General features: G+C 42.1%; 2 protein-coding genes across 2 annotated transcripts; both read left to right on the top strand.

The window, feature by feature from the left end:
* Nucleotides 1–5,211: 5,211 nt before the first annotated feature.
* Nucleotides 5,212–78,701, top strand: LOC132782037 (serine/threonine-protein kinase LMTK2). The gene is made up of 14 exons (XM_067473511.1): nt 5,212–5,492; nt 43,208–43,332; nt 45,671–45,815; nt 47,282–47,355; nt 49,593–49,711; nt 50,996–51,083; nt 57,711–57,841; nt 58,606–58,690; nt 60,534–60,655; nt 61,140–61,289; nt 62,106–64,968; nt 68,641–68,776; nt 70,271–70,519; nt 72,485–78,701. The coding sequence occupies exons 1-14, from the start codon at nt 5,363–5,365 to the stop codon at nt 72,511–72,513; spliced, it is 4,446 nt and encodes a 1,481-aa protein (XP_067329612.1). The 5' UTR covers nt 5,212–5,362; the 3' UTR covers nt 72,514–78,701.
* A 6,699-nt stretch (nt 78,702–85,400) lies between these two features.
* Nucleotides 85,401–93,598, top strand: LOC137098015 (class A basic helix-loop-helix protein 15-like). The gene is made up of 2 exons (XM_067473696.1): nt 85,401–85,545; nt 90,569–93,598. The coding sequence occupies exon 2, from the start codon at nt 90,646–90,648 to the stop codon at nt 91,168–91,170; it is 525 nt and encodes a 174-aa protein (XP_067329797.1). The 5' UTR covers nt 85,401–85,545; nt 90,569–90,645; the 3' UTR covers nt 91,171–93,598.
* The last annotated feature ends 23,296 nt before the right edge of the window (nt 93,599–116,894 follow it).

Below are 116,894 nucleotides of genomic sequence, written 5' to 3'. Positions count from 1 at the left end.
TACAAATTCTATGATTCTATGATTCTATGTAAAATCTTATTAAATAGTTTACTTTCAAAACGTTATTGAAACCCCAGGTACTTTTGTGATGTTGTATTTCTAGTGTCACATCTTTCCAAAACGATCGAGTTAAGAGCACAGAATAGGTCCCAACGCCATCTGGGAAATGAAGATGAAGCTCTAAAAATGCTGTCATTTTTTAGGGGAGAGATTAATTTTTCTGCAAATGAAACCAAAACATCAGGAGCCAGGACAAGGCATGGTGGGCCGAAGCATTTGCTTCACTGTGCTGAGTATTGACATGATGCTTGCAGCTTTGGGTAATTGGAAAGGCATTCATTACAAAGGTATTATTAAGGAAATGGCCCTTTTTTGTCAGAGAGGCGTATCCTGCCTAGTAACCCGTTTAACTTGTACAATCATCTCCTAATGATGACAGGGCTGTTTAGCCCAACTGGGCAAAGCGAGTCAGAAGATCTTACGTCATTATGAAACAGAACTTCAGTTACGCCACAACCCTGTTGTTAAGGAGAGCCACCAAAATCTGGAGGCTAGCTGTAATAATCTATCTATCTATCTATACACATAATAAAAGTGAAAATATGTAGGTGTGTATGTAGCTGGGGTGTCCACTTATATAAACAAGTTCCTACCTCCACAAACAGCTATAGCTCCCACTACTCAGGAGAAACCAAAGGTCCTCCCTCCAATGACATTGCAGGGAATAGTGAGTGCCATGAACATGTCCAAGAGCCCTTCCAATGTCCTCCACAAACGCCATACTGTCCACCACCCAAGTGAAGGCTTTCATGCGGGGACATCCTAGATTTTGTGTGTTTCCTCCACCAAAGACATCCCAGTGTTTCTGACTCTCTCCATTGGCGTGGAATTTGCATGACCCCACCAACTGCCTCCCCCTTAACCCTTTCCTATTCTTTTCTATAGCACACAGCAAGCAGAAGAATTGATCAGCAACTGAACATCCTAGAGAGGTTTGGGGAGAATTCACCATGGTTTATAGGAGTTGTAGGTCCTGGGATGTATAGTTCACCTGCAATCTAAGAGCACTCTGAACTCCACCATCAATGGAGCTGGAACTCACTTGGCACACAGAACCTTCATGACCAACAAAGAATACTGGAAGTCTTTGGAGGGATGTATAAGAGTTGTAGTTCACCTACATCCAAAGTGCAGTATGAACACAAACAATGATGGCTCCAACCAAACTTGGCATGCATGCCCAATTCAAATTTGAATACTGATGGGTTTTGAGGAGAATTGTCATGGACTTTTTAGAGTTATAAGTACTGGGATTTATAGTTCACCAATATGCCCGAATTTGGGTTTTGATTTAAATTGTGGAAGTCTGACTCCACTTTGATTACAATGGCTATTTTTGACAAAGAAGGCTAAAGATCTTGTAAAACTACAGCTCCCAGGATTCAAGAGGTAGCAGTTCAAGAGGTATCAAAATGGATTAATTCCACCCGGAATATTCCCAAACCTTAAAAAATTAATGATGAGGTTGATTTTTATCTTTGCCTGTATTATTATTATTATTATTATTATTATTATTAACTTTATTTATACCCCGCAAAATCTCCCAAAGGACTCAATGCGGCTTACAAAAGCCAAGGCCGCCGACAACAACAACATACACAAACTCAAAAAATAAAATAAAACTCATAAGCAAATAATAAACCTCAAGCAAACAATAAAACAGTAAAATGATGACACCGTGACACAATTTAAAACCTAAAGGCAGGGCTGAATGCAATAAACAAAATTTAAAAGTGCTGAACTTGACAGGTAATATGTAGAGGTATTTGGAGGTAGGTGCAATGTGTAGATAATCCTAAATCTCTAACAAAGTGCATTTGGGACTTGATGCCGGATGTTTCCTATTCTGGAAAGGCACACTGGGAACAGCCAGGTCTTCAGGCTCTTCCTGAAGACTGCCAGCGTTGGGGCTTGTCTGATGTCCTTGGGGAGAGAGTTCCAGAGTCGGGGGGCCACCACAGAGAAGGCCCTGTCCCTCGTCCCCACCAAGCATGCCTGCGACGCAGGTGGGATCGTGAGCAGGGCCTCTCCAGATGATCAAAGGGAGCGTGCAGGTTCATAAATGATACACAAGCACACTGTATGGGCTAGTGTGCTTGTGTATCGTGTGCTGCATCATTTTCCAACAATAAACCTTATGCTATAGCAAAATAATAATAATAAGAATAGACTGGGAACATTATAACCCAAAGAAATGGAAATTAAGAGTCCCTCTGAGCATGTACAAAGTGCAATGTAACCCTCCTCCAAACCATAGGAATAAGAAGAGGACCTTGAATTTGAGAATATACAGCATTTACTCAAATGCTGCAAAGGTGTTGATCAGGCATGGGCAAACTTGGGCCCTCCAGGTGTTTTGGACTTCAACTCAATTCCTAACAACCTGGAATGTGTCCAGAGGAGGGCGACTAAAATGATCAAGGGTCTGGAGAACAAGCCCTATGAGGAGCGGCTTAAGGAGCTGGGCATGTTTAGCCTGAAGAAGAGAAGGCTAAACATAGCCATGTATAAATATGTGAGAGGAAGCCACAGGGAGGAGGGAGCAAGCTTGTTTTCTGCTTCCCTGGAGACTAGGACGCAATGGAATAATGGCTTCAAACTACAAGAAAGGAGATTCCATCTGAACACGAGGAAGAACTTCCTGACTGTAAGAACTGTTCAGGAGTGGAACTCTCTGCCACGGGGTGTGGTGGAGGCTCCTTCTTTGGAAGCTTTTAAACGGAGGCTGGATGGTCATCTGTCAGGGGTGATTTGAATGCAACATTCCTGCTGCTTGGCAGGGGGTTGGACTGGATGGCCCATGAGGTCTCTTCCAACTCTATGATTCTATGCCCGCCATCGGCTCATTTCTTTCCCGCCTCAGCCGCTTAAGCTTCCTGTTGTCTCACCCCTGTTCTTAAAGAGGAGTTGTTTGTAAGCCAAATGTTTGTAACTCAGGGACTGCTTGTACCCCACATGAGGAAGAACTTCCTGACTGTGAGAGCCGTTCAGCAGTGGAACTCTCTGCCCTGGAGTGTGGTGGAGGCTGGATGGCCATCTGTCAGGGGTGATTTGAATGCAATATTCCTGCTTCCTGGCAGGGGGTCGGACTGGATGGCCCATGAGGTCTCTTCCAACTCTTTGATTCTATGATTCTACTGTGTTACATTGCACTTTGTACATGCTCAGAGGGACTCCTAATTTCCATTACTTTGGGTTATGATGGTCCCATTCTTTCTTTGTTGTTGTTCATTTGTTCGTTCAGTCATCTCCGACTCTTCGTGACCTCATGGACCAGCCCACACCAGAGCTCCCTGTCGGCCGTCACCACCCCCAGCTCCTTCAAGGTCAGTCCAGTCACTTCAAGGATGCCATCCATCCATCTTGCCCTTGGTCGGCCCCTCTTCCTTTTGCCTTCCACTTTCCCCAGCATAATTGTCTTCTCTAGGCTTTCCTGTCTCCTCATGATGTGGCCAAAGTACTTCAACTTTGTCTCTAGTATCATTTTCTCCAATGAGCAGCCGGGCTTCACCTCTTGGAGGATGGACTGGTTGGATCTTCTCGCAGTCCAAGGCACTCTCAGAACTTTCCTCCAGCACCACAGCTCAAAAGCATCGATCTTCCTTCGCTCAGCCTTCCCTAAGGTCCAGCTCTCACATCCGTAGGTGACTACAGGGAATACCATGGCTTTGACTAGGCGGATCTTTGTTGCCAGTCTGATGTCTCTACTCTTTACTATTTTATCGAGACTGGACATTGCTCTCCTCCCAAGAAGTAAGCGTCTTCTGATTTCCTGGCCACAGTCTGCATCTGCAGTAATCTTTGCGCCTAGAAATACAAAGTCTGTCACGGCCTCCACATTTTCTCCCTCTATTTTCCAGTTGTCAGTCATTCTTGTTGCCATAATCTTGGTTTTTTTGATGTTTAGCTGCAACCCGGCTTTTGCGCTTTCTTCTTTCACCTTGATTAGAAGGCTCCTCAGCTCCTCCTCGCTTTCAACCATCAGAGTGGTGTCATCTGCATATCTGAGGTTGTTAATGTTTCTTCCAGCAATTTTCACCCCAGCCTTGCATTCATCCAGCCCCGCACATCCTCGCATGATGTGTTCTGCATACAAGTTAAAAAGGTTGGGTGAGAGGATGCAGCCTTGCCGTACGCCTTTCCCAATCTTGAACCAGTCTGTTGTTCAGTGGTCAGTTCTGACTGTTGCGACTTGGTCCTTGTACAGATTCCTCAGGAGAGAGGGAAGGGGGCTTGGGATGCCCATCCCACCAAGAACTTGCCACAGTTTATTATGATCCACACAGTCAAAGGCTTTAGAATAGTCATTGAAGCAAAAATAGATGTTTTTCTGAAACTCCCTGCCTTTCTCCATTATCCAGCGGATATTGGCAATTTGGTCTCTCGTTCCTCTGCCTTTTCTAAACCCAGCTTGAACATCTGGCAACTCTCGCTCCATGTATTGCTGGAGTCTTCTTCCTTGCAGGATCTTGAGCATTACCTTACTGGCATGAGAAATAAGGGCCACTGTACGGAAGTTGGAGCAGTCTTTCGCATTTCCCTTTTTTGGTATGGGGATATAAGTTGATTTTTTCCAGCCTGATGGCCATTCTTGTGTTTTCCATATTTGCTGGCATATGGCATGCATCACCTTGACAGCATCATCTTTTAAGATTTTAAACAGTTCAGCTGGGTTATGATGGCCCCATTCTTTATTTATTTTATTTTATTTTATTTGCTATAGCGTAAAAAGAGCCATTATTTTACTTACAAGGGGCTGGAATAAGGGGAATAGTCAAATGACAACTGGTGTTGACTCATTACAATTACTAATATTCAATGAGTCAACACCATTCCAGCCTCTGCTTCTCTATGGACACATCCCACAAGAACCACCTCTCTACGTCCCACCCTAGTCCTTCATTCTGCTCCCTGATTGGCGGCGCTGCCTGTCAATTACGGATTGTCGGGAGAACACCTTGCCTATGCTTGTATTTGGAGAAAAAAAAAGTCAAGCGAAGGATTAAAATAAGAGAAGGGAGGGATTGGTAGCGTCGTTTGTCAATCTTAGAGAAATCCCCTGATTGGTTCAGATTCGGAGCCGGCGTGGTAGTCCCGCCCCCCTGACGGGAGCGGATGCTGCTCTGATTGGCCGCGAGGAGAGTCAGTCTCCGCCCTTCCAGGTAGCGTGGAAGATGGCGGCTGCGTGAGGGGAGCGGCGCTTCATTGCCTTCCGACCTCTTTTTCCGCCTCATTTCCCGGCCGGGGACCGATGAAGGCGGCAGCCGAGGCCTGAGGGGAGGCAGGAGCACCGCCGGAAGGGATGCGGAGGCGGCGGAGGCTCCGCGGGGACGGAGAGCGGCTGGGCCGCGCCCTGAGCCTCGGGGCGGCGCTCTGCCTCTGCCTGGCGATGCGGCCCGGAGGCGGCGAGGCGGCCCCGCTCCCGCCGGCAGGTGAGAAGCTTGGGGGATGTCTGTACGGTCGAATTAACGCGGTTTGGTGCCGCTTCGGCGTTCTGTGGTGCCTCACCAAACTCCCAATCCCAGATTCCCTTCTGAAAGGCATCGAGGATGGATTATAATCAGAATAATAGGCCTCAAGGTGAACGTGAGCCATGAGTGTGATGCTGCAGCAAAGAAGGCCAATGCCATTCTGAGCTGCATCAATAGGAATATGGATTCAAGGGGCTTGTTTTGACCTTTAAAGGCCTGAAGCAGGCATGGGCCAACTTGGGCCTTCTGTCCAGGTGTTTTGGACTCCAACTCCCACCATTCCTGACAGCCTCAGGCCCTTTTCTTTTCCCCCTCAGCCGCTTAAGCGGCTGAGGGGAAAAAGGAAGGAGCCTGAGGCTGTCAGGAATGGTGGGAGTTGGAGTCCAAAACACCTGGAGGGAAGGCCCTAATTGGCCCGTGCCTGGGCTAAAGGGTTTCCAGGAAGGAAAGATCGGCCCATTCCTTTCCCTCCCTCAGCCGCTTAAGCTTCTTGTTGTCTCTCCCCCGTTCTTAACTAGGAGTTGTTTGTAAGTCGAATGTTTGTAACTCAGGGACTGCTTGTACCCCACATGAGGAAGAACTTCCTGACTGTGAGAGCCGTTCAGCAGTGGAACTCTCTGCCCCGGAGTGTGGTGGAGGCTCCTTCTTTGGAAGATTTTAAACAGAGGCTAGATGGCCATCTGTCAGGACACATTCCAGGTCAGCTGGAATGTGTCCAGAGGAGAGCGACTAAAATGATCAAGGGTCTGGAGAACAAGCCCTATGAGGAGCGGCTTAAGGAGCTGGGCATGTTTAGCCTGAAAAAGAGAAGGCTGAGAGGAGGTATGATAGCCATGTATAAATATGTGAGAGGAAACCACGGGGAGGAGGGAGCAAGCTTGTTTTCTGCTTCCCTGGAGACTAGGATGCGGAACAATGGCTTCAAACTACAAGAGAGGAGATTCCATCTGAACATGAGGAAGAACTTCCTGACTGTGAGAGCCGTTCAGCAATGGAACTCTCTGCCCCGGAGTGTGGTGGAGTCTCCTTCTTTGGAAGCTTTTAAACAGGGGCTGGATGGCCATCTGTCAGGGGTGATTTGAATGCAATATTCCTGCTGCTTGGCAGGGAGTTGGACTGGATGGCCCATGAGGTCTCTTCCAATTCTTTGATTCTATGAAAAAGGAACATCGGCCTGTTTAGCAAGCCTTCCATTGCTGATTTGCCAATAGTAGATGTTTTATTATTTTATGTATTTATATACCTGGGGTCAAATAAATATTTCTTGGGTGGAAAACACAAACACAAAACATTGGATTGTTGTAAACAAATATTCTCAAAGCATGGAGGGCTGGTTGTAGAACAGGCATGGGCCAATTTGGGCTCTCCCTCCAGGTGTTTTGGACTTCAACTCCCACCATTCCTGACAACCTCAGGCCCTTTCCTTTTCCCACTCAGCCACTGAAGCTTCCTCTCCCCCGTTCTTAAATAGGAGTTGTTTGTAACTCGGGGACTGCCTGTACCCCACAAAAAGGAACATCAGCCTGTTTAGCAAGTCTTCCATTGCTGATTTGCCAACAGTAAATGTTTAATATTTTATGTACTTATATACCTGGGGGTCAAATAAATATTTCTTGGGTAGAAAACACAAACACATAACATTGGATTGTTGTAAACAAATATTCTCAAACATGGAGCACTGGTTGTATAACAGGCATGGGTCAATTTGGGCCCTCCCTCCAGGTGTTTTGGACTTCAACTCCCACCATTCCTGACAGCCTCGGGCCCTTTCCTTTACCCCCTCAGCCACTTAAGCTTCTTGTTGTCTCACCCCTATTCTTAACTACGAGTTGTTTGTACGTCGAATGTTTGTAGCTCAGGGACTGCTTGTACCCCACAAAAAGGAACATCAGCCTGTTTAGCAAGCCTTCCATTGCTGATTTGCCAACAGTAAATGTTTTAATATTTTATGTACTTATATACCTGGGGGTTAAATAAATATTTCTTGGGTGGAAAACACAAACACAAAACATTGGATTTTGTCGAAGGCTTTCATGGCCAGAATCACTAGGTTGTTGTAGGTTTTTTCGGGCTATATGGCTATGTTCTACCTCTGAGGATGCTTGCCATAGATGCAGGCAAAACGTCATGCCTCTAGAACATGGCCATATAGCCCGAAAAAATCTACAACAACCCAAAACATTAGATTGTTGTAAACAAATATTCTCAAAGCACGGAGGGCTGGTTGTAGAATAGGCATGGGCCAACTTGGGCCCTCCCTCCAGGTGTTTTGGACTTCAACTCCCACCATTCCTGACAGCCTCAGGCCCTTTCCTTTTCCCACTCAGCCACTGAAGCTTCCTGTTGTCTCACCCCCGTTCTTAACTAGTTGTTTGTAAGTCGAATGTCTGTAACTTGGGGACTGCCTGTACCCCACAAAAAGGAACATCAGCTTGTTTAGCAAGCCTTCCAATGCTGATTTGCCAACAGTAAATGTTTTAATATTTTATGTACTTATATACTTGGGGTCAAATAAATATTTCTTGGGTGGAAAACACAAAACATTAGATTGTTGTAAACAAATATTCTCAAACATGGAGCTAGTTGTAGAACAGGCATGGGCCAACTTGGGCCCTCCCTCCAGGTGTTTTGGACTTCAACTCCCACCATTATCCTGTCCTGGAATCATATTAAACTAACCTATCTCAAGCATTTGTAAATATCAGTATCAATCCTCTACACCAGGCCTGGGCAAACTTGCAGCATCTCTCCAGGTGTTTTGGATTCCAACTCTCACAATTCCTAACAGCCTCAGACCCTTTCCTTTTCCCCCTCAGCTAATTTGGTGAAATTCTCACTATAGATCAAGTATAGGCCAACTTGGGCCTCCAGGTGTTTTGGACTCCCAACTCACATCATTCCTAACAGCCTCAGGCTTCTTCCTTTTCCCCCTTAAGCGGCTGAGGGAGAAAAAGAAAGGGCCTGAGGCTGTTATGAATGGTGGGAGTTGGAGTCCAAAACACCTGGAGGGAGGGCCCAAGTTGGCCCATGCCTGCTCCCTCCCCATTGAGATTAAAACTGCCCCTTCCTTCCTTGTTATCTTTCAAGAACCAGTTGGAAGGTCTACCTGTTCAAGGAAGCTTTTGTTGAACGAATTCAATTACTAATGACTGCAAGATTGATTTGCAGTGAGCTAAGCAAGATATACGATTGGATGGATGTGTCTCCACAAAAGTTGTAATTGGTTTTAAATGTTTTTAATGCTTAATATTTATTTATATCTTATTTCTGGACGTTATCATGCTTTGTGTGATTTCTGTCTTGTCAGAGTCGGACACGACTAGACTTAATACCAGGGGAAACCTTTACCTTTACTTTAGACCCCATCTTTCTCTACCCTGAAGGGGACTCAAGGTGGCTTACATAGAGGCAATTATCCAATGCCTTAAAACACAGACAATTTCTGGGCGTTATTATTCTTTGTGTGATTTCTGTCTTGTATTTTATGTTACCCCCTGATGGTGATGCAGCGGGTTAAACCTGCTGAGCTGCTGAAATTGCGGACCAAAAGGTTGGCAGTTAGAGCTCCTGCTGTTAGTTCCAGCTTCTGTCAACCTAGCAGTTCAAAAACATGCAAATGTGAGTAGATCAATAGGTACCGCTTCTGTGGGAGGATACCGGCACTCCATGCAGTCATGCTGGCCACATGACCTTGGAGGTGTCTACAGACAACGCTGGCTCTTCAGCTTAGAAATCGAAATTAGCACCACCCCCCAGAGTCGGACATGACTAGACTTATTGTCAGGGGAAACATTTACCTATTTTATGTTAGATGTGGTTTGATTTGTATTGTATTATGTTGTGAGCCAATTTGGGTTCCATTAGGGAGAAAAGTGGGATATAAACAAAGAGTTGTTGTTGTTATTATTATTATTATTATTATTATTATTAGTAGTAGTAGTACTAGTAGTAGGCCAAAAGCTGAACATGAGCTAACAGTGTGATGTGGCAGCTCCCAAATCCAATGGCACTCTAGGCTGCATCAATAGAAATATAGTGTCCAGATTGAGAGAAGTCATAATTCCACTCTATTCTGCTTTGGTCAGGCCTCACCTGGAGCAATGAAGCTGTGGGAAGAAGAAAAAACAGTTTAAGAAGGATATGGACAAGCTAGAATAGGCATGGGCAAACTTTAGCTCTCTGAGTGTTTTGAACTTCAACTCCCACAATTCCTAACAGCTGGTAGGCTGTTAAGAATTGTGGGTGTTAAAGTTAAAAAAACCCCAGAGGGTCGAAGTTTGCCCATGCCAGAGCTAGAAGGTGTCCAGATAAGGGGCACCAAAATGATCAGTCGCCCTGAGAGGAAGGGCAGATGGAGCATAGAATGTTTTGCTTGGAGTAAGGGCCCTTCCACAGTGCCCCTATATCCCAGGATCCGATCCCAGATTATCTTTTTATCCCAGGTTAGCTTGCAGTGGGGACTCATGTATTCCAGTTTAAAGCAGCTAATCTGGGATCAGATCCTGGGATAAAGGGCAGTGTGGAAGGGCCCTGAGAGAAAGGGGACATGAGAGCTGCATTTAATATTTGAAAGGATGTTCCATTGAGGAGAAGGCAAGCTTGTTTTCTGCTTCTTTGGAGACCAGGTCACAATGGAGCCATAGCTTCAAATAGCAAGAAAGGAGATTCCACCTAAATATTATGAAGTACTTCCTGAGGGTAAGAGCTGTTCAACAGGGGAATATGCTTTTACGGTGTATAATGGATTCTCCTTTTTTCTCTGGAGGTTTTTAAGCAGAGGCTGTTTTCCTGCCTGGCAGAAGTGAATTGGGCTGGATGGTGTTTGTGCTTTCCAGCTGTGTGATTCTATGAGCTACGGCTCATATGGTGGTGTCAAACTGCATCAATCCTGCAGTAGATGCATTCAGGAAGGGGGAAGGAGAAGGTCTGTGATATGGGGAGACTTGAGGGGGGAGGTCCAGTCTGGTCTCCCTTACCCTGGGGACCCTAGGGAAATTGGAGCCCTTTTTTGTCAGGTGTCCATGGTGGTAGTACCAGCCTTTGTACACGTTGAACATCCCTTCTCTGGAATTCGAAATGCCCCACAACATTATGAATCATATACACAAAATTATGAAAAGTATTGTGTATGAAATTACCTTCAGGCCCTATGCATAATAATGTGTACAGGCAGTCCCCGAGTTAGAAACATTCGACTTACAAATGACTCACAGTTACAGATGGGGTGATACAGCAGGAAGTGAGACAGGAAGGGAAATCCACTCCTGGAAGAGTTATTATAGGAAAAGGTGTGTCCACTAAAGCTTCCTCACCAATCCTTGTTTCCCCAACAAGCCATTTTTTTCAAAATGCAATTCTCACAGGGATCGAAAGTGAGGTGAAATCTTTTGAACAGGGACACAGACAGCAAAACAAACACCCCTTCCCTATTCTATCCACAGAATTTGTATGTGTGTATATGTATATAGCTGGAGTTACAGTTTAAAATGTACCTGTTCTGACTTGCATACAAATTCAACCTAAGAACAAACCTACAGAACCTTTCTTATTAACTTGAGTGTGTCCTGTATATGAAACAAATTAATTTGAAATTGGGTCCCATCTCCAAACTATATCATTATGTACATACAGGTTGAGTATCCTTATCTGGAATTCAAAATACCCCAGAACTATAGTCCACATGGGTGGCTGAGAGTGTGACACCTTTGGCTTAGCTTCATGCACAAAGTTATGAAAAACATTGTGTATAAAATTATCTTCAGGCTGTAGGTATAATGAAGTATATATGAAACTTAAATGAGTTTGAACTTTGGTTCCATCTCCAAGACATCCCTTTATGTAAAAACACTTTCAGCATCCCTTATCTGGAATTTAAAAATCAGAATTATATCAAATTTTGAAATTATCCACATAGAATCATAGAATCAAAGAGTTGGAAGAGACCTCATGGGCCATCCAGTCCAACCCCCTGCCAAGAAGCAGGAATATTGCATTCAAATCACCCCTGACAGATGGCCATCCAGCCCCTGTTTAAAAGCTTCCAAAGAAGGAGCCTCCACCACACTCCGGGGCAGAGAGTTCCACTGCTGAACGGCTCTCACAGTCAGGAAGTTCTTCCTCATGTTCAAATGGAATCTCCTCTCTTGTAGTTTGAAGCCATTGTTCCGCGTCCTAATCTCCAAGGAAGCAGAAAACAAGCTTGCTCCCTCCTCCCTGTGGCTTCCTCTCACATATTTATACATGGCTATCATATCTCCTCTCAGCCTTCTCCAAGCTAAACATGCCCAGCTCCTTAAGCCGCTCCTCATAGGGCTTGTTCTTTTGATCATTTTAGTCGCCCTCCTCTGGACACATTCCAGCTTGTCAATATCTCTCTTGAATTGTGGTGCCCAGAATTGGACACAATATTCCAGGTGTGGTCTAACCAGAGCAGAATAGAGGGGTAGCATTACTTCCCTAGAAGTAATGCTACCATTCTCTATCTGCATGGGGGGGGGGGGGGGTCTTGCTGCTGGTGCTCCTCCTGGCTGCTGCTTCTTCTAAGCAGAGGCCCCGTCTGCAGAGCAGGGCGTGGAGCAGAGTCCTCTCTCCCCTCCGCAGCACGCAGCGCAATACCGGGGCGCATCCCAGAGTGTAGACGCCGCAGGGCTCCCCCGGCGCATGCGCCAGCCCCGCACAGCCCTTGGCCTCTGCGCACGAGGACAACGCCTTACAACCAGAGCCCCGGGCAGCAGCAGCAGCAAGAAGCAGGCAAGCAGCCGTCGAGGCCACGGGGAGCAGCAGCAGCAGAAAGAAGAGCAGAGCGAGCATGGCGAGGGAGAAAGAGAAGTCCTTGCGGCGCCCACATGGGGGTTCTGTGTGGGAGGTTTGGCTCAATTCTATCATTGGTGGGGTTCAGGATTCTCTGATTGTAGGTGAACTATAAATCCCAGCAACTACAATTCCCAAATGTCAAGATTCTATTTTCCCCAAACTTCAGCAGTGTTCACCTTTGGGTATATTGCGTATTTGTGCCAAGTTTGATCCAGATCCATCATTGTTTGAGTCCACAATGATCTCTGGATGTAAGTGAACTACAACTCCCAAACCAAAGGACACTGCCCACCAAACCCTTCCAGTATTTTCAGTTGGTCATGTGAGTTTCGTGTGCCAAGTTTGGTTCAATTCCATCGCTGGTGGGGTTCAGAATACTCTTTGTTTGTAGGTGAACTATAAATCCCAGCAACTACAACTCCCAAATGACAAAATCAATTTTTTGAGTGAAGAACATACATTTGGTTGTTAGGTGTCTTGTGTCCAAAATTCGTGTCAATTCGTCCAGTGGTTTTTGAGTTCTGTTATCCCTCAAACAAACATTACATTTTTATTTATATAGAAGTGTGGGTTTGGGGGGGGGGGGTTGTGGGTTTTTTGCACTGCAAATAAGATATGTGTGGTGTGCATAGGAATTCATTCATGTTTTTTTCAAATTATAATCCGGCCCTCCAACAGTTTGAGAGACTGTGACCCGGCCCTCTGTTCAAAAGGTTTGGGGACCCCTGATCTAAGCCAATGCCACGCAGAACCTTTAAAAGGCCAATGTTGATCCTAGGCTGTATCCATAGGAATGGAATGTTTGGATGATCAGTTATGGATTGATGGTGTGAGAAGGCCAGGAGAATGTCTCCTTTGTGACCCACTTCTGGTTGTCTAGGAGATAGTGCAGTCTTCCTTGGGAGAGACTTCATTTCACAGGTGAGAAAGATGGAGCCGGGTGACTGCCCTTATGTCTCCCTGTGGGAAATGGCCTTAGGTTTAGCTGTTATTTGGGGGAACGCGTTTATCATCTTCAGCTGTGTCATCTTCAGGGTGATGCGATGTTGGGTAACCCGAAAGTCTCCTAAGGTTAGCAGCTTCACAACACCTTTGAAGAGCAAGACAGTGGAGTCTTTTTTGTCAGAATACAAGGAGTTCAAGGGGTTTTGCGCTTCCCTGCCATCTTGGGAGAGCGAAGAGCCTTCCATTCCCCACAAATCGCAGAGGGCCTTTTTTCCGCCTGCTTGGAAGCGCACTTTCCGATTGTCTTCCGAAAGGGAAGTTGTGGTGGGACCAAGGCATCCTCCAAACCTTTTCCGGAATGCAACCTTCAGGAGGATCCTGGAAGAACGCCTGAGGAAGATAGTTGAACAGAGGCGACGGGGACTGCGCCTAACAGTCGGGGAGATGCTTGCCTTGAGGTGTTTGTCCATGCCTGCCTTCAAGGAGGAGTGCCCTTGTGCTAGAGCGAGGGGTGCAGGAGCAAGGATGCCTCACCAGCGCTGTCCCTGCCATGCTTCCACATCCAGTGAGGGGTCCCATAGCTCTTACCAAGCCAAAACTTTGATTTGTAGTGAGAAGAACTCGCTGCAGATTAGACTGAAGGCCCTTTCTCAACTGATGGAGACTTTCCAGAAAGTTGTTACCCCAGAAGAGGTGGGGAGGCAGCCTCTGCCCAAGCTGGCCACTTCTACTGGCCGCCCACAGGAGCGCAGTGGACCAAGCCTCCTCCTACGACAGTGGACCGACCGCATGTCCCTCCAGGCCCTATGGAACCGCCAAACCCAGTGCGTCCAGTCTCTGCCCAAGGCAGCACCCACTCCTTCACAGCCACGGCCAGATACTCCACCCCAGATATACACCGTCATTGAATTCAGAGGTATAGACACGGCATATCTGCTCCACCGTGTGCGCCAGCTCTTGGAGTCTTATGCCATTGGGATGAAACTCCAGCGGAAGTGGGAACAGCCAAGGCTGGTACGACGGTCCTTGGAGAGCTTCCTTCCAGAGGCACAGTTGCCTGATTTCTGTCGAACGCCTCTGCCGGATGTAGATGTGAAGGTGTACTTCAACAGCTCTCTGTTTTTCATCTGCTCAGAGACTGCACAGCGCCTGGACAACCACATTAGGAAAAAGATCGCAGAGAGGATGTTTGGCCTTCCTAGGAGGGTCATGCACTCTCTCCATCACTTCATGTTAGCCCCCCTTGCAATGCCAGACGTGGCCAAGGATAGCAGGGAGGCCTCAAGGTCTTTTCAAGGCCAGACATCTTGGAGGATGTCTCCTTCAGATGTGGCACTCTTGCAAAGACAATGTCAAGAATGCAACCAGTGCAAAATGCTGCAAAGACATGTGGCCAAAAGGGCTGTGGAGATCCACCTAGAATTGGCAGGTACGGCATTCAAGATGTCCCCAGCGACTGCCAACCAGGTCAGGAAATGCCAAAAACTTCCAAAAAAGTTGACACATGGGATGAAAACCCATCAGCTGCGAATCCAAGAGCTCTCCTTCATGGAACGTGAAGCCTTGGGACACCTTGAATTCAGCCGCATCCACAAAGACTTGATTTTCAAGTGGGGCCTGCCCATGCTCTCCCAAACACCCCTCTCCTTCCTGTCTGCTGATGTCAGGTGTCAGGGAGCCCCTCCTTTCTCAACTTGCAAGAGCACAAGGGTCAGGTTCCCTTCCTCAGAAATCCTGCTGTTTATTGGCCGGGAAACACAGATGGAGCTGGAATGGCACATCAGAAGGAAGATGGACATGGCTGTGCTCCCTTCTCAGCTCCCCTTCCTCAGCGAGGCCACCCAACAACACCTGGAGAGAAACATGCAGAAAAGGGTCATCTTCCGGGAATGGCACCTGCCCCAGAGAGTCCTTAAGTTCCTCTTACTGCTTTGCCCTGAAATGGTTAGAACCACAGATACGGAGCACAGATTGATGAAACTGAGAGAATCAGTTCCGCGGCTACCTCGGGTGTTCCCCATGCTGCGGTGTGAAGCCCTGGAGAAGATGGTGCTTCTCTTTGAGGAGAAGTGTGTGGGGATGCACCTGGGAGTCTCTCAGGCCTTGACCCAATCATCCCGTCAATGCCCCTCACCCCCTTTCAGGCAGCCTCTGCCCCAAAGGATCTTCCCTGGCCAGAGATGCCCCAAACCGCGCAGCCACTTCCTAACCTTTGGGCTCCAGGAGGAAATGGACTACCTAGAATTGAACCTGCGGCGCAAGCACCTGATGTCCCTCTGGGGGCAGGGCACTCGTTTCATCGAAGATCTAGGTCCAAGGGCACCTTGTGCCCCCTCCTGCTTACAGCCCCTCAGGCCCAAGCAGGCAAAGGCCCTCCCATTAGCAGAAGAGGAGACCCCATTCCTCCAAAAGCAGGAGAGGGAAGCCTTGGAGCTCCATGTTAAAAGGAAGAGGCTCCAGCATGAATGGCGCCTGCCCAGATTGGTTGAGAGGTCACTTGCAGCATTCAGGCCAGGCCCCCGCTCACATGCCAGCCAGTCAAAAGCGTATATCTATGTCAATGTTCTGTGGCAGGACCCTCCCTTTCTTACACAAAGCAACTCCAAACACTTGGGCTTCCATCTTCAGAGAATGAAGCTGCAGTGGCAGTGGGGGCTGCCCGAGAGGATCCTGGAATCGCTGAAGGGTCTCTGCCCAGGGATTATAGTGGAATCCCCTGATGCCCAGCAGACGGAAGATGAGTTGACACTCTCCAAGGGTCCTGCTCATCGTGTGGATCCTGGGCTCTCCACCCCTGGGAGAACAAAAAGGAATCTTCGCCCCATGTTGGCACCCAAAATCATGAACAGGATGGAGGTCCACTTGGCCAGGAAGTACATGGAGGTACACTTGGAATCCGTTCCAGATATGGTCAGGCGATCTTGGCTACAGATGCCCCTCCTTTCCAGGGAACCCCTACCCAGAAATATTTCTCCAGGTTTAATGCCACAGAAGCTCTGCACTTCCTCCTTCCCATTTCTCCATGCAGGGGAAATTGACAAGATTGAGATTCCCGTGAAGTGCCACCACATGGCATTCCTTTGGGGCTTGGGGTCTCCCTATGCAGAAACTTTGAGAGGGATGATGGAGCCCAAACCCACTCCTGAACATTCAGGACCCAGAGGGAGCCATATTGATTTCTCGGAATCAGAAACACCCTTTCTCCTGAAGGAGAAGAGGCAAGCTTTAGAGACTCATGTGTCAAAGAAGACGATACACCATGAATGGGCATTACCAGGTCTTGTCCAGAAGTCCATGGTAGCTTTTGTGCCAGAACCTCCTCCAACACTGGACAACAAGATCTCGAGAAAGGTGGTTAAAAAGGATACTGAAATGTTTTTTGAGAGTCCCCCGACAGAAACGGGACACACCTGTGAGGATAGAAATCCCCTGACAGGACAAGCCCTTCCCAAGCTGATCCATCCTGGCCATGGCATCAGGCAGCCCCAAAGCACTGCTCTGACCATGGTATCCCACAAAGAGATAGGGAGGGTGGAGTTGGCTGTCCGGCCCCGTCACTTGGCTTCATTGGGGGGCCGGGGCAAGACTTACATAGAAGGGCTCACAGGAATGTTTCCAGAGCTATCCACCCGGTTCCCCAGGTATAGACAGGTAGATTGTGAGTTCTTGGAGATGCAGATGCCCTTCATCCTGAAAGTGGTGAGGGAAGCCCTGGAACTTCATGTGACAAAGAAAAGGATCCACCATGCATGGGCATTACCAGGTCTTGTCCAGAAGTCCATGGTGGCTTTTGTGCCAGAATCTCCTCCAACACTGGACAACAAGATCTCAAGAAAGGTGGTTAAAAAGGGTGCTGAAATGTTTTTTGAGAGTCCCCCGACAGAAACTGGACACACCTGTGAGGATAGAAATCCCCTGACAGGACAAGCCCTTCCCAAGCTGATCCATCCTGGCCATGGCATCAGGCAGCCCCAAAGCACTGCTCTGACCATGGAATCCCACAAAGAGATGGGGAGGGTGGAGTTGGCTGTCCGGCCCGGTCACTTGGCTTCATTGGGGGGGCGGGGCAAGACTTACATAGAAGGGCTCACAGGAATGTTTCCAGAGCTATCCACCCGGTTCCCCAGGTATAGACAGGTAGATTGTGAGTTCTTGGAGATGCAGATGCCCTTCATCCTGAAAGTGGTGAGGGAAGCCCTAGAACTTCATGTGACAAAGAAAAGGATCCACCATGCATGGGCATTACCAGGTCTTGTCCAGAAGTCCATGGTGGCTTTTGTGCCAGAATCTCCTCCAACACTGGACAACAAGATCTCGAGAAAGGTGGTTAAAAAGGATGCTGAAATGTTTTTTGAGAGTCCCCCGACAGAAACTGGACACACCTGTGAGGATAGAAATCCCCTGACAGGACAAGCCCTTCCCAAGCTGATCCATCCTGGCCATGGCATCAGGCAGCCCCAAAGCACTGCTCTGACCATGGTATCCCACAAAGAGATGGGAAGGGTGGAGTTGGCTGTCCGGCCCGGTCACTTGGCTTCATTGGGGGGCCTGGGCAAGACTTACATAGAAGAGCTCACAGGAATGTTTTCAGAGCTATCCACCCAGTTCCCCAGGTATAGACAGGTAGATTGTGAGTTCTTGGAGATGCAGATGCCCTTCATCCTGAAAGTGGTGAGGGAAGCCCTAGAACTTCATGTGACAAAGAAAAGGATCCACCATGCATGGGCATTACCAGGTCTTGTCCAGAAGTCCATGGTGGCTTTTGTGCCAGAATCTCCTCCAACACTGGACAACAAGATCTCGAGAAAGGTGGTTAAAAAGGATGCTGAAATGTTTTTTGAGAGTCCCCCGACAGAAACTGGACACACCTGTGAGGATAGAAATCCCCTGACAGGACAAGCCCTTCCCAAGCTGATCCATCCTGGCCATGGCATCAGGCAGCCCCAAAGCACTGCTCTGACCATGGTATCCCACAAAGAGATGGGGAGGGTAGAGTTGGCTGTCCGGCCTGGTCACTTGGCTTCATTGGGGGGCCTGGGCAAGACTTACATAGAAGAGCTCACAGGAATGTTTCCAGAGCTATCCACCCGGTTCCCCAGGTATAGACAGATAGATTGTGAGTTCTTGGAGATGCAGATGCCCTTCATCCTGAAAGTGGTGAGGGAAGCCCTAGAACTTCATGTGACAAAGAAAAGGATCCACCATGCATGGGCATTACCAGGTCTTGTCCAGAAGTCCATGGTGGCTTTTGTGCCAGAACCTCCTCCAACACTGGACAACAAGATCTCTAGAAAGGTGGCTAAAAAGGATACTGAAATGTTTTTTGAGAGTCCCCCGACAGAAACTGGACACACCTGTGAGGATAGAAATCCCCTGACAGGACAAGCCCTTCCCAAGCTGATCCATCCTGGCCATGGCATCAGGCAGCCCCAAAGCACTGCTCTGACCATGGTATCCCACAAAGAGATGGGAAGGGTAGAGTTGGCTGTCCGGCCCGGTCACTTGGCTTCATTGGGGGGCCTGGGCAAGACTTACATAGAAGAGCTCACAGGAATGTTTCCAGAGCTATCCACCCAGTTCCCCAGGTATAGACAGGTAGATTGTGAGTTCTTGGAGATGCAGATGCCCTTCATCCTGAAAGTGGTGAGGGAAGCCCTAGAACTTCATGTGACAAAGAAAAGGATCCACCATGCATGGGCATTACCAGGTCTTGTCCAGAAGTCCATGGTGGCTTTTGTGCCAGAATCTCCTCCAACACTGGACAACAAGATCTCGAGAAAGGTGGTTAAAAAGGATGCTGAAATGTTTTTTGAGAGTCCCCCGACAGAAACTGGACACACCTGTGAGGATAGAAATCCCCTGACAGGACAAGCCCTTCCCAAGCTGATCCATCCTGGCCATGGCATCAGGCAGCCCCAAAGCACTGCTCTGACCATGGTATCCCACAAAGAGATGGGAAGGGTGGAGTTGGCTGTCCGGCCCCGTCACTTGGCTTCATTGGGGGGCCGGGGCAAGACTTACATAGAAGGGCTCACAGGAATGTTTCCAGAGCTATCCACCCGGTTCCCCAGGTATAGACAGGTAGATTGTGAGTTCTTGGAGATGCAGATGCCCTTCATCCTGAAAGTGGTGAGGGAAGCCCTAGAACTTCATGTGACAAAGAAAAGGATCCACCATGCATGGGCATTACCAGGTCTTGTCCAGAAGTCCATGGTGGCTTTTGTGCCAGAACCTCCTCCAACACTGGACAACAAGATCTCTAGAAAGGTGGCTAAAAAGGATACTGAAATGTTTTTTGAGAGTCCCCCGACAGAAACTGGACACACCTGTGAGGATAGAAATCCCCTGACAGGACAAGCCCTTCCCAAGCTGATCCATCCTGGCCATGGCATCAGGCAGCCCCAAAGCACTGCTCTGACCATGGTATCCCACAAAGAGATGGGGAGGGTGGAGTTGGCTGTCCGGCCCGGTCACTTGGCTTCATTGGGGGGGCGGGGCAAGACTTACATAGAAGGGCTCACAGGAATGTTTCCAGAGCTATCCACCCGGTTCCCCAGGTATAGACAGGTAGATTGTGAGTTCTTGGAGATGCAGATGCCCTTCATCCTGAAAGTGGTGAGGGAAGCCCTAGAACTTCATGTGACAAAGAAAAGGATCCACCATGCATGGGCATTACCAGGTCTTGTCCAGAAGTCCATGGTGGCTTTTGTGCCAGAATCTCCTCCAACACTGGACAACAAGATCTCGAGAAAGGTGGTTAAAAAGGATGCTGAAATGTTTTTTGAGAGTCCCCCGACAGAAACTGGACACACCTGTGAGGATAGAAATCCCCTGACAGGACAAGCCCTTCCCAAGCTGATCCATCCTGGCCATGGCATCAGGCAGCCCCAAAGCACTGCTCTGACCATGGTATCCCACAAAGAGATGGGGAGGGTGGAGTTGGCTGTCCGGCCCGGTCACTTGGCTTCATTGGGGGGCCGGGGCAAGACTTACATAGAAGGGCTCACAGGAATGTTTCCAGAGCTATCCACCCGGTTCCCCAGGTATAGACAGGTAGATTGTGAGTTCTTGGAGATGCAGATGCCCTTCATCCTGAAAGTGGTGAGGGAAGCCCTAGAACTTCATGTGACAAAGAAAAGGATCCACCATGCATGGGCATTACCAGGTCTTGTCCAGAAGTCCATGGTGGCTTTTGTGCCAGAATCTCCTCCAACACTGGACAACAAGATCTCGAGAAAGGTGGTTAAAAAGGATGCTGAAATGTTTTTTGAGAGTCCCCCGACAGAAACTGGACACACCTGTGAGGATAGAAATCTCCTGACAGGACAAGCCCTTCCCAAGCTGATCCATCCTGGCCATGGCATCAGGCAGCCCCAAAGCACTGCTCTGACCATGGTATCCCACAAAGAGATGGGGAGGGTGGAGTTGGCTGTCCGGCCCCGTCACTTGGCTTCATTGGGGGGCCAGAGCAAGACTTACATAGAGGGGGTTGCAGGAATGGGCCGAGTGTTATCTATCCGGCACCCCAGGTACAGACAGGTAGAAGTTGAGTCCTTGGAGAATAAGACACCCTTCCTCCCAAAAGATAGGAGAGAAGCCCTAGAACTTCATGTGCCACGGAAGAGAATCCACCATGCATGGGCCTTACCAGGCCTTGTCCAGGAAGAAGTTGGATCAGCAAAACCCGCAAGAGGAGGTCAGGGACTTAAAATGGAAAGGACACCGCCTCAGAAAAAACAGCAGCTGTCCCAGGAGCCCAGTCCTGGTCATCCAGTGAAGAAGACGAGGTGCCTTGGCGGAGCCTGCAACATCCAGATGGCCCTTAAAGACCCCGAAGAAAACATCATATGGGACAAAAGACAGTTCATCCAAGAGAGAAGCCACCCTTCCCCATCTGGCCCCACTGGGAAGAGAAGCAGGGTTCCTAGTCTTCTTCGGTGGATGACCAGGGTGGCCTCCTTCTTTGCCCCTGTAGACACCGAGGAAGAAATAATCTGGGACAAAAGACAGTTTTTACGAGCCTCTGGACTGTGTGTAAATAAGAGTGTATATAGTTGAAAGGTAAATCAGTGTGTATAGAATATATGTGGAGTGTACATAGAGTGTGTGTGGAATGTATATAGAATGTACATGGAGTAATAATCATATTAAAGTGTTTGTTTCTTCTGGACACTGCCTGCTTTGCTTGCTTGCTTTCATGCCGTAGGAATTCACTGGCCACAGTTGGTCTGATCCCACCGTATTCATTTATTATTTATTTACACCATTTCTATCCCGCCCTTCTCACCCCTGGGTGGGTGCGGGGGTCTCAGGTGGGTAACATGGGAAACAATTAAATGCCATAATATGAATACAACAATGTAAAATCAAATACATAGCAAATTGAAACAGTAACATTAATTAAAATCACATACTCATATACTAACATAGTCGCCTAATCAAAGTCACGTAGCCGTTTCCAATTGTCATAACAATCCTATGGTCCAGGTTCAGTATCTAAAGTGCTGCTATGCCCACTAGCCGAAGGCCTGGCTCCAAAACCACGACTTTAGTTTTTTCCTAAAAGTAAGGAGGGAGGACGTCAATCTAATCTTGCTGGGGAGCGAATTCCACAAGCGGGAAGGCCCTGTCCCTCATCCCCACCAGACGCGTTTGTGACGCTGGTGGGACCGAGAGCAGGGCCTCCCCTCTGTATGGAGAATGGGGCACCAGAAGCCCCCCACACCTGGACCCAGGCCCGTAGCCAGGGGGGGCTGAGTCTGAGTGTGAGAGGATCTACCCTAGCAAACCTTTTGTATCGATATCCCAATACCCCCATGCATATGGGATATATTGAGCATGGTGATCAAATTGTGATATGAATAAACATAACAGTTTAAATAATAAATGTTATTTATTTACTTTCATTAACAAAAGGTTTAGAATACTTTTGACTTATTTTTTACTTTACAGCCATTTTGTCAATTCCTTTTTCTGGTTTGATAGTGATGTCCCAGTGTATGGAAATCATTGCTAGTCCACTAAGTCTCTGGTCTGTCATTAAACTTCTAGATACACTTTTCACTCTCTTCGTGGTTGAAAACCATCTTTCCACACTGCATGTCAGTACAGGTAGAGTAGCTAATACAGTCAAAAGGAAATGTATTGACCGATAGTAGGTTTTGTCACACAGTTCCTACACTTTAAGTACCTCAGTTTCTTTCTGAATTGATGGTGTAATATTACACCACATGATGTACTCAGCCTTGACGGAAGCAAGTGCTATGTCATTTTCAAAGTATTCTGAGAGTTGTTCCATATGGTGAACTTTGTCTAGACCTGAAAACCCAGGGAGGAGAACCTGGAAACTGGTTAAAATGTCTTCGTTTGACATGAACCCTTCAGTAATGTTCTGTATGAGTCAATCGACACATGGTATGAACAACTCTGAAATGCCTTCTACATAATTAGTCCCTGGATTTGCCCCATGCATCTGTCTTGAACTTTGCCTTGGAATAGTCAAGTTGCTTTGAAATATTTTTTCAGATGCTGTTCTTGCGAAGTCAAAGAGTTTTACAAAATGATCTTTTGCATCTGCTCTCAAAATTTCTAAAGGCTTTAACAGTGACTTAGTGTGGTTTCTGGCAGATGCCACATCAAGACTTTTTTCCTGAAGAAAAACGGATAGGGACAAAATAAGGCTGAAGAGTTGTTCATAAACAAACAGGCTAACAAGGAAATCACTTTTTTCAATTGCAGTCAAAAATTTAGAAGCTGAATAGAGAGATTTTCCATGGTTTCTCTGAGATTTAATAATAAACTATAATAAACTTTATTTATACCCCGCCACTATCTCCCGCAACCAGGACTCGGGGCGGCTTACATGTCGCCAAGCCCAAACAACAAATTATAATTAAATAAGATAAAAGATTTCTTCTAAGGCAACTCCAATTGGCTTAAATAGTTCAACGAATGTCAATACACTGTCATGCCTCTCAAGGAAATGAGTCTCACATAAACATGTCAGTCTTTTTTCTTTGGTTCTGGCACATGAACGCTAATATTAATCTCCTTACCCTTCCCCTACTCTTAAATTACATATTCTGCCTTTGGAGGCAGCATATTAGTAGCATAACTAACTTCATTTTAACGTAGAAGAACTGTTTAATAATAATAATAATAATAACAACAACAACAACAACAACAGGACATTGAACCAAGTCAACGCTGGATCTGGACGAAACTTGGCACATAGAGCCAATGTCCCCAACAGTGCATAGAGGCAGGGATTAGGGAATGATTGCCCTTTTCCAAATGGGAGTTGTTGTTTACCTGGATCCAGAGAGTCCCAGAAGGCAGCCGACGGGCTCGACGCACTCCACTCCCAGCAACGAGTGTGGCAAGACTTCAATGTACAGACGTAAAGGCCTGTCAAGTGCACGGGTGCAAAGGCCTATTGCAGCCTCCAAATGGTCTATGGTGCTGCGGCATCCTCTTTGGCGCCTGGGCAGTCAGCACACCCCCCTTTCTCTCCCGGCACCAAAGGCTAAAACCAGGGGCACCAAAAAGATGCACCACTTCATCACTTTGAAGCAGGGAAGTATTTGGTAGAGTATTCCAGGAATTTCAATGCGCCATGTCCTCTTTAGAGATTGTAGAATGGGAAATATTGATCAGACTTTCAGCAGGTCATCAAAGACCTATAGAGAAGAGAAAGCACTTACTAAGGATTTACTCGGAGAAGCCCCTGACTGTAGACTAAGTGGTTAGGAACAGCATGGCAATTGCTTCCCTTTGACTGCAAATAAGTTTTGCCTTCTCTAATCCAGGTCCGTCTATACTACGAAATTAATCCAGTTTGATCCTACTTCAACTGCCAGGGCTCAAGACTTTGGAATCCTGGGATTTTGGGCAACAAAGGCCCTTGCAAAATGGCAACTCTTCGGAATCCGTGCCGTTGAGCCATGGCGCTTAAAGTGGTATCGAACTGCAACAATTCTACACCGTTTAGATGCACTCTTTGGCTGTCTTCCCACCCACCTGGCCATCTGGAATCTCTCAGTTTGGGGGCCGTCCTTTACACAGGTGCCTGCGCCCTGTCAATAAAGATCTATTGCACTACTAAAGTGTGTGTGTTTGTGTATTTTCCATTATTTCCTGGAATCAAAGTTTTCCCAGCTTTGGCAAAGATGGAATCCTAGAGTTGGAAGGGACAACTCCAAAGGTCATCCCCTTTGGTCAAGCAGGAAGACACCATTCAAGTCCAACCCCCTTGCCATGAAGGGAGATACAATCAAAGCCCTCTGAACAAATGGCCATCTCACATCACTAGACTCACTAGGCTCCTATTGACGAAGATGAGTTTCTATGAATATTGTAGGAAATATGCATATTTTTTACTCTCTCCATCGTGAGATGTGACATTGGGCTTTTCCCTTAGAGAAAAAGAGCAGTGGTTAGCTTAACCTGGGTTTGGGGATCGTGTAAGGCTCCATTGTGGCCCATGGGAATCTTGTCCCTGAATATATATTTAGGCGCAAGGCAAGGCCAAGGCCAAGGACAGGAAAGGGAGGTCCAGGGAGGTTCGGCCTCTGGATTCAAAGATGTCCCCATCTCAAGGACATCTCAAGCAAAGGACGGGATCCTCTGCTGGCAGCAGCAACGGAAGCTTAATGGCAAGGCTGGGGCACCCGTTGCTTTTTGCCCCGTCTCTCTATGTTTCGACAGCCTGGCACTGGCATCACACATCCAGAGGGGAGGTGCGCATGCAATACATGCCCGGTGGCTTCTGTTCCTGTTGCTGAGCATATGACGAGGTCCCTTTGCTAGACAGACCATCCCCAATGTTTCTCGGGGTCCACATGATGAGGTCCGTAGAGGTGTACTGAAAGGGGATTAGACTAACATTTCAACATAGTATCAACTTATCAGGGCAATGTCTTTGAATCGAGTCCTAGAATTGGAAGAAACCCAAAGAACTGGAAGTGCCCAAGTTATTTGAAAAGCACATATTTTGATTTGGGATGTTTGGTTATATCAGTTTGGTAATTTGTAATGCTATTTATTAGAAAAAGTGAGTCTTTTCTTTTGTTATTTATGAATTCTCCCATTAGAAAATGCATAAGGATGTGGGTGAACCAAAATTGTGGGTCTTCATGCCCCAACCCCGCCAGTATTCAAAGTCAGCTACATTGGGTCTGTGTGCCAAGTGTAGTCCAGATCCGTCATTGCTGGGGTTCAGAGGGCTCTTGGATAAGGGTGAACCACAACTCCCATATTCCAAGGTCAATCAGTCCCAACCTTGCCTGTATCCACAGTTGGCCATGTTGGGCCTGTGCTCCAAGTTTAGTCCGGATCCAGTGTCGGCTGGGTTCAGTGATTTCTGAATGTTCCCAAAAATCAAAGTCAATCCCCTCCCAACATCTCCAGTATATTTAGTTGGTCAGGGGGCTTCTCTGTGCCAAGTTTAATCCAGGTTGGTCATTCATAGAGGTCGCAGTGTTCTGAAATTGGATCTGAAGTAGGTGATCATACTGCAAATCCCATCATCCTTAGTCAAGAAGACAGAATGGGGTTGGACAGGGGGGACCCGTTAAAGGGGCAACTGCAGGCCACCCCACCCCCCACCCCCTTTTCCTCAGAGGAGTATTTCCACAAATTGGGTAAACATATCATTTTAAACCTGAGTACAACGAATACCATCACATTACAGTTTGGTCATTTTGCCCATCTATATCTGGAGCATTACCCAAAAGTCCACTTCCCAACCAGCTCTTGAAATGTATAAAAAGCTAGCTGTTCCCAACACTCGAGACACAGAAAGAATGCTCTATCCTCTATTTGAACCCAACCTAATGTGATGAACACAGTGGGTTACCATTTCTGAAGTGTAGAACTCAGTGGAATTGAATAAATGTGATTAATAGAGTCCCAACCAATTCAATGTATAGTTTGTGACAGCCATAAAAACAGAGTTTCTGGAGTAGAACAACTACTTTCAAAGTAAGTCCTGCACAATTAAACAGGAAATAACACTTTCAAACAAGGAACAGAATTTCTTTCAAGTTTTGTTACATAGTGTTGTAGTGTCAGTAGACATATATAACTATACTAGCCGCCCCCTGCCACGTGTTGCTGTGGCCCAGTCTGCTTTTCTGGAAAATAAAGTAATGAGAAAGTGTTGGTTTTAATATATGTAATTTCTTTTATGCTTGTGAGTAAACAGTATTTCTTGTTGTTCATTTGTCAGTGTTGATAGAGACTGTTTGGTTAGCCTACTCTGGAACATGCAACATATAATTGTCCCTCCTTAGGGGTCCCTTCCAAATCTATATGGAATATATTTTTTAAACAATTTACAAGAAAAGAAATCAGGGAAATTAGAAACCCAATGTTGAGCAATACATTAGAAGTATGGAACAAATATAGGAGAATGTTAATAACGGAGGGTTCAGTAATAACCCCAATTGTAATGGAAAAGAAATTTCCAATTTTTTAAAAAAAGTAATGGATAAAAAGTCAAGGGAAAAAATTGGACAAAATAGGGGATTGGACAAAGGTCGGAATGAAGAAGGAAACGATTATGGAAGAATTTAGAGAAATAAAATTGGCATGGTTCCATTGTATACAATATTTATTTATCGTGTCATCAGCAACCATACCATTATATTACAATTCTAACAGAGCAAAACAAACACACAGATTAAAAAGAAGAAAAAAACCCACAGATTTTGCAAATTTGGTAGTTGGTTAAATGTCCTTTGACCAGTATCTGGCCACTTGGAGTGCCTCTGGTGTTGCTGCAAGAAGGTCCTCCATTGTGCATGTGGCAGGGCTCAGGGTGCATTGCAGCATGTGGTCAGTGGTTTGTTCTTCTCCGCACTCACATGCCGAGGATTCCACCCTGTAGCCCCATTTCTTAAGATTGGCTCTGCATCTCGTGATGCCAGAGCGCAGTCTGTTCAGCGCCTTCCAAGTCGCCCAGTCTTCTGTGTGCCCAGGGGGGAGTCTCTCATCTGGTATCACCCATGGATTGAGGTGCTGGGTTTGGGCCTGCCACTTTTGGACTCTCGCTTGCTGGGGTGTTCCAGTGAGTGTCTCTGTAGATCTAAGAAACTATGTCTTGATTTAAGTCGTTGACGTGCTGGCTGATACCCAAACAGGGGATGAGCTGGAGTTGTCTCTGCCTTGGTCCTTTCACTATTGGCTGCTACTTCCCGGCGGATGTCAGGTGGTGCAATACTGGCTAAGCAGTGTAATTTCTCCAGTGGTGTGGGGTGCAGACACCCTGTGATAATGCGGCATGTCTCATTAAGAGCCACATCTACTGTTTTAGTGTGGTGAGATGTGCTCCACACTGGGCATGCATACTCAGCAGCAGAGTAGCATAGCACAAGGGCAGATGTCTTCACTGTGTCTGGTTGTGATCCCCAGGTTGTGCCAGTCAGCTTTCGTATGATGTTGTTTCTAGCGCCCACTTTTTGCTTGATGTTCAGGCAGTGCTTCTTGTAGGTCAGAGCACGGTCCAAAGTGACTCCCAGGTATTTGGGTGTGTTGCAATGCTCCAGTGGGATTCCTTCCCATGTAATCCTCAGAGCTCGGGATGCTTGTCTGTTCTTAAGGTGAAAGGCGCATGTCTGTGTTTTAGATGGATTAGGGATCAGATGGTTTTCCCTGTAATAGGCAGTAAGAGCACCTAGAGCTTCAGAGAGCTTCTGTTCTACCATCTCAAAGCTCCCTGCTTGAGTGGTAATGGCACGATCATCAGCATAGATGAAACTCTCTGTCCCTTCTGGCAGTGGCTGGTCATTTGTGTAGATGTTGAACATGGATGGAGCAAGCACGCTTCCCTGAGGCATTGTATACAATTAGAACAATGGGTTTTTTAAAAACCATTGTTCTAATTGTATACAATTACATCACTTTTTTAAAAGAAGAACTTATTAAACTAACAATAACTCTGTTTCTTTTTGAAAACAAGTGTTAGTTGCATCCTTGGGTGTGTTTGTTAATTTCTCAAATAAATATTAACTGCATTCTTCTGAGATCTGGTTATAGATAGATATAAAATATTACATTGTATGTTCCATTATATGCTGTTATATCTTTGGAATGTAGAACATACAAATTTGAGCAGCTGTCTGATGCTTTAAATGTTTATAAAATAGGATATAATATACATAACTTATTCATGCACCTGTTTATATAATATATGTATCAAACACAATGTAGCATCTAAGGCTCCCCTCATTTATTTTGTTTTCATAGCAGCCCTAAATAGGAGGGAGAGAAGAAGAATCAGTTTAACATTGGCATTTCTTCATATTTTTGCTTTCTAAGGATTCTGCTCCACAGAGTAAACCTAATCCTGTATTCTGCAAACTATATTCTCTACTCACTCTTTACTCATCTCTGAACAGTTTAGGACACTGTATGTCAGAGGTGGGCAAAAATGTCACTGCCCCAGTATTTTTGAATTATAACTCTCGTGACCCCTAGGCAGCATAACTATTGGTGAAATATGTTTGGAACTGAAGTATACATCCCAACTATACCTATTGTGTTCCTCTCCCCTTGGCCAACTGTATTTTCACAACAATGTTACGCTATAGGCTGGACTGATACAGAATTTCAGTAGCTTGGGATCTCCTGCATGGCTGGGTTGAGCACTTCCAGACCGAACCCAACCTGTAATTCAACCATATTGCCTGTTTGTGATGCCATTTAATATAAAAACCTCACATATGGTCTGCATGGTGCTTTGTATTGTTGCATGGGAAATGTGATACTATTTCTGCTTCTTAGATGCTTTCAGTTTAAAATAGATAACGGAGGAGTGTTTGATGAAACATGAGTTAGGAGTAAAGAATGTGGGCAAATGGCAGTGCGCATATATTTGTGTTAAGACATGTAGAAAAATACAATGGGAACAATATTGTGTTATATTAGTTGCCACTCCATTAACTTACTGCTGTACTTATTTTTTTTGTGTACACTTGAATAATAAATATCACAGAGGTAGTGTGATTTTGTGTTTTTATATCCATTTGGCTCACCCTTTCTGCTTCTGTATAAATCAAGTGTATCAGCCAAGCAAAATAATAATTCTTCCCTCTGACAAAATAAGCTGTGGAAAATGCTGCTATAAATCTTTTAGTTTTAAGATCCCATAAGATTTTTGCCTCTATGTACAGCAAATAAAGCTACAAATTATAATCTACAAAATATGAAGATCATTATATATATATATTCTTTTTACATCAGGAATTTTCTTCTGGATTACAGTGTTTTTTTCTAAACAAGTTTCTGATGATGGATGACAAAATACCTTTAAGAAAATAGTATAGTTGGAACCATTTTGAATTAAACTAAGAGTTTGTGTGCTCCAGATGTTTGCTTCAAATCATACAGTTCTTGGGAAGTTTTCAAGCGGTGTGCTTTTCCCTCCAAGAACTGGCATTTGTGTTCATATGATGCCAGAATTCTCTTCAGGTATCAGTGGCAAATTGTTCTTGATAGATCCAACCAACGTAGATAATTTGAGCCTCTGTTTGAAGCAATAGGGCTTTCCATAACTGTATTTTGAACATATCAATTCTGTAAATCAGTAATAGAATTTAGATGAAGAGGTAGTCCTGGTGTTGTTTTGAAATGTTTTCAAATGAATATAACAGCTTAAATTGCTTATTTGACAATCATCTATTGGGCAAATCTCAGTTCTTTTCCTCTCTGTGTCAGACTTTGAATCACATTGAGAATTTCAGGTACTTTTTGTGTGTTACCTCTCTTCACCTCTAAGTATCATTTTCTATAACAGTTGGACCTATGTTATTATTTAATTTCACATTTGCTTTCACATTCAATGATGAGGTTATTAGAATGAGATTAACAGTATAAGAATTAAGAGAACTGCAGTCTGGTCTAAAATTATGGCCATGGGTTAATAAGCTAAGTATAAATTCTATGCTAACTACATCACACTTTTAAACTGCAATAATTATCAATCCCCTAGTTGAGCACAATTATGACTAGATTAAAAGGAGGGCAAGGTGAATCAGAGAGAATTTGAATAGAAACAGCTTTTCATCTTGTTAATTCCTACAGCTAATGTATTTTGTCATTCAAGAGTGAGATAAGCTCACTCAAGTATGATCTTTCTCTCTCTCAATTGTGCAGCTATTAGGTGTAGAAGCTTTGTCAACTTGTCAGCTAGAGCTAGAACTTACAGTAATAAAAGTGGGTTAGAATTTCTGTTTCATTTGATGGAACAGTGAAGGGGTCCACCTTATTTAGTGGTTAAATGGGCTTTTCCACATGACCAAGAAAATACATTTGATAATTCCTCATGCTGTGATGTAATATGAAATAGAAATAAAGTCTTTGTTGTAATCAAATGAACATTTTTTCTGATATGCATTTATGATTCTAATCCTCACAAGGACCAAAAATATAAAGATAAATCGTAATCAACGGTAATAAGTAAATTTAATTGTAAGATCTTTATCCTTGTGATTTGTTTTCCATCTTGTATGTCCCTCTTATGTTATTCAGTGTCATGTAGAAATGTCTTACTCTGCACCTTGGAGTCCCCAGCCACACAATGGGTTAAAACCTTGTGCTTGCAGGACTGAAGACCGACAGGTTGGAGGTTCTAATCTGAGGAGAGCTCAGATGAGCTCCCTCTGTCAGCTCCAGCTCCCCCTTGCTGGGACATGAGAGAAACCTCCCGCAAGGATGGTAAAAAATCAAAACATCTGGGCGTCTCCTTGCAGAAGGCCAATTCTCTCATACCAGAAGCAACTTACAACTTTTCAAGTCGCTCCTGACACACACACACACACACACACACACACAAAACCCCAAAAATCTCTGCAACTGGAATTGTAGTTTTATCTCAGGTAGTAATATTCAAGGCATTAGTCTCTGGACTGATCCTGTTCCTTGCAGGCACTGGTCCCTGGACTGCTTTGAGGAAATGAGATAGCGCCAAAACCTGACTCATAGCAAGGAATCCACATCAGGTAGACCAATACTTCTTGGGTAAAAGTACATAATCATATGTACTATGGGATATTTAGTGTGTTGAACAGACAGTATCCCCTGTACTAAAAGCAAAGGTCTGCTTGTTATTTCTGTCTCAGATTTGAGTTGCATGTGTTATTGTGACCCACTGCCCATGCAGTGTTTTTCCTATGTGTTTCCTCTTGCACTTGTCAAACATTATGCATTGTCAAAACTTTCCTTGCTTTCTGTTAATACAGGTTTTGTTGCTTACCTTCCTTGTCATGTCTCTTGGATTGCAACCTCTAAAAGTAGTGTATTTTTAAAATGTCATTCAATCTCATGTTACAGGTTAATGTCTCAAAACTGTCACTCTGAATGTCTTTTTCAAGAAATATAGTATAAGAAGAAGAAGTTACAAAGAGGCTTTTCCTTTTCTCCTCTGGCTACTAGAAACCAGTCCAATCAGAAGAATCAGTTAGTGTTGCCAGAAACTACTCAGGATTGGACTTTGGATCTGCTGGGAAAAGATCTTCTGTATCTCTTAGGCAAGAAATGTGTCTGTATGCTCTTTCTGTGAAACATGACCATAGTTATCAATGTAGCCAGAAGAGATGTGTTATTAATCTTAAAGGTGCCATTGGTGAATGTAGTCCCCAGACATTCTGTGAGTGTCATTAAGGCCTGTACTTCCATGAAAAAGGGTTTTTTTGGTGAAAGATATTTCAGACCTAATTGATATTGGAAAGAATGTTGAACTCTGCTAAGAATGTCTGATTCAACAAATTCCTTGCTTGCCTTGTTGGTATTCTTTAGAAGGTGGAAGAAACAACAAGAGGGTCTGATTCTTATCTATGAAGACTTATAGGTCAACCATATGGAAGTGGCTACCTAGGTTGAAATGGGAACAGCCTCTTGGAATTCATTAGACAGAGGAACAGGGAAAACTGAGTATAATTGAATGTGCATGCTGGAATTTAGGTAGGTTTAAAGAACTATTGGATGAGGCTCCGTAGTTGGAAATTCCCAAAGATATATACAATGGGGTCTCTGGGTGCATGATTTCCAGTAAATATGGATAATTCCCCCATATTCATATATGATTGCTGGCATGTGCATGTATCATTTAATTTGGGGTACCATCACATCTCTCTGTGTGTTTTGTATGTTCCAGGCCTCTGTAGTTACAGTGGGCCCCACTTCAAATGGGTAGCAGTACTTGGGGGAAGAAGGCCAGAATAGCTACAGCACAGGCTCTTGGAAGGTTGAAAATAATAATTATTTTAAAATCCAGCTATGCTTAGAGTAAGAGGGTGCAGGGAAGTGGTCGGTCCCTTGATATTCTTGTTATATGTGGGCTAGATATTGGCTCTATTATATAGATTAGGAAAACAGACTAATACCTGTGCATTACAGGAGATTTCTGTAGAATCTGTCAGCTGCCCACTTGTACCTTGTTAATGAACAAGCAGGGGTTCCATAGCCATCACCTCAAAAGTGATTGGCAACAAAGGGTTTCAGATTTTAGAGTGTTTCAGATTTCTGGGTAAGGGCGCCCTGCCGTATAATTCTTTCTCATGCATAATACCAGACTTATTGAAAGCTGGCTCTTTTTGTGGAGGTGTGGTATCACCCTCCTTGCTGCCTCACTTAATTGTCTTTATTTATTGGAATCATTCAAATGGAAAGCACAGTTATTTTGAAAATTTCTTACATGTTCTCACCTGTACAGCACTTTGAGCCATGCAAAGGCTTTAGATATCTTCCCCCTCATCCCTTCATTAACTGTTAGGGAATTAGAATTACAGAAAGTGAGTTACCCAGAGTGTCACACTGAGCAAGAGTTTGAAAACCCTTCTCCTGCCTCCAGTCAACCGAATTGTTTTCGCCTAAGTATGTGAAATACCTTGCTGTGAAGGAGTTTTGAAAGCCTTCGACAATACAGTTTTGAAAGTTCTGCTTCCTTTAAGACCTACGGACAGAGTTTTCATCATGTCTATTATTCACCAGCTTGGCAGTGCTTGGAGGAACACATACATTGGCTGACAGTAGCTATAATCAGCTGTACTTATCTAGCATGTTTATGCATTCATATCCTGTGGGTCTTTAGGATCATCTAATAGGTCCACTTCTGAATTTAGATATTTTATTTATTTATTTATTTTTATTTTTATTTATTTAAGACCGACAGGTTGCAGGTTTGATTCCAGGGAGAGTGTGAATGAGCTCCCTCTGTTACCTCCAACTCCTTATGCGGGGACATCGAGAGAAGCCTCCCACAAGGATAGTAACACATCAAAACATCCGGGCGTCTCCTGGGCAGCATCCTTGCAGACAGTGAATTCTTTCACACCAGAAGTGACTTGCAGTTTCTCAAGTCACTTCTGACATGGCAAAAATATTCTTTTGTTTCTGGACAATGTGGGAAGTTTACTTGTCTGTGTAGGAAATGTGAGTTGTTTCAGTACATTTTCCCTTTCTTTTTTACTGTTTATACAAAAAATCAAAGTATACTAGAAATATTTGCCAGTTGAGATAGGATGATTAGAATTTTAATACTTGTTCAATTTTACTATATTTATGTGGTTGGCTTTGTTTTTTTTTCCTTTTCACTATCTTCACTGTGTTTATACACAGTGTGGCCAGGAATCCTAGTTTCATATATTATGCTGGTTCACACAAACTGTTCCTCTCCCCTTTGTTTGAGTTTGTAAAATAAAAAAATCCATCTATGGTTAAGTGGGTGTAGACAGGACAACAAGGAACTCTGGATTAAAGTTGTTTTATGATCCTGATTTCTTTGAACACACTTAACCATAGTCCTGTGTTTGGACACCATCCAACACTTTCTTCTTTCTGGATTTTGTCTGTTTGGGAAACGGAAAGAACAAATATACCAGCATGCAGTTCGTTCAGGCACGGCCCTCAAGGTGTTTTGGACTTCAACTCCCACTATTCCTAACAGCTGGTAAGCTGGCTGGGATTTCTGAAAGTTGAAGTCCAGTTTGCCATGCCTGATACATTGTGGCATAACAGTTCAGTATAGCAGATGTAGAGCATTTCTTTGGTAACGTACATTTGGGCAAATTACAACAACAGCTAATGAACTTTTAAAATCCTTTTGCTAGCTGTCACAAAGTGACTTTTTATGCACAGCATGCTTTTTTGGTGTGGTCTTGATTATGCTGTTGTTGAAAGTGTTTTGAAAGTTCAGTGTGTTGAAAAAAATGAACTCAGTTCTATTCAGCTTCAAAAACAGAAGTGAAAATGAGATTCAACTTTTCTGTGGCTTTTACAGCTGGTCTTGTGGTTTCCTTGTGGTTAAACATGATAGAACACTTTTGAGACCTGACGCTGTTCATAGAAATTCTGCAATACAGGCAGCCCCCAAGTTAGGTTTGTTCTTAAGTTGAATCTGTATGCAAGTTGGAACAGGTACATTTTTGAAAGTGTAACTCCAGCCATTTATATAGAGAGAGAGGGAGAGGGAGGGAGGGGGAGTGTTTTGGATAGCATAGAGAAGGGTTAATACCCCTGTGGTGTTTGTTTTGCTGTCTGTGCCCCTGTTCGGAAGATTTTGTCTCACTTTCTTTCCCATTGATAATTTGATTTTGAAAAATGTGGCTTGTTGTGGAAACAAGGATTTCTGATAAAGCTTCAGTGGAGGCACCTTTTCCTCATGATAACGCTTTTCAGGAGTGGATTTTCTTTCCTAGAGGTAGATTTCTCTCACTTCCTGTTATCTTACCCCTGTTCGTAACTATGAGTCATTGGTAAATTGGATGTTTGTAACATGAGGACTGCCTGTATAATAATTGTGAAGCAACTTGGTTTCCTTCAAAATAAGGATCAGGGTTCAACAATGCATTTTAGTATTCAGCATTTGTGGAATTAATAAGCTGTTGCCTTCGTGATGCCAAAAATTGCCCCAAAGCAGTTTTTTGGGGGTGCATGGGTAAACTACGTGAAGGGCCTCCATCATATCACTGATTCCAGCAGAAACAGTCGAATCCAACAGAACATCACTGTAGTCTGGCCATAATGCTTTTTCAAGTAAGAGTACCTGCACCTGCTTTCTTGAATTTGTTCTCAACTTGTGTCTCAGTCTCAGCTATCACCCTTTAAATGAGAGCCAGCATTGTGTAGTGGTTTGAACATTAGACTACCACTCTGGAGACCAGGGTAAAAATCCCTCCTCAGCCATAGAAATAATAATCATAATCATCATAATCTTTATTTATATTCCGCCAAAGGGACTTGTCACCTTGGACAAGTCACACTCTCTCAGCCTCAAAGGAAAATGCAAAGCCCCTCGGACATATCTTGCCAAGACAGCTCCATGATAGGTTTGCCATAAGCTAGAAATGATTTGAAGGCTCACAACAACAACTTTAACCTTTTTGACAATTGAGGTGAGTTAGAAGAGAATGAATTGAACTTGCAAAAAGATATTGCACTGCAAACTACTCTTTAGTGATGAGTGATTCCAGGAAATGCCTATTACTTTCATTTTATTGTATTTATACACTGTTATTCTGCCAATTTTTGGAATTAAAGCATTTTACATTATAATTAAATGTAGCACTCTGTCAATCTCATTATCCCCCACCCCCTTTTAAAAATAATTTTCTAATTTCTATTTTCTCTTGCGCGTGCATGTCATTTCATTTCATTCATGTCATTTTGGCTATGCAAGCCTTAGCACTTAGAGTATCAAAACTGGACTAAGCATGATTAAGGACTTATGTGTTAGGAGCAAGTTGTATGCATTGACAAGTTAAAGCGATAAACCAGGATTCAGAATGGTTTGTGTTCACAGTGACTTGGATCAATATCTGGATTTGTTCTAGGACAGTTACACACCTCAATATTGTTCTTGGGATGAGAAATGAAAGCAGACAAGCATGAAATCCTCAGTTATCCTGATGTATTTTTGGAAGTGGGAAGTTGAAATTCAAATGTGGGTCCAATACTATATATAGTAGAAATCCTAGTTTCATGTGGTGACTATACTGAGCTAAATACTCTAGCTTTATAATAAAAGAGCAAACAGAATTAGTTGGTATATTGAATTAACTTCTCAGCAGGTAATGAAGGCTGTAGGAGAGGCAGCTGGAGAATAGACTGCCTCCCTACCCTGTATATGGTTTACAGGAACATGTATTCATGGCCAGGAATTGTCCCATACAATTTGGGGAAACCTATATTAGTTATGCCAGGTCTTGTGGATGTGGGACCAATGTAAAATGCTCATGACCAGTTTTGCAAGCATTCTGTATGTGGGTCTCCTTCAGACTTTTCCTGAAAATAATTGTTGACAATTCTCTTATATTAAAAATATGGGTTGTAGAATCCAATCAAAGCTCTAAATTGTTTTTGTGAAAGAAAAATTACTTTGAATTCTCTCCATTACTACTTAAGAAAATGTAATACCTGAGTCACTTTGGAATGGTTTTAAATTGCACCTTTAATAAGATCGATTAAAATATATGTGTACCCTTTATCCTTCATCAGGAAGAACAAAAGAGATTGGAATATAGGAGGGGAAGGAAGCAGGGAGTGGGAATCAAAGGCCAGTACTCCACACAGACTTCCAAGATTTCCACCACCTTAATTTGTTTAAATTGCATTGTGGCCAAAACAAATATTAGGTTGTACCAAGGGCTGCTGGGCTAAAACTTATTTTCTTTTTTTTTCTTTTTTTGCTTTAAATATAAAGGTTAACTGCTGTTCCAATCTGTCTTGTGCTCCAAGTGGAATATACTGGTTTAATTTGTTAAATGTGAGGCCCCTTCCACACAGCTGAATAAAATCCCACATTATTTGTTTTGAACTGGAATATATGGCAGTGTGGACTCAGATAACCCAGTTCAAAGCAGGTATTGTGTGATTTTCTGTCTTGATATTCTGGGTTATATGGCTGTGTGGAAGGGCCCGGAGATTAACTTGTTTGTCTACTGAAAAATCATGGGTTATGTGTGCATAATTTAAAAAATGATTTAAGTGGGTATATTAAATACATTTAAAATGTGGAGTGGTTAGTCAACAACATAGACAATAGAGTCTTGTGCCATCTTCACACAATAGGTGTTATTTGGCATACGCTGTTGTGAATGTGGCCCATTTCATCAGATATGGAGAATATGTGGTATTTCCTGAATGAAAAGAATTTAAGATTAAGGATTAATTGCTGTTTGCTAAAGGAGAGGCCAGGTGACTTAGGAGTTTTTTTGTGCTTCTTCGTTACATACATTAATATAACAAGAGATATAATGTTTGTCTGGTGTGTTTTGTTTTTGAGAAACAGTGTAAACTTTTTGTGAGTTTGGCAGTCCTTTCTAAATGCTTATAAATGGTTTCTTTAAGGAGATGCTCCAGAATCTTTGCTGGTCTTGATCTCAGGCAGACTGGGCAGTAATTGTCTGTGTCCTCCTTTTTTCCCTTCCTGAAGATAGGGACAACATTTGCTCTCCTCCAGTCTGTCGGGACTTTTTATATAGAGAGAGATAGGTAGATAGATACATGCACAGACAGATTTGCCACTGGCGTACTTCTGTATGCTTTAGAGATATTAGAAAATAATTGACAAAGCTGTACAATAAACATTTACAGGAATATTTAAACCATTCAGACCTCTGGTTGTGGAAAGCAAAAGTTATTTTCATATCCCTTGGCATTTTATAGTAACAAAATCTCAACCTGCTTGAGGTATTTCTTTCTTTAATGACTTCATTTTAGTTTGTGGTTTGAAAATATTTTGGGCGATTTGTCAAGTTTTTGTTTCTCAGAGATTTATATCTTTTGTATAATGTTGAACAAATAATTTGGTTTGAAAGTATCATGTCTGGTTACTTTAATGCACCTTGAAATAAAACACAAGCCATCTTCCTACACCTTCCCCATTAAGGTATTATTTTGCATTAAATGTGTCTGTCTTTCTGTCTTATCAGTATTTGCATGGCCATTGTCTCTTCCTTCTTTCCTTTCTTCCTTTTCTCTTAATACTTCCCTTATTTCTTATATGATCAGATTTAGACATGTTCCCACAAACATTATGGTAATTTAAATTCACGATCTGTTCATGCTTCAGGGTGTCTTGTAGAAAAATATAATGTATGCTTGTGTAAGCATGTCTTGTGTAACAAACTGCTTTCAAATTAAGCTTAAGTCTAAAGATTTACTCTTTGATCTTTGGGCTGCCTTGTTAGCCTTTTTAGTTGCAACAATAGGCCATCCTGCTTTCCAGGTTTTACTGTTCAGCAACACTTGAGAGTTTATCTCAAGGTATCACTGTGTAACAACATTATCACATCTTGTTCTAAGATTCTTTTTTTTAAAAAAAAAACATTGCTTCTAAAACTCACAGTGTAGGACTTGTCTTAGTGCAATTGCTCAGTATGCTGGGATTTCACTATACATTTCAGAATCATAGAATCATTGAGTTGGAAGATATCTCATGGCCATCCAGTCCAACCCCCTGCCAAGAAGCGTGAAAATCACATTCAAAGCACCCCCAACAGATGGCCATCCAGCCTCTGTTTAAAAGCCTCCAATGAAGGAGCCTCCAACACAGAGTAATTGCAAGTTGGTGGTTAATGCAAGATGGTGGTTAATGCCTCCTTACAGGAGGGAAAGTATCCAGCGAGCTTAAAACAAGCTATTATAAAACCGCTGTTGAAAAAACCATCACTGGACCCCACTCAATTAGACAACTTTCGGCCTGTTTCCAATCTCCCCTATTTGGGCAAAGTCATGGAACGTGTGGTGGCTACACAACTCCAGGAATTCCTGGTAGACACTGATTATCTAGATCCGGCACAGTCTGGTTTTAGGCCGGGACATGGAACTGAGACAGCCTTGGTCGCCTTAGTGGATGATCTTCGCTGGGAGCTGGACAGGGGGAGTGTGTCCCTGTTAGTTCTGCTGGACCTCTCAGCGGCCTTCGATACCGTCGACCACGGTATCCTTCTGGGGCGCCTCGTAGATATGGGACTTGGGGGTACTGCTCTGCAGTGGCTCCAATCCTTCCACAAGGGTCGGTCCCAGAAGGTCGGTCCCAGAAGGTGTCACAACCATTGTTGTGTGGGGTCCCACAGGGTTCAATTCTGTCCCCGATGTTGTTTAACATCTACATGAAGCCGCTGGGGGAGATCATCCAGAGTTTCGGAATGCGATGTTATCTCTACGCAGATGATGTCCAAATCTTTCACTCCTTCCCACCTGTCACCAAGGAGGCTGTCCAAACCTTGAACCGGTGCTTGGCCGCTGTGTCGGACTGGATGAGAGCTAACAAATTGAAACTGAATCCAGACAAGACAGAGGTCCTACTAGTCAGTCGCAAGGCCGAACAGGGAATAGGGTTACAGCCTGTGTTGGACGGGGTTACACTCCCCCTGAAGACGCAGGTTCGCAGCTTGGGAGTGATCCTGGACTCATCGCTGAGCCTGGAAGCCCAGGTTTCAGCGGTGGCCAGGAGAGCTTTTGCACAATTAAAACTCATGCGCCAGCTGCGCCCGTTCCTTAGGAAGTCTGTTCTGGCCACGGGGGTCCACACTCTGGTTACATCCCAAATAGATTACTGCAACACACTCTACGTGGGGTTGCCTTTGAAGACTGTTCGGAAACTTCAACTAGTCCAACGGGCGGCAGCCAAATTAATCACCGGAGCGTCATACAGGGAGCACACCACTCCTCTGCTACGTCAGCTCCACTGGCTGCTGATCCAGTTCCGAGCACAATTCAAAGTGCTGGTTTTGACCTTTAAAACCCTCTACGGCTCCGGCCCAGTGTACTTGTCCGAACGTATCTCCTTCTATGTCCCACCACGGAGTTTAAGATCTTCTGGGGAGGCCCTGCTCTCAGCCCCACCTTTATCACAAGTGAGGCTGGTGGGGACGAGAGACAGGGCCTTCTCAGTGGCGGCCCCTTGCCTGTGGAATTCACTCCCCAGGGATATTAGGTTGTCAACATCCCTCCTCTCCTTCAGGAGAAAGCTGAAGACATGGATATGGGACCAGGCATTTGGGTAATTTGGCAGGGTAACAAGGTAATGATGACTAGAGTTGGAAAGGACTATGGCAATGCTAAATGGATTGACGGATTTTAGAACACGATGAACGCAGGCTATAGAGCGGTTTTAGTTGATATTGTATTGTGTTATATTGTACTGTATTAATTGTCTGTTTTTAATCTATTGTGTTATTGCCATTGCATTTTATTGTAATTGTGGGCATCGAATTGTGCCGGATGAAAGCCGCCTTGAGTCCCCCTAGGGGGTGAGAAAGGTGGGGTAGAAATGACCGAAATAAATAAATAAATAAATAAAAAGTTCTTTTTTAAAAGTTAATATTACTTCTGGAGTGTGTATATCAAACTGTTGATACTTAACAATGTGTTCTCATGACACATATGATGAATCCATTGCACCCAAACTTGGGGTATTTTAAGCAAAAGCTTGGTGACTGTTTTTCTATAGTGTTAAAGACATTTCCTCCTTTGTAAGCACACACTCAACTTAATTTGGCATGATAAAAAACTAATTTTAACTCACATCTGTATTGTGTAATGAATTGACCAAAATTCATTTTAAACAGACTTGGTATTATAATGTGCAGTATGCATTTACATCCAATAAATAAGGAAGCTAACATATCTGATGATACCAACTGTTGATAAACTGTTTAACCGTAACTTGCCAGTAAAGATTAGTTTCATTCAAGGGTTGGTCTAGCATGCATTGTTTTGCCAACACAGCTCCTTTTCCACCTTTGACTAATATTAACTTGAATCGCTGTAACAATTGTTGTGTAATCTTCCTGTTACACCTGAAGGTGACTTGGGTTAAAACTGCAGTTATAGTAGATAGAACCACTGCATTCCAGTGATATAATTATATATGAATCATGGCAGTTAAAACATTTTCTTGGGAAATATTGGCCACTTTTGTTTTTTTTAATTGTTCAGTTTCAAATAGTGTTTAAATTATTGGGGGAGGGGGGCAGGACCACTGGTCTTTTTAAAGAAAGGAGGCCAGAAGTGTGAAACAAAATATGGAATTATGGTGATGTCATTTGTTCTAACAGAATGTGAAGTAGGTAACCTGCTTTCCCTCGCTTATGCTCCCAGTCATGACAGTGAACCCTGATTCATCAACCTGATTCATCACGCTCTCGCCTTCACTCTCTTTCATTTTTTTCTGGGCAGTGGAAAGATGATGGTTTTAATTCACCTGACTGTTGACAGGTTGATTTATGTATGCTCTGTGTCATGTAAGAGATTTCTACAAAGCAGGAAACAGAATTTTCAAAATGTACATGTCTTGTCTTCAATACCCAGTTTTTTCCTTCGAAGGTACACACCTCTGTATGCAGTGAATGCATCTATGCTGCATGTGGACTTTTAAAAATGTATATCTAGCCAGTTTCCCCACTGCTGAGATCCACCTTCAATGATTTCACATGTCAACCTTGTATTAGTCTTGTGCTATTGGCAAGAAGAAACTGCATGCAGTGGAGCAAGCAGTATGACATGGGAGAGGTGGAGCACGCAGTCCATTATCTGTCCCCAACATAGAATCCAAAAGAATGGCTAGAAAACAGGCAGGCCCCCTCCCATTTTATACTCAGCATAGACTCACAGTTCTTGGTTTGTCTCATCACAGGTTCACAGTAGGTATTTTTTGTCAGCTAGTAACCTTGGGAGTTTATTTATAAGTTTTATCTTCTATTATATGTCAGTCCACTTCAGATGTCAAAACATTTCTTTTGCTGAAAATCCATTTTACTGTTCCTGTTCTGAAATACTGGAGTATTCACACTGTGTTTTTGACACTAAACCTTTTTATTGTGGGATGGCACTTACCCTCTTCTTAAGATTTCTTTTTTACTTATCTGCTTAACAAATGTGCTTTGGGGAGTAATAGAGAAATAATAGCTTTCAGATCTCTCAAGGGTTAGTAACTGTTACATAAAACTGGTTATGAAAGCAGCAGTCACAATTTTAGAAGAGTTCTCCTGACTGTGCATGTGTCATCTCTGATAAATTTGTGGAAATATATTCCTTGAAGCTGGAAACTGATTGAGATTTTACTGAAGATTTAGACTGCAGTTTCCCAGATGACTTACCGTAATAGTGGACGTGTTGACTGAAGCTTTTTGGTCTTCAGAACATTTGCAAGGGCAACTTTTTCCACTATTTCCTTACTGAATCAGATCTCTGTTTGTGGTCATCTGGACCCATTAGATTCCTGTGAGAAGTCACACATTGGAGATAAATGGTCCTCTGTTGTCTGTTCCTAGCCTCTAGTAAAAGAAGATACTCTGGTCTTACTCCAACAGTCAAGCTATTATACCATACTGGTTCTCTCATTAGCTGTTGATCCATTGGATCTAATCTAAACCCAATTTTAAAGAGGTTATTTAATGAGTTGTATGTTCATTGTTCCAAAGAGCAATACTATAAACATGTAAACCTTCACATGTAACCATTTGTTTCTGAATTTGACTACAAAGCAATGTGTAACCGAATGTTTAAACTGCCCTCAACATTGGATTTTCAGGTGTATTGCATCACCATTCCTTGAATACCTTACATTGGCTGTGATTGAGGTTTCCAAGAGTTAAAGTCTGCCCTTGTGTTTGAAAGAAGCATTGATCAGATGCAAAGCAAGAAGTGTTGTTTTAGCTTGAACAGCTACCCTTTTTGGAAGCGAGAAAGCAATTTGAGGTCACCTTCCCAACCCATAAAGGTGGAAGAAACCTGATAACCTATTATTTGCTGCGTGTGTTCTAAATGGTACGCAGTTGGAGATGCCAAGAAGGTCAATATCACTGCAGAAATAAATAACTGCAAAGAAGTTTTACATCTCTGTTAGCTGGTACTTGATTAAGTGTTCTGATTTATGGAAAGATATTTATTTCTACCTTTTGTTTGTTTTCTAGGGGAGGTGGAAGTCACTGAAGTTCCTTTCTCATTGATGATAGTCTCTGCTTGTAGCCTTATCGTCCTAGTACTATTACTTGTGAACTGTGTTTCCTGTTGTAAAGAGCAAGAGATAAACTTCAAGGTGAGTATAAGAAAGAGAAACTTATTTCCCTGTGATAATATACCTATATAAACAGTGACATATAGAATTTAATGCCTAGTATTAAACGTCTGCCTGATTGGTGTTTCCTCAATGCAGTTCCCAAAGTTAGTTTAAACTTTATGATATTGTTAGCCATCCTTACCTGGGCAGTCTGTCGGTATATTTTTAGATTTTTGAAGCGTTTTAAGTTCAGAGAAGGCTTTGTGCATTGTTTTAAATGCTTTCCATAGTTGTTGTTGGCTTTATTGTGTTGTTCTTTCTTTATTTGGTGGTTTCCTAGCAGCAAGGTTAGTATAGAAGTCTGACAAATAATACATGAATGTGAAACCAACTTCCCTAGGACTCTAGCTTGCTTGACTGATCAGGTAAATGTGGAAAGTGGATCTGGGGTATTGCTGCCATTGTTTTTAAAGAGCTAAATGGATTGTAGTTAAATGGGCACAGAAGTAACTGTCAGGCAGTCTGGCCATGTAAATAATATGATGAAAGGTATCTATTTAGGCAGGTAAAAATGAACTTCCCCCCTCCCATTGTTGTATTTAAGACACAACTGAAGACCCATCTCTTCCAGGAGGCCTTCTCAGGCCACCTCTACACTGCTATATAAAATTCAGATTATCTGTTTTGAGCTTGATTATATGGCAGTGTAGACTCATAAAATCCAGTTCAAAGCAGATAATGTGTATTATCTGCTTTGATAATCTGGATTCTATGGCAGTATAGAAAGGGCCTCAGTCAACTTTGAATCATGAGTTTTGGATTTACATTGTATTGCTGCTGCATGTTGATTTTTGTAGCCTGTGTGAGTGTATGTATTTTATAATGGTGTATTTTAACATATTTATATATACATTTTGTTGTTTGTATATTATGTTAATAAGTTTTGGCTGTGTTGTACCCCGCCACAAGGAGAGCTACATAACAAATAAAATTTATTATTATTAATTTGAAAAAGTAAATTAAATTAAAGTGTCCGTGGCAATTTGGTTAATAAAACAGTTTTCTTAAAATATATATTCAGAAGGTTATGTGAGGCCTCTTTTAAACAATAGCTCTTTCATAAAAGCATTTGGAGGGGTCAGATACACAACCACAGGATAGGAGTTTCATGATATGGATTGATCTGAGGTTTTGGAATTTTAAGAATGAGACAAACAGGATATTGTCGTAGGAAGCTCTGTAGCTGAATATGATTGAGTGTAATTGAACTTGAAAGAATAATTTTAGCAGTTGTTTATTTCTTGGATGATAATCTTTCCCCATGGTATCATTCCCTTCCACAAAAGATATTCACTTTAACTGTAGCTAAACCACAGTTAAAACAAATAGTTCTTGTGTGGGAAAGAATCTCAAGATTTTATAATAAGTACATGGAATAACTGGTGAATACTGAATGATATTTAATTTTTTTTTCTGTCCGTGAGAAAGGCAGGTAGGAAATTGAAATACAGGCATTCTCCATATGCTTGATAGTCCAAAAATTCTTAAACTGGGAGGACTGTCAAATGATCATTTTAATGCATGTGTGTGTGAATGTCAAGCAAATGCATGTGTGTGTGAATGTCAAGCGGAGGGTAGTCTTCTGTTCAAACAGAATTTAGGCTGGATCTATACATTATTATTATGTTTATTTATCTCCACAAGGAGACTCAGGCAGCGATATAATCCAGATTATCTGCTTTGAACTAGATTATATGAGTCTACACTGCCATATTATCCAGTTCAAAACAGATAATCAGCATCTTGTATGGCAGTGTAGATGGGGCCTTAACAACCTTGGGAAGAATATGGAAGCCATTGGACTTGCCTAAAACATTGCTTTAGTTAATGCTATGCACAACAATTCGGTTAATTCAGGTGCTTTGTGTGAGCCTTAGTTTGAATGCTTTTACTTCTCTGCATTAGAGACCAAAATAACCAACAAGAATTTAGTTGTGACTTGTGGCATTCATTTATCTCATTCATTTTAGGAGATATGCTCAATGTACCTCTAAACTTAGATTTGCCCAACGATCATATGAGCAGTTTATAGAAGAACAAAATTTGTGTGTTGTTACATTCTACTTAACATTTTTATACGAGGAACACTATGCACTGCAGCACTTACAAAAGGGCCAAAGATTGCCTGACATTTGTGACCTAAGTCATTGGATTGCAATAAGTCAAAGTCTACTTAGATGGCAATTAACAACAAAGTTTTGCTTTCTCGAGGATTTACATAACAGTTTGGGCACTTAGGTATAAATAGCTAATCTGCATCTTGAGTTCCTGAATAAGGCAAGTTCATTTTGCTCTACTGATCTTGGTGTTTTTGTAGGAATTTGAAGACAATTTTGATGACGAAATAGACTTCACACCACCTACAGAAGATACCCCATCTGTTCAGTCTCCAGCAGAAGTGTTTACCCTTACAGTCCCGAATGTTTCTTTGCCAGCTCCATCACAGTTCCCTCTTCCTCCAGGTAAGATGCTTCTAGACATAAGTGTCTCGCTTCTCTTCCTGCCTCTAGTCATGAAATAGAATTCCCATCTTCTAGTCTCCCTATTTTTCTGTGTCAAAGCAAAATACTCATTTTTTCCACCAGATTTTTTTGTATTTTTCTTGAACACCTTGTGGGTTTGTCCCATAAAATTAAGTGTGTGGAATTTTTTGGGTCTGTTTAGTAACCCTCGATCCCCCGCCGCTCCAAGGCAATATCTTGCACAGCTTGTAGTTTATTCTCTTAAATGCTGGTGTGGCCCTCGGTGAAAATGAATTTGACACCCCTGACCTAGACAGTTGAAAAAAGAAACAGACTCTATATCAGTGTTTCTCAACCTTCCTAATGCTGCAACCCCTTAATACAGTTCCTCATGTAGTGGCAACCTCCAACCATAAACTTATTTTCGTTGTTATTTCATAACTAATTAATCTACTGTTATGAATTGTCATGTAAATATCTGATATGTAGGATGTATTTTCATTCACTGGACCAAATTTGGCACAAATACCCGATACACCCAAATTTGAATACTAGTGGGATTGATTTTGTCATTTGGGAGTTGTAGTTGCTGGAACTTATAGTTCACCTATAAGCAAATAGCATTCTAAACTCCACCAAGAATGGAATTGGCCACACTTGGCATACAGAACTCCCATGACCAACAGAAAATACTGGGAGGGTTTGGTGGGCATTGATCTTGAGTTTGGGAGTTGTAGGTCACCTACATCCAGAGGGCACTGTGGACTCAGTCAATAATGGTTCTGGACCAAACTTGGCACAAATACTCAATATGCCAGATTTTGAACACTGGTGGAGTTTGGGAAAAATAGACCTTGAAATTTGGGAGCTGTAGTTGCTGGGATTTATAGTTCACCTATAATTCACCGTCTGTTTCCAAAACGAAGGTGGAGAGATCTTCAGCCTTCTCTGCCAAAGGGGTTCCTAAGACCATCAGAAAAAGGTGTTTTCAGGTGGTCTTTAGCAACCTCTCTGAAACACGCACAGAACCCCCCCCCCCCCCCCCCGAGGTCCTGAGCCCAGGCTGAGAAACACTGCTCTGCTTCTATATTTTGTTGATGTAGAGACAGACAGCTGTGCCTCTCTTTTTGGGCCACGTCTCTCATAATTTACTGTGCTGCGTGTAAATTGTAGTTCAACAATTAGATTTGCCTTGAGGATCACCTAACCCTCCCCCATTTTAGCCAGAGATTGGTTTGATTCACATCTGTTAGTGAGGTGCCTTGTTTGAAGATATACATTTGTTGTTGACCATATATATCCTGGGCAAAACTATGATTGGTTTTTTCAGTCACTACGCTTCTTGCATCATGTATCTCATGGCATGTGTGAAAGGCTACATGGCATTTTAAGAAAGGAAAATATTGAATTCACTGAAATATGTAGCTTTTTTAAAAAAACAAATCCCTATATTTTCTCTTTAACAGAAGCACTGAAATCTCAAGTTGTCCGTCAGAACTTGAACTATATTCAAGAAATTGGAAATGGCTGGTTTGGAAAGGCAAGTGCATGTTTTAATATTGCAACTCTCTATCTCTGTAAAAATATTTTCTGCTGCAATGAGCAAAAATAGCTCTCGAATATATTTTGAAGAGTGAACTTGCCAGGTTATCAGAAAGATGCTTCAGGAAAAACCTATGCTGTTTGAATTTTAAAATGGAGGTTGCACTGGAACCTTGGTGCAGTGCTGTTCTCAGATTTGAATGGTGAAAGAATATTGGTTCTCTGTTGCTTTCCTTTAACACGTTAACATATTTTAATGGTTCAAAATCAGAAACATTCACTAAGATAGCTGTAGCTCCTATGTACTGTGTATTAGAATGTATACTTATAGACCTCCCCCGTGACTTCTGTTGAGTCACAAGGACAGGTCTATAAATGTGTACAAACTTAGGCAATGCCATTTTCCCTAGAAATGTGAGGTTGGTCCCCCTTTTCTTAACATTTGTGGATTTTCATAAATTTTGGCAGAGTTTCTGGAATCTCTGAGATTTATTTATTTTGCACATGTATATTATACTTCTCTTAAAAGGGCATACATGATTCTAACCTGTACACTTTATCCTGACAGTAACCCTGTGAGGTAGGTCTGGCTGAAAAAATGACTGTCTCAAGGTCATCCAGTGAGTGTAATGGGAACTCCAGTTGGTTAGATATTGGAGTGGATTTGGATGTCTTAGTTCAGAGGTGGCTCTCCAGTTGTTTTGGCCTTCAACTCCCAGAAACCCTACCCGATATCCAGTGGCAAGAAATTCTGAGAGAAGAAGTCCAAAACACCTGGAGGGCCACAAGTTTGACGCCACTATCTTAGTTCATCTCTCAAATATCAGTCACATAGCCTGAAATTCTAATCCTTCTTGCTTTTGTCTCATATCCCAGTGTTTCTGTAGTCATGTTTTGCAGCCTTTCGGGAGGAATTGAGAGTTTGCCAGCCTCTGTGGAGGGAGTGCAAAGTAGGAAAGTTTAGCTGGGTACAATGCACATGCATGTTGGGAATCTTATGAGGCCTAAGTGTACCTCCAATGTGCACGAGTGTTTTGTAGGTCAGTCTATATGCAGTCTTCCCTTCTGCTTGGTCAAAGAAAACCCTAATAGTGACTGATTGGTCTGATTGTTCAAGGAAAGGTGGTACTTCTGGTTGTAAAAATATGATCAGAATCTCCAGTCTTTTGTGTTTAGAGACTTTTTCACCTACTCTTCTCTTAAAGCATGCATTTTACACCCACACATTATTCTTTTGGTCCAAAAGCTGTAAAAAATGATCCTTTACTCCTGTTGGAAGCATTTTGCTTTATGTAATAGTCATGAGACTATACAGCTGTAACTTTTGGGCCACCACTTTTTTTCGGCCCACCATTCCAGTTCTGGCATATGTTAATTTTGCTCAGACTAATTTGTTCTTTAAAAACAAGAACTCGGGACATGTTGGCCTTTAAATGCATGGGAAACATCTTGCATCTGTCATATTGCTTAAACTCTTCCAAGTTTTTGTAAAACAGTGCTCTGAGTGAGATGTTAGGCAAATAATTCAAATCAAAGCTTTAGATAAGTTATAATTTTAAATGAAACAAAATTATAATTTAGGGTGGAAATATAAATTCATAAAAGGGGATGCTGATTGTCAGGATGTTTGCCTGAACCCACTGAAAGCTTTTTTGAAGGGCCAAGGAGCACACCTTGAATATTCTTGGTGGACCAGTGCTTTGAGTTTGTATAAGGTAACATCTGGGATTTTTCTTGGAAGGCATTTGTAGAGACTTTTACAGGCAGTCCCCAAGTTACAAACAAGATAGGTTCTGTAGGTTTGTTCTTAAGTTGAATTGTATGTAAGTCAGAACAGGTACATTTTGTAAGTGCAACTCCAGCTACAAACACACACATACACACACACATATATGGGTCGCATAGGGAAGGGTTAACATCCCTGTGGTGTTTCTGTTGCTGCCTGTGCCCCTGTTTAGCAGTTCTCACTTCCCTTTCTGTTCCTGTGAGAATTGGATTTTGAAAAAAAAAAGTCTTGTGGAAATAAGGATTGGTGAGAAAGCTTCAGTGAAGATACCTTTCCCCATGAAAACTCTTCCAGGAATGGATTTCTCTTCCAAAGGGTAGATTTCTCTCACTTCCTGTTGTCTTAGCCCCGTACTTCACTAGGATGTTGTAACTGCCTGTATTTTCTTTATGTGGATTGCAGTTTCCTTTCTTTTGAAAATGTAACTGAGGCTTTGTGATCACATTTAGGTTCTGCTTGGAGAAGTTTACACTGGCACCAGTGTGTCAAGAGTCGTTGTGAATGAATTAAAAGCAAGTGCTGGTCCCAAGGAACAAGACCGTTTTTTGAGGCATGGAGAGCCTTATTTGTAAGTAGTTTCTCTGGAGCTTACAGTGATCTGATGTAACCTTGTAAATATTAATGCCCCACCTTTTGAAAACAGTGTTATTTAACTTATTGTGAAATAAACATTTTTTTTCAAAGATCTTGTAGTAGTGAGAGATGGCATAAAATTAGAAACAATTAACTTGGAAATTTAGATCGTGTGATCTCTGAGGGACTGAATAGGGGCAGAACAAGGTCGCTGCTCCAGATGTTAGATTAGTTGGTTGTTCGTTTTCTAAAGTTAGTGATTATTATCATTATTATTATTTCACTTCAACTGACATGAATAGTGAAGGTTTACTTGTGAGATTTTTTGCTAAGCTAGGTTGTGCACCTTGACTTTTGGTATAATATCATTTTCAGACCTTCATCAGGAACTTGGGTAGTTCCACATCCAGCTCTGCGTCTACTATCAGACAGAATTAGGTGGCTGCCTAAGAAAGCAATATTTATTATTTATTATTTTATTTACTTAATTTTATCCTGCCTTTCCCCACATAGGCTGCTGGGGTTTTTTTTACTATCAGATCTATAGTAATATATAATACTGATATTGTAATATGCTAATAATATAATATATTGTACGTATATATATTTTATAAGCCGCTCTGAGTCCCCTTCGAGGTGAGAATAATAAATAAATGGTATCTGGGTATCAGATATAAGATTTCTTCCTTTGTGTACCAAAGGAACTATGCTGCTGTTGGGTACTGTGCAGCTTTATTTAGATGTGGGTGGTAGCATATGTTCTGCACCAAGCAGCAACAAGTATTAGGCTGCTCCTGCACTTGCTATTAAGATAACTTTGAATTGTTGTGGTTAAAGCAAGTATGTGTGAATCTTTGTGTATGTACTATGTCTTTATTCAGTTTAATTTGATTTTCATATAGGTATTTAAGGGTGCACATGGTTATATTCATTTTTATCCTCCTAGGCAAGCATTTGAAGCTACCTAATGAGCTTTTGGGGGCTGAGCAGTGAGATAAATTGTGTTCATTTGATGCCAAGTGAAATATTTTGTGTGCCTTTTGTCACATGTGCTTTTAATTTTGTCATATATTTCACATAATTTTATCAACTCAGTTGGCGACTTTCCGCTAGGGTTCAGCAACAGAAACCCTATGTTCTTTGGTATCCATGGAAGATGAACCAGTCTATTGGACTCACACAACTTGGATTTCATTTATTAACTAGCTCATAAACCAGGAATGAAACACCGTTCCATGCTTTACAGTCTCTTATTTACCTGTTTTTCTTTTCCTTTCAGAATTCTTCAACATCCTAATATTCTCCAATGTACAGGGCAGTGTGTAGAAGCTATCCCTTACCTTTTGGTCTTTGAATTTTGTGACTTGGTGAGTAAATGTTATTTTACCGTGGTAGCATATTGGTATTGGTTTGATCTCTGGTTCTTTCCTGGGGAGGTTTTTGAGTCTAAAGGGGGAATTACCTTTGGTGAATGAAAAGATGAGAAGGGTCTTAAACAGTGTGATGATAGATTTGGATCATGTGAATGTCAACACTTAATATGAACGGTCATGCTCTGTTTGTTGTTGATAAGCAATACTATAGAACAGTGGTTCTCAACCTGGGATCCCCAAGTGTTTTAGGCCTTCAACTCTCTGAAATCCTAACAGCTGGTAAACTGGCTGGGATTTTTGGAAGTTGTAGGACAAAAACATCTGGGGACCCAAGGTTGAGAACCACTTCTATTGAAGAAAATAATAATAATAATAATAATAATAATAATAATAATTAATAATTAGTGCCTAAAGACCTTGGCCTGCACTTAAACACAATCAGCATTGACAAAATTACTATCTGTTAGCTGCAAAAGGCCACCCTACTGGGATCTGCACGCATTATTTGCCGATACATCACACAGTCCTATACCCTTGGGAAGTGTCTGACATGTGATCCAATGCAGCAACCAGCAGAGTAATCTTGTTTGCTGTGTACTAATCTGTTATGTTTCAAATAATAATAATAATAATAATAATTTATTTCTAGACCACCCTCTCTCCCAAAGGGATTCAGGGCGGTTTACATACAGAGCCTTAAAAATTCAGTGTCTTAAAAAGTACAAACAGCAAAAAGTACAAACAGCATCAAGAATAATACAAAATAATGCACAATAATAACAAGTCAGATAATGTAGGCCAGGCAATATTTGGAGCAAAAATCAGGGCAGGAGAGAGATAGTTAGTGTTCTAACATACATTCTTTGATCAATTTGGGGGGTTATTTATGTTCTTGCAGGCTACAGGTGCCACTTTTCTGTACGTATTCCGAGCTACGTGTATTTACTGTCTAGGCCTCTTCTTCCATATTCTTCTTAGATTAGCTTTAAAACAAAGACATCACCAGAAGTACCACTGTCTAGTGCTAGGATGGGAGATGTATCGATCTCCAGTTGTTATTGTAGTACAATTTCCATTATCTGCATTAGCAGCTTTTCCTTCCATCTCAACGTTTCTGATATCAAGGGCCATCAATCTCCTTCTTTCCCAGCATGCCAGAAACTGGTAGCATATGGGTTCCTATTAACTATAATCCACCCCACTCCTTTTTATTTATTTATTTTCTTAAAACTCATCAGGGATTGACAACCAGTGGCCCAGGAACCAGCACTGGTTCAAGACCACTGTTTTGAGTCTATGGCATTTGAAACAACCTTCCTTCCCTTCTCTGAATATTTCCGAACTAGATCTGGCCTAATTATACTGATCTTGTAATTTTCCCTTTGTCTCTAGTGGGGTTGAGTGCTAATTAATTTTTCAGTTAATTTCCTGGTTTGTAAGTTTGGGTGGATGAATGGACATGAGCTTTTCCTGAGTTAACTTTTATATAGTTGGTTGCTTTGGGATCATTTATTTATAATGCATTCTGCCATGCTCCAGATATGTTTAACCTGTTTCAAAGAAGGTTTTGCATAGGAAAAAGTGGGTATAGTTGACAGACTGTAATTTTTATTAATTCTGCAATGTCTTGGGGATTTAGCACATCATTTCAAACATTGCCATGATCCTGTCAAGTATAATCCGTAAAAAAATTAACTTGCTAGGAGATAATACAAGGCAGTGAGTTTTGTGAACTTAGTAGCATTCATATATGTAGCTGCTATTAAGTGATGGACATTGAAATTAAACCCGTGTTTCTGTGTCCTGCTTCAGCCAAGCAAAAGTAAAATAAGGTGCAGTACAGCAGCTGCAATAACATTTTGTGACTTTTGCAAGTCTGTGATCTCTGTGTAGCTTTTGTAAGTGAGAAGAGGAGTGGGATGTGAAGCTGGCGTTAATTGCATACTATGCTGTGTGGCCCTGTTAAAATAAGCTGTTACAGCCATACCTACACTGTGCGATATTAGTAAGCTTCAGGCAGCAAATACTGTCTCAAATCAATACAAGGAAGCATTCCTTTTTCATTTTGCATTTCTCACTACATGAAAAATATCTTCACATAGTTATCTGTGGTAACATCTGCAGGCAGTGGGAACTGGATTTGGTGGGGATTGTTTCCCTCTACTTGAGGTGGCTTTTTCCGAGTAATAAAATAATTCACATTTAATGGTATTTCAGTCATGTTCTTCCATAGTTCTTCATCAGCTTACCTCATGAATCCATTTTGTTTGCATGTCTGAATTAAAAACCAGGATTTTTTGCTTCAGGATAAGACAGATCTTTAGCTGAAAACCTCTAGAATGTGTTAGATGGCGTTGCCAACAATGTTTTAAAAAGACTGTGCCAGATCAGCTACTATGGGGTGGGGGAGTACCTGACAGATTCGTGTGTTTATGTGGGAGTGATGCATGCAAATGTAGATCCAAATTTAACCATTCTTCAAGCAAATATTTCGAGATTCGTTTGAACTGAGTTAGACCTGACAAACCAAGCTCTCATTCATTTCTTGGTTCTGCTCCTAATGAAAGCTTAATCTAAACCAAATAATGTTTAATCATTTAATAATCTAAAGTAGAGTTGTTAGTCCAGCAACATCTAGATCAGTGGTTTTCAACCTGTGGGTCCTCAGGTTTTTGGTCTACAACTCTCAGAAATCCTAAGACCTGGTAAACTGGTTGAGATTTCTGGGAGTTAAAGGCCAAAACACCTGGGGAGCCACATCTTGAGAACTACTGGTCTAGATGTTGCTGGACTATAACTCTGCAATCTTGGCCAGAATAGCCAATGATGAGGAATACCTAGAGTAGCAGTTCTAACAACATCTAGAGCAGAATTTTCCAAATGTTTCATGCTGGTGACATACCACTTTTAGACAGGCATCATTTCACAATACCGTAATTCAGTTCTACTAGGAAACTGGATGACAAACCTACCCCTGATAAGAGATAGGAATGCATACAAAACTGTAATAAGGAAATTAATGGGGACACAGTATATCCCATTTAAACCTTTCATTTATGGTATATATTTCAACATATATGATTTCTTACTTATTTCACATAGATTCAGGTTTCTCATTACATTCTTGTGATTCACATACACACTGCAGCCAGCACACTAAGGTGTCGCAATTACCAGTTTGGAAAACTCTGATCTATAGCAAAGCTTCTTAAAGTGTGGGTTGTGGCCACACATGGGGTTTGGACAATTTTTTAACAGGAGGAAGGGGCACCAGAAAGGAGAGAAAGGATGAGAGAAGCGTCCTCTTCTGCTTACCTTAGAGAGAGGAAAGGGAAGGGGGCAAGGAGGAAGGGAGGGCTTTTGGGGGGACCCCTGTATTGGCCCGTGGGCAGAGGGAGGAAGTGCCCCTCCTGTCTGTCAGTGTGTGTGACCCTTCCCGTCCTGTCCCAGAAGTCTTGGGTTCACTCCCTTCCTTCTTGTCTTGTGAATGTGTTGGCCATTCATTTCCTTCCCTTCCCTTTTTGGTTGGGAGGCGGGTGTCTGTACTTCCTCTCTCTCCATCCTATTGTGCTTGTCACAGTGAGAGACGCATAGATCTGGCAGAAGAGATCTGAAAGCTAAATGATGTATTGGAATTTAAAACACATCTTAAGACCTATCTCTTCCAGCAGGCCTACCCAGTCAGTTTTAATCATGAATTTTAAACCCGTGTTTTAGTCACTGTTTTGTGAATTTTAATACTGTATATGTATTTTGTAGAAATATGTTGTAGTATGTGTATTTTACATAATGATTATGTGTTTTTAGCTATGTTGTAACCCTCCTTGAGTCACAAGGAGAAGCAAGTAAAATAATAATAATAATAATAATAATAATAATAGAAACAACCGACACACTATGAGGATTTAAAGATCGAACTGCAAAGATTCTGGCACAAGCCAGTCAAGATGGTCCCAGTCATGATCGGCACACTGGATGCAGTGCCTAAAGACTTTGGCCTGCACTTAAACACAATCAGCGCTGACAAAATTACCATCTGCCAGCTGCAGAAGGCCACCTTACTGGGATTTGCACGCATTATTCGCCAATACATCACACAGTCCTAGATCCAATACAACATCCAGCAAAGTGATCTTGTTTGCTGTGGACTCATCTTGTTGTGTTTCAAATAATAATAATAATAATAATCATAATCATAATCATAATAATAATATAGAGCTAGAGTGAATTCTTCCTCTCCTCTTTCACCCATTTTGCCTTCTGATTCAGGTATCCCATCTACGCTCCATACTCCTCAATGCATCAACTTGGTGCCGACAAAATCTGCCCATGAAGGCACTCGCCATGAGAATTTGTTTCCTCTTGGCTTCTTTGTGCAGAGGAGGAGAGAGAGTTCTTTAAAAAATTATTTTAAACCTAAATGGATTTCAAATAAAATTATGTTTTATTATCAGTAAAGGTTTGATTTGTATCCTTTTTAAATATATCTGGGGCTCTGTATACATTCCTTAGACATAATGGAGTTGCAAATTGAAAAAGTTTTAAAAGCCCTGACCTAGAGAACCATCCAATTCTTCTCCCTGCTGAAGTTCACGGGTTCAAAAAGTCCCTTGCTGAAAGACAAATCATTTGTTAGAGTTTTGCTGCCATCTAGAGCTGGTGAGGCAGTTTGGTTCAAGTCTTGGATATGTGCTCCTGCAATGAATCATATGTGTACGAGGACAAAACCACCAGTGGGGCTTTTAATCTGTCTCTGGAAGTAGGCTTCTGCACCTCGCCGCCTGGGGGCTACAGTGACAGCGCAGAGTGTAATATATTTATAAATGGCAATAGGTCTAAATCAGTGGTTCTCAACCTGGGGTCCCCAGATGTTTTTGGCCTCCAACTCCCAGAAATCCTAACAGCTGGTAAGCTGGCTAGGATTTCTGGGAGTTGTAGGCCAAAAACATCTGGGGACCCCAGGTTGAGAACCACTGGTCTAAATGTTTAAACAGAAATCTGTCACAGACTCTATATGTAAGATCCATTTGTTTGATTCTATCAGATGTATTTTAAAATAAGTTTGTCAAGGTGAGACATTTCTCTTTGTAACTTACTCTTTGAGGGCCAGTGCAATGCAATGACCCATGGAGTATATCTATACCTAAGGTGACAAATTTCTAAATGCTCACCTTGAAACACACATCTACTTCACATCATCAGCTCCTGATCCATTTTGAAGTACTGAATTTGACTTGCCAGCCCCAGGTCTCCCATAGTCCACAGTCTCCATGTCTGATACTTAAGCATAGTGGGAGGAGAAGTACACTACAACTTCCAAGAACTAAAAATTATAGAAGGTTGACTTAGGTCCCTGGAAGGTTAATACATGTATCTGCTCCAATCTTTAATTGCCTAAGGCTTTCAGGTGTCCCTTCAGCCTGAAATGTGGGGATTAAAAATGTTGGAAACCTTATAACTATCCTCCCAATATTTTCTCAACACCCTTCCCATGAAACATGTCAGGAAGTTTGTCTAATTCTAGAGATGTATGCCCTTTTCTTGTCCCCCTCTTGATAGTAACATTAGCATCAGTAAATTACACAGCCCAAACATTCTTTTTCTTGGTTTCTTTGTTTTAGACCTGTTCCTGGGGTTATTTGGGACGCTGATTCGGAACATAGAACTGCATAAACATAGCTCTAGTTTCTCATATTTGATTGTATTTATAATGACAAGTTTGTTTCATAAATCTGTGATTTTGGTGTGAAATAAGTAGAGTTTCATATTGTACATTTTTCTTTTAATCTTTAGTATGTTTCCTTCGTGCTTAAAAGATATCTATTTAAACACTACATTAAAATATCCTGATTTTTTATGAGTGAGCAGTGTTAAGAGTGGCATATGGCATATGTTTTGTATCTCACAAACTAGAGCCAGTAGGGGAAAATTGGTACCATTTTTGGAATCAGCAGGTCAACTATACCCATAAATACACCAAAATGTGTGTTGGCAAATAATAATTCAAAGCCGCCCTGAGCCCGCCCCGCCCCCCCCCCCCCCGGGAGGTTGAGAAGGGCGGGGTACAAATGTTTGAAATAAATAATAAATACAGTGGTTGAAATAGTCTGGTTTTGGCTGCTATGTGTTATTTTATGTTTGCATATATAGAGCCTGTACTTAATGAATTTTGTTCTTCATTGACTAAAATATTTCAATTGCCTGTCGCTTGCAGGCCAATTAACAATCACTTTTGCGTTGCACTATTCCAGTACTTATTCTTACCTCTGATTCTTCCTTTTCATATAACTCCTTATCTCTCAACTCTAAGTCCCTTTGGTTTTATGTCTTTTCATATTTTTTCCCTGTTATCTTGTAATCTTAATCCAGGTCAGTTAATAGGTACCGATATAGAGTAATCACCAAATGGCCTTAAAAGGACCATAACATGGACCTTAGGTGCCTTCTCATCGAACTGTTACAGAGTCTGGAAATCTGATGACAGAGTTCTGTAAGCACGGTTATTTATAACTCTTGCTAATAACCTTGTTGACTGATGAGAACTAAACGATGTGTGCTGCTTCATTACATATCTGTTAGGTGCGACCAGCATTGATGAGTGTTCTTAAACTCCTTTTACAGGGTGACCTAAAAACATATCTTTGCAATGAAGAGAACATTAAAGGAGACTCGCAAGTAATGTTCCTGCAGAGGATGGCCTGTGAGATTGCTGCTGGACTCACCATAATGCATAAGCATAATTTTGTGCATGGGTAAGATTTTCAGATATTTAATGCTGTCATCTCTTCATATATTATTGATAAAGCACCAAGGCAGAAGTTCAATAGTAAAATGCAAGATGTAAGAGTTCCTCCAAAGGATGGCTATAGTTTAATGGTTTAATGGTAGAACATACGGTTTATATGCAGAAGGTTCCATGTTGAATTCCTAAAGGAGGTTGGAAAACGCCATTTTGGAAACACTACATAAGCCCTTCTAATCAGTGTTGGCAAGACCAGAATAGATGAACGAGTTGTCTGTCCATTCCACTATTACTGTTCTGAGGTACAGTTGAATACTGGAACTCAGCCTTCTCACGTTTTCCAAGAAAAAAAAGTCGAAAGGTGGAAACAGGCCCCTGACCTAGATTGGGACATGTCTTACTTTCCTGCAAAAACAACCTTCTTTCTCTACAGCTCTGCTTGCCATCTTCCCCATGGCTGGTACCTGCAGCCAACTGGCTTAAGATCACTAAGGGAACCTTAGGACCTGGACTTCCAGTCTGACAGACCAATTCTAGATGATATACTTGCTCCCCAGTGTTAAAATAAATAAGCATATAACTATTCCATACTGATTAAGAATGTTTGTTGCTGATGCTGGAAATCAGCTGTGCTTAAGACTGAAATCCAGTATGCCACTGAGTGAAATGCAAGCAGCTTCATTGTTAGATTTTTTTTCTTTTCTTTAGTTACCAAAGCTTGTATTGCCATTTCTTTGGTTCTCATTGCAGCTTTTTTTTTACATTTTCCCCCAGAGATTTAGCCTTAAGGAATTGCTTCCTTACATCTGATTTAAATGTGAAAATTGGAGATTATGGAATCGGATTCAGCAGATACAAGGTGAGCAAATGTTTGTAGGGATGACTACATTAAGAGCTTGAATGAAGCAGTATTGATTGATTATTGAATGAAACTATGGTTATCCCGCCACATTTGCAGATTAAGCATTCACAGATTTGATTACTTGGGAATTTCTCTATTTGCCACTGCCTCCACTATTGTCATACATGTGATGAAAAAATAAATTTGCTCTAGACATTTTTGGGTCTGCCAATACAATTCTGTGGTCAATGTCTGGCAGATGTTGACCATAGAAATTTGCTGGAAGACCTACAAATGCCTAGAGATGTGTTCTCTCAAGGAAGAAAATAGCATTCTTAACTTTTATTTGTATTTGTGTTTTTCCTACTTTAGAAGGGACCCAGCACTGCTCACCCCTACAAATGTCCTATTGTTACAGTCAATGTTATGTGGAGTTGCTTAATTTGGTATATTGTGTATATTGTAGTTTTTTGTACCATTAATTTACAATGGTACAATCTGACTATATTCTGGATTTGATAATCTTCTGTTCATGCTTTCTATTTTAATGTAGCAGTTGGCTAAAACAGTGGAAGTCAAACCACAGAGGAAGCATTATATGATAGCTTATTTCAGAAAAATATTTTTGTACTTAGAAATTGAGCCAAATGGACACTGTCAGGTAGTTTTTTGAAAGGAAAAGTAGGATCCAGAGGCTGTGAACTTGATTGGAAGAGCTGTGAGGGAAGGAGAATTTAAGACATCCAGCTGTGAGGGAAGGAGAATTTAAGCCATTTTTCTGTTTTTTTCTCCTCACATTTAGAAACTCCTGTGACTGCTTATTAAAATCACAAATCTGAGAATGCATTATTCTGGTTTTTTAATACAATATTTAGTTTGTCCTTCACTTACTGAGGAGCAGGTGCCTGAACAAATGTCCAGCTTGTGAGGGATAATTGGCTGCTCAGAATTCTTTCATTAGACATTAGCCTGAGAAACTATCAACTACATTTCACATGCTGAGCTTTTTCCAATTTGAACAAATGGTTTTCTTATTATTTCTATCAAAAACTGTGCTATACTGTTTTGCAGTAGTATTTATTATTATTTACAGAATTTATATTCCACCCTTCTCACCCCGCAGGGGACTCAGAGTGGATTAAAATGTACATATACATGGCAAACATTCTAGGCATACACACACAACATATATAGACAGACACACAGAGGCTATTTAACTTTCCAGCTTCATGAGGGTATGATCGAATTCCAGCCATCGGGGTTGCTGTCGCTTCATCCATTTGTTACATCAATGGAGTACTTCCTCATTCTTTTGCATGCTGCTGTAGATTTTTATGGTGTTGTAAATTAGTTAAATTAGCCTCCCTGCATAAATTTCCTACTTGACAAATGCAACTGTCTTTTGGGCTGCAAAGGTCGACAGCAATCTAGACAAATGGTTGGGAGCCTACTCCGACTCAGGCTGGCTTTGAATTCATGACCTTTCAGTCAGTAGTGATTTTAATTCAACTGACTCCCAACCAGCTACGCCACATCCAATCCATCTGAATTAATTTTTTTATAATTTTGTGGACTTTCAGAGAGCCAGTAGGGAATTTGTCCATCCACGCTATACTTGACTATCCCAATACTGTGTACCCCATTTTCGTGTAGTTTTGGTGATGCTGGATGTATTTCTTGCAACTGAAACGTTTTTGTGTTTCAGGGGAAGTGGTCTATGGAAGCAGTGCCACCAGTATTGCTTTGTTCAACATAGTAGTATTATGGGCTCTTTCCTCAATGTTTCTTGGTTATATTGGTTTGGTTTACATCATATAGTTTGATTTGTCTTTCATTGTGTGTTTTCTACTTCATATGACAGGAAGATTACATTGAAACAGATGAAAAGAAACTTGTGCCTCTTCGATGGACTGCACCGGAGCTGGTGACTAGCTTTCAGGACAGGCTTTTAACAGCTGAACAAACAAAATACAGTAACATCTGGTATGAAAAGTGTTTTATTGAGAATGTTTGAAGTTGTCTGAACTGGTCTGATGGACATCTAAATCACACTTTAGATTGTGAATGAGCCCGTGTGAGTTGAGCACCCTTTCTTCCTCAATGTGAGCAAGAAGGGAAAACCTCCAATTTTGCCTTAGAACAAATCACAGGGTGCTCTTCTGCATAAAAACTTTTTTATATTTAACTTGTGCCATTTAGAATAAACATTCATTTCTTAAATTTTGTGGTTCTTATCTAAACTGAAAGCGGGAGTTTGCATCTCTTCTACTTCTCTTGTTTATAGAAGGCTGATTTTTTGGTATTTTATGTGGGAGCTTCCAGTCAAGCTCCTGGTAATAATTAGTTTGATAATCGAAACATTAAAGAATGAAGAGTTTGCAATTTTTTTCTGTGATCATGGCATATGCCCTAGGTACTATAAGCCAAGGTATGGTTTGAAATCTGACAGAATGTTTTCCTTTTGCAGGTCACTGGGAGTGACGCTATGGGAACTTTTCAGCAATGCTGCAAAGCCTTACTCTGATTTATCTGATGATGAGGTCTTGATGCAGGTCATAAAAGAAAAGCAGACAAAGCTCTTGGAACCATGCCTTCAACAGCCGTATTCTGATAGATGGTAATTCTGAATCTCTCACATTCTTATTAGAGTTGGGTGCAAACCTGTAAGAGGAACTTGGCTTTTTTTTTTTTTGAAACCAGATTAGCTACACCTAGACTGTTGAGTACGAGATCAGTTGCAGGAGGTGAACCTCATAATCAGTTTGTGGACTTCGAAGTCTAACAAAAGGTGTTGGTGGTCTTAAATCATTTAGGGCATGGTTGTGGTGTACACCTTCCCAGTGTGAGTTGGGTCAGTATGACAACAGCAGTTGTTGGATTTATTGTTACGTGGAGGTTGAGTTAGGGTGGGAGTGATGTCACTCATATACTGCATTGTAGCACTCTCTTCTGTAATGCCAAAAATTACTCAGGAGAATTTATTTATTTAGTGTCAAAAGTATTGCATAGATAAGTATAAAAACGATGAAAATAGAGGGAACACAAGTGATTAAATAATTTTTGACCCAAAACGGGCAACAATGACCACTTTGTCTATAGCTTTAAACAATTCTTCCTCTGTGCATGAGGCAGGGTATCGTGGACAAGCATACATTTGCGGAATTGTTTGTTCTGCTCCACAGTCACACAAGGTGGAGGATTCTTCTAGGTAGCTCCATTTTGTCTTTTGATCTGTCCACTCCACTTCTGAGTCTATTCAGGGACTTCCAAGTTGGTCTTTCTTGGTTTGCCCCTGAAGAATGACAAGCTGGGAATAAAGTAATCAGTGAACGTAAGGCACTTTGAAAGCAAGCTGAGGGTGAGAAATTAGAAACAACAGAAAGGAACTAGCACTGTTTTGTTTTAGTATTTAACTGTGTTGTTCTTCTCATAGGTACGAAGTCCTGCAGTTCTGCTGGTTGTCACCAGACAAGAGAGCAACAGCAGAAGAGGTGCATAAGCTTCTAACGTATCTCCGTATGCAAAGTCAAAGGGATACAGTGCTTGATCCTGAACACTGGAATGATCTCAAGCCAAATACTTCAAACAGAGACTCCTCAAGTAATTCTGCCTTCCCAATCCTGGATCCTTTCCCAGGGAGCAGGTTTGGCCATGAGATGGAGGAAGTCCTCACAGTAACTGAAACAAGTCGAGGGCTCAACTTTGAATACATCTGGGAGGCTGCCAAGCACGATCACTTTGAAAGCCAGGTGGATCCTGATGAAAGGATGAGTTATACAAATATCTTCTTCCCCGTGGAAGTTTTTGAGAACACACTTATGGAGCAGGGGCCTGGAGCGCAAGACGAAAGTGGGCAGGAAATTGCACTTTGTGTGCCTGGTGAACTTCCTGTGTTCAATGCTCATAAACCTTCTGTTGGAAATGATTATTATATCCAATTGGAAGAGAAGAGTGGGGGTAATGCTATACATTTTGATAACCAGGCTGCTGTATTGACAACAGAAGTGGACAGCCCTGAAAATCTGAAAGACAAAAACAGTCATGTCATGGTTCTTAGAGATTTTGCTACTGAATCAACTACAGAAGGGGATTTCTTGTATAATACAGATCCAAAGGCAAGATACCGTCTTAATGGCCCTGAAAGCCCTTTCCAAAATACATTTAGTGATCTCAGCACAACTGAACAATTCTCCAATTCCAGAAATAGATTTGAATTAACTGATATAAATGACATTCATGTGGCACTTGAAACAGTTTCTGACTCTGTTTTGGAGAAATCTAAACGTGATCACTCCAAGAACATCAGTCCTAGAGCGACTTCAAATCTTTCCTTGTTTGAGGATACCATACAGCAGACTGATCTTCATGTGTTGACTTCAGAAGAGCTGGCTGATAATTATGTTTTTCTTCAAGAAAAGCATTTATTAAAGGGGGCACTGAATAACAAAGCTGCTGGTGATGTTGATGGTGATAATCTCAGAAGGGTATTAGATATCACAAATACACTAGAATCACCAAATACAGATCCTTTGGGAGTTGAATGCAGTGTTACTGGAAATACCCCTGTCCATGAAGAGGAGCGTTTTGTTCAGATAGGTATAGATAAACACACACGTTTTTCTGCTGACTCCCTTGTATCAAATCAGATGGATTCTAGCACACTTGTCATAGATATTCAACACACATCCCCTTTATCAAAAGTTGAAAAGCCTCTTTCTAACATAGGAATTGATAATAATGCCCCCTGCATTATGGATTATTCTCACTTGGGAAAGGATTGCCTCTCTGAAGCAGACTGTACTGAAACACAATCCATAAATGCCAGAAGCCAAATTGATGAGGTCAGTTCCTCTGACAGCCCTTTGGTCCATGTACAAGAGGCAGAAAGGCAAAGGAAAAACCAGGAACTTGAAAATAATTGTTGGGGAGAATTGATCCATGATTTGGAGAATAAGCAGTTTGAATTAGAACAAGATGATACATACCCTCTGGATCAAACTGAGGAAACTTTTGCTCAGATCCAAAAATTAAACTCAGAGGGTCTCCTCAAAGACGTCACTCTCTTGTCTGTCCTTCCTTCAGATCGGACAAGTCATGACAGTCTGCTGGAAGACAGTTTATCAACTCCTCCTCAGAGCTCGGGGCAATCTGTAGACACACCAGACTCATTAGATTCTTTAGATGTGAATGAGGTCTTGGTATCTTTAGCAGGTCAGAAACTTTTGCCACCGGACAAACCTGCTGATAGTGGCTATGAAACTGAAAATTTGGAGTCTCCTGAATGGACCTCACATCTGATTGGCAGCAACTCTAGTGAAGTAACTGCTTTGTCCAGTGCAGATGGCGATCATCTTTTGTGTGATAACCCCATGATAATTGTTTCATCTGATGTAAATCCTGACTTGGATGCAGCACATATCATGGATAGGCGTGAAGAGGTTTCCAAGTCTGTTTTTAGTGGCATTCAGAATTCGTATAGAGATTCAGCTTATTTTTCTGACAATGATTCGGAACTAGATAAGAAATCTGAGGTGATTAAGACATCCACAGAACCAAAAGTACTTCTAGAGACCAGTGCTACCAGGAACTCTTTTGAATTGGAAGAGAATATAAATACTGGAAATAGACCAAATGAGGATAGAATAGTTGATGGCCGGTGTTCTAATAACTCATGCTTACAGGTAGAATTGGATGAGAGGCTAGAGGGCCCTGGAATTGATGAAAGAAAGCAGAAATATTGCCATAAAGGTAGTAATACAACTGGGCTGCTACCTGTGGTGGAGGTAGAGACTGCTGCAGATGATGAAGTGGAAATCTATGAGGAGTCCCCCATAAGTGTGTCTTGCACAGGCACCAATACAGCAGACTTCCTCCCTGAGAGAGACCTAAAGCTTACACCAACAGAAATCTTTGAAAAGTCCTTACTGGGTCACCTTGAAGGTCATAAGTTGAAAGAACCAGATGTTGAAGGGAAATATCTGGGTAAACTTGATGTTTCTGAAATGCTCAGTCTGTCAATGGATGGTGACGATGCTGACGAGGAAGATGAAAATAGTGATGATTCTGAGGATGACATGAGAACGTTTCATTTTCATGGGCTCAGCTCTGACAGTGATGAGGAAATTATGCACCAGGTTCCAGTGATTCTCATGGACCGCGATGATGGCAGAACTTTAAGGGGCTTGTTGAAACATCCAAAGCAAATGGAAGAAAACAGGCCTGCTGAAAGTGTTCAGAAGAACGACAGGAAAGCAGTCACATTCTTTGATGATGTCACTGTTTATCTTTTTGATCAGGTATGTTTCATATCTGTGTTTATGTTTTTCTCTCAGTGTTGGCTTGGGATGGGAAAGAAGATAGAATAACAGCAGGTCCTTTGAGGAATGTTTGAGCATTCAGAGTTTGCCAATACAAAAATATTGTTGTGGAAGGAAACAAGTGTGTTAAACATTACATCAAGTGAAAAAGTGAGTCAGTGTTTTCCTTCATAACGCTTAGGAACCCCAACTAAGGTCATATCACATTTGAAAATCATGAATAATTCTAAAATAAGATGATGCTCAGTGGTGCTTTCTTTATTCTGTGCTTTAGAGACCATGCCACATTCATAACAAGTAGAGACATAGTCGGTCGGTCTGCCCTTCTTTCTTGCGGATTGAGCTGGTTATTGAATAGATAACCATCTGCCCAAATTGCATCAAAGCAGAGGCAACATAATCAGGCATAGATAAAACACAATTGTCTCAGTAACATAGAGTTATAATTATAAAGTACCCTGGATTTCCATATAATATTTTAAACTTAGAAAATATGTGCACATTTGACTGTTTCTCTTTCTGAAAATAGCTGATCTACTTTATAAAGCTCCAAGGTTGTGTATGTAGGGTTGTTGTGAGTATTTCAGACTGTATGGCCATGTTCCAGAAGCATTCTCTCCTGACATCTCGCCTGTGCCTATTGTAGGCATCCTCAGAGGTTGTGAGGTCTGTTGGAAACTAGGAAAAATAAGTTTATATATCCGTGGAAAGTCCAGGGTAGGAGAAAGAACTTTTGTCTGTTGGAGGTAGGTGTGAATGTTTCAATTGGCCACCTTGATTAGCATTTGATGGCCTGACAGTTTTTTTGGGTGGCTTGTTACTGCCTGGGGGAATCCTTTGTTGAAAAGTGTTTAGCTGACCCTGATTGTTTCTTTTCTGGAATTCCCCTGTTTTTGAGTGTTGTTTTTTATTTTAGTACTGGTAGCCAGATTTCGTTAATTTTCATTGTTTTTTCCTTTCTGTTGAAATTGTCCACATTCTTGTGGATTTCAGTGGCTTCTCTTTGTAGTCTGACATGGTAGTTGTTAGAGTTATCCAGCATTTCCAGCATAGTAGTTGTTAAAGTTATCCAGCATTAGAGTTATCCAGCAACTCTAACAACTGACATGGTAGTTGTTAGAGTTATCATCCAGCACTTGATGAACCAGGTTGGTTCATCAAGTGCTCTGCTATGGCTCACTTTTCTAGCTTGCAGTGCCTTTCATGTTCCTTTGATTCATGTAGATAGAATATTAAGAGTTTGTTGGGCAAAGTGGTTTACATTTTTATTTTTACTATTGTTGACCTGTTTTATGTTAATTGCTGTGCTGTAATTGTTCTTTGTCGGCATCTAATGATTGCCAATTGTAAGCCGCCCTGAATCCCCCTTCGGGGGTTGAGAAGGATGGGATATAAATGTTTTACATACATACATACATACATACATACATACATACATACATATGAGTTATGCTTTTCCCTTGTTCCATACATCACACCAAATGTTTGTACAGTGAAAGATAACAAAAATTGTATAAATAGTTCTTATTCTGAACGTTTATGTACCCAAGCAATCATGAGTTAGTCTAGAACAGAACAAACTTTTTCAGCCACGGAGTCCTTTTGAAGAAAAAGTTTCTCATGGAGCCCCAAGAAATGTTTATATGTATATTATATTATATTAAAAGTAAAGATTTCCCCTGACATTAAGTCCAGCCATGTTCGACTCTGGGGGGTTGTGCTCATCTCCATTTCTAAGCCGAAGAGCCGGCATTGTCCATAGACACCTCCAAGATCATGTTGCCAGCATGACTGCATGGAGCTCCGTTACCTTCCCGCAGAAGCAGTACCTATCGATCTACGCACATTTGCATGTTTTCAAACTGCTAGGTTGGCAGAAGCTGGGCCTTACAGCAGGAGCTCACCCCGCTTCCAGGATTTGAAATGCCAAGCCTTCAGTCAGCAAGTTCTGCAGCTCACTGGTTTAACCTGCTACGCCAACAGGGGGGTCACATATTTTATATATATATATATATATATATATATATACACATACATACATATATATATATCAGACATGGGCACATTTTTTAACTAACATAAACTTAGCAGTATTTTAATGGAAGAGCCCAGGGCTATCCAGTCCAACCCCCTCTTCAACCATGCAGGAAAAAACACAATCAAAGCATCCCCCAACAGATTGGCCATCCAGCCTTTGTAATAATAGTAGTAGTAGTAGTAGTAGTAGTAGTAGTAATACCAGCAGAAACTCAAGGGGCCATCATGGAACCCCCTCAGTATGCTCTGCAGAGCCTCAAGGGCTTCCTGGAGCACACTTTGAGAACTGCTGGTCTAGAAGCGTGGCTTTCTATGATTTGTGATGTTGTCATTTGAACCTCCCCTGAGTTTTAGCCCAAGTCCTAGAAGACGGAGTTCTTTTGCAGGGGCTCCCATAAAGATGGGAAATCTAGCAGGCCATACGCGTTTATATGCACTTTGAAGACCCTCCTTTTGGAAAGCCTTTTATAATCATTTTCATTGCTGGACTCATTTTAAACTTTTTAACTACATTGTATTGCCCTTGATTGTCACCCTGCAAATAATTTTTCTAACTCAAGGATGAAAATAGGCAGACATGCAGATATTGCTGAGGTGCATCTCCCAGATCTCCTTGCCAATAGAGTCCATGGTGAAGTCTGTTAGGAGCTGCTGTCCAACAACATCTGGGGTAGAACATAATTTCTGATTCCCATCTAAATGATGGAGTATGGATTTTTAAAGATCCAGATTTAAGAAGGTTGTGATGGTTAGCTGGTAGCTGTGTTGTGTGGCTGCAGACCACTCAACAAAATAATCATCACTTAAAACATACTACAAAAATTAGAGCATATAAAACAAAATCTGTAACAATTCACCAATCACACGCAATCTTAAAAAATAGTAAACCAGGCATAACTTATCTGTATAAAGAATAGATTTGCAAATCTTAGCAGCAGGATTAAAAAGATTATAATGCTTTGTGTTTCATAATAATTATTATCAGTTAATTTCTTTTAAAGAGATGTAATAACGTCTTATTCACGCTTCTTTGTAAATATTAACATACACACACACCATGCTACTTGGCAGATTGGATTTGGCTCAGAGGACTGTAGTTAATGTGTTTTTAATGCACTTAGTACAAATAACATGCCATTGAAGGATGTGAGAGCGCCCTAAATGGTACACAAAGTACAAACATGAACTGAACAAGATCACGATTTAGCAGAACAGCCAGCTTGAGACCCATTGTGTTCAGAGAACTGAGGAGTATGCAGTGACTACAGCTTTTCTTTCTGGGGTTTGAAGACACGATGTCTGGATTCAGCAGTGCTTTGTTACTAATTCCTCTTTTGAAGCAGGAATTACGGTGAGCTGCACAACAAGTATCAAACAGAACGGCATTGTTAGGTGCTATACAGAAAGGGCAGCAATGTGTAGGACACAGGACATACTGGTGCAATCATTGTTTTAGTGTGGAGGGACAGTCATCTATATTTCCCATTAGGAGAAACCTAGGCTGTTGCAAAGGCCTCTAATGTTAATTTGTCAGCCCATTTTAATGCTGCATAATTTGGATAACTTCACCTGGTGAAAAAACCCAGAAGCTAATCCTATTTCTTTATTTCTTAGGAAACGCCAACCAAAGAGCTTGGAAACCATACCACAGAATCAAACCACTCAGACTCTAGTAATGCTCCTGCTCCAGCTTCAGGCCTTGGCTACTTGAATAAATTTACAAATTCTGAAAGCTCTACTGATGAAGAAGGTACTTAGTCTTTGGGTCGTGTACTTTTATGAATTATGAAGCCTTGCAAACTCCAGATGCATAGTTCCAAAATATGTTTGAGTGTGTGGTGGTACTGAGGTGATGTGTTGTTTATGGTAGAATATATACACACACACACACACACACACATATATACACACACACACACACACACATACACACACACACACACTAGAACAGATTGTGGAACAGTTTCAACCCAGGGTATTATACGTCCATCTAACATGATGGCAGTATTTGATGTTACAGAGATGATAAAAGAAATGATTGTAGCTCAGTGCCTAAGCAAATACTTTACATTCAAAGAGTCAGGTTTAATCTATGATACCTCCAAGTGACCCTGGGAAAAATCTAAAACCATGGGTGGTTAGTATAGATCAGACATGGAGAAACTTTATTGCCAAGGGACTGCCTTGTGGCCCCGACTGCAAGGGCTGGGCCTGTTGAGAATGTGGGTGGGGCCAGAAGGGGCAGGGCCATGGGGCTGGAAAGGGCCGGGGCAGAAGGGTGGGGCTATGTGCTGGGGCCGGAAGAGGGAAGGGGCGAATCTGGCTCCATGGAGACAAACACGCAACTGCCTGTTGACAGTGGCATGTTTCTCTCCCTGGCTCTTCTGGGCCCCGTTTTCCTTGGGCCAAGAGGAGGGAGAGAAACACGCCGCTGTCAAGCATGCTTGGCAGTGGCATGTTTCTCTCCATGGTTCTTCTCTGGGCCCCGGGAAGGCAGTGGCCCACCTTCCTTGGGCCCAGAAAAAGAGAGAGAAACACGTCGCTGTCAAGCATGCTTGGGAATGGCGTGTTTCTCTCCTCGGGTCTTCTCTGGGCCCTGGGAAAGCAGCAGCCCATCTTCTTTGGACCCAGAGAAGGGAAAGAAACACGCCACTGTCAAGCACACTTGGTAACAGCATATTTCTCTCCCTGGCTCTTCTCTGGGCCCCAGGAAGGCAATGGCCCACCTTCCTTGGGCCCAGAGAAGAGAGAGAAACACACTGCTGTCAAGCATTCTTGGGAATGGCGTGTTTCTTTCCCTGGCTCTTACCTAGGCCCCGGGAAGGCAGTGGCCCACCTCCCTTGGGCCCAGAGAAGGGAGAGAAGCATGCTTGTCAAGCAGGCTTGGCAACAGCATGTTTCTCTCCCTGGTTCTTGTCTGGGCACAGAGGAGGGAGACAAGCACGCTGCTGCTGAGTTCTCTCCAGAGAGCGCTTGATAGGGCATGTCTCCATCTTGGCCCTACTCTCAGCCTGGGGCTGCGGCAGACCACTTTGTCTGCATACTGAAAGGAAGGCCAAAGAAGACGGGCGTCGGGGCGAAGAGCCCAACGAGCTGCATCTGGTCCACAGGCCTGGGTTTGCCCTTGCCTGGTATAGATTGAATCCACCAACCATCCTCCTAGAGTGTACATGCCATTCCTACTTTGGGCAGAGATCTTTTCCTCTTCATTCTGCTCACCCAATCTGTGTGTGCTCTATTGCAGGAGGGGGTTTTGAATGGGACGACGACTTCTCTTCTGCAGAGCCCTCTTTTATATCGAAAGCTGCAAACAGCCTCATTAGCTCCAAATCATCTCTTCAGACCTCAAAGTACTTCTCTCCTCCGCCACCGCCTCGAAGCTCCGAACAAAACTGGTCGCACCCCTTACCTTACTCCAGGTTCTCTATCTCACCAGCAAACATTGCAAGCTTTTCGCTCACTCACCTGACGGATTCTGATATCGAACAGGGAGGCAAGTATTTTCCTTTGAGCAGCAGTCCAAAGCAAAGCTTTCAGGCGTTGCTTTGTTAAAGGGCTTACTGAAAGATGTTTAAAAAGTTTTGCCCAAGGAAATAAAATGAATTTAGTGTAACCCATAATGTAAAAACTGTATTAATGAGGGAGCTGATTTTGGAAAGCTAAATCTTATATCCCAGCCAGGCATGGGTAAACTTGTGCCCTCTGGGTGTTTTGGACTCCAGCTCCCACAATTCCTCACAGCCTCAGGCCCCTTCCTTTTCCCCCTCAGCCGCTTAAGCGGCTGAGGGGGAAAAGGAAGGGGCCTGAGGCTGTGAGGAATTGTGGGAGTTGGAGTCCAAAACACCCAGAGAGAGGACCCTAGTTGGCACATGCCTGGGATATTCTCATTGTAATTCAGCAGCACCTGGAAGGCTCACATTGCCTGCTTGAATTTACTGCTTGCCAAAATAGCAAATTCATCCTTGACTCTTTTCATATTGTTAGTATATTTTTTACTCTATTCCCTGGTACGTACGAGCCCTTGCTGTTTGGCATACTTGCTCACATTGGGTTCTGTAGAAACACGCTGTTTGTGTGAAAAGTGCTGATTAGATAAGATTCTTGGCCTCTTTAATCAACAGGGCCAGCGTTTAAGATACTGTACCTTTCTTTTATGTCGTTACCAGTGACATTGAAGGGAGCGATTTAGATCATTGTGCCTGAGAGCCTTCCAGGTGTGCCTAAAGGATGGGTTTCATAATAGAACATTGATAGCAATGGGTTTAAATTTCAAGATCTCATTTTTGAGAGACTGGGTCAAAATGTTATGTCCATGATGTGGCATTGAATTTTTGCCGGAGTTTGTTAGCCGCCTTGAGCCCCCTGTGGAGTGAGAAAGGGGGTATAAATGAAGTAAGTTAGTAAATAAATAAATGGCACAACCTGCACTAAAATAATATTTTCCAAAGGAGCTCCTGGTGGCACTGTGGGTTAAACTGCTGAGCTGCTGAACTTGCTGACTGAAAGGTCAGCAGTTCGAATCTGGAGAATGGGGTGAGCTCCTGCCATTAGGCCCAGCTTCTGCCAACATGCAAATATGAGTAGATCCATGTAATCATGCTGGCCACATTACCTTGGAGGTGTCTACGGACAACGCCGGTTCTTCTGTTTAGATATGGAGATGAGCACCACCCTTAGAGTCGGACTCGACTGGACTTAATGTCAAGGAGAAGTCTTTACGTTTTTATTATTCCAAAATCTTCGTCTCCCTGTCATTCCACCTCTTTCATATCAACATACCATATATACTAGAGTATAAGCCAACCTTAACACAAGCCGAGGCATCTAATTTTACCACAAAAAAACAAATTGAAAAACATATTGATTTGAATATAAACCGAGGGTGGGAAATGCAGCTAATACTGGTAAACTTCTAAATAAAAATAGATACCAAAAATTTACATTAATTGAGACATCCATAAGTTAAATGTTTTTGAATATTTACATAAAACTGTAATTTAAGATAAGGCTGTCCAACTCTGATTAAATGACTCAAACCTTCTTCAGTGTAAATGTGCTTACGTATCCTTTCAGTCACTACAGTTTATTTTAACTATACATTTTGGGGGAAATGCTGTGTATATATGAATAAGGAAAATTGAGAAAGACTGGCACCAAGAGAGGAGGAGAGGAATGAGAGCTGGGTTACTGTGTGGCGAGGCGTGGGGCTGAAAGAAGCCCTTCTTTCAGCCTCACGCCTTCCTGCCAGGACCCTCACCCAAGTATAAGCTGAGGAGGGCTTTTTCAGCCCCCAAAAGGGCAGAAAACAAGGCTTATACTCAAGTATATACAGTAGTTTGTATGGAACCCTTCCCTGGGAAGTAAACTTGATGGAAAATAGTTTCAGTGGAATGCATCTGAAGGTCAAATATCCCAAGTCCTTTTCTCTCCTAACTCACAAATCTATACTTCTCAACAGGAAGCAGCGAAGACGGAGAAAAGGATTAAATGGCTGAAACTTCCTTCAGTGTATAGCCATCCTTTTGGAGGACACTTCTGTTTTCTGCCTAAGAGCCAATGCTTTTTAAAAACGTTTTCCTTTGAAAAGAAAGCAGATCTGCTGATACCCAGGAATGGCACAGTTGACAGCTCCGAAGGCAGGGTTCAATCAGGACCTGAACTTGAAGGTGGATGTTGCTACTTTGAGATGTAAATGTTTTGTTTTCCTTTCCTTTTTTGGGGAAACGTGCATTTTCCAATTCCTTTTAAACACCTATTTCTGTGCTTGCTCCCCCCGCCCCATCTGCCCCTAAGTACTTGAAGCATCCTCCAGACAATTTGTAACTATGTAAAATGACTATGTTCTGGTTTCTATATAGGATTGTATCATACTGTACCCTTTTATATTTTGTGTATTACCTGTATGAACGTGTACAATTGTATATACCTAAGCAGCAGGTGGCTGTGTTCCTTGAAGTGGTCTGCTGAGGGCTGTGGTGTTGCAAGCCATATTTCAAAGACTTCACATGTTGCTTAGCTGCTGATGCACTATTGGCTATTTCCCCCAGGTCCCTCTTGTTGTATAAAGTCATTCTTTTCTTTTTGATCGATGGACATTGTTGTTTTGGACCCATTTAACCATTTTGTTTCGTTACTCCAGTTTCCCATTTCTGTGCGGTGCACTTGTCGGAATGTACAGAACCTGAGTCTTCCTTTTAAAAATATACTTGTGAGATGTTAATGTGCTAATCTTGTTTCTAAAGGGGGCAGTTCACTTGGAGATTCCCATTTTTCAGTGAAATGGTCGGGGAGTTAGAGTTGACTTATCAAATGGTGGTAGTCTGTAGGTGTTGTAGGACTCGCTTTCAGGAGAAGTCTTGAAAGACACTGGAATTCTATATGTTTCTGTATGTATGTGTGTTCAAAAAATGATCTTCGACCCCTTCCACATAGCTGAATAAAATCCCACATCTGCTTTGAACGGGGATATATGGCAGTGTGGACTCAAATAACCCTGTTCAAAGCAGATATTCAGGGTTATTCTGCCTTGATATTCTGGGTTATATGGCTGTGTGGAAGGACCCTTAGTTACTAAGTAACTTCTGATCTCACTCGTCTCATCTTTAGGGATTTGCCACCCTTTTTCATGAGGGTTTGACCCATGCAGTCACTCTGAATCTTCTTTTGTGTGTCTGAAAAGAAGCACCTTGATGAAGCAGGCCATGGGTCTAGCTGGGTTTGTGGTTCTCAGAAATCCACATACAACAAAACGCTCTTCAAAATAGATTTGGATCTTTAGTATTTCTTTTAATTGCAGATTATCCCATTTAAGGCTGTGTCAAAGCAACTAGTTCAGTTAGTTAAAGATTGCTGCCAGAAGCTTAAGGGCCGGTGAACAATGCTTTAGAAAAAAGTTTCAATTTAATTCTTTTTTCAGAACTCACAAAGTTACACCATGGACAACACATGGCCATGCCTTCAAACAATACTGTCTCCCCATAGGCAGTAGCTTTCTGAAAGCTAGAGCTTCCATGGTGTTTACAAGGCCTAGCCAAAGCCCCACTCTTCTGATGAAGAGGATCCCTGACTGACTTAGAAATGGGAAGGGATTGCCATGGCAGAGCTGGCTTTGATTCCCATGTTTCATCTCAGTGAAACGCATGTTTGTGTCTGTTTATATAGTTTACCTGATTTTAAAAATGGGAATTTCATCTCTAATCATTGATTTTGCAGCTAAGCTTGGTTAGAGGGAGAGGTGTTCAATAACAACAACAATAACAACAAAAACTTTATTTGTATCCTCCCCCATTTCTCCGAGGAGACTCAAAGCGGTTTACAGCAAAATAACAGTGCAAACCATAAACAATAATTAGATATACAATGAAATTAACTTAAATCAACAAAAATAGTGACACAAAATAATTTAAAAATAAAACAACTTGTTAAATTGACACAGACAACCATCAATCATAAGTAAAAATAAACAGAGTTTATATTATATAAACCAATTAAAACATCCCAGTCACTGCTCTGGTCAAAAAAGTGAAAATCCAATTAAACTTTGTCGCATTTAACTTAGTCCCATTTAAATCCTCCAACCGTTAGATATTTCAATTGCTTCTGAAAAGTCAAAAGCATGGAAAATTGCCTAATCTTCCTGGGGAGGGCATTCCAGAGCCTGGGGGCCACAACTGAGAAGGCCCCCTCCCTCGTCCCTACCAATCGTGCTTGTGACGGAGGTGAGACCGCGAGGAGGGCCTCCCCGGTGGATCTTAATGCTCAAAAAGGTACATAGGGAGAGATGCATTTGCGTAAATAGGCTGGACCCAAACCATAAAGAGCTTTGTAGGTAATATTGGGCCTGGAAACATATAGGCAGCCAGTGGAGCTGTTTTAGTAGGGGAGTGGTACGATCCCTATAATTAGCTCCAGTCAACAAAATGGCTGCAGGTCTTTGTACTAGTTGCACTACATCAAAATAAGCCCCCCCTCCCCTTTTTGGATCTGATAAAGAACATTTATGAACACTGTGAATATGAGTAGTTTTAAAATCTCAAATGGAGATATTGGGGTAGTTTTCTTTGCCCTTATTCTCTTATCCTTCAACTTCCCTTAGGTTTGCATGGAGATCTGAATTGAACAAGTGTGAGCATTGCCAGAAATAGGATTGATAGGATCACCACTTCAGTGATAGGATCTCCACTTCAGAAGGCGCTCAAGTGGTAATAATAATAATAGAACATCTCAGAAGGCATGTTGCCTGATCTTCTCAGCTGCAACATGTCTCTTTACACCAATTTGTTTTGGAAAACTGGAATCTTTGTAAGCCTTTGTGAATCATGTAAATCAGAGTTCGTAACAGAGCAATTTAAGGTTATTTTGAAACGGCAGTACTGGGTCTGTTTCAAATTCCCAATAGATTCTTGACAGTTGTGTATCTAAAGTGCTGGTTTTTCCCATTCAAAATATTTTTTCTACTGTTCTCATCTCTATCATAACATCGCAAATCTAAAATGCAAGGAGAGCTGCAAAAGTAAAGTGAGACCTCAGTATACAGGGGTTGCAATAACAGGTGAAACTGCATGGCTGCTAACTTGATAGTTTGTGGTTTTGGATATCACTTATGGCAGCCTCTCCCAGCCTGGTGTTTTCCAAGAGCTTTGGAGTACAAATACTAATGGGGGTGTTGACCTTCCTGTCTGGAGGTGATGGATATTGCTGTCCAGCACATCTGGAGTACACCAGGCTGGGGAAGGATGGCTGGTGAACGTGTGCCGATACTCCAACTTTGCTTCGATTCATCCTTAGAAAACATTTGTATCACTTTGGGCCCTTCCACACAGCCCTATATCCCAGAATATCAAGGCAGAAAATCCCACAATATCTGTTTGAACTGGTTTATCAGAGTCCATACTCAGATAATGTAGGATTTTCTGCCTTGATATTCAGGGATATAGGGCTGTATGGAAGGGTCCAGAATCTCAATAATTCCACATACTGAGCCATAATGAGCCAAAGTTCTGTTCTCCAGGCCTTCCTTTGGAAAGTACAGCACTTGGAGAAGTTAGTTTTTTTGGACTTGAGTGGCTAGAATTTTCTAGTTAGTCTGAAAATGGCATTTGGGTTGTTTAAATTACAAAAAAAAAAAACTCATGGTTTTCATATCTGTGGAATTTCTGGACCCTTTGAAAACACTCCTTTGCAGTGGGCTCCTGCCAGCTGTGCCATGGCTTTTGTAGTTTTCTGAAATAATGTTAGAAATCAAAGATATATGAGACTATCATTTGAAACACAAATCTGTCCCTGCTCTATTGATAGGAAGGAATGCCAGAATCTATTTTTCTACCAGTATAAACCAGAGATGCTCTTCTAGTGGACGAAATGGTTGTGTCGTTCACATACAACTGCTGGAGCTTTTGAAAATACAAGCACTTTAACTCTAAAGTTAAGCTTGCTCTCTCTGAGGAAGATATCTTTCCATATTCACAAATGCAGGCCAATAGCCGACTTCTCTTACTTAGATTTTTTTCCTTTTTGCACTATACTTGGCTGTGTTGTGAGGAGCTGTTCTGTGTTTTTCCAAGACTGGGAAGCTGTGTTTTCAACGAAGGGCAGCGTTTCCTTTGGCCCAATGTACAGGAGGGAGTTTTCCCTAGCCATTGCTTCTGCCTCATCAGTGCTCCGGCCCACATGTATATATTTGCTAAGTAGGCATTTGGCAGGTAGTTTTTCTCCCCTGAAAAGGGATGAATTATTAGGGAAAGCTTGCATTGGAAGCCTCTGGTTCATTGTGAGGCTCATCCACCTGTCTGTGTTCGTTGTCTTGACTGCAGAGGATAAAGGGTTGCTTGGGAAAGGGAGATGGATCTTAACAGTGGCCACTCAACATTAAGTCCTTCTGGTCCATTTCTGAGTCCTGGAACCAGGAATCACACAGTCAGTGATCGCTGCTGCTACTCACATACAGATGCTGCTTAAACCGTCCTATTGCAGTAAAGCAACTGAAAGAGATCCATGAGGTCTGGCTTAAATATACAACCACTAGAGGGGAAAGAATCCAAGTGTCTGGCAATGCAATGCAATTCAACTGCAGTTAATTTGGCCCTCTCTAGGTCCATTTAGACTGCGCCCTCCATTATCTCATGGCCAGTGATGGGTGTTATAGTCCTGCACGTATGTAGGGCTTGATGTTGGGAAAGGTGGTACCATCTTTCTAGTGGGAAACCAAACAGAACAAGGAGGATTTTTAATTGCTCAATTATTTCCCAAGTAAGTTTCATATGTAAATGAGGGGGTAGGAATGTCCTATTCCTTGGAAATAGGTTGAATGTTTTTTTTAAAAAATCATTGGTGAAGCATTAATGAAAACCATTCAAGGCTGCTTTTAAATCAGTGTTTTAGATTGGTTAGTGTGCAATTGTGTGCGTGAAAGAGATAAAGAGAGGGAATGAATTCAGAAAATGATAGAAGACAGATAGGTACTCTGTTTAAATTTAATGGGTGGCAAAAATGGCTGTTTGGATTGGAAAGTAAAATTGGAAACAGCCTTATATGAAATAGCCTTAAAAGAGGGTGTTAAAATTAACGTTAGCTTTAAGTTGCATTAAAAATTCCTTAAAATAGTCAAATCTTTCTGGAAAAGTTGTAGAGGACACGGATACAAGAGAGAAAGGAGATATGATGAGAGTGCTGGGTTGCTGTGAGTTTTCCGGGCTTTCTGGCCATGTTCCAGAAGCATTCTCTTCTGATGTTTTTCCCACATCTATGGCAGGCGTCCCCAGAGGTTGCGAGGTCTGTTGGAATCTAGGCAAGTGGGGTTTATATACGTATCTGTGGAATGTCCAGGGTGGAAGAAAGAACTCTTGTCTGTTTCAGGCAAGTGTGAATGTTGAAATTTGCCACCTTGGTTAACATTTAATGGCCTTGCAGCTTCAAAGCCTGGCTGGTTGCTGCCTGGGGAAATCCTTGGTTGGGAGGTATCAGCTGGCCCTGATTGATTGTTGTCTGGAATGCTAATCAAGGTGGCCAGTTGCAACATTCACATTTGCCTCAAGCAGACAAGAGTCGTTTCTCCCATCCTGGACATTATTCCACAGTTATATAAACCTCACTTGCCTAGTTTCCAACAGATCTCACAACCTCTGAGGATGCCTGCCATAGATGTGGGCAAAGTGTCAGGAGAGAATGCTTCTGGAACATGGCTAGACAGTCCGGAAAACGCACAGCAACCCAATGATTCTGGCCATGAAAGCCTTCAACAACACAGTCAGAGTGTTCTTTGCCACAGGCCTGGTTTTTGTTTTTAATGTATTTTATTTTTAAATGAAACTTGAATGAATTTGAAATGTTTGGTTCTGTTTAATGAATTGTCTGATCTTGCACAGCGGTAGGCATAACCTAATGGTAAGTGGTACTGATTTATGTGTATATAAAAGGTTTGCTCTATTTGTAAATGAGGAAATGTATGTGACAGAATCATAGGGGAGCGGTTTTCCTATTGGAATTTAATGCAGGTATGAAGTTTATGGCAATATGTTAGTTCATGAAATTTCAGGTTGAATTTGTCTTTAAATGATGTACATTTAAAAACTGTAAAATTTCTACTGTAAAATTTCACCTAGTGTGATTCAAGACTGCTTGTAATTTAAAGAACCTTATTTAATACTCGAAATAAAATAAAGGTATATATTTATAAACCTGGTCTCGGATGATAATTCTGCCATTTAATCTACGCAATTGATATGGCTCTCACAGTACTCTCTCTTTTAGAATAGGTTTAATTCCAGGTCTTTCATATATGTGTATGTGTGTGTGTGTATGCAAATTTAAGAAAATATCCTAGTTGTACAAAATTATCCTTAACCCTTAATTCTGAACGAGGTTATACCCTGCAACGCACTCCACAAATGTCATACAATGGTTAAACTCACCACATTAGAAGGAGTAGCATATCTATATTTTCTAATGCCTGTCCTCAAAAGGTTTTATGTTGACATATTTAACTAATCTTGCTCCAAAGCTGGTCTTACTACTTCAATCAGCCTGAAATATTTCTTCAGAGGTCTTTATTACAACACTTGCTTAGGTACCCAGCAAAGAGGATTCTGTAATGGTAAATATTTAAAATATTCTTTGTTTGGTTTTGGATTTTATAAACGGTCCTATTATATAATGCATGGGGATGTGGGCAAACTAAAATTCCTATCATCCTCCATTTTTGACCCCAAACCCCGTAAGTATTTTAAGTTAGTCACGATAGGTATATGTACTAAGTTTGGTACAGATCCATTATTGGTGTGGTTTATATTGCTCTTTAATTAGGGGTTAACTATATACCCCCATCATCCTGCAATGACACAGTGGGTTTAACCCTTGTGCCAGTAGGACAGAGGTTTGAATCCGGGGAGAGTGCGGATGAGCTCCCTCTGTCAGCTCCAGCAACCCGTGCGGGGACATGGGAGAAGCCTCCCACAAGGATGGTAAAATATCAAAACATCCAGACGTCCCCTGGGCAACATCCTTGCAGACAGCCAATTCTCTAACACCAAAAGTGACTTGCAGCTTCCCAAGTTGCTTCTGACATTTAAAAAATTCCTGTCATTGCCCCCCAAACAGAAACAGTTTGTTAAAGTTGGTCATGATAGGCATGTGTGCCAGTTTTGATCTGGATGTATTGCCAATAAGGTTCACAGTGCTCTCTGTAGTTGGTGGACTTTAACGCCCATCATCTTCTGTCATTGCTCCCCAGACCCTGCCAGTATTTAAAGTTGGTTGTGATGGGTCTGTGTAGCAAGTTCAGTTCAGATCCGCAGTCGGTGGGATTCACAGTGCTCTCTGGAAATGAAAGCTGTCTTGTAAATCACCCATATACATATACACAAACACATTTTCACTTTTATTATATACTGGCTTAGGTAACCTGCAAGGCCTGGGTTAGATATTTGGTGATTTATAACACTATTTATTTGAAAAAGTTGTTCTTTTGGGCTTTATGAATGGTTCCATTAAGAAAATGCATAAGGATGTGGACTACAACTCACATGCCAGGTTATTCCGTTTCAAACCCCACCAGTACTTAAAAATTGGTCATGTTGGGTATGTGTGTCAAGTTTGGTCAAGATCCGTCAATGGTGGGGGACACAGAACTGTCTGGATGCAGGGTGAACTGCAACTCCCATCATATTGGGTCAGATATCCCAAAACCCCTCCAGTATATTCTATTGGTCATGAGTCTTTGCCGAGTTTGGTCCAGATCTGTCATCAGTGGGGGTCTCGGCTCTTTGGAAGTGGGAGCCAATAGGAAATTGCCCACAAACATGCACCGCCAGAGACGCAGAGACATTCACTATTATTAGAAATATTATTATTATTATTATTATTATTAGATATACTATTATTAGATACATTCACTATTATTAGATATAGATAAGCCTTTGTTGCAAAAAAGCTAAGAATAAGATATGGAATCCGCATCCCCTACATTCTTATAATTTGCAGGAAATGTCTGGAAATTGGCACCGGCTGAACTCAGGAGGAGAGCTTTGCTGGGATGAACAAGATCCCTGTGGAACTTAATCACGGAGAAGGCAGCGCAGCTGGTCAGAAGCAACCGGACTGGTTTTGAGGTTTGGCTCACATTCAGCCAAAATGCCACAAATCCTTGCCCATTTCTCCTTCCTCCCTTCGCTCTCTCTGGGATTTAGCTGTTCTTAGTCCAGCCGGAGGTCACCAAACATTGAAACGCTCTTTAACGCTAACCTCGCTTCCAAGTTACTTTTGAGGATCATATTTCAATCTCTATATCTTACGTTATAGAACATTTTAGCCTTTCCACCAAACAATGGTAATGAAATTCTTTGCCTGTTGGAACTCTGGAGTTCTCCTTTTGCCATATATATATACGCATACACACACACACACACACACACACACTAGTTTGGGGACTCAGCGGTGCCAGGATTATTTGAGAAGGGCATTGTTTGTGCTTAAAGTTTTATCTAGATCAATGTAGGCTGGGTTCAGTGAGTGCGGGTGAACTAGGATTACCATATATAAGTTCCATCATCCATGGTCCATCCTCCTCCAAACCCCACCAGGATGTAGAGTGGGCCATGGGGGCTCTGTGTACTAAGTTTGGTTCTGATCCATCATTGGTTTGGGTCACAGTGGTCCCAGGAAATGAGTAAAGGTACTGCATGTCCCATTGTCCGTGTTCAATCCTCCTTCAAACAACACCAGGATGTAGAGTGAGTCATGGGGCTCTGTGTGCCAAGTTTGATTTTGAATAGTCTTTGGTGTCGGTCGGAATGCTCTCAGGAAGTGAGTAAAGGTACTGCAAGTCCCATCATCCATGGTCTATCCTTCAAACTGTACCAGGATATAGAGTGGATCGTGGGGGCTCTGTGTGCCAAGTTTGGTCTTGATCTGTCATTGGTGATGGACACAGTGGTCTCATGAAGTTTGTGGAGGTACTGCAATTCCCATCATCCAGGTGAATCCCCCTTCAAATCACAACAGGATGTAGAGTAGGTCTTGGTGACTCTGTATGCCAAGTTTGATTTTGATCAGTCATTGAATGAGGGTTGCAGTGGTCTTAGGAAGTGAGTGAAGGTACTGCAAGTCCCATCATCCATGGTCCATCCTTCTGACCCTGTTCAGAAGATTTCATCTCACTTTCTGTCCTTATGATCATTGGATTTTGAAAAAAATGGCTTGTTGTGGAAACAAGGATTGGTGATAAAGCTTCAGTGGAGACACCTTTTTCTCATGATAACTACCTGGAGTGAAATTCCCTCCCGAGGGATAGATTTCTCTCACTTCCTATTGCCTCATCCCTGTTCTTAACTATGAGCATATGCCAGAATACAAGGATTCGTGCTGGGTTCACACAGGGTCAACCTGATACCTTCAGAAAACCTATAAGCAGGATCTTGGAACATCACCCTTCTGCTTGTGGTTATTGGCAAGTGGTCTACAGTAGTGTCCCTAGTCTTTGTCTCAGTTGGCAACTTCCTGTGCCATACGAGCCATACCTTTGCATTGATCTATGCCCCAAGCCACTATTTGCTTATTTGCATCCAGATCCTGTTGGAAGACGTTCGCATTAGGAAATACTGAGGTGCATCATTGCCAGATCCTTTTAGTCTACCTACTCTTGTTGGAGATTTGCTATTTAGTTAGGAAAGCCCTTAAGATTCAAAGCTGGAGGCGGACTTGAAGAGAATGGGGCCTTGAATTTCCTCCTTCCATGGATGCTTTGTTGTAATGATCACAAATTATAATGCACTGTGAAAGCAGCATAAAAGCAGGAATGGGGGATTTGGTCTTCCGGAGGTTTTAAGTTACTGCATTCCCTTCTTTTCTATGTGTGAGGCTGATGGGACTTGCAGGCTAAAACATCCAGAGCAGAGCTTTCCAAACTGTGTATCACAACAGGTTAGTGTGTTGGCTCCAGTGTGTAGGTTCGCCTTATGAACGTTGTAAGAAATCTCTTGAGTATATGTAAAATAAGCATGTTGTTGTTGTTGTTGTTCATTCGTTCAGTCGTCTCCGACTCTTCGTGACCTCATGGACCAGCCCACGCCAGAGCTCCCTGTCGGCCGTCACCACCCCCAGCTCCTTCAAGGTCAGTCCAGTCACTTCAAGGATGCCATCCATCCATCTTGCCCTTGGTCGGCCCCTCTTCCTTTTGCCTTCCACTTTCCCCAGCATCATTGTCTTCTCTAGGCTTTACTGTCTCCTCATGATGTGGCCAAAGTACTTAAACTTTGTCTCTAGTCTCCTTCCCTCCAATGAGCAGCCGGGCTTGATTTCCTGGAGGATGGACTGGTTGGATCTTCTCGCAGTCCACGGCACTCTCAGCACTTTCCTCCAACACCACAGCTCAAAAGCATCGATCTTCCTTCGCTCAGCCTTCCCTAAGGTCCAGCTCTCACATCCGTAGGTGACTACAGGGAATACCATGGCTTTGACTAGGCAATGGATCTTGGTTGCCAGTCTGATGTCTCTACTCTTTACTATTATATCGAGACAGGACATTGCTCTCCTCCCAAGGCGTAAGCGTCTCCTGATTTCCTGGCTACAGTCTGCATCTGCAGTAATCTTTGCGCCTAGAAATACAAAGTCTGTCACAGCCTCCACATTTTCTCCCTCTATTTTCCAGTTATTTCTAAAAATATGAGAGGTTTTCAATATGAGAGGTTTTCATAAGAGATGTTGTGTCATTTCAATTTATGTCTCTCAATACATCTCTTATAACAATTGATTTAACTTCTGCCATGCTGCTGAAACTTATTTACTGTGTTGCAAAACAATGCATGTCTAAAAAGTCTGAAATTATTTGAAAACCCTGGTCTATACGGGCTGAGAACAGTGGTATATAAGCAAAGTAAATAAAGGTTCCTCATTTTCAATCAAGTGGGAAACATTTCTATGGGTCCACCATGAAAGAAATGCAAATGATTTGACCTTAAGAAATTTTTCCCTTGAATGGCTGTTTGTATGAGAAAAATAAGTGGGAAGAGTCTGGGTCCTCTTCCTTGATTCATAACTATAGTGTCTAGATCAGTGGTTCCCAACCTTTTTTTTTTAACCAGGGACCACTTGACCAGGGACCACTCTCCAACATTAGCACCAAAAGGGTTACGAATCAGTTTTTGGTCAACGTTAGATTCGGTTTGGTTTATTTGGGGTGCTGATTTAGAAAATGGCATTGGCTAGACCACATCAGCTCCAGTTTCTTATGTAGAACATATGCCATCCAGTAGGTGCCATCTGCTCACCCACAGAAAATTATATTTAATAAGAGCTGATGTGGTCTATCTAATGCAATTTTTTGAATCAACTGCCCAAATAACCCCAGGGACAGGCCCAAAAATGAAGACACCAAGGCGGCTGCGCTTCCAAGTGCCACATGGAATGGCTCCGCTTGGGAAGGGAGGAGAAGCAGCAGTCAGGAGGCTTGTTGTTGCGCCTTTTGTAGGTGATCAGCCTCTACCCTCCCAACATCCCCATTGCCTCGGCACTATAAAAGAGCTTCACGAAACCAGTTGCTCTTGTTACAACAGTGTAGTAACAGAGCGGCCACAGACCATATTTTAGTTCTTGGGGACCACTGGTGGTGCACAGACCACAGGTTGGGAACCACTGGTCTAGATCGAGAAGAAGTTATGGTTCCCCTCTCTTCGGCTTTGGTCAGACACCTAGAATCACACCTTGTGTCCAATTCTGGGCACTACAATTTAAGAGAGATATAGACAAGCTGGAACATCAGAGGAGGGCAACTAAAATTGTCAAAGGTCTGAAGACATTAATCCCTCTGAGGAACGGCGTAAAGTGTTGGGCATGTTTAGTCTCAGCAGAGAAGGCTGACAAGCAACATGAGAGCCATGTTTCAATATCTGAAAGGCTGTCATAAGGAAGGGGGAGCAGGCTTGTTTTCTGATGCCCTGCAGATAGATAGATAGATGGATAGATAGATAGATAGATAGATAGATAGATAGATATTGATAGATTTACAGTCTTTATATTCCGTCCCCGGTGGCGCAGTGGGTTAAACCCCTGTGCTGGCAGGACTGAAGACCGACAGGTCACAGGTTCGAATCCGGGGAGAGGCGGATGAGCTCCCTCTATCAGCTCCAGCTCCTCATGCGGGGACATGAGAGAAGCCTCCCACAAGGATGATAAAAACATCAAATCATCCAGGCGTTCCCTGGGCAACATCCTTGCAGACGGCCAATTCTCTCACACCAGAAGCGACTTGCAGTTTCTCAAGTCGTTCCTGACACGACAAAAAAAAAAAACCCTCAGGGGACTCAGGATGAATTGCAATGTACATATACATAGCAAACATTCAATGCCAATTAGGCATACAACATATATAGACAGACACACAGAAGCAATTTAACATTTCAGCTATTCTAGCTTCATGACTAGGACTCAATGGAGCCATGGGTTCAAATGACATGAAACGAGATTCCACTTGAACTTCCTGACTATAAGAACTATCCAACAGTGGAACTCTCTGCCTCAGAGTGTGTTGGAATCTCCCTCCTTGGAGGCTTTTAAACAGAGGGTGGTTGGTTATTAGTCAAGGGTGCTTTGATTGTACTTTTCCTACATGGGAGGGGGTTGGACTAGATGGCCCATGTGGTCTCTTCCCTCTATGCTTCTATGCCTCCCTCCCTTGTGCAGGGCAAATGCCAGGATCTGTGAGAGACCTGTTGATGCTGTAGATAACTGTGGAACCACATGGCACAGCAGGACTTTTTGTCATAATATTGCAACCGCTGCACACACACACACACACACACATATCCATTTGGTTTTATTTACAGAAGCCTCTGCCAAGCCAAACTCCACCCTTCTCACCTGTTAGTGCATTAAAGTGACGTGTCCTAGCCTGAGCCTGCAGTCGCCTGGAGAAGCATTGCTTGAAGTTCTGGAGGCCACTTCCTTTCTTGCCACTGGGCCAGTTCTGATTTGGGGTGCAGGCCGGCCTGGGATGGCTAAGGATGCTGCTGGCACACGTTCCATGGCTAGGTAGGCATTAGCTTAATTTTATGGCATTCAATTGGAAAGCATGCGGGTGGGTGAAAGTCATTCATGTTGGGACGTATGATCTGAACATTTTCCCCATGCATCTATCTATGCACAGCAGAGGGTTGGACAGGGTGGCCCTTGTGGTCTCTTTCAACTTTGTAATTCTATTACAACTACTACTACTTTTTTTTGTCATGTCAGGAGTGACTTGAAAAACTGCAAGTCGCTTCTGGTGTGAAATAATTGGTCGTCTGCAAGGACATTGCCCAGGGGATGCCCGGATGTTTTGATGTTTTATCATCCTTGTGGGAGGCTTCTCTCATGTCCTCGCAATGGGGAGCTGGAGCTGATAGAGGGAGCTCATCTGCACTCTCCCCGGATTCGGACCTGCAACCTTCTGGTCTTCAGTCCTGGTGGCACAGGGGTTTAACCCACTGTGCCACCGGGGGCTCCACTGCTACTACTACGACGACTACTATTCTGCTTTATTCCCTTAAACGAGCCAGTCCTCCGTATCCATTTAGATTTCCTCTCTCAGATAAAAGATACTGGCATTGACCAGGTAGTTTTGCCCACTTTGAAGATTTTCCAAACTATGGCTTGCTCAGAAATAGAGAATCCCTATCCATCAATAGTATCTTTCTTGTAGTAGAGCATGAACTCCATATCTGAGGGATATTGTTCCTGAACTTATAGTGGATACAGAAGAATGTGGATAATAGTGAACACTATTGATGTCAATACTTCTAACATAGAGTCGCCTTAGAGGAGGTATCCTTTCTAGGATTTTGCTAGACCCCCAAAGAGTGAAAGCGTGCCATAGAATCATCTGGAGCATCTAGAACATTCCCAGACCTCACAACCTCTGAGGATGCCTGCCACAGATGCAGGCAAAACGTCAGGAGGGAATGCTTCTGAAACATGGCCATACAGCCTGAAAAACCTACAACAACCCAGTGATTCCGGCCATGAAAGCCTTTGACAACACAATTCCCAGAGAGGACATATTTTAGGGAGGAAATTAGGTGAAACCGTGAGTCCCAATCTTGCAGACACCAGGATTGCACTGTATTATACAGGTCACTTTGAATAGGCTTGCTTGGAGCACCATGGGCTGCTATAGCCATGATGGCTCTAATACTGCACATTAAATTTCATATTTATTCCAACCAACTCCTTTTACTGACTTTTTTTTTTTTGGTCGTGTCAGGAGCGACTTGGGAAACTGCAAGTCACTTCTGGTGTGAGAGAATTGGCCGTCTGCAAAGACGTTGCCCAGGGGACGCCCGGATGTTCTGATGTTTTACCATCCTTGTGGGAGGCTTCTCTCATGTCCCCACATGAGGAGCTGGAGCTGATAGAGGGAGCTCATCCGCGCTCTTCCCGGCTTCGAACCTGCAACCTGTTGGTCTTCAATCCTGCTGGCTCAGGGGTTTAACCCACTGTGCCATCAGGAGCTCAATATTGGCTCAATATAGAAATGCAGTAACAACTAACAACTTGTAACTTAATGGCTTGATTTTTTTTCTGGCACAAGGGAAATACAAGTAATGTACAGATATGTATACATAAAGAAACCATGTATGTATATATGCAACTCTTTACAATTCCTCAAAAGAGATGCCACAAAGTAATCATTCCTTCGATGCTTAGTAGGCTCTATGTAACAGTTGAAAGAATTATTACTTTGTGGCATCTCTTTTGAGGAATTGTGAAGGGTTGCATATATACATAAGGGAAATACGAACATCCTTTCCCGTCTCAACTTGGAAATAGCTTAGCGCAGTTCTTTGCTTCTTATTTGGCATTCAAAATCTTAAATTATCATCCTCATCTACCTCTCGTGGTCCTTGAAATCACCATGAAAGCAAGAGAAGCCAATCAACTTTGTGCCAAAGAGGCAAGACACTCTGTGAATCTGGATCTACACTGTCATAAAATCCAGATTACCTGCTTTGATCTGGATTATATGGCAGTATAGACTCATATAATCCAGTTCAAATCAGATAATGTGAATTATCTCATTTGGCAAATCTGGATTATATGGCAATGTAGATCCATCCTGAAGTTCCCTTTGTAGTGTTGCAAGCTGCAACAATGGAAACGTCATGTTATCTTTTGTCTGCATAACAGAGCAGAATCCAGACTAAATGCAATGTTACACCGATGTAACTTCATGTACAAGGAGGAGAAGGACAATGGCTGATTAGATATCCAAGCAAACAAACAAAACAATTGTGTGTGTGTGTGTGTGTGTGTGTGTGTGTAGGACAGGGCATTCCATAGCCGAGGGGCCACCACTGAGAAGGCCGTCTCTCGTCCCCACCAGCCGTACTTGAGACGAAGACGGGATGGAGAGCAGGGCCTCCCCAGATTATCTTAAAGTCCTAGGAGAGTCATAAGGGGAGATGAGTTCGGACAGGTAAGTTGGGCCAAAACCATTTAGGCTAAAGCCAGCACTTTGAATTGTGCCCGGTAGCAAAATGGCAGCCAGTGGAGCTGGCGTAACAGAGGAGTTGTATGCTCCCTGAGTGCCGCTTCTGTTAGCAATCTGGCTGCCATCCGTTGGACCAATTGACACTTCTGGACAGTCTTCAAAGGCAACCCCACGTAGAGTGCGTTGCCGTAGTCTATACGGGATGTAACCAGAGCATGGACTACCGTGGCCATATATATGGTGTGTGTGTATATGTGTGTGTTTGTGTGTATAGATAGATAGATAGATAGATAGATAGATAGATAGATAGATGGTATATATCTATCTACAGTATATATATCTATATAAATAAAAATGTAATGTTAGTTTGTGGGATTAAAATAACACAAAAACCACTGGACGAATTGACACCAAATTTGGACACAATACACCTATCAGACCAACGAGTGACCATCACTCATAAAAACACTAAAAAAGACACAGCGAAAGAGACTTCAAAAGCCTAAAAATAAAAAATAGAGTGCATGCACAAAACCATACACACACATATATACACGCAAACACACATATATACACATATATACACACAAAACATATACACAGGCTGGACCACAGCAACGCATGACAGGGGACGGCTAGTGTATGTGTGTGTGTATATATATATTTGTTTAAGTGGCTGAGGGGGAAAGGAAGGGGCCTGAGGCTGTTAGGAATTGTGGGAGTTGAAGTCCAAAACACCTGGAGGACCAAAGTTTGTCCATGCCTGTACTAAGCTGTATATAAAAATGAGTCTCTTTTATGGAGGGAAAAATAAACATAAATAAACATAAACATAACAACAGTAATAATAATTGAATTCGTTACTTGGGTGCTATCTCCAAGATACCTTGTTATGAAATTTGGGTATTCAAAAATCCAAAACACTCCTGGCCCCAAGCATTTCAGATAAGGAATATCCAACCTGTACCGTTAAAACATGCAAAGGACCAACACTGAAATGGAACTCAACCTTTGTTAACATTTCATAACAATTTGGAATTATTGAGCACAGTGGAGGATAGAAAGATATAATCAAAAATCATGTGGACTAAGAGCAAAAAAGAAATGTCTAATGTAAATGTTTATAGGCTTCAGATCCCTTTTTCAGAGGGATCCGTTATATCTTGACCAGTTATTTCTAACTTAGGAGCCCCCGGTGGCACAATGGGTTAAACCCTTGTGTCTGCAGGACTGAAGACTGACAGGTCAAAGGTTCGAATCCGGGGAGATTGCAGATGAGCTCCCTCTGTTAGCTCCAGCTCCCCGTGCGAGGACATGGGAGAAGCCTCCCACAAGGATGGTAAAACATCAAAACATCCTGGCATCCCCTGGGTGACATCCTTACAGACGGCCAATTCTCTCACACCAGAAGCGACTTGTAGTTTCTCAAGTCACTCCTAACATGAAAAAAAACTTTAACAAACAGAAACAGTTTGTTAAAGTTGTTTATGACAGGCATGTGTGTCAGGTTTGATCTGTATCCATTGCCCGTAAGGTTCACAGTGCTCCCTGGATGTTGGTGGACTTTAACTCCCATCATCCTCTGTCATTGTTCCCCAGACCCTGCCAGTATTTAAAGCTGGTTATTAATGGTCTGTGTAGCAGGTTCGGTCCAGATCCACAGTCGGAGGGACTCACAGTGCTCTCTGGAAGTGAGAGCTGTCTTGGAAATCACCCATATACATATACACAAACACACTTTCACTTTCATTATATACTGACTTAGGTAACCTGCAAGGCCTGGGTTAGGTATTTGGCAATTTATAATGCTATTTATTTGAAAAAGTTGTTTTTGGGCTTCATGAATGGTATAATTAAGAAAATACATAAGGATGTGGACTACAACTCACATACCAGTACTTAAAGTTGGTCATGTTGGGTATGTGTGTCAAGTTTGGTTGAGATCCATCAATGGTACTGTCTGGATGTAGGTTGAACTACAACTCTCATCATACTGGTTCAGTCCTCCCCAAACCCCTCTAACATAGTCTATTGGTCATTGGGAGGCGGGGTCTGTGTGCCAAGTTTGGTCCAGATTCATCATCGGTGGGGGTCTCAGGGCTTTTTGGAAGTGGGAGCCAATAGGAAATTGCCCACAAACATGCACCGCCACAGACGCACATAAATTCACTATTATTAGATATAGATAAGCCTTTGGTGCAAAAAAAAAAAAAAGAGAGAGCTAAGAATAAGATTTTATATGGAATCTGCATCCCCTACATTATTATAATTTGCCAGAAATGTCTGGAAATTGGCACTCCCGACACAAAAATAAATCTAACTTGACTCAATGGGATTCACTTGGTATGTCATGCTGAAAGAGATACTGTAGGCGGGGAGGTAATTCTGGGCTTTCTATAATGAGACTGAAAATGAGGTCCTTACACCTTTGACCTGAAATGGTACAGCCCTCTCTATCCCTATGTAGGACTCGTCCATATTCATTTCCCCACCTGCAGAAGCTAGGCTTAAAGTGAGTTGACCCCTGATCTTGATGAACTGCTGGTTTTCTTGGCAACCCACTTGGTGTCCTCTTTCTCAAAACAGCCCATTGGTTGATGCAGGAACCTTCTTCGGGTAGGAGATCCACCAAGTGAGATCCTGTGTCTTCAATTCCGTCAACAATGAAGGCCAAAAGCAAAGGGGCCAAATCCCGACACGTTGCCAAGGAGGACACTTTGCACCAAGAAATGACCCAGAGGAAGGAGGAACCTCTCAAGTGTTCGCGGCGCAAAGAGAAACGCAACGAGGAGAGCCAGAAGGCCACCACCAGATCTGCCAAAGAGCTCCCTTGGAGCAGTAAAGACCGGCGCCTGCGGAGGCTGGAGAGCAACGAGCGCGAGAGGCAGCGCATGCACAAGCTCAACAACGCCTTCCAGGCCTTGCGGGAGGTCATCCCTCACGTCCGGGCAGAGAACAAGCTCTCCAAAATTGAGACACTCACCTTGGCAAAGAACTATATTAAGTCGCTCACCTCGACAGTTCTCAGGATGTCCAGCGGGCACCTCCCTGCCGTTGAAGCCCCTGCTTCTGGTGGCAAATCCAAACTATACGAACACTATCAGCAGCAGTGTGAGGACGAGGAGGAACCCAAGGACCAGCTTCAGAAATACTCCACCCAGATCCACAGCTTCAGACAAGGCAGCTGAAGTTAGCGGCTGGCCCTTGGGGCTTAGAAAGTATCACCCATAGAATGTGACTTCTCAAGGCGCCTTCCCCACCACAGGATTCAAGGAGGTCCTTGTTAAATGCTCTTTGTTTGTTTGTGTCAGTTTTCTGATGAGAATTCAAAAGTTGGTAAGGTAAAGGTTTTTCCCTGACACTAAGTCCAGTAGTGTCCGACTCTGAGGGGTGGGGCTCATCTCCATTTCTAAGCCGAAGAGCCAGCGTTGCCCATAAACACCTCCAAGGTCATGTGGCTGGTATGACTGCATGGAGCGCCGTTACCTTCCTGCTGGAGTGGTACCTATTGACCTACTCACATTTGCATGTTTTTGAACTGCTGTTTTGGCAGAAGCTGGGGCTGACAGCGGGAGCTCACGCCGTTCCCCGGATTTGAACCTGCGACCTTCCAGTTAGCAAGTTCAGTAGCTCAGCGGTTTAACCCGCTGCACCACTGGAAGTTCCTGTGGTACTGTATATGTAATATACAATGGGGAGCAAAATGAACTGATAGGAGCCTGCCAGTTAGCAATCACATTGCCTATTTTTTATTTTTCCATTTTTCTTCCTGACTGAAACTTAACTTTCTGTGGTTCTTGTGAATACTCAATCCCCATTGTGCCATTTTCCCAGAATTGCTGCTGCGGTCTTTCAGTCAACAAGCTCAGCAGCTCAAAGGTTTAACCCACTGCACCACCAGGGGTTTGTGTGTGTATGTGTGTGTGTGTCTATACATATATATATATATATATACACACACACATACATATATACACACACATGCACATGCGGTTCCCAAGTGACAAACATCTGACATTTACGCCCCATCCACACAGCTGAATAAAATCCCACCTTTTCTGCTTTGAATTGGGATAAATGGCAGTGTAGATTTAGATAACACAGTTCAAAGTGGTTATGGTGGGTTATTCTGCCTTGATATCCTGAGTTATATGGCTGTGTGGAAGAGCCCTTAGTTAAGAACCGGGCTGAAACAACAGAAAGCAAGAAATCTGTCCCTTGGAAGGGGAATCCACTCCTGGAAGAGTTGTCATGGGGAAAAAGGGGTCTCCACTGAAGCTTTATCTCCAATCCTTGTTTCCACAACAACCCACATCTTTCAGAATCCAATTCTCACAGGGACAGAAAGTGAACAGGGGCATAGACAGCACCGCAAACACCATAGGGGTGTCAACCCTTCCCTATGCAATCCAAAGCTTTAAATATTTTGACTTTAAAAATGTACTTGTTCCAACTTATATACAAATTCAAATTCAGAACAGAACCTATCTTGTTCATAACATGGGGACTACCTGTAAACACACACACACACATACAGTATACTCATACTAAGATAGTTACACTGGATCCAACTGAATTGAAGAGAGGTATTGACAAGCTGGAATGTGTCCAGAGGAGAGCGACTAAAATGATCAAGGGTCTGGAGAACAAGCCCTATGAGGAGTGGCTTAAAGAGCTGGGCATGTTTAGTCTGAAGAAGAGAAGGCTGAGAGGAGGCATGATAGCCATGTATAAATATGTCAAGAGGAAATCATAGGGAGGAGGGAGCAAACTTGTTTTCTGCTGCCCTGGAGACTAGGACGCAATGGAACAATGGCTTCAAACTACAAGAAAGGAGATTCCATCTGAACATGAGGAAGAACTTCCTGACTGTGAGAGCCGTTCAGCAGTGGAACTCTCTGCCCTGGAGTGTGGTGGAGGCTCCTTCTTTGGAAGCTTTTAAACAGAGGCTGGATGGCCATCTGTCGGGGATGTTTTGAATGTGATTTTCCTGCTTCTTGGCAGGGGGTTGGACTGGATGGCTCATGAGGTCTCTTCCAACTCTGTGATCCTGCAATGGTACACCTGATGTCAACAAAGGAAATGGGGACCTTAAGCTCAACTGCTTGACTGTCTGCTTTTCTATTGACTTTGTGCCCTAGCAGGACTCCAGCCCTTATGCCCAGATTTGTGCCTATCTGTACAAATGCATATGTGCAACTCATTGTGTTCTTTGTATTAATTTGGAAATGGCCACCAAAGTTTGGCGTAAGACAGCATTGTGTAATACACAAACACAGGTATTGTTCCTGGCTTTATCACTAGGCTATTAATTCCTATGTATGTACCCTGAAGCCAAATATGTGATCTTGGAAAGGATTTTTAGTATTTATCTATGAACGGCACCTAATAGAATGAAGCCTGTTTAGGTGCTGTCTTTTTACAAACTGTACATAATACTATTGCATTGTTTTTGCAACTGATAAAAATAAGAGATGTTAGTGTATATTTAATTCTCTTTGATTGAAAGGAGGACATGATTAAGTCAAAGTGATTCTGAGCCAATGTGAAGCTCTTCCGGGGAAAATATATGACAGTACTGTGACAGGCAATAAAAGAATTAAAGGAAATATTAAAAGCAAAGAGACTAAGTTTCCATATTGTCTATTCATGTGGTCCAGTTTCTTGAGTTCATTGTCAAAGACAAGTTCAAACTCTAAACTAAACAAGTTTTGTTAATGCAGCTGGTTTATATGGAGCGCCCTTTCCAAAAGAGGCCAGGGAGAAGAATATATTTAAGGAGAGTGTACTTAATAGTTCCTTCACTGGATTAAAAAAAAGAACTTTTATATAAATCAGCATTTGTCAACTTGGGGATCGGGACCCCTGGGGGGCTCACGAGGGGGTATCAGAGGGGTCGCCAAATACTATCAGAAAACACTGTATTTTCTGTTGGTCCTGGGTGTTCTGTGTGGGAAGCTTGGCCCAATTCCATTGTTGGTGGGGTTCAGTGCTCTTTGATTGTAGGTGAACTATAAATCCCAGCAACTACAACTTCCAAATATCAAGGTCTATTTTCCCCAAACCTCCACCAGTGTTCACATTTGGGCATACTGAGTATTTGTGCCAGGTTTGGTCCAGATTCTTCATTGTTTGAGTCCACAGTGCTCTCTGGATATAGGTGAACTACAACTCCAAAACACAAGGTAAGTTCCCATCAAGCACTTCTAGTATTTTCTGATGGTTGTGAGAGTTCTGTGTGCCAAGTTTGGTTCAATTCCATCGTTGATGGAGTTCAGAATGCTCTTTGATTGTAGGGGAACTATAAATCCCAGCAACTACAACTCCCAAATGTCAAGGTCTATTTACCCCAAACTCCACCACATTTGGGCACATTGAGTATACATGCCAACTTTGGTCCAGATCCATCATTGTTTGAGTCCACAGTCCTCTCTGGATATAGGTGAACTACAACTCCAAAACACAAGGTAAGTGCCCATCAAGCACTTCTAGTATTTTCTGTTGGTTGTGAGAGTTCTGTGTGCCAAGTTTGGTTCAATTCCATCGTTGGTGGAGCTCTTTGATTGTAGGTGAACTATCAATCCCAGCAACTACAACTCCCAAATGACAAAATCAATCCCCTCCCTGCCCAACCCCACCAGTATTAAAATGTGAGTGTATCAGGTATTTGTGCCAAATTTGGTCCAGTGAATGAAATGACATCCTGCATATCAGATAGTTACATTACGATTCATAACAGGAGCAAAATGACGAAAATAATTTTATGGTTGGGGGTCACCACAACATGGGGAACTGTATTAAGGGGTCGCGGCATTAGAAATGTTGAGAACCACTGACAGGACCTCACAGCCTCTGGGAATGCCTCCCATAGATGCAGGCGAAACGTCAGGAGAGAATGCTTCTGGAACATGGCCATACAGTCCGAAAAACGTACAGCAACCCAATGATTCTGGCCATGAAAGCCTCAATGACACCACTGATATAAATGATCTACTGATGTGGAGTCAAGGTACAGATGTTTTTGGGTGGGTATGTGTGCTTCTTAACAGCTAATACTATAATTGTAGGGTATTCAGATTTCCTTTTTAGTTTTGTCTCCTCTGTTATGTTCATTCCCCGTGGGAAAAGCCAAGAAAGCAAACCCTTATTGCAGGTAGAAAAAACCCAGCTGCTTCTGAAAAGATCAATAATGGGCTAAATCATTTCTGAAGTACTTTAATTGCAAAGTCAACAAACCTTGGCTTATTTCTGAAGGAACAGGGAGAACAACGGCACACAGTTGTTATGACGCAATTGAGAGTAAGGAGATTGGGAGGGGAAAGGAAAGATTGGGAGTCCAGAGAAAGAAATGGTGTCAGTCTTAAGAACAATGCCTTCTGTCTCCTTGAGGGTTGGACAAGACCAAAACAGCCACCTTGTCTATTCTACCACACAGGAATACACTATCAAAGCACTCCCAACAGATGGTCATCAAACCTCTGTTTACTACACCACCCTCCACTCCCCAACAACAGGAAGTTATTTCTAATGTTCAAGTGGAATCTGTTTTCCAAATAGATTTGAACCCATTGCTCTATTGTGTCCTGGACTCCAAAGCAGCAGAAAACAAACTTGCCTCCTTCCTCAATGCAACATCCTTTCAAATATCTAAACCAGTGTTTGTCAACTTGAGGGTTGGGACCCCTGGGGGAGTCACAAGGGGGTTTCAGAGGGGTTGCCAAAGACCATCAGAAAACATGTATTTCTGATGGTCTTTGGAACACCTTTGACAGAGAAGGCTGAAGATCTCTCCATCTATCCTTCTCTTCCTTTATGGAAACAGACAGTAAATTATAGGTGAACTATAAATCCCAGCAACTATAGCTCCCAAATGTCAAGGTCTATTTTCCACAAACTCCACCAGTGTTCACATTTGGGCATATTGAGTATTTGTGCCAAGTTTGGTCCGGATCCATCATTGTTTGAGTCCACAGTGCTCTCTGGATATAGGTGAACTATGACTCCAAAACACAAGGTCAGTGCCCACCAAACCCTTCCAGTATTTTCTGTTGGTCATGAGAGTTCTGTGTGCCAACTTTGGTTCACTTCCATCATTGGTGGAGTTCAGAATGCTCTTTGATTGTATGTGAACTATCAGTCCCAGCAACTACAGCTCCCAAATGTCAAGGTCTATTTTCCCCAAACTTCACCAGTGTTCACATTTGGGCATATTGAGTATTCGTGCCAAGTTTAGTTTGGATCCATCATTGATTGAGTCCACAGTGCTCTCTGGATGTAGGTGAACTACAACTCCAAAACTCAAAGTCAATGCCCACCAAACACTTCTAGTATTTTCTGTTGGTCATGGGAGTTCTGTGTGCCAAGTTTGTTTCAATCGTTGGTGGAGTAGAAAGCTCTTTGATTGTAGGTGAACTATACATCCAGCAACTACAACTCCCAAATGACAAAATAACCCCCCACCCACCCCACCAGTATTGAAATTTGGACATATCGGGTATTTGCACCAAATTTGGTCCAGTGAATGAAAATACATCCTGCATATCAGATATTTACATTACAATTCATAACAGTAGCAAAATGACAATTACGAAATAGCAACATAATTCATTTTATGGTTGGGAGTCACCACAACACGGGGAACTGTATTAAGGGTTTGCGGCATTAGGAAGGTTGAGAAACGCTGATCTAAACATACCTGTCCTGTCTCCTTTTTACCTTATATTCTCCAAACTAAACGAGGATTGATATTGCAATGGAATTATGATAATCGCAACCTTTGCAACGACTCTCCAAAATATAGACACAAGTGTAAAATGAATATAATATAATGTAATGTAATATAATATTACTGTATATACATATAATATTTATAATATAATGTAATGCAATATACTAATAATAATATGATACTATAATTATATATTTACATTACATGTAATATTACCAATAATGTTACAATATAATGGTATAGTACAATATAGTAATAGTTAATACAGATATTGTACTATGCTAATCTATATAAATAAAAAGGTAATGTTCGTTTGTGGGATTAACAGAACTCAAAAACCACTGAAAGAATTGACACCCAATTTGGACACAAGACACCTAACAATCCAATGTATGTCCTTCGCCCCCAAAAATTGATTTTGTCATTTAGGAGTTGTAGTTGCTAGGATTTGTAGTTCACCTACAATCAAAGAACATTCTGAACCCCACCAATGATGGAATTGAACCAAACTTGGCACACAGTTCTCCCATGACCAACAGAAAATACTGGAAGGGTTTGGTGGGCAGTATCCTTTGGTTTTGGAGTTGTAGTTCACCTACATCCCGAGATCACTGTGGACTCAAACAATGATGCATCTGGACCAAACTCTACAAGAATACTCAATATGCCCAAATGTGAACACTGGTGGAGTTTGGGGGGAATCGAATATTGACATTTGGGAGTTGTAGTTGCTGGGATTTATAGTTCACCTACAATCAAAGAGCATTCTGAACCCCACCAACGATAGAATTGGGCCAAACCTCCCACACAGAACCCCATGTGGGCCACAGCAACGCGTGGCAGGGGACGGCTAGTAATATAATATATTGTATGTATATATATATATTGTAAGCCACTCTGAGTCCCCTTTGGGGTGGGAAGGGTGGCATAAAAATTTTGTAAATAAATAAATAAATAAATTTATGCTTGCGTATGTCAACAACAGGACTGCTGGCCTCAGAGAATAGACTTTTCGATTTTAGTCCCAATAAGAGCAGGTTAGTGGAATCAATAGTGGAACGGTTGAAGGGATCTGTTTGAGTTAAGCCTCCTAAGAGAACTGCAGGCCATGGATTGACTTTGGAGGGGTGTATCTTGGAATCCCTAATGGTTATAGGAGCCAGCGATCCCTCCAAAAGTCATGTTTTTCCAGTTCAGACCTGACGACAGCGGACTTAAGTGGCATTAAAAGTGTCCATGCTGGAAAAGGGCGAATTGGGCAGGGAGACCAAGAGGAAGAATCGTGCGGAAAGGTCAGCGCTGTTTACTCTCGAGAGATTACAGCAAAGGCACCCTTGATCAAAGTCACATCGGCTGCATCGTTTAGGAAGAACAGGATAAAAGGCAATTAAGCACAAATGAACAGGAACAATGCTGCCTTCACTTGCAGGCAGAAACGTTTTAATCGGCCGCAGGGAACATGACCTGCCTGCCAGTGTTTGATGATCGTCTTTCCTGAGCACCGTCTTGTTTTTGTGCACAAAGAGAACCCTGGATTGTGTTCGGGTGGCCTTTTCGCTGCAAATGTCATATCTGATGCGCTCGCCACCGAGTCTGGACTCGAGCCAGTGAACAGGGAGAAAGGGAGGACTGCGCTCTATTGAAAGCAATGGAGTATCATGCTTGCAAACAGAATAGTGCTGCTGCCCTCCTCTCACCACTCAAGGCTCACCATTTAGATAGCTGTCTATATTATATAATGTAATGCAACATAATACTACTAATAATAATACAATATTATAATTATATATTTTATATTACATGTAATATTACTAAAATATTACAATATAATGGTATAATACAATATAGTAATATATAATACTGATATTTTACTATGCTAATAATATAATATATTGTATGTATATATATCTTGTAAGCCGCTCTGAGTCCCCTTCGGGGTGAGAAGGGAAGCATATAAATATCATAATAAATAAATATCCCATTAGGAAGGGGGAAACTTGCTTTCTGCTGCTCTAGGGACCAGGACACAATGGAGCAATGGATTCAAACTGCAGGAAAAATAAGATTCCACCAAAACATTGTGGTCAGAGGTGTTCGGCAATGGAATATATTGCCTTGGGAGTCCAGCGGGGAGTTCAAAGCAGGGGCCATCTGTTGGGAAGGCTTGGGTTGAGTATTCCCACATGGCATGGACAGGATTTTCACTTTGGCAATAGGATGTTATTTATTTATTTATTTATTTACAACATTTATATGCTGCCCTTCTCACTCCAAAGGGGACTTAGAGCGGCTTACAAGTAATATGTAAATACGTACAATATATTATATTATTACCATAGCACAGTATTAGTATTATATATTACTATATTGTACTATACTATTATGCTGTAATATTATTAATAATATTACATGTAATATCAAATATTTATTTATTTATTTACTGTATTTGTATATTGCCTTTCTCAGCCTGCAGGCGACTCAAGGCAGTTTACAGGTTAAAATTAAATGCATATAATATCATAAATATAACTAAAACATTACATATAATAAAAACTAAACAGAATCAATAAAATATAAATACATAGTGTCTCCTTGTTAAAAACATTGTCCGGTCTCATTGTCTAGTCGTTCCATTGTCCTATGTCAATTACTCTGCATTTGCAAACGCTTGCTCAAAAACCCATGTCTTTTTTCCGGAATGTTAAAAGGCAGGGGGCCAATCTAATATCTATAGGGAGGGCGTTCCATAGCCGAGGGGACACCATCGAGAAGGCCCTGTCACTCATCTCCGTCAAAAATACCTGTGATGAAGGCGGTAATGAGGGCAGCCCCCCCCCCCTCCCAAATGATCTTAAGGTCCAAGATGGTTCATAAGGGGAGATGTCTTCGGATAGGTAAGTTGGGCCAGAACCGTTTAGGGCTTTATAGGCTAAAGCTCTACATAATATAATATAATATAATATAATATAATATAATATAATATAATATAATACAATATAATACAATATAATACAATATAATACAATATAATACAATATAATACAATATATATAATATATAATATATAATATATAAATATATAAATATATAATATATAATATATAATGGGAGCCCCCAGTGGCACAGTGGGTTAAACCACTGAGCTGTTGAGCATGTTGACTGAAAAGTTGCAGGTTCGAATCCGAGGAGCGGCATAAGCTCCCGCTGTTAGCCCCAGCTTCTGCCAACCTAACAGTTCGAAAACGTGCAAATGTGAGTAGATCAATAAGTACTGCTCTGGTGGGAAGGTAATGGCTCTCCATGCCGGCCACATGACCTTGGAGGTGTCTACGGACAATGCCAGCTCTTCGGCTTAGAAATGGAGATGAGCACCACACCTCAGAGTTGGACACAACTGGACTTAATGTCGGGGGGAAACCTTTACCTTTACCTATAATATATAATATCATATTATTAGCAGTAGTATTGTATTGTATTACCTTATAATGATATCAATATTGTAATGTTCCATGCTGTGTTTACTTTCAAGCCAGTATGAACGTACCCATCTTTTTCCTCACAAAGGCATCTTTTATGGACAGGAATCTATATACAAAGAAATCCTGAAAAGACATCCTTATAGAAATAGCCTTGCGTTTGGGCAGGGGAGGATCGTGAATGTATTTGGCAATGCAGTCGACTGTTCATAAGCGGAACAGACTGTACCGCTAAAAGCGCACACCTCCTTTGAGCAAATATCAGAACTGCCTTTTGTTAACGCCTTGCTTCTCGATAGCATGGCAATGGAAAAAGGATCCTTTTTCCTCCTTTTTTGCTGGCAAGGAGGCTCTTTATTCCTTTCGAGCACGGCAGTCCTGCGGCAAAGTATTTATTCAATTAGGTGAATGACATGGGAGTGACGATGTTTGGCTTTAAGTAATACAGAAAGCAGTGCCGAACACACCTGGAGAGTACTGAGTTGAAGAACCACGGTTCAAACTGAATTGTGCGATTGCCACGTCTCTACTTGATAATAGTAGGATGGAATACAAGACATCCCTTGTATTCCCTCCCTTTCTGCCATTGACAGGGCTTAATAAAAGGAAAACATTGGTTAGAAAGAAGTCGACCACTTTTGATTGTGGATCTCTGCTTTACTTAGGATCAATTTTTTTTTCTGTGTCAGGAGTGACTTGAGAAACTGCAAGTCACTTCTGGTGTAAGGGAATTGACTGTCTGCAAGGATGTTGCTCAGCAGATCCTTGAGAATTAGCTGTCGGCAAGGACGTTGCCCAGGGGAAGTTTGATGTCTTACCATCCTTGTGGGAGGCTTCTCTCATGTCCTTGCATGGGGAGCTGGAGCTGACAGAGGGTGCTCAACCCTCTCTCCCTGGATTCGAACCGCTGCTCTGTCGGCCTTCAGTCCAGCTGAAGGGTTTAACCCACTGTGCTACCGTGGGCCCAGTCAAATACATTGACATACATTGGTTCTAAAACTGAAGGATGTGCAAATATTAACAAACTAGAAATTGGCACAATCAGGCCCACACGCTCCATCTTCAGCCAAAAGAGGCAAACCCAGAGCAAGGCAGAAATTCAAATTGGAGAGTTAATTAAGGAATGTGTATTTTTCTGATTAACAGGACCAATGGGAAAACAAACTGAGCACGACTCGGTATTAGGCCTGGATGAATAATAAAACCTCAAGACAAGTTCTCTTAAGAGCGAAAAATTGTGCCACTGAGAGGAACAGATTCAATTGCTCTGTCCTTCTATACCAGGGATCCTCAAACTTTGTAAACAGAGGGCTGGGTCACAGTCCCTCAAACTGTTGGAGGGCCGGATTATAATGTGGAAAAAAACCCATGAATGGATTCCTATGCACACTCCACAGATCTCATTTGTAGTGCAATAAACACTTAAAACAAGACAATAATTAAAATGAAGAACAATTCTGACAAATACAAACTTCTTAGTATTTCAGTGGGAAGTGTGGGCCTGCTTTTGGCTGATGAGATTGGGTTGTTGTTGTTGTTGTTTTTGTTGTTGTTGTGTGCTTTCAAGTCATTTCAGACTGAGGTTGACCCTGAGCGAGGGCCAGGTAAATGACCTTGGAGGGCCGTATCCGGCCCCCGGGCCTTAGTTTGAGGACCCCTGTTCTATACGTTGGACAACAACTCCCACAATCCCTTGCCATTGGCCATGTTGAGTTTGACTTATAGGGGCCATCGCCTGCCTTGCACCCTTGCCGGCCAGTGGGAGTGCGAGGGAGGCCTCATGCAAGGTAGAGGAGGAGCTGACCTGGAAAGCCTGGCTGTTTCCCTGGCACAGGGGCGGGCAGCCATTTGAGGAGGCAGAGAGGGTGGGGCCAACCAAGGCACCTTTGCGACCCTTAGAAATGGCCCAGTGACCCCCCTGGGGGTCGCAACCCCCAGGTTGAGAACCACTGGCTTAGATGATGCCAATTTCCAGTCCATTAATATCTGCATATCCTTCAATTTTAGAGCTGATGTATGTTATAGCCTTGCTCTGGATAGCATAGGGAAGGGTTAACAGCCATGCAGTGTTGGCTTTGCTGCCTGTGCTCCAGTTCAGAAGGTTTCACCGCACTTTCTGTCCCTGTGATGATTGGATTTTTAAAAATTTGGCTTCTTGTGCAAACTAGGATTGGAGATAAAGCTTCGGTGGAGATGCCTTTTCACTGCGACGATGACTCTTTCAGGAGTGAATTTCCCTTCCTTCCTTCCGAGGGGGTTTCTCTCACTTCCTGTTGTCTCAGCCTTGTTCTTAACTATGAGTCGCTTGTAAGTCAGATGTTTGTAACTCTGACTGCATTTATATGCATTTATATTCCGCCCTTCTCACCCCAAAGGGAACTCAGGGAGGAGCACAACATATAAACAGTAAACATTCAATGCCGACACATACTAGACCATACACATACAAAAACATTAAAATCATTTATCTTGACGTAAACAACCATATCGAATTTGGTTGGCATACTAAGAGTTCCTATCACCACCTCATTACACAGACCCAAAGGCTCGGTTCCATAGCCACGTTTTATCATCCTTCTGAAGGACAAGAGGGAGGGGGCTGACCTGATCTCAATAGGAAGGGAGTTCCATAGCCGAGGGGCAATCACTGAGAAGGCCCCATCTCTTGTGCCTGCCAAACGCGCCTGTAATTGTGGCAGGACCAAGAGCAGGGCCTCCCCAAAAGATCTTAATCTCCACAATGGTTCATAGGGGAGATACAGGGACTTGTTTGAAGAGCACTGAATAACTGAGATGAAAAAGAGGAAGAAAAAAAATCGATATGTCTGAAAGTCACCTAAACAACATGCCTTGTTTTACCTGGCCCAACGCCTCCAACGCACAAAGTCCTTCATTGTCTTATGACTGTGATAAGACCCACCGGAATAAGAGAAAATGCTATTTTGAAAGTAATCCCAAAATGTTTTTGTTCCTTAACTCTTTGGAAATCAAAACAAGGGCAGCTTTGGGAGGCAGATGGTGCTATCCTGGGGGACAAAAGGGACACGTGTGCCTCATCTGATAAGACGCATTGTTGGTCCACCACAAGAGCGTTAACCCTTCCCTATGCGATCCAAAGCTGTATACTTACGAGCAATCCAACTTGTGAGTTTTTCAAGATACGAGTTGCTCTGAGTTACTTACTTACTTACTTAGACGATCCCTTGTTGTCAGAGTAAGATTGTCTTCCAAGTTTGGTGTCCTGGCGGTGGGTACATAGGTGACTGTGGAGCCCTATTCTTGACCTGCATGTTCTCCTGTGGTGAGGGCATCGGTTTCCAGGTGGAAGGCAATCCTGGTCGGGTTGGCTTGATGTGCTTGGCATGTTTCTCTTTTTCATAGAATCACAGAATCATAGAATCCTAGAGTTGGAAGAGACCTCATGGGCCATCCAGTCCAACCCCCTGCCAAGAAGCAGGAATATTGCATTCAAAGCACCCCTGACAGATAGCCATCCAGCCTCTGTTTAAAAGCTTCCAAAGAAGGAGCCTCCACCACACTCCAGGGCAGAGAGTTCCACTGCTGAACGGCTCTCACAGTCAGGAAGTTCTTCCTAATGTTCAGATGGAATCTCCTTTCTTTCTTTCACCCTGCATTCGTGCCTCTTCAAATTCTTCAGCACTGCTGGTCACAGCTGACCTCCAGTTACAAACTAGCACGAGAGGCAGTGATAGCATAAGAGGATGCCACCTGTTTTTTGAACTAGGGCTTCAGGTGAAAGGGAAAGCGTCCCTATTAAAGAGAATATGGGGGGTGGGGTCGAAGCCCCACGAGAGCAGCACTGGAGGGCATCACAACACCACATCCATTTCCACAGTGCTCCACAGGGTTGTCTCTGCCTTGCTGCTGACTCTTTCTCCGGGCTGTCAGCCATCTTCACTCGGCTCCATGCCTCCTTTGCCGCCAGGGGTGTGTCGCATGTGGGTGATGAAGGCTAAGGCTGACAGGCTGGGCATCAGTACCAAGAGTGGTCGCAAGAAGCAGATGCTGGTGCTCATCTCCCAAGGGCTGATGGCCGAGCAAAGCAGGGCCCTGCCATCCTCTCCATTGACTTCCACGAGGTCACCCATGAACAGGCTGTTCATGGTCCTCAAGAAGGTCCTCCTCAAAGAAAATTGGAATGGATCCCCAAAGGCCATCCATTCCAACCCCCAAAAATAGACAGATAGCTGCATAGAGTCAGAAAAGACCCCAAGGACTATTCAATTCAACTCCCTAAGAGACGGCTAGACGGACAGATAGAATCAGAGTCATATCCAGTCCAATCCCCTAAAGTAGACCGGGGGCCCTTCCACACAGCCCTATAACCCAGAATATCAAGACAGAAAATCCCACAATATCTGCTTTGAATGGGGTTATTTGAGTTCACCCTCAGATAATGTGGGATTTTCTGCCTTGATATTCTGGGATATAGGACTGTGTGGAAGGGCCCAGAGAGATAGACATACAGATAGAAACGCATAGAGCTGGAAAAGACTCAACCAAGGGCCATCCATCCCAACACCCTTCTTTCTGCCAGACATCAGGATGCCATCCAAACCCTCCCAACAGATGGCCATTCAACCAAAGACGTCATTGAAAACAAGATATGCTAATATCATAGAATCCTAGGCCTGTCCACACTGCCATATAACCCAGAATCTCAAGGCAGAAAAATCCCACAATATCTGCTTTGAACTGGTTTATCTGAATCCACACTGCCATATAATCAATTTAAAAGCAGATAATGTGGGACTTTATTCAGCTGTGTGGAAGGAGTCCTAGAGTTGGAAAGGGCCCCCAGAGATCAGGATGAGGAAGAGAGCTGATAGAAGAAGCAGAGCATCTGCAAGGAGGGAGGCATTGATCCCATCCGTTTATCTATTTGGTTTGGAAGGGTGATGATTTTTGTTTTCCTAAAAGTACATTTTATATATTATTTATTTATAAAGTATGTTTTTCTTATTTAAAAACATGTAACCCAAAAAATGGGGGCGTTTTAGAGGATCGGAACAAATTAATAGTATTTTAATGGAATTTTGCTTAGAGATCTGAGTGATTTGAGTTAAGAGCTCAGTCACAGACAGTTGAACTCTTAACTCAAGGTATCATTGTGTGCGCGCGTTTCAGGGGGCGAACAAATTAATAGTATTTTAATGGAAAATTTCTTTTGAGATCTGAATGATCTGAGTTAAGAGCTCAAAGAACCGATTAAACTCTTAACTCAAGGTATTGTGTGTGCGTTTCACAGGGGACGAACAAATTAATAGTATTTTAATGGAAAATTTGTTTTGAGATCTCAGTGATCTGAGTTAAGAGCTCAGTCACAGAACAGATTAAGTTCTTAACTCAAGGTATCAATGTGTGTGTGCGTTTCAGTGGGTGAACAAATTAATATTTTAATGGGCAATTTGCTTTGTGGTCTCAGTGATGTGAGTTAAGAGCTCGGTCACAGAACAGATTAAACTCTTAACTCAAGTTATCAATGTGTGTGCATTTCAGGGGGTGAACAAATTAATAGTATTTTAATGGGAAATTTGCTTTGAGATCTCAGTGATCTGAGTTAAGAGCTCAGTCAAAGAACAGATTAAACTCTTAACTCAAGGTATTACTGTGTGTGTGCGTTTCAGGGGGCGAACAAAATTAATAGTATTTTAATTTGTTTTGAGATCTGAGTTAAGAGCTCAAAGAACAGATTAAACTCTTAACTCAAGGTATCACTCTGTGTGTGCGTTTCAGGGGGCGAACAAATGAATAGTATTTTAATGGGAATTTTGTTTTGAGATCTGAGTTAAGAGCTCAAAGACCAGGTTAAACTCTTAACTCAAGGTATCATCACTGTGTGTGTGGCTGGAATTCCACTTTTAAAATGTCCCTATTCTGGCTTACATACCAATTCAACTTAAGAACAAACCTACAGACCAATCTTGTTCATAACATGGGGCTGCCTAAAGCAAGTGAGGCGGAGACTAGAACAACATTGGCGGGCAACTCAAAGTGAATCTGACTTAGCACAGCCTAGACCAGGCCTGGGTAAACTTGGGCCCTCCAGGTATTTTGGACTTCACTCCCACCATTCCTAACAGCCAACCGGCTGTTAGGAATGGTGGGAGTTGAAGTCCAAAATACCTGGAGGGCCCAAGTTTGCTCAGATCTGGTCTATCAGAAAGCCTACTCTGCGGCATTGAGGCAGCAGACAAATTGTTTTTTAAATATTTTTAAAATTATTTTTTTCAATTTTTATTTTTACTATTTTTTCTCTCCCTTCTTTTATCTATCTGTCTATGTTTCCCACTTTTCTTTATTACCATTGTTCTCCCACTTTCTATATATACACAAAATAACCCTTTCTTCCTTTTTAACCCTTAATAAAAATTAATTCCAAAAAAAATCGAGTTTCTGCCTCCTGCAGAATTCTGGGATTTGTAGTTTAGGAAGGAGGCTTTAACAGCCTCACTAAAAGTACATTTTATATTTTATTTATAAAGTATGTTTTTCTTTTTCTCTAGTGTGATGAAGTGCTAAGTCGCTCAGACTTGGATGCTGTTGTGGATACAGTTCCAGTGGATGTAACTCTGGCTCTTGTTTGTCCAGTGTTGATGGATCTTTCAATTTGTGCAGAAATAGATCTTGCCGCTTGGGGGAGGCAGAGAGCCCCTTCAGAGCAACGAGCCACGAAGGGGACAGGGCAGAGCGGCAAGTGGGACTCTCTAGGAATCGCTTCTCAGACAGGAAGAGGAAGAGTGCTGTGACAGCCATCGAAGGAGGGAGGGGCCTGTTGCTATAGAAACTACGGAGGGCGGCCAAAAGGATCTTGGGAAGGAAAAGGGAGGTGTCGTGGGCGGGACCCTGGCGAAAGGAGGCGGGGCCAAAGGGAGGCAGCACTTCGCTCTTCCTATTGGGAGGGGGTCCTCGAGGAGGAAAGGGGCGGGGCTTGGCGTCAATCAGCGCTAGGGAGCAGAGGCTTCTGGGAATTGGAGTCCTGGATGCAGAAGATGGGAAAAGGGAGTTCTCTAGGCAAATAATCGCAATAATATTATTATTAAATAATTAAAAATATTATTAAATCTTATTATTAATGTCATTAATATTTTATTATTAAATAATAAAATTATGATATATTTTATTATTTACCTCGCTTGTATACTTGTATAATAATAATAATAATAATAATATACAAGTATACAAGTGAAGTAAAATTATAATATATTTTTATTACTTCACTTGTATACTTGTATAATCATAATAAATATTATTATTATTATACAAGTATACAAGTGAAGTAAATAATAAAAATAACAAATAATAACAATAGTAATAATAATGCAAGTAATAGTAATATAGAACCACCATGAGCAAGGCTCCACAACTAACAAGAAAAATATCAGGAATGCAGCTAATAATGAAAAGAGCAAAAGGGGCCTTGGATAGTAATTCTCCAAAGATTTACCTACAATTGGACCATTCAATAAGGGCCATTAGAGTAATACTAGCAGAATCCTACGAAGTGAAGGAGGGCACTTTAGAAATAATAATTATAATCAAATTCATTAAATTATTAAATTAAAACTTAATGTGATGTGAATTTATTAATGCTAAAACATAAACAGGCATTTTCATTTTCCAAAATAGGTAGTTCTTTGTTAACTTTAATTTTGTGATCACTAAACTGTCTGGCTTCCACACCTAAAATGAGGGAAACAGGTTAAAATATTTGTAAACAATTCTAAAAATTTTAAATGTATTGATGTGATACAGTAAATACAATAAATGTTTCTCCCCTGCTTTACTGTAGCTTCAGCAATGTTTCTGTGTTGCTCATTAAAACTTAAGTTGGTAAATTTTTTCTTGGTTAGCAACAGTTTTTATTTTCAATAAAATTGATACATAATGAAAAAAAATTAAAACTTCACCGAGTGCAGTGCCTCAAGACCTTGGCCTGCACTTAAACGCAATTGGTGCTGACAAAATTACTATCTGCCAGCTGCAGAAAGCCACCTTATTGGGATCTGCATGCTTTATTTGCCGATACATCTCACAGTCCTAGACACTTGGGAAGTGTTCAACGTGTGATCCAATACAACAGCCAGCAAAGTGATCTTGTCTGCTGTGGACTCATCTTGTTGTGTTTCAAATAATAATAATCATCATCATCATCCACTACTCATTACACCTGAATAGTGATGTCAACAGACTTGACCTGTCCAGAAAATCAGAAGGCAGAGAAAGGGCTTCTGCAAGTGAAACAAAGGGTAGAAGAAGAGAAACACACACTGGCAGATTATGTGAAAGGCAGCCAAGAACCAGCATTGATGGAAGTCAATAGTAGTAACCTGCTTAAAGTACAAAAGATAAAGATGGAATACTGTAAAAACACAATGCAGAGCAGAAGAGAAAACTGGCCAAAGGAGGCTCTCCATTGATAGCTCCTGGGAAAAATTGAGAGCCAAATTGACAAAGAAAAAAACTTGGATGTGGCTCACAAATGGAACTCTGAAAAAGGAGACGAAAGAGGGCCTGATTCTGGCAGCCCAAGAACAAGCCATTCAAACAAATGCCATCACAATTGTAAAGTCGACAACAGATCCCAAATGTAGACTCTGCAAGGAAACAGATGAAACAATAGATCACATCCTCAGCTGCTGCAAGATCACGCAGACAGACTACAAGCAGAGCCATAACACCGTTGCTCAGATGATTCATTGGAACTTTTCCACAAATACCATCTCCCTGCGACAAAGAACTGGTGGGATCACAAGCCGGAAAAAGTTACAGAGAATAAACACGCCAAACTCCTCTGGGACTTCCGAATTCAGACAGAGTTCTGGAGCACAATGCTCCTGACGTCACAATAGTAATAATAGAAACAATTGGAAAAGCTGACACAATATGAGGATTTAAAGATCGAACTGCAAAGATTCTGGCACAAGTCAGTAAAGGTGGTCCCAGTGGTGATTGGCACACTGGGTGCAGCGCCTAAAGACCTTGGCTTGCACTTGAACACAATTGGCGCTGATAAAATTACCATCTGCCAGCTGCAGAAGACCACCTTACTGGGATCTGCATGCATTATTCACTGATACATCACATAGTCCTAGACACTTGGGAAGGTGTGATCCAATACAACAGTCAGCAGAGTGATCTTGTTTGCTGTGGACTCATCCTGTTGTGTTTCAAATAATAATAATAAAAATCAAAGATGCAGGGGATTGTTCAATCATAAGGCACATAAAACAATTTGAGGGATTTAGAAGGGGATAAAAAACGAATGGGAAACAGCAGGCCTGGGTAAACTTCGCCCCTCCAGGTGTTTTGGATTTCAACTCCCACAATTCCCAACAGCCGTAGGACTACAAGGGACATTCAATAATAATAAAAATAATAATCGAATCATAGACTTGGAAGAGATCACAACAGATATTCAATATTGATTATGATAGTGGTAATTAATACTAATATAAAACCCTGCTGTTAGAAAAGACAACAAGGTCCAATAATAATAGTAACAACTAATTGTAATAACAATAATAAACCATAGAGTTCAAAGAGACAACAAAGTCCAATCAATTATAATCAAATCAGAGATCTTGAAGGAATAGCAAGGAAAATTCAGAAATAATAACCTCGAATCATAGAATTGGGTGAGACCACCGGGCCAAGTCGGTACATATAATAATCATATTAGAAAATAGAAAACAAAAAGTGAGAAATTTAAATGGAAAGAGATTATTACAATATAAAATACAAATAGAAAATTTAAACTCAATAAATCTCTATCCATAATAAAAGTAAAAAAAATGTGTATGTATGTGTGGGGCTGGGGTACCCACAGCCAGGCTCCCACTTCCACAAGCAGCTTTATCCCACAGTGCTGAGGAGCCATCCAAAGCTCTCCCTCCAATGACATTTCAAGTTATAGCGAGCACCATGAATATGGAGCCCAACTCCTGTCAATGTATTCCCCAAACACCATACTGCCCACCACCCAAGAAATCCTTTCATTTGGGGACAATTTCATCCTAGATTATACATGTTTCCTCCACCACAGCCATCCCAGCGTTTCATACTCTCTCCACTGGTGTGGAATTTGCACGATCCTACCCACTGCTTCTCCTTTAACCCTTTCCTACTCTTTTCAACTCTGCACAACAGAGAACTCATCAGCAAGTAAACATACTGGAGGAGTTTGGGGGATTTACTCCACATGATGGAAGTTGTAGTTCGCCCTGCATCAAGTCAGATCACTGTGATCCCCACTGACTTGGACCAAATTTGTCACACAGAACCCCCATAAGCGAAGAAAAATGCTGGAGAGGTTTGAGGGGAATTCACCTTGATTTATAGCCATTGTGGGCACTGGGATTTATAGTTTACCTGCAATAAAAGAGCACTCTGGACTCCACCAATGATGGCTCGGGACCTCACTTGGCACACAGAACCCGCATGACAAAAAAAAATACAGGAGCACCAGGGGGGAAATTCACCTTGATTTATAGGAATTATAGTTCACCTACATCCAGAGAGCACTGTGAATGCAAACAACGACACACACAATCAATATGCAAAAATTTGAATAGTGGTAGGTTCTGGAGGGAATTGTGCTTGACATTTGTTAGTTGAATGTACTGGGATTTATAGTTCACCTGCAATCAAAAAGCACTCAGAATCCCACCGATGATGGACCTGGACCTCACATGGCACACATGATCAACTGAAAGTACTGGAGGGATTTAATGGGATTGACCCACCATGGTGAGAGTTGTAATTCATCCTACAGCCAGAGAGCGCACTGAACCCCACCAATGATGCATCTAGAGCAAACTTGCCCAACATGACAAACTTTACATATTGCTGGAGTTTCAGGGGATTAGCATTGCGTGATGTGAGTGGTAGCTCACCTATAACACTATGCATTTTGTAAAATGACTTCTAATAACCCGGGCAACGTCGGGTGCCCAAGCTGGTTAAGGAATGGAATCTTTTTGCAGAGCCCTGGCATGGCCACTGGAGGGAAGCAGAGAGTACCTCAAGATGAATAACGGGAAGACCAAAAGGATAATTAAGTAATGATGATGTTGAGACCACAATGGCTCATAATCATCAATAAATAATAATAATAATAATAATAATAATAATATAGAATCTTAAAGCTGGAAGAGAACACAGGATATTCTATAAAAATTAATCTTACTATCAATATTAATACTATAGAACAGTGTTTCTCAACCTGGGGGTCGGGACCCCTGGGGGGGTCACGAGGGGGTTTCAGAGGGGTCACTGAAGACCATCAGAAAACCCATATTTCTGATGGTCTTTGGAACCCCTTTGGCATAGTTGTTTGGGTTCACAGTGCTCTCCGGATCCCTAAATCACTGTCAATTCATCCCAAATCCCTCCAGTATTTTCCATTAGATATGGTAGTTCTGTGTGAGAAGTTTGGCATAATTTTATCATTTGTGGGGTTCAGAAGGCTCTTTAATTGTAGGTGAACTATGAATTACAGCAACTACTCCCAAATGTCAAGGAATATTTTCCCCAAGCTCCACCACTGTTCACATTTGGGCATATTGAGTATTTGTGCCAAGTTTGGTCCAGATCCATCATTGTTTGAGCCCACAGTGCTCTCTGGAGGTAGGTGAACTACAACTTCTAAACTCAAGGTCAATGCCCACCACACCCTTTCAGTATTTTCTGTTGGCCATGGGAGTTCTGTGTGCCAAGTTTGGATCAAGTCTATCGTTAGAGGAGTTCAGATTGCTCTTTGATTGTAGGTGAACTATAAATCCCAGTAACCAGAACTCCCATATGTCAAGGTCTATTTTTCCCAAGCAGTATTCACATTTGGGCATATTGAGTATTCATGCCAAGTTGGTCCAGATCCATCACTGTTAGAGTCCACAGTGCTCTCTGGAGGTAGGTGAACTACAACTCCCAAATGACAAAATGACCCCCCCTTCCCCGATCCACCAGTATTCAAATTTGGGCATATTGGGTATTTGTGTCAAATTTGGTCCAATGAATTAAAATACATCCCTACATATCAGGTATTTACATGACGATTCATGAGGGGAGCAAAATGACAGTTATGAAGTAGTAGCGAAAATAATGTTATGGTTGGGGGTCACCACAACATGAAGAACTGTACTAAGGGGTCACGGCATGAGGAAGGTTGAGAACCACTGCTATAGAACCTTAGAAACAGCAAAAGAGCTACTGGATAAAAAAAATATCCATAATAATAATAATAATATAGAACCAGAAGAATCATTCAATAAGTAGAATATTAATAATACAGCTTCAATGAGCTAAAAGAGATGAAAGCAACCATTAAATAATAGTACTACTAGTAGTAATAATAATAATATAGAATGGTATAGTTAGAGAACACACAATGTCCATTTAACAATAATCACATTATTAATACTATAGTCATAGAGAGCCCAAAATGTCTATTCCCTTTTAGTAATAATAATGATAAAAACAATGGGATCATTGAATTTGAAGAGAGCATAAGGGTGATTCATTCTATTATTTATTATTATTATTATTATTAGAGACCACCAGAGCTATTCAATAGTTGTAGCAATAATAATAATAATAATAATAATAATAATACAGTTGGAGGGAAAGAAAACCCAAAACCATCAGAAAAGAAAAGGGATACAGAGAGCCCTCAATTTGCAACCCCAAGGGCTCCTAACCCTTTTATGCCACCTCTTGGTAGCTACAAAAGCCTCTCTTTTTCATATATTTGAGGAGCTCTATTGCCCAGAAACAGAAAAGAATGAAAAAAGGGTGCTGAGCCTTGAACTCAGTGACCTGGGAAGACCTGGGGGCTCAACGGTGCTTTAACCCCTAGCGCCACCTGCTGGTGACTGGGAAAATACCCCTCTCTTTCATACAAAGGCAGCCCCCAAGTTGCAAATATCTGACTTACAAATGACATACAATTAAGAATGGGGTGAGATAACAGGAAATGGGAGGAATCTTTCCCTCCTGGAAGAAGTATCAGGGCAAAAGGGGTATCCACTGAAGCTCTCTCTCTCATTCTTGTTTCCAAAACAACCAGGAGGCTCTTCAATTTCAGTCCCAGCCTTGAACTAATGGCTGTATCTTCTCTTTAGGGATATTTTGACTACTTTCTTTTGGGCCCTGCCTCTGGGGCCACTTTTCCACAAGCCAATTCTTTCTAAAGAACATTAACCCAAAGACATCTAAAATTTATCAATACAGGTTAAAGAAAATTACTATAAGTTAATATGGAAATGGTACCTAACACCAATAAGAATAGCAAATATAAATAAAAACTAGTAAAAAATGCTGGAGAGGAAGCCAAGAATCAGGAACATATATACATATGTGGTGGCAATGTAAATATGTAAATAATTTGGGGGGGGGGGAGTATTTAGAGAAATAGAGGATATAATTAACATTAAAATATAAAGAAGCCCTAGTATAGCTTTATTATCATTATATAATAATAAACCATTGAAAAAAGAGGATAAAGATGCGAGAACAAACTTATTAACAATAGCAAGATTGCTTATAGTGTTAGCGCTAGAAGTATTACAGAAGCTCAGAATAATGGACTCGGGAATCACAGGAAAAAGCTGTGTAAACATACATCCTGGCCATACTATTACAATCACTATTCTCCTACATAAAATTACATTTAACATACATCATACATAAAATACACACTGACAGCAAGGAACTGGAAAAGAGAAATAAATACACAAATAAAGGAGTGGTACAAGGAAGTATGGAAATTGGCAATAAATGATGAGCTGACATGTATATTAAAAGTTAAAAGAGGTATGTGGAAATAAAGTGATTTTGATGATGTATGGAGAAAATTATTGAGAAAGGATTTAAAATGAAAGAATGAAAGTTACCTCCACAAGAGGAACTGAAATTTTGGACAGATGATATGTGAAAGCTGTGGCTTTGGGGGGGGGGGGGGGAGAGAGCACAGTGGGGAGGGATAGATGATATATATAAGCAGGAAAATAACAGTAGATGCCAAAAGTTAAAGTATCATAGGTTGTATTGAATAATATGTACATGCTGTAAAATAAACGATGTATAACAAATGTATTGAACTATGATAAAATAAAATAAAAAAGAACATTCACTCTTGACTTGGGCTGCTCTTGTTATTATTAATGGCTGCCCACCAACATACAGTACTGTGCAAAAAGGAAAAGCTGTAAATGAATGAACAAAATAAAAGACATTCAATCCGCCTGAAGGGAAGAAAGGAGTCAGCCAACTAACAGGGAAAGAAAGCGAAAAGGAGCAACCTGGATCCCAACCATGGAAACATTTCCCAAGGCAAAGCTTGTGGGCAAAAGCCAGGAAATACAGCTTTTATGGCTCCACCAAAAAAGGAACACTAGTTTCAGAAATCCTTGGGGAAGGAATATGACTTCCTTGGACTCCTAAATAAGATATATTGTCAGAAGAAAGAAGGAAAGAGACAGCCGGTTTTAATCACGAATTTCAAACTTGCATCTTATGTTTATTATTTGTTCTGTGTATTTTAATATGTATTTTGTAGCAATATGTTTTAGTATGTGCATTTTGTACATGTTTTTAGATGATTGTCTGTGTTGTAGCAAGCGATGTTGTAACCCACCTCGAGCCACAAGGAGAGGTGGGTAAAAATTAAATCACCTAAAATCACCTTTTCCTCCATCATTCCATTATTTTTGTTTCTTCTCTCTTTCTAGTTTATCTCTTCTTTGACAACCTTTAGGGGGAAAAGATATAAATTAAACATTTAATCCAGAAATACAAGAGACATTGCCTCCCTTCTGTTCCTTCTCCTTCTGTCCCATCAGTCTTTCAGACTCTCTTTCAGACTAAAAACACATCATTTCCTTCAACATATCACTTTGCCTTCATCTTTCGCCTGTTGTTTGAATGCCTTTGCGTTTACTTCTTTTCAATCTTTCTTCACTGTATTTTAAATTTGGCTTTATCTGCTTTAGTGCTATCATTTTTTTTACTTTTAAACTTTTGTAAAAGTAATCCTTGCAAAGAGACTTTCAAAGAGGCCAGCTACTCTCCCTCCATGCTGTGCCAAGAAGAAAGCAGGAGATACATTAGTCTGTCTGTCTATCATCTATCCATCTATCTATCCACATATAATAAAAGCAAAAATATGTATGTGTGTATATGGCTGGGGTATCCACTTACACAGATAAGTTCCCACCTCCACAAAAAGCTCCCACCTCCGAAAACAATTACAGCTCCCATCACTCAGGAGATGCTCCCTCCAATGATATTGCAGATTATATTGAGTGCTGTGAACGTGTACAAGAGCCGCCAGCCCCTGCCAATGTCCTCCACAAATACCATACTGCCCATCACCCAAGTGAACAATTTAATCTTAGAATTTATGTGTTTCCTCCACCACAGACATCCCAGTGTTTATTACTCTCTCTACTGGTGTGGAATTTGCATGACCCCACAAACAGATGAATTGATCAGCAACTGAACATACTAGGGAGGTTTGGGGAGAATTCACCATGATTTATAGGCGTTGTAGGCACTGGGATGTATAGTTCACCTGCAATAAATGAGCAGTGGGAATTCCACCAAAATTCGCACACAGAGCCCCCATGACCAGCAAAAATTACTGGTGGTCTTTGGAGGAGATTCACCTTGATTTGGGGGAGTTGTACGAAAAATGGGAGAAAGAGGTCTTCAGTGGCGTCTTCCATCCTGACACGGATTTAGCTACCACTTATCTCTCCCTTTGACAGATCACGCCACAGTCAATGCATTTGTTTCCAACAGGCCCCTCAACTTCTGAGGATGCCTGACCTAGATGCGGGTGAGAGAATGCTTGTAGAACATGGCCATACAGTCCGGAAATGTCACAGCAACCCAGTGATTTTGGACATGAAAGCCATCAAGAACACATTTACTCATACTCCTCCCCTTCTCTCTCCTTTCCCTTATTTCCTTTATCTTTCCCTTCCCTTTCCCCTGTTCCTTTCCTTCCCTTTGTCTTCCTTCCCTTCCTTCCTGTCTGCCTTCCTTTCCTCCCATTTCCTTTCCCTTTTTCCTCCCCTTCCCCTTCCCTTTTTCCTCCCTTTCCCTTCCCCCTTTCCTCCCTTCCCTTCTTTCCTCCCCTTCCTTTCCCTTCTTTCCTCTCCTTCCTTTCCCTCTTTCCTTCCTTCCCTTCCCCTCTTGCCTCCCCTTCCTTTACTTTTCCTCTTGCCTCCCCTTCCGTTATTTTCTCCCCTGCCTTTCCCTTTCCCTCTTTCCTCCCTTCCCTCCCCTTTCCCTCTTTCCTCCCTTACCTTCCCTTTTTCCTCCCTTCCCTTCTTTCCTCCCCTTCCTCCCTTCTCTTCCCCTCTTTCCTCCCCTCCCCTTCTCCTTTCCCTCTTTCCTACCCTTCCCTTCCTCTTTCCTCCCTTGCCTTTCCCTCTTTCTCCCCTTCCTTTCCTTTCCCTCTTTCCTCCCTTCCTTTCCTTCCCTTCCCTTCTTTCCCTCTTTCCTACCCTTCCCCTTTCCTCCCTTGACTTTCCCTCTTTCCTCCCTTCCCCTCATTCCCTTTCCCTCTTTCCTCCCTTCCCTTTCCCCTCCCTCCTTTTCATTTCCCTCTTTCCTCCCTTCCCTTCCCTCCCTTCTCTTTCCCTCTTTCCCACCCTTCGTTTCCTTCCCCTCTTTCCTCCCT

This window comes from Anolis sagrei, chromosome X, assembly GCF_037176765.1.
Source record: "Anolis sagrei isolate rAnoSag1 chromosome X, rAnoSag1.mat, whole genome shotgun sequence".
Classification (NCBI taxonomy): domain Eukaryota; kingdom Metazoa; phylum Chordata; class Lepidosauria; order Squamata; family Dactyloidae; genus Anolis; species Anolis sagrei.
This window is presented reverse-complemented; position numbering and strand designations above follow the sequence as displayed.

Bases quoted from the DNA above. Each gene is read 5' to 3' on its own strand.
- LOC137098015 (XM_067473696.1), top strand. From the start codon at position 90,646: ATGAAGGCCAAAAGCAAAGGGGCCAAATCCCGACACGTTGCCAAGGAG.
- LOC132782037 (XM_067473511.1), top strand. From the start codon at position 5,363: ATGCGGAGGCGGCGGAGGCTCCGCGGGGACGGAGAGCGGCTGGGCCGC. The intron at 51,084-57,710 runs GTGAGTAAATGT...CTCCTTTTACAG, and splicing joins TCTTTGAATTTTGTGACTTG to GGTGACCTAAAAACATATCT. The intron at 60,656-61,139 runs GTATGAAAAGTG...TTCCTTTTGCAG, and splicing joins ACAAAATACAGTAACATCTG to GTCACTGGGAGTGACGCTAT.